The following is a 144,179-nucleotide window of genomic DNA, read 5'->3' on the forward strand; positions in this document are numbered from 1 at the left end:
CTTCCGCTTGGACTACTGCAACCTCCTACTTACTGGTCTCCCCCACTCTCACCTCGCTCCCCTTCGATCTGTACTTAACGCTGCCGCTAGGCTTATCTTCCTTTCTCGCCGCTCCTCTTCTGTCTCCCCCCTCTACCAATCCCTTCACTGGCTCCCCCTACCCTACAGAATCCTGTTCAAGCTCCTTACTCTCACATACAAGGTCCTCGCCAACTCCACTGCACCCTACATCTCCTCCCTCCTCTCTATTCATGCTCCATCTCGCCCTCTCCGATCGGCCAATGACCGTCGTCTCTTTCCCCCCTTATCACCTCCTCCCACGCGCGTATCCAAGACTTCGCCCGCGCTGCCCCCTCCACTGGAACAAGCTCCCTCCCTCCATCAAAACTTCCCCTAATCTGTCCAGTTTCAAACGGTGTTTAAAAACCCACCTTTTTCTTAAAGCTTTCCAGTCTCCCACTTAACTTCCTACCTTTACTTCGGACTCTTCCCCTTCACTCCCCTTCCCCTATCCTTATCCTCCGCTCCTCCATCTCTCCCTCTCTCCCCTATGTCTCTCTGTCAGTCTACCCCACCCCTTAGATTGTACGCTCCTTTGAGCAGGGCTTTCTCTCCTCCTGTCTTCACTACTTTTAACTCTGCTCGCCAGCTACCCAGCCTTCCTCCTCGAGGACCTTCTTCCCCCGTCCCCTCTCGCTCCCTCCTCTTCCTCCTCTCATCCGTGCCCTCCCTCCTAGGTGCCGTTGTTGGCTGACCTTCCACTATCCCCTCCCCTGCCCCTCTAGCTGTGCCTTGAGCTTACTGAGTTACTGTGATTATTGTTTACTGTTCTGTGCTGTCTCTCCTCGTATTGTAATCTCGCCTGTCCCTGTACGGCGCCGCGGACACCTAGTGGCGCCCTATAAATAAAAATTAATAATAATAATAATAATAATAAAATATATAGGGGCTAGACAATCAGGTGCAGCAATCAATTTAGGCTCCATTCAATGATTGTCAAATGAGATATATTTATTGAGTAAAATGCTCTTTGAAAACAAAAGTTCTTAGAGGAAAGGGTTCTCAATTCGGACATGTATGGTAATAAATACATATAACCAGATAAGAGTAATCAGTTTATGTTAACCCATTCTTGAAGGGTTCTAGCTAGCCCTCAGTTACTGGTCTGTTGGATACATTGAGGTGTAACATGACCACATGCATAATACCTAACTATAAGTAAATAAATGAAGTAAGAAATGTAAATAGAAATAAAATAAAAAAATAGAAATATATATGAATAGAATAAATATAAATACAGATATAAAAATAAGAATAAAAATAAAGATAAGAATAAAAATAAAAATTATTGGAATTTTTTCTGAAATTCCACCTTGTTAACACCTCTTGCTTAAGTTGGTGGCAGGCAGGGGCGGGCTGACCCGGGGGGCAGGGGTCAGGCCGCTATTTGGGCCGGGGGGGTAGGCCGGCCGGCCGCCCCCGGATATAAAATACAATACTTTCCCCGCGGCCGCATCTGATTACATCAGATGTGGCCGCGTCAGCGCACAGGCGGCCGCATCACATGACAGGGGATGCGGCCGCGTCATCAATGACACGGCCGCATCCCTTTTCACGCGATGCGGCCGCCTGTGTTCCCCCCGGCTTCTCTCTCCCAGCCCGCGCCTGGTGGCAGGGCAAGTTAAATTGTTCTTGGAGCTGCTGCAATCTCCTACATGCTGTGGCAGAATGCCGGAAATGTTCAGAAATTTTTACGGGCCACTGAAAGCATCTCCTGCACCTCACGGATATTTCTTAGGAAGCACCACCAAGTTTATTGTGTGAGCAAAACAGGGAATGTGATGGAATTCACCCAGCTGTAATGCTCGCACAATATTCTTGGCGGTATCAGAAATTACATATCTTGGGGGGAGTCCAAGTGGTATAAGCAATGTATCAATGACATCCCTTAGTTTTCATAACAAATTATCAGCTGTATGGCTGTTAGTGAAGCCGGTGATACAAAGAGTAGTCTGCCTGTGACCAATGTTACGTAGTGGTGTACATGCTGCTGCTGTTCCTGCCGAAGGCGAATGATCTACCCAGTGGGCTGTCACAGTCATATAGTCTTTGGTTTGCCCACTTCCACTTGTCCACATATCTGTGGTTAAGTGTACAGTGGGCAGAATGGCATTTTTGAGCGCAATTACTACATTTTTACAAACTTTTTGGTATAGTTGCGGAATAGCTTTACGGGATAAATTGTGTCGCAATGGAATTTTGTAACGGGGACACAAAACCTCAATTAACTGTGAAATACCAGCTGCGTTTATTGTGGATATTGGACGCAGATCTAACACTAGCATAGTAGCCATGGCGTCTGTGATCCACTTGGCGACTGAGTGACTGCTGTCATATTTGCTTCCTCTAGCAAAAGATCGTTTCGCAGTTAATTGTTGTAAAGTAGTAGTGCTCTTCTTCTTGAGCTTCTTATGGGAGGAAGATTCACCCCCAGCAGCAGCAACAGCAGCAGCAGCAGTGGGACTAACGCTTAAACATTCTTCAGAGGGATCAATTAGAGTGCAGGAGTCATTGAGCCTTACCAAGTGGGATGCAGGGCTAACTCTGATCGCTACTGAGGATATTGATGAGGATGGTGTTGTGGGTGTAGATTGCAGCCATCGGGATGTAGGTGACAGAAGGGTCCTAGCTGATAATGGAGTGCTTGTAATTTTTTTGCCATAACTTTCAGCTTTTCCCAAAACCTTGCCATGAACTCTTGTCAAATGGCGTAACATGGATGATGTTCCAAGATGGTTAAGGTCCCTCCCTCGACTGACTGTGGCTTGACATACACTACAAATGGCTATACAACTGTTGTCAGGATTTGGGTAGAAATAATTACACACATAAGAAGTGGCTTTTTTTGTTTTATGCCCAGGCATGACAGTGGGCTTCTTCTTTTGACGTGCCAGAACTGCTGCCACTGGTGCAGGACTTACAAAAACAACCTCATCCTCATCAACATCCTCATTAGTGCCCTCGTGGCCTACACAAATCTCCCCCTCATCCTCTTCTAATTCCAAAGTGGCATCCTCAATTGGTGTATCACTGGCTACGCTCGGGCTGTTCAGGCACACATCAGCAGAAATGCTGAAAAGGCCCTTCTTTATGGGTACACTATCAGAATGGTCACGATTACACATACCACTGGTGGATGGACTCTCCACAGGGATTGGTGTCATTTCTGATTCTGAGCATACATTTTCCTCTAATGCCTTACTGTTTTCTTGCAGCTCGGCTTTCACACGTAACAGTAGTTGTGCATCACTTTTGGAATCCAAATTACTTGGTCTTGTTTGGTCACGAGTGATCGTACAAGAAGAAGGCTCAGTAACATTTTTAGATCTCGCACTAATAGAGAAAGGCGAAGGCCTCATTCTTTCTTTGCCACTGCGTGTGTAGAATGGCATGTTGGCAATTTTTTTTTCTTGGCAGTTAACTTGTCATCAGTTGCACCTCTTTTTCTCTTCCACACGGTAAAAGGTTTCTTTTGGTCTGTTTTTTCCCTGACTTAAAAAGACTATGGGCTAGATTTACTAAGCTGTGGGTTTGAAAAAGTGGGGATGTTGCCTATAGCAACCAAACAGATTCTAGCTGTCATTTTGTAGAAGGTACTAAATAAATGAAAGCTAGAATCTCATTGGTTGCTATAGGCAACATCCCCACTTTTTCAAAACCCGCAGCTTAGTAAATCTAGCCCTATGTATTTTTACATAGGCTTTACCAGATGACGTACAGGGAAGACTACCATCAGGACTGGTGCCAGCAGCTGGTTGCTGATCCTGCTCATATGTGGACTGCGGTGAATCCATTTTAATGAGACCAGAAACACTTGTAGTGCAAATTCAGAAATATATAGTGCTGGTATATAATAATTTCAACACCAGAAAATTTATTTTTTTAGAACAGGGGAATATGTGACACCCCAAACACTTGTAGTGTAAATTCAGAAATATATAGTGCTGGTATATAATAATTTCAACACCAGAAAATAGATTTGTTAGAAAAGGGGAATATGTGACACCCCAAACACTTGTAGTGTAAATTCAGAAATATATAGTGCTGGTATATACTAATTTCAACACCAGAAAAGAGATTTTTTTAGAACAGGGGAATATGTGACACCCCAAACACTTGTAGTGCAAATTCAGAAATATATACTGCTGGTATATAATAATTTCAACACCAGAAAATAGATTTTTGGGCAATGGGGAAAATGTCACACCCCAAGCAGTTGTAGTGCAAAATCAGAAATATATAGTGCTGGTATATAACTATATCAGCACCAGAAAATAGCTTTTTATTACAGGGGAATATGTGACACCCAACACTCGTAGTGCAAATTCAGAAATAAATTGTGCTGGTATATTACAATTTCTGCAGACAGAAAATAGTTTCATTAGGAGGGAATATGACACCCCAAACTGTTTGTAATGTTTGCAAAAAATGCCTCCTCTATACTCCTCTCTTCCTGCTCTAATAACTGCTCTCTTCCTGCTGTAATAACTGCTGTAATAACTGTTCTCTCCCTGCTCTAATCCTGCAACCTAACCCTTCTCTCTTCCTCTGTCAAATGGCAATGGATTGTTGTGGAGGCAGATATTTATGCATTTGAAACATCGCGAGAACCGAGCTCCGATGATGTCACAATGACGTTTTGCCTCGTTTTCAATTCCGAATAGGCGGGTACTCGGATACCTGAAGTTCGGGCGGGTTCGGTTCTGCCCGCCCATCTCTAATTCTAGATACTTTCAGAAATCTGTTTCAATTTTATCTGGAAACGCTTCATTAATGTCAAAATTCTGAGCACATTTTCAGGATTTTACCACACAGAGGAGGTTCATTTTGAAAGTCAAAATGGATTTGCCCCTGTTTGTGCAGATGCGCCTATAATTCTAGGATTGTAGAAGCACAAGGACTGCATTTATGAAGGAGCAGATGTTTGTGCAGACGAAGTGGAAGATGTGGGTGAAGTTGAGCTGAAGTACAGAAGAGGCCCATCAGGAAAGACCAACCTCGCACTGACCAGCCTGCGGCTGTTTTCACTCTAGTAAGAGGTCCAGGCTGATGGTCTCCCTGTCATAGTGGCTGTGGATTTGGGAATGGAGGGTCACTGTCCTTTTTATCATTTTATTGTGTTTACATAGTGCCATGTACATGGTGGACTGTTTTTATTTCAGAAAGCGAGTACGCCTGCAAATGCGCTTCTCTGCCAAACGGTTCCTATTAGAAGTATAGGCCTTTAGCTGAGAAGTGTATTTCTAAGTGCACTCCAAGTAATGTAAAGACAGACCTGATTTCCCTCTCTCCCATGATTTTCTCGAGCTATAAATAAGGCTAAACCGAGCAATATTTTAGGAGAAAATCTGTAAACCTTATTGAATTGCAGTGGATGGTACTAAAGAGGAAAGAGGGTGAACTTTCATGAGACGCACCGTGCAGCTCCCCCAAAAAATTCTGCCTCCACAAACGTTGAGGCACACTTTTAGTTTGTGGAAATTGCCCCTGAGTATTGAGAGGAAGTGTGTACTTTGTTCCAGTCTGCCCACCCAGAAGTCACAATCACATTGAATTGTCACATGTTTTGGTTATAGCTTGTAACACTTATTTATCTGACTGTTGATGTTATTATATATGTATTTTTCTTTGTTTAAATGTGTTGTTTTAAATTATTATTGACATTAAGGGTTATGTGCAGTCCTTTTGAAGGTTAATGGGCTGTGTATGTAGCCCTTGAAACATAACAGACTGCACGTCACTGTTGTAGAGGAAGGCAAAATACCCATTATAATGTATAGTTCTGGACTTTCCAGAAAAAGTCCAATCCAGACTTTGTATGACAATTTGTCTTTATTCATTTTGAAATTTGTAATGCCCTCTGTGTCAAGCGCTTCTTCAGAGTTGTTAGAAAAAAAGGACATTGGTATACAGCTTTTAACAGAAAAAAATATCCTGCCTGAGAATAACTTTGTTGTAATCTTCTCATACTCTCTTCCTTCAAGTGAGGTCTTTCATAGCATAGGCAAACCGAGGGGGGTTTCCTAGTGCCTGGAAACCCCATCCAAGCCTGGGGCACTGTATAATTGAGGTGGCTGGACCCTGCTCCCGCTTTACACAACTCTGCTTGAAAAGGTAGAGCTGCGTGCACCTAACAGTAGTGCATGCAGTATTGCCCATGTATATTATGGGGATAGGAAGAGTAGGAGAGCAGCCAAGCACTGTCTAAAATTATATCCACGCCCCATGCATGCTGGTCACGCCCACTGGTGTGGAAACCCCCCTCTACAAATCCTGTGTTAGCCCCTGAATAGATCATTTCTCTAGAGGTTAGGAGGTAAAAGCTGATAATGCTTGAAGAACCAAATGCCTGAAGAGCCACATGTATCTTCTGTCAAGGTATATCAGTGCCCACGGGTACTGTTAAACTTCAGTACTGCTATGTTTTGTTTGGCTCATTTTTTTTATTAACTTGTGTAGACTGATTTATGTTGTTTGTATGGTACTGTAAGACCTAATGCTAGGTGTGGCACTACCAGAGCCTTATCTCGGGGGTATGCAGGTCTTATGTGTGAGTGACACACCTTGTGTATGGATGGACCACTACTCTTATTATAAAAATCAACCCTTTTGGGCGCTCTAAGCCCAGGAAGAAACAAAAGCAGCCAACAGGAAGGAGGCAACTCTTTATAGAGAATAATATTTGTATATATAAACAGCAGGTAGTGCTATTGTTGTTATATTTAGAAAAGAAGATTAACCGCACCAAGTTATTGCTTTCTCAAGAAAGCACATAAGCAAAACGCGCGTCGGCGTTCGCTTTATAATACTCACGATCTGCCATTACTATATTTAATTGATTAATTGACAATCCTGGTACTATTTTCCTAATCTAGTCAATACAGCCACTGAGAGTTAATGATTAGACAGTCAGTGTTATACTAATGCTCTGCTACCCTGTGTATTATACTAATGCTTCGCTACCCTTTGATTAGCAACCAAGCTACATGATTGCCTAAAACCCTGTAGTCAATCTACATATAGGTTTACAAAAAATACCTTATAACTACAGACAGCCTTATAATGGGTAATCTATAATATATACCTGTCATTATGCCATTCGATTAGGCAATTTTGTGGTGTGGACATTTATTATAAGATAGCGGACTGTCAATTGAGATATATATAACAAGGATCATTATCTAGACAGGTAGCATTATACTAATGCTCCGCTATCTTCTGATTAGCAACTAAGCTATATATCTGCCCAAGACCTTTCAGCTAGTCTATATATAGGCATATAATTAACTTTTTATAGATACAGCTAGCTGTATAGTGGGTAGTTTATAATATATGGCTGTCATCACGCTGTCTGATTAGGCAAACTAATATGGGACAATGGACCACTATTTGAGATATATATAACAAGGGTCTCAATCTCATTAATGAACATTATTGGACAAGTCAAACAATAAACTTGATCATTGATTTAGGCAGACACCAAAACGCCTATAACACAAATAAAGGTGTATATTTTATAGGAGACTTGTGAGCTTATAAAGCCATTGCAGTTGATACTGCATTTTAATCATAACTCATATAGTTAATCACTTTTTGTTCACTTTTTCTGGGGGGGTTTTCGCAACTATATATGCAACCATCAAAACCAACTTTTAAAATATACCAATAAAATATATGTTTTTAATATAAAATATATCCTTGGAGTGCCTCAATAAACACTTCTTTGCTTCTTTCTAAGTGCTAATGTTGTATCAACACTCAGAGTAAATGATAATGAAAATGATGATATGTCATAAAATTAAAATTAATTATATTTACTGTATTACATTTAAACTATAAAATCAGCATTTAAACTATAAAATATAAAAAAAATAATTTAGATGTATATTTCTACTAACATCAAAAAACACAATAAAAAATATAATACATCAAATATGACACCATGAAAAACAGGGATAAAACAACACATAATCACATATTATAACATCAAATACATCAAACAAGAATTCTTTTTGGTGAAAATGACTGGATAACTAAAATTAGGTCACTTTATTAAAATGGGAAAATCCTCTAATAGATTTTCATAATGCTTGAATATTCACATATACACTGTTCACAGACTGGGACACAAAGCATCCAATTAGGAACTATTCAGCCGCATTTCACAAAATAATGTATAGCAGCTAGATGTACTTCAAATAAAACACATGAGCTGTAAGTAATACACTGTTCACTTTGATTAGGATGTCACTGCTCCATTCTGATACAGGTTCTTGCTAGTGAAGACGTTCAGTGCTCTATAAAAAGTATTTTTTAGTATATAGGCTATATATACTGCTGTACCTAATTCATTCAGATAGTTGCTTCAGAATGTCAACCCGAACAGACTATTTACGGTAGTTTATGTATTAGGATACATTCTGACCGGTGCATTATTTCAACACTCTGAAGGTGTCCTTAATGTATCACTACAATGAAAAAATAATAGAAGCGGCAATGTCTGGACCTCGCAGGTTAACTGTTTAAAAACTAAGCCTGCGGGGTCCAGACATTGCCGCTGTAAACTAACATTAATGTAGGGCGCACTGACGTGAAACTGAAGGACTGGACAGCTGGATCTTCGGAATGACTGCCTGTCAGCATGCGCTGCCATCAGAAAGCTGGATCTTCGGTTTTCAGGTTTGTTTATATTGTATTTGTTTTTTCTCAAATCTGAATTTTTGTGTACCTGTCAAGCGTGCAGGGTTCTCTTCACCATTAAGACAAACCCAACCCTTCTGTCTCTCATCAAGTCAAGATTGAACACCTAGGCACGTACTTTTTTCTTTGTTGTTCTATAGCAGTGTTGACTAACCTGTGACACTCCAGGTGTTGTGAAACTACAAGTCCCAGCATACCCTTCCAGCAATAAGCTGCGATAAATTGGCAAAGCATGCTGGGACTTGTAGTTTCACAACACCTGGAGTGTCACAGGTTAGCCAACACTGTTCTATAGCCTTTGTTCCCATGCTGATATTGGGCTCCTCTCCCAATTTAATCTAACTCATTTAGTGTGGAGTGATTAATTCAACACTATGGGAATAAATGCTTAGATAAATACCTCCCAGCCATGAAGTCACTCTAGTAAGCTCTGGGGTAAGATCTCAAAGCCAATTTACCTCCCTGATGGATACCATTGGTCTGGTAAATTTTTGGAAAAAAGTCAAACCAGCAACAAATGCATATTCCTGTTACTCTGCAACTAGTGGATTCCTTTCACACATAAATAGTCCTTACCTCCCGTGCTTTACCCTCGGAGGATCTAACTTGATTAACTGCAGACCATTTGTCATTATCAATATAATGCCACTGCCTTCCTCATAAAAGATCAGCAACAGCGCAATTTTGTGTTATTTTTTTGTATTAAACTTAAAAGATGGAGGTTTAATCAGTTTTAGGCTTGCTTTTTTACTGAGATAAACGTATAGGTGGGTTCAGGTTCAAGGTTTTTTTTGTTTTACTGCAGATACAGGGATAATTTTAGAAATTAATTTGAGGCTTATGCCAGAGTATACCCTGCATGTCAAACTTAAGAGGCAGCCACTGTTGCAGCTATGGGAACAGAGAGAGGTTTTATAGATAACCCAACCTCTTCAAATAAAATCCTCATGGAGCAATCTGAACATAAATTATTATTATTTATGGCGAACATGAGCTGGGGAATTGGTGTGGGAATCTATTGGCCTTTCTGTCTAGGGACTCCTGCACCCCTCCTGTTATTTCTCCCTCTTTAGAGCCAATGGAGGACTCCTTCTAATATAACTTCTATCCAGTTCCCCTAATTACTGGGAGACCAGATTGCACAACTAGACTGTTCTCTAAACACTGTGATGGAATGGAAGCAAAGGCATCTTCTAATTGGAAACAACAATACACTGTTGGCAAACGTATTCGCTATCCATTTTGAATAAGGTTAGTCTGTCTATTTTATGCCATAATTAGTCTGACTTCTGGCCAGTTAAATCCACTTTAATTCATGTTAGACGTTTATATACCAATTTGGTAGCCTCACATGAGCCATTGGAAGTAGGGCTCTGGTGTTCCTGGCAACTACAATGCCCTTTGATTTTGTGGAGTGCCCCTTTCTTTGTTTGGCTCTGCAGAGTTTTGGTTTCAGCCAAAGCTTAGTGGTTTGGTTCAACTGCAGAAATACACTTTATGTGCCGTTTTTTAAGTTTCTCCCATTGTTCATCCAACTCTGCATGAGCCCTTAAGTGTATGGAGCCTAGAATAGTGGAGGTATTAATTAATTTTTTTTCACAGGTACTGTATGTTACAATTTATGACTGGTTAAACATGGATAAGGGGATGAACTACTGGGAAGTGCACTGGAGGGATTTTTTTTTTAGTGAGTGATGGGAGTTTTAATAAATTTACCCCAACATTGAAATAGGGCTGGCATTAGCCGTGCATATCTGGTCTCAAGCCAAACCTTCCTGAAAAGGTACAGCAGCATAGAGAACACCAGGTCTAAAATCGGATGAGTACTCTGAATCCATTGTTGTAAAATAGCTTTACGTCTTCTGCTGCCACCAATACTAATATTTTATCTCCTCCCTGAATATTTGGTCCATCTGATAAATCGCCACTGAGAAATGCCCCATAAAGATAAAGACAGTGTGTTATTACCATATCTACTTGCTTCTTCCCCAAAATTCCAAAGTAACTTGCCAGGGAAATAGGTCTATAGCAGTGATACCACATTTTGGGAATGTGCTGACTGAGGAGTGGCCAAACACCATATTTTTTGGTGAGAAGTATGCCTAATATAAAATGTTGTATGTCATATATTGATAACTACTTGCTGGCCGGATTTTCAGTGCAAGTTGGAAAATGTTTAGGATATCTATAATTATTTCAGGGAGAATGTACTTCCCCTTCCTTAATGCCGGCACTCTCTTCCTCAAAACTGATTTCTGGTTTAATTATTTGATATATGGCTGAGGTAGAGTGAGGAATATTCTGTATGAGTAAGCTCAAGAACAGTTTTTTGTAGATAGTGTTGCTTGCATAAAAGCAAACCCGATTTGGGATAAAAATAAATAAATCACATGTTCCTACAGCTTCGGTGTATGCAAGAGCTTTTCAAGACACGTCTGAGTCTCAGCTGTGCCCCCAGGGTAGATTTATAACACAACTATTTGCACTATCCCTAGTGTGATTGGGTTCCTCATCTGCTAGTCGGGGTCTCTGCAGGTCTTGTGAATTGGTCTGTCTACCAAAGTGACAGTGAACCAGGACTGCTGCTTTTTGAGCAGCGCCAGGGAAGAAGCCATCTCAGCATTAACACAAGCCCAGATCAGGTGCCCAGGGGAAGCCACTGATAGGAGTACAACAATTTACCCCTCTATGTCTAACATGTTATCATTCCATTCACTGCAGTAGGACACCTTTCTTAAAAACACTATGTGCTGGTCAATTATTGTCAACATTTAGTTAAAGTCATTACTGCTCAAGGGGATAACACCAGTTACTGAAAGAATATCTTCACATACTTTTAAGGAAAAAATGTAATGTTGAAACATTTTAATAAATAAATTAAAATGTATATTATTTTATGTTATTTAATTTATTGGATACTGTATCTTTATGACTAAGATTAAGATTTAAACACATTAAAGTCACAATTAAGCAGAAATTAAATTTCGAAAGCATTCACAAACTTTCTAGCATCTCTGTAATTTGATCTTTATCTCAAACTGCTTTTTTGCAGAATGGATTAAATTCTGTGTTTATTGGCAGCCTGGCTAGAAAAATTCTAGCATATAAACAATCTTTCCTTGATAATTAGGATCTATTGTACTCATGTAATGGTTCAGCACTTTGACTGTATATGAAGTTCATAATTCTTGTTACAAATTTTGCAAGCTTCATCTATTTGTTAGTCAGGCCAAATTCATTGGGGCCAGAGGACTTACCTTTGGTGTCTATGGCCTGTTGAGAGTTACGGCCTAGTAGAGAGCAAATATGTAAACTAGGGAGCCTTTGACTGTCTCCAGAATGCCCACTATTTGTTGCATCTGCTGTGATTCTCTAAGTCATCGGCTTTATGGGTCAATGAGCCGATTAACTTTGGTTATTATTATTATTAATTTTTATTTATAGGGCGCCACAAAGTGTCCGTGGCGCCGTACAGGGACAAAACGAATTACAATACAAGGTGAGACAGCACAGTACAGTAAACACAGTAACTCAGTAAGCTCAATGCACAGCTAGAGAGGGCAGGGAAAGGGGGAGAGAGGATCGGCAAACAACGGAGCCCAAGAAGGAGGGCGCGGAAGACAGGGAGACCCCCAGAGGGGACGGGGGGAGGAGGGTCCTCGAGGAGGAGGGCAAAGTAGCTGGAGAGCAGAGTTAGAAGTGGAGGAAACAGGAGGAGAGATGGCCCTGCTCAGATGAGCGTACAATCTAAGGGAAGGGGTGGACAGACAGAGACGCAGGGGAGAGAGGGAGAATAGGGGGACAGGGGCGGGGAAGGGGAAAGGAGGAGAGGCAGCAGAAAAGGTAGGGAGTTAAGTGGGAGACTGAAAGGCTTTAAGAAAAAGGTGGGTTTTTAAAGCCCATTAAAAACTGGACAGATTAGAGGAAGTTCTGATGGAGGGAGCTTGTTCCAGTGGAGGGGGGCAGCGCGGGCGAAGTCTTGGATACACGCGTGGGAGGAGGTAATAAGGGGGGGGAAGAGAGGCGACGATCAGAAGCAGAACAGAGAGGGCGGTATATGGTTGTACCTATATAGTCTGTCTGGCAGAGTGGAGAGCATCTTCTATGTTTGAGATTCTTTGTTCAGCTTCATTTAATTGTTATGCTTGCTGGTTTACCCGGGTGTCATATCAATAGATTCCTTGACATCTACATATTTTTTGGCAAGCTGTGGTCCAAGAATGCAGCAATATCTGAAGGTTTCAGCATTAGAAGCTTTGATGGTTAAATCTCAGCCAATTCTCTTCTGTAGTTATACAATGGTTTATTGAACCATGCTGCTGCTCTTCAGAGTGTGTGGGAGGATAGTGATGCACGGTGAAGATGGAATGCGGGGCCATGCTCCCATTCACTGATGAGCCGCAACAACCAACGTCATGTGTCAGATTGGGTGGTAGTCAGCTTAACGATATTGCCTACCCCGACAGTAATTACAATGACGTTGCAATTCCGAAGACTCATACCCCAACATGAAAGATACATCGACTTACCATTACACAGATGCAGTCATTTTACGAACCAACGTTTTGCCGACTGTTGAAAATTACGTCACTTCAAAGCGCAAATCCTCTTAAAGCGTCAATGCAGGGATCCAGCAGACATTCATCTCATCATCATCACCATTTATTTATATAGCACCACTAATTCCGCGGCGCTGTACAGAGAACTCACTCACATCAGTCCCTACCCCATTGGGGCTTACAGTCTAAACTCCCTAACACACACACACACGGGTCAATTTGTTAGCAGCCTAATAACCTACCAGTGTTTTTGGAGTGTGGGAGGAAACCCACGCAAACACTGGGAGAACATACCACACAGATAAGGCCATGGTCGGGAATTGAGCTCATGACCCCAGTGCTGAGTCAGAAGTGCTAACCACTGAGTCACCGTGCTGTCCATCTCATGTAAGTATTATTTTCAGGGTTAGAGTTAGGAATCAGGGTTAGGGTTAACCTTAGCGTTAGAAGCAGGGTCCATGTATTGCCGCTTTAAAACTGAACATCTGCCAGTCGCGTTTTGAAATTACGTCATTTTCAACAGTAACAAACACATCGGGCCGTCAAATGACTGCATCTATGTAATGGTAAGTCAATGCATCTTTCATTTCAGGGTACGAGGCTTCAGATTTGCAACATCGTTGTAATTACTGTCGGTGTAGTAAGTATCCTTATATCGTACTACACCCATCGGCGGATCACATCGCCAGTAATATATCCCTACTATGCACTCCTGCTTTACAAGGTAAGATATTAAACATGAGAAGATAATATTTGTGTGTGGGTGAAAGAGGATATTTAACGCTCCCTGTCTGTCAGACTTATTAAACCTTTTCAGACATTAAGTCCCCAATATTTACTATGAACAACGCTTATTCTGGCCTTAGCACCAGCTCACCAAGAGGTATATGTAGACGTACTTGTAGCTTTGCCAAGTAATGTATTTTCTGCCTTAATGTCCCAGTACAAGTTTTTGAATAAAGCACAGGATAGTGATCATGACTGCACAAATGCGTATACACACGGACACTGCTTATTTCAGATATTGTAGGTTCTTGGATGGGAATTAAGTTATTCAGAATTTACTAAGACACGGCACATATATGAAAATGGTCTTTGAAGTAAAGTAAAACATCTTTGGATAGCAAGAGGATAGTAGGGGAGGAAGATTTATTAAAAAAAAAAAAAAAAAAAAAAAAAAAAGAAGTGCCCAATTAAAAGTTTAAATAAAAGGAATTTTAGACACATTAAAATTGTTGCTTCATTAGTTTTACAAGATAACGTCAAAATCACACAATAGACCCCAGTGATCACTAGGGAATCTACCACAGTCCAGCTTTTCAGTACCAATTAAATCTAGAGACTGAGGAACCACTTGGCTCCCATCTACAGCTGCACGGTACAATATACGGTCAAAGCGCAACCTGCTGGCAAATGGGAGTCGCAGATTGTTGTTTACTTTTGTGTCCCATGTATACCGGCAATGTTCAGGTTTTCCCAAAAACTCCCATATGTCCAAAATGTTACTTGGCAGGCCTCCAATCTTTTGAACCTGTAGACATAACACATTACAGTTTCAGTCTTGATAATTCATTTCATATTATACGAAAGGGTTTAAGTGGGAGATTTTTAAGCTAGAGAGGGTTTGAAATAGAAAGCCGATAACTGAACAGAGACATTAAATTAAACCATTACAGAGAAAATAGATTTTTAGCAAAAAAAAAAAATAAAAAAAAAAAAATCACATTATTGTTTTGAAACATATCTAACAGGGCTTTACTTCATTTTTTTTTCTGCAACTGCCGAGTACGCTTATAGCTTGGGGTAATTCGACACAGAAAAAAAAGGAAAACCTTTAAATGTATACGTGTTTCTGCTGAGGAAAATGAAAATATAATGTAATCATTATAGTGGACAAGTCTCAGAAACAAGAGTAGCATTTTGGCCGAATTAATCAGAGAAATAAAAAGCCCATAGAAACTCCAACAATGAATAGCAAGAGATGTCTAGAACCAGATTCTCTCATGTCCATGCATCCAAGTATAACTTTGAACTATTACTTAGTTGTAGTGTACAACACGGTATAGTCTAGGATAGTGTGATACATGCCTGAACACAAAATTCTGCATACATGTGCATGACCTTTCAGCGGGCAAATCAAACACACTATTGGACAATTTGAAACAGGAAATGTTTACAGACCTCCGTGTCCCTCAGGTTTGTATCGCCACCAAATATTACAGTGGTTGATGGAGGAATTTCTTGCATCTTATTCAGTACAATTTGCAGCTGTTGCACACGTTCTTTAGAATGATCTTTGGTGCTCTCTAAATGAGAAGTCATGAGGCAGATATTGTTCCCACAGATATTTACCTATTCGGAAGAAACACAAGATACATGGTAAGCTATGAAAGGGAAGCAGTAGACAAATGATACATTAAGGTTACCAAACATTATGGAAATTAAAAAGTTAAGTCAGTAGTGGCCTCCTGCCTTGTGTTCCTGTAAGGAGAGTTGTAGGACACAAGTTTACCCCCTCCCACCTCTCTTTAAAAAAAAAAACAAAAAAACATTTTCTTCAACTTACATTCGCTACCAGCAAATTCCTCATCATGGACGTATTTGGAAACGGAACAATTTCTTGGCTCACTAGTTTTACTCTAGATTTTTTAAGCATTATGGCAATAAAATAACCATCTTCATTTCCTGGAAAGAACAAATAACCAATATTATGCAAAGAAAGGTGATCCGGTTTCTAAAGAGTACATTTACAGATCATAGAATCAAGTAGTTTTAGATCAAACATCAGTGTTGCCTAAATGTCCACTGTACAAATGAAACAGTACTACTTGTCTTTGAAAAAATATGATACTGTAGCTCTAGTGTAAATTATGTAAATAGAGGACTTCTTAGCTTGCAGCCTTGTGCTTTTTAAGTCTTCAAATGCACAAAAAATACAAATCCAGATTGAAATGGTGTTGCTAAACAGTCTTTGTAAAATATCTAATCCCCATTTTAAATAACCTTTGAGGAGTGTAATATACTGTGAAGATAGGAGTGTTGCACAGGTCTGTTTCTAACATTCACTGATGCTATTTTAGGTATAAGATTAATTTATCTCAAAAGTACGCAATATACATGTGTTACTAGGTTTCCGTCATAAGACATTTCATAAGAGACTGCTCCATATGCACAGGGACTCCTCATTTGTGCCATAAGTGCCGTTCTTGTGCAAAATGGAATCTACCGTGACTATGCAAACATACATCAATACATATGTCCCTCAATGCTTGAATATTGCTATGGGTCCAATAACTGCTTTTAAGTCAGGTTACCCTAGAGCGGAGCAGAAAGGGACAGATCTCACATTTTATCAATAGTATCAAACCACACATTCTGTTAATCTCAAAAGGAGTCACTGCACTGGGTATGAGCATACAGTAAGTGAAACAGTCTTTCCTAGGACCCAGCTATTAGTATTCATGTTACATCTGGGCTGACAAAAATAAGGGAACACCAAGCCACGCTCCTCAGATGGATTCATAAGTTTATTATATCCACTTCTAGCTCTGCCAAAAAGTAGCATTTAATACGTAATAAATATTTGCTTTGAAAAGTCACTGGTGAGTATTGAAAAATATATAGAATTTTTAGGACAACACATTTTCACAAGGATTAAACTTTTCCCATTAATGGTGGCTTAAACCAGAGGTGCTCAAACCCATTCATCAGAGCACCCAACTAGTCATGTTTGTGTGTGTGTAGAAACAGGTGGGATAATTAATGACTCAGCCAAATAGATTAACTCAGCTGTGCCTGGTTAAAGAAATCCTGAAAACATGAACTGTTGATAATACTTGAGGATTGAGCTTAAATAGTCCCATTACAGGGACTTCATTTCACAGAAGAATTTATTAACCAGATATTTAAAAGGTCTAGACATACAAGACTGTGCTAAAGATCCGGCTGAGCCCTACCATCTTTGTCCAAGGGATACCACTTGGCAGTTATTAAATCAGTAAATTCAGTAGTGCTATAGTTGGGGGCTCAACGGTAGACTCTGTACTCTCTGCTACCTTCTCTGCTGCAGGTCCGATTCAAAATGGCTGTGATGTCTTCCCGACTAGTTCTGTGAGCATATTGAGTGAAAAAACTGTGCCTTTCAGGGGGAGCATGTGGTCGACAGGTGTCAGAATGAACACACCTATGAATTAGGCACTTAGCAGTGTTAGATCAGGAAGATCTTATATGTCTCAGTGAAGCTGGACGGGTGGTACTGCTCACATGCCCCTTCCTGGAAAGGGACATACTGCACTAAGGTGTGGAGCATTTTTTCCTCGACTTAAAAAAGTGTGAGTATAACAGTTTTTCAGAAATTCATGATAAGTACATGAAATATGAACATGACATGAAACTACAACATCTTTTAACAATGGCAGAAAAAAAAAAAAAGGAAGGCATATAAAAAGTGAAAAGTAAATCACAACTGTTTTGTATTAGTGATCCTGCAAGAAATTGAGAGTGACAACAGTCATGAATTTTCTGACCTCTGTACCACATTTATATGGAAGTCACCCACATTATGTTATCTTCCTTTCCCCCAGAGGAGCAAACCTTTTGGTGTGCACATTAGCTCGGATGTAGGAGCAAAGCATGTGTTATATAGTCAATGTATTGTAAATTACAATATTAAAATTGGGAATCTGAAATGTGATAATTGCTGCGGTTTAATTCTGAACTAAACCCACTAAAAATATGTTCGTGTGCAGTAGAGGAGAATGGTACTATGTAGTCTTTCCTTGAATGTCACAACAGCTATTTACACAGAAAGTCGCCCACTACAGGTTGGTACTACTCACTTTTTATATGTAAAGAACGCTTATTTGTTTAGCATTTATTTTTGTTTTGTTGTAATTTAAAGTCTTTAACCAATACTCTTCACAATGGACCCAAAATTTCAGTGTTTTAATCCCCGAGCCACTTAGTTATCACTTTTCCCTTCTGGCAAAGTTCTCCATTACACTGGAAAAGGCATTGTTAGTCACCGAACTGTTATTGGATGGTTGGGAGAAGTTGCTCTTGGAGGATGTTTTGGTACCATTCTTTATTGATGGCTGTGTTCTTAGGCAAAATTGTGAGCAAGCCCACTCCCTTGGCTGAGAAGCAACCCCACACATGAATGGTCTCAGGATGCTTTAGTGTTGCCATGACACAGGACTGATGGTAGCGCTCACCTTTCCTTCTCTGGACAAGCGTTTTTCCAGATGCCCCAAACAATCTGAAAGGGGATTCATTAGAGAAAATGACTTTACCCCAGTCCTCAGCAGTCCAATCCCTGTACCTTTTGCAGAAAATCAGTCTGTCCCTGATGATTTTTTCCTGGAGATAAGTGGCTTATTTGCTGGCCTTCTTGACACCAGGCCATCCTCCAAATGTCTTCACCCCACTGTGCGTGCAGATGCACTCACACCTGCTGCTGCCAATCCTGATCAAGCTCTGCATTGGTGGTGCCACGATCCCACAGCCAAATCAACTTTAGGATATGATCCTGGCGCTTGCTGGACGTTCTTGGGCGCCCTGGAGCCTTCTTCACAACTATTGAACCTCTCTCCTCGAAGTTCTTAATGATTTAATAAATGGTTGATTAAGGTGCAATCTTACTAGCAGCAATATCCTTGCCTGTTATGCCCTTTTGTGCAAAGCAATGATGACTGCACGTGTTTCCTTGCAGCTAATCATGGTTAACAGAGGAAGAAGAACGATTTCAAGCACCACCCTCCTTTTAAAACTACCAGTCTGTTATTCTAACTCAATCAACATGACAGAGTGATCTCCAGCCTTGTCCTTGTCAACACTCTCAACAGGGTTAATGAGAGAATCACTGACTTAATGTCAATTGGTCCTTTAGTGGCAGGGCTGAAATGCAGTGGAAATGATGTTTTTGGGGATAAAGTTCATTATCATGGCAAAGAGGGACTTTAATTGCAATTCATCTGATCGCTCTCCATGACACTCTGGAGTATATGCAAATTTCCATCATAAAAACTGAGGCAGCAAACTTTGTGAAAAATAATATTTGTCATTCTCAAAACTTTTGGCCATGACTGTACATTGCAAAACGGGATTTATACTTACGATAAATTTTTTTCTCCGAGTCCATCTGGGGGACACTGCTTAACCATGAGGTTGAGTAGGGAGGGGAGGAGTCTGGCACCTAAAGAGTTAACTTTTTTCCTGCTGACAGCATATCCCCCCCACCAATTCCCCACATACCTTAGTTTGATTACCAAAGCCCTAGGACGAGAGGCCAATCAACCAAGATACACCACTCAACAGAGGGGGGAGTGGAGAGAAAAGAAAAACAACGAACAAGAAGGGGGGACCGCAGTGTCCCCCAGATGGACTCAGAGAAAAAGATTTATCGTAAGTATAAATCCTGTTTTCTCTTCCATCCATCTGGGGTACACTGCTTAACCATGGGGACTTACTAAAGCAATCCCTCTGAAGGATGGGACCGATCTGATCTCCTTGCACGTAGAACACTACGGCCAAAGGAGGTGTCCCCAGACGCAAACACATTAAATTGGTAGAATTTCGTAAAGGTATGGACCGAGGACCATGTGGCTGCCCTGCACAGCTGGTCCGCCGTGGCTCCATTCCATGCCGCCCCAACCGAACGGGTAGAATGGGCAACAATACGCTTCGGCACAGGGAGATTAATACGGACATAAGCTTCCCTGATGGTTAGGTTAAGCCATCTAGCAATAGTTTGCTTAGATGTTGGCCATCCCCGTTTGGAAAAGTCAAATAATACAAATAAAGAATCTGTCTTACGTATCTTTGCAGATCTCTTAACATATATACGTAATGCCCTCACTACGTCCAAACATTTATTTGTCTTTGTTCCAGGAGTCTGAGGCTCCTCTCTAAACACTGGAACAACGATTTCCTGATTAATATGGAAACCCGAGACCACCTTAGGGAGAAAGGACGGAATAGTCCTTAAAACTGCTCTGTCCTCATGAAAAACCAGATAAGGTTCTTTGCAGGATAAAGCTCCCAGCTCCGAGACCCTTCTGGCCGAGGCGATAGCAAGTAGGAAGACTGTTTTCCAGGTTAAGAACCGCCACTCTGCTGAGAGTAGAGGTTCAAAGGGAGGCTCCTGCAACATGCTAAGGACCAAATTAAGATCCCAAGGTTCCGCAGGATGTACGTAGGGCGGCTGGATGTGAAGGACTCCTTGTAGAAAAGTCTCAACATCCGGAAGCTCCGCCAGCAGTCTGTGGAAATACACTGACAAAGCTGATACCTGAACCTTTAAGGTTCCTAATTTAAGCCCCGCCTCTAAACCACACTGTAAGAAGGCGAGAAATCTAGCCAGACCAAAGGTTTTAAAATTGTAAGACTTCTTCTTACACCACATATATATATATATATATGCCAGATGCGGTGGTATATCCTGGCCGAAAGTGGCTTCCTGGCATTCAGGAGAGTGCCTATTACACCCCCCCGAGAACCCTCTCGCTCTCCACAGACTGGATTCAAAAGCTCTGCCATTAAATTCAGCCGGTTGAGACTCTGATGCAAGAACGGTCTCAGGGTCAGCAGATCTCTTCGTAGCCCTACTGGAGTTACCAAAAAGACTGGTCGATCCTCCGGACTGACCCTCCACGGGACCCTGTGGGGCAGATTTTACCTGAAGCCCCAAGGCCTTGTTAGGACGTCCACTACTAGTGGATCCCCTGTTCTTGCGCAGAACTCTGGAACTTTCCTGTCTTTTGTTCGGTTGTTGTCCAGCAACCACCAGCTGAGGATTTACTTTCTCCTCTGCTACCTCGAACAAAGGAAGGCTCCTTCCTGCTTCCTCTGAATACGTATGGGGTGGAACCATGCACAGGGTAGGGTCACGAAAGATGTCACCATCTTTCTTAGCAGCTTCAAGGACCTGGGCCCTGACAGCTTCCTGTCTGACAGGACCCTGCCTATCCACTCCCTCTAGGATCTTAACTTGTCCTGTGGAGAAAACAGTCTGCTGCGTACTAAGTCCCTTAATAGTCCCAAGAAACTCATTCTTAGACAAGGGCTCCTCTCTGACTCTATTATACTCCAGAAGTTCAGTTCTAGACTGAACGCCCCGTCTGGCTTTAGCACCACGAATGGGTTTGTTTTTTTTACTAAAACCCCTTCCTTCTCTGGTACTTCCAAGCCTGTGCAGCTTTGTTTAACCGAAGCAAATCGACAGCCCTGAGCTCTTTCTGACTTGACAGAGGCCAGCGAAGTAACAAAAACTTGAGATGAGCTGGCCCCATGAATCCTATCATGATATCCTGGACCTACTCGTCCGCCGAGGACTTTGTCTACTGCTGGACGAACTCAAGCAGCCGTCCTCCCACCCCACCCTCTGTAACCAGAGGCGGGTGGTAGTCATGCTGCTGGTCTATCCGGCAGCTTGGCGGAAGAAGCTCTTCGCGCTGCTGGGGCAAAGGATGACCTTCCTCTACGGGACTGTCTCCTGGTTTCCACGGCCCCTATACTGGTAGTCTGGCCTCTGCCAGACCCGCCCCCGTAAAAAGGCTGTCTGAAAGAGCTAAACCTAGGCTTAGCCCGAGGTTTTGGAGTATTTACCGACAAGGACGTCTTCTTACCCCCTGAAGCCTGTAAAATCCAGGAGTCCAATTCTGGACCAAATAGCATCCCATCCGTATACGGGATGGATTCTAACAACCTTTTCGACTCTGAATCCGCATTCCAAGTCCTTAACCATAACGCCCTTCTCGCTACTACAGCTGTAGCAGAAAGACGATGACATGGAAGCCGAATTGTGGGCCGCTTCATATACATAGCCTGCTGCCTCCCTTAGCTGCATGGCCAGGGGTAGATCTGAATCCTGTAGAGCAGACTCTAACTGCACTGCCCAGGCTTCCATAGCCCTAGCTACCCAAGTAGAGGACAACGCTGGTCTGAGGCTTGTACCGGCAGCCAAGAAGACCGACTTCAGCAGGGATTCTAATTTTCGATCGGTCGCGTCCTGTAAGGCCGCTGACCCAGGTACGGGTAGTGTAGTCTGGCGAACCAATTCGCCACAGGCGCATCCACCTTCGCCACCTGTTCCCAACGGGTCATATCCTCCTCTTGAAGAGGATACAACGCGCCAAACTTCTTTGGCATAGAGAAACTTTTATCTGGATATTTCCAAGAGGCCTCTACAATATCCCTCAACTCAGCTGAGGGAGGGAACCTGACCACCTGCTTAGAAGCTTTTTTAAAGAGAGAGCGGTCTAAGGACTTCGTCTCTTCTACTTCAACAAACTCCAAGGTCTGACGAACTGCTTTTACCAGATCGTCCATACCCTGGTGCCTAGAGTTTCCTTCTGACTCTATAATGGACACATCTGAATCGTCCAACAATTCCCCTTCCTCCTCTGAGGAACTGAGAGTCCGACACTGACCACAGCGCCTTAGCTGGTCTACGTCTCTTGATATTACCTCTATGTCTGGGATTCTCCAGTAGTTGGTTAAGTCGGTCCAGGCCCTTAGCCACTGCTGACCAACCCACCTCTCCTATATAGGATACCCCTAGGAGGGCCGGGGAGGGATTTAATCCGACCCCTGGGGAAAATGACTCCTCTGTCATTCCTACTGTTATACCCTGAGAAGCCATAGATGTAGACGGGATCTCTACTGGTTTAGATAACAGATTTACAAGGGTATTAACCCCTTGTGACAAGGTAGCCGCCCATTCAGGAGGATCTACCGTTAGACTGGAGCTGTCTTTAGGCTGTAACTTCACAGGAGCCACAGTGCAGCCAGCACAGAGCCCCCCCTGATCCAGCCGTTCACTTGTTAATTTAACATTACACTTTGAACAGACACTATGTTTGGTACGTGTTGTTTTACTTTTATCTGCCATCACAAGAAAAGAATCACGTTTCAGATACACAAACACCTCTCCAATAATTATAAGGAAATACAGATTAGGTTATTTAACATATCATAGTATTTCTGATTAAATAAGACAGGCTTGGAGAGCTTTATAGTTTTCTTTAAACAACAGTTTTCTCAACACATCATGTCTTATAATACACATGCATACACAGAAGAAAACAAAGTGATACTTAGCGGGGAAGATATGTGTCAACAGTGCACTTCTCTCCAAATGACTGCTGCATCTGTCCTCTTTTGAACCTTGGCGCCAAAAGGGATCTTCCACGCGCTCACTCAGCAGGGGGGGGGGGGAAGCGGTGTTCCTCAAACACATTCCCCTGCCACTGGTTCTCCTTCTGTGTTTCTCTCATTAACAGCGTTTTGCCCTTTCTGTATCTTAGGGGAAAACCTGTTAGAATGTGTTCCCCGTACAGCGCTATCACTAGCGCGCCATCCTTCAAGTATCCACTGCCATCCCATAGAAGGAGGGAACTTGGTATGCTCCAGCTGGCTTCTGGGGAACATCAGCAGTAATGGCGCTTTCTGCCTAATGGCAGCGCCCGTCCTGCTATCAGCGGGGAGAGTCTCTTGCCGACTGCTTCCCGCTGTGAGAAGTGTTTCACCTCCTCTGTCTGCGGGGCCGCCCCCAGCTGACAGGCGCTTCTCCCACGAGTCAACTCAGTTGTACACAGAGCCACTCGCTGCTATCAACAGAAAAAAACTTGGAAAAGTAAAGAAAAAACCTATTACCAGTGAACAGTGTTCACTGTTTCTTGGAGCTCTTCTGATGCGCAGCCCTTCTCCTAGGGCACCCAATTCAAACTGAGGTATGTGGGGAATTGGTGGGGGGGGGGGGGGGGATATGCTGTCAGCAGGAAAAAAGTTAACTCTTTAGGTGCCAGACTCCTCCCCTCCCTACTCAACCCCATGGTTAAGCAGTGTCCCCCAGATGGATGGAAGAGAAAAAAAGATATAGGTAAATAACAATGCAAAGAATGACAGCCAAGCAGAAAAACATATGGTCATGGAGGAAACAAACAAGAACAGTTGTTGAACTATTCAGGCTGTAAAACATTTTCAATAATAGGAGGGGGGTTACATGTGGGGCCAGGGAGCCCTAATCTAGTGAAATTTGTCATCCTTAGCATGCAAATGGTAGGTGATCTGTTCCATCCAGACAATAAACCACATATAAGACCGTAGGGCTTACATAGTAAGGGGCTCGGCCTGTTTCCATGTCTTGGCCACCAAGCACAATGCTGCTGCAAGGATGTGGGAAGCTAATTCTGCAGAGTGCCTATCATCATCACATGTGTTCTTTTTAGATGGCGGAACTGAGAGCCCTATGTTGTTGTCAGAGTTTGTGCCTATCATCGTCTACTTCCATCAGGCCATGTTCTGTGGATTTCCATTTGCAAGAGTGTGTGGGATAGTTACTAGCCAATCAACCTCTTCAACTGCTCTGTGAAAGTCTGCGTAATAAACATTCTAGATACAAACGTTCTTTACAACTAACTAGGCTTGATAAGGCACACAACCTCCTAACATTGCTTGGCATGCAATATATAATCCAATAAAGAACATTACATACCTGTAATGATTGTGTAGCTGACAGCTCTCTTTTTCAGATATTCATAATATGGGGGAATAACCTCTTGCAAAAATATTATATCCGGACTGTACCTGTGATATCACATGTAAAACAACCATCACTTGAAATGTGATACGTATTCATTTACAACAGCACATTTAGGACTTGTGCATACAAGAGTTTGGTGAGCAGATTACTCATAGTGAAAGGAATGGAATTTGACCATTGATCCACCACAAAAATTAATTTTACTAATAATGTTCTCTGGATGTCACAGATGCCAATGCACAGAAGGCACATTTTTTAAAATATTTTGTGAATGGATCTTAAGTTGGAAGTTGTTTTAATTGCAAATTATGGAGTTTTTACTGTAAATATGCCAAGCAGAGTTTTTTGGCCTTATATTTTTAGTCCATATTCTTCAGGAGTTGAATTTGTACCAGAATTTTAAAATATTTGCTATATGATTTCTTTGCTTCTCATCAATCTCTAGGACCTCCTGTGTACATGAGGGGTCATCTACTCTGATATAGTAGAAATAATTCTACTCTTCCTTAAACATAAAAACCGCTTTGATAGATTCTACAATATTTGGCTTGATGCCCTGAAATTGCATCTCCCACATTATACCATTTCTGTTGCCAGTGTAACACCAGTCCCCTGTGTCCTACATAATGGACATTGTTTGTAGCTCTCTGTTAAAAACAAAAAGCCTTCCTTGCACATTTAGGGCCGCGAGTCATTACGGCACATATCTGCAAGGAGTATTAAAACTCCATACAAATCGGCTCTGCTCACACCCGTAGTGAACAAGGAACGGATCTCAAGATCATTCACCTCTCTGCTCTACTACACAGGATGCTGCAAGATACGTACATACTTGTCAGCTCCTGCAGCAAAATTAAGCGCGACCCCCCCTCCTCCCAATGATAGTGACCCTATTTTACTCCAAGCAGCACAATGCATGCCAGCCGGGGCTGCTGGACTCTATAGCAGGGGAATTCCATCGTGGGGTCCCCTTGCCATAATAACAAACCAGACTGGTAAGCATGGGGCTGGATTCCCTAGTGGGTTGGGGTTTGCAAAAAAACTAAAAAAACTAACCCCCACTGGGTGGAGTAAAATCGGGGAAACCTCACTTTTTCTTACCACGATTTTGCTCCAACCAGCACTTGGTTAGCAGCACAAGGGTTAATATCATGTGGACAGGGGGGGGGGAAACCACACTTTTTTTGCATCTATCTTTTAAAACCGTCTAGTGCTGCTGGTCCGGCAGGTGTAATGCCGCCAGACCCGGCACAAGCACTTAAACTAGACTCCTTGCTGGTGCAGGAGATACTGGTGAAATCAGCGCAGGGAAGCAGACTTGAACGTTCCCTGCACGGGGACACCCTTACTGTAAATTACCTACATTCATCTGCCCTTTCCCCACCCCGTTTGCTCCAATAAAATGTAGGTTGTAGTAAGCCTATATTTTAATTGTTTAACAAAAAACAAAACAGCTAGTGCTGCGAATGCGCAGAACGATTTTGTGGAAGATATGCTCTTAAATACTAAGGGTCCCAACTCATTAAAGCATGCAAGATTGTGCTACTAAAGTGTTATTGTATTATGTACCTTAAAAGCATTTAACAGATTGCTTAACCCTTTAAGTAACATGCATACAAAAAAATAAATAGAAAATAGACCTTGCTAAATGCAGATGTGTGGTAAACAATTGAATTAGGTCATCTCTCTGTTTTTGTTCCATCATTTGTTTATTAACTTCCTTATATAGATCTTGATAAAATTATTATTCTATACAAATAAAGAGATATTAAAACATGACCATGTGTTATGCCCAGAGCTGCCAACTCTAATATACATACCAGTTATAATAATAGCATGCACAGACTGCTGCACTGTGGAAGGCAATGGAGGCTGCACAAAGGAACAAGAACATTGTTTGGCTAATGGATACATTTCCATTTGTAATTGGCTGTGATACAATAGGATTGTATTTTTGTTGAAACTCATTATTAGATATGCTGGAAAACATTTTCCACAGGGGTTTATGAAGAACCACTCCTATACTGAGCCTCTCCATAGACTGTTTAAGCATCACTGCCACCTGCAGGAAATAACGTACTGTGGGACATTAATACGATGAGCATTCTATAAGTATGGAAGCTCTAATTTCAAAAACCGGTTATCAAGAAAGTTACAAATCATTAATTAGGCAGGGCAATGCCAGGGACAGTGCAAGAAAAATACAAATTATTGTAATTTAGCATATTTTAAGCATTAAACTCCAGATTATGGAGAAAACTTGTCCTGACAGCACAAATATCCAATTATTATGGACATTTGGCTCTATATCTGTATTATTTTTTATTTGTTTAACAGAAGAAAAATATAGTTTTATTTATTTATCCTCTAAGTCAAAGATTTCAAGTCTAATTGCTTTGATTAGTTTTTCTTTTATATCAAGTATTGAAAACATGCTGATAAAATTTCAAACATTTGAAATATTTTGATAAAATACCTCAGTATTTAACAATGACAGAACACTTACAATGCCAAGTAAGAACAAACACCACGAGCCCTTTCTGAAACATTGGATTCATCAAGTCCATCAATATTCCACGTCAGGAAGGTAAAATGGCTCTCATCTTTTTCGTTCAATGTAATTAAACTGCTGGCAACAGCTGTTTGCCTAGTACCAGACTCATCATTAGTCAGGTCAATGCTAGATTAGGAAACAAGAACAGTATTACTATTTTTCTTTATTGCATCACTATACCTTACCACTTTACAACAGGTATACAAAGAAAAATATGACTGAAGAGATGACAGACTGACATATGATCTAGTCCAGTGGTTACCAAACTTTTTCAGCTAGCATCACCCTTAGGGGCATATTCAATTGTTGGCGTTATTGCCTAAAGTAACGCGACGCGCGCACTATTACCGTCATTACAGTAATAGTGAGCGTAAATACCGTTATTACGGTACTTTTCTCGCTGGATTTCAGCTCGCGGCTCAGTATTACCATAATAACGGTAGTACTTTTTTACGCTGCGAAAACCGCCAACAATTGAAAATGCCCCTTAGAGTCTCCATAATTTTTTCAAGGCACCCCTCCAAAATAATTACCGAGCACCACCGTTTTATAAGTAGTTGGGTCAAAATAACGTAATAAGTATTTAGGTCAGGACAGAAATACTTTAGTTGTATGCAAAAATAATACACATAAATCCGAGGGAAAAGAACATTTTTTTTTCAATTATATTTCTGTCAAAGAATTATTTACAGCTAATACTAAGAGGAGTAACATCAAATAAATTAAAACATGTACAAAAATCATCACTCTGCGCCCCCCCTTAGTTCTTTTGCCGCTCCATTGCTGTTTCCTATTACCATTTCCCCTCCCCTTTCTTTACTTACCATACTTGTCCTTCTTTCTTCTATTTCTTCTGTCTTTTTACCAATCCGGTGGCGCATGGGACCCAGCATCCTCCTCTCTCCCGCCGCTTCTCACTGTATATGTCGGACGTGATGACTTCGCGCCCGATATTCAGTGAAAAGCGAGGAGGATGCTGGGTCCCAGGTGCCGCCAGATTCGCAAGTTTTTTTTTTCTTTTGTTGTGGTTGTGTAATGCAATCTAATGTATGAAAATGTATTCAATCCTTTTTTTTGTGTTATACATGACTGTGTTAAACACTCCCCTTAACTCCCCTAAAAACTCGCAAACACAATGATTAACATGCTGGGGCAGCATTCCCTCTTTTTCAATTGAATTGCACGAGTTTTCACGCTTCGTTAACTAAAAAACGGTCGCTATAGCAGTTAAAAATCCGCATGTGATTTTTTTTTTATGTTGCGGGAAAAAACCCCGCTGTTAACTGAACCCCCCCCCCCATGCATTTATTAGACAAGAATGGATGGCCATCAGACAGTATGTGGCCCAGAAGTTGATTGACAACATGCCAGGGCGAATTGCAGAGGTCTTCAAAAAGAAGGGTCAACACTGCAAATATTGACTCTTTGCCTATGACACTTATGAAATGCTTGTAAATTTACTTCAGTATACCATAACATCTGACAAAACGGTCTAAAAGCACTGAAGCAGCAAACTTTGTGAAAACCAATATTTGTGTCTCAATACTTTTGGCCATGACTGTACTAAAGGATTTTAAATTAAAACATTTTAATAAACATTAAATATATAACATATACCTAAAAGAAAACACTATTACCAACAATAAAAACAATGAGAACCAGGACATTTGTTTGTATTGCTCCAAAAATTCACCCTTCAGTGCACATAGGGGGAAGTGTTAAGTTCAATAGTTGCGGGTGCTGCTCTAGAAAAGCTATGCAATAAAGTATGTAAGCGGGTGATGAAGGATTACGACAGGGAGAGGTCATGGGAACGACACAAGATTCAAGTTGGAAGACAAATCAGGACAGGGAAGCCAGAGCACTGTTAATTTATTTATTTGTCGAGACAAATATCTGATAATGGATTCTATACTGCACAGGATAAAGGCTATGTAAAGGCATAGTGGAACAGTAGCGAGATGCAAATTAGAGAACCATTGGCATTCTAAGAAGTCATCTAAAAATACCTGCATTGCTATTTCATGGACAGCATTGCTACACTGTTCTTCTATTTCAGGCATTTAATTTAACAACACTTGGGCTATGAATACCCTCTAATGCAGCCTCTGCACAACAGTGTATCATCATCATCATTTATTTATATAGCAGCAGCAAATTCCGTAGCGCTTTAAGTGTATTGAAAATATGCTACTTTCACGATATATAACCACAGGGGCGGGCCTAGACTTTGATTAGGGGGGCGATTTTGCATAATCACTCCGATTGGCTTGCTCGCATTTAGCCCTGCCTTCTGCTCGCGATTGGCCCCGTCCCTTCCTGTTTTGATCGGCAGCTGGAACCTATTTTAAAGGTAGGCTTTCTGCTGCTGGGGCAGGAGTGAATGCCCCGATCGTGCCCCCCCTCGATCCACCACTGTATAACCATCGTTTTATTGCCGCTCATCCTATGAAGCCATTTTTGCCCAATAACCATCAGCTTTTTTTGTGGCACAGGGTACTTAATAAATGTTAAAAACTGTCAATGAGACAGGCAAGACTACATCACAAAGATTTATTGCATTAACCTTACCAGGAATCTGAAGCCGTTGCAGGCATTGTTTGTTCCTTAGCTGGGTTTGTCACATTAATTGAAGGTTGTTCCTGTGATAAGCCCTCCAACCCAGATTCAAAGTAAGAGTTGATAGCCCTCTGTAACCAGGAAAAAAAGGCAGCAGTGTAAACAATTAACATTAACATAGAAAACAAAACAAAAAAGTGTACAGCACATAATTTAGTTTGTTTTTGCTTTTTATTTTCAGGACACAGAAACAGCACAACTATATTAATCATTACGTTTAGTCACAAATTACTTCAAACACCATGGGCATCACATTACCCCGATTACATGTCCATGGTGTTAAAACAATACAACATTAAGGGGTAGAATCAATTCCCTGCGTTGTTGCCCCTTAGTGTTGTATTGTTTCAACAATGATTAAATCTACGTTAAGATTACCGTAGTCATAGTAATAATGCGCGCCCCAGGGAACTGAATCTGCCCTAAAGGGTAAATTTATCAATAAGAGAAATACCCTAGATCTGGCAAAAATTGGGTTTTCACCCGATTTATGGATTTTTGCCCCGTTTATCTAAGCATCCTAGCCGGTGAAGACTATCATGCAAAGCATGGTGAATATGTTTTATGAACATTAGAGGTACGAGTACCGCAGCGGTCCTCAACTTGCCAATGCTTAGCCAGGGAACAAAACAAGAATAGATTTTTTAGGGAATCTGGAAGCCCAAATCCATGCGTCCAGTGCAGAAACACAAGCTGGATCCTGCATGCAGTTTGACAACAGCCTGACCTAGGGACTGTGAAGACTCTCTTACTGTTGATGACCAGTGTCACCGCTCAGCTGTAACATTTATTAAATTGCATGATATGAAGATTTTAGAAAATCGATCTTCTTAAACAGACCCCTAAATGCCAACCAATGGTGTTGATATTAAGAGGTTTAATCAGCTCCACAGGTGGATGCTGCCTGCTACATGGACAGACTTTGAGAATGCAGTGAATAGTAGAGAACCTATGGCTCTCTATCTGTAGTGAAACATAAATGTATACTGTCAAGCCCAACAAGTGCCTCAAACCACTTCTGGAAATTAAAGTGACTCCTCTTCCTGAGTCACTGCAGTGAGGTGTGACAACTGGTCTGATGAGTGCAGGGACATGTAGTTTCACAACTGCTGACCGCTTAAACTTGGATTACAGCACTGTTGGAACCAGGGGAGGGCTGGCAAATTTTAGCCTGAGGGGCTAGACTAGACTCTGCAGCCTACTAGGAACATTTTAAAGGTAAATAAAAATGCAGATGGCCCAGTGACGCAGCCAAAGGTAGCCCACTATGGGACCAGCCCCTGCTATATCTCCAGAAGGTGCATGCAGACATTATAAGATGTGAATACTGCTACAGCCTGCTCATAGCACTTGGCTCCCATCTCTCGCACAATGCCCAATCCGCCCACTGTGAAATAGACAGTGCATACTTCCAGCACCCAGTCGTTCTCCGCCAGGTAACCCTGTGCCACGGCACAATCACAGCCGGCGATACTAGCAAACTCCGCACATGTCTGTCTCCTCTCGCCTATCAGTGCCCCATCCCCATCTCCTGCCTGCTGCACTTTGACCCCCTCCTTCTCCTCCATTCTATGACCTGCTAACCGCACAGACAGGTACAGTCTAGCCACGCCCTCCCCTGCACACTACAGCAGCAGCACCGCCCGGCCGGAGAGAGGCGTCCAATACCCGGCCACTGCCGCACTCCGCTCTCTACTGACTGGCTGGAAAGGCGCGGAAACTGTCTATAGGAATCGCGGGATTTGTTTACAAAGCCCTATCCAATCAGCACTTAGACGCTGAGCCATAGCCAGTAGCATATATCATGCGTTGCAGAATGGATAGCGGAAGTAGAAGTCCGTACAGGAGACGTATGTTTACCTCTCACATGGACCACGAGCGGCGTTCTGAACAAATCCTGACACTTTGGCAGACTGGGGTAAATCTGGTGTGACGTTACCAACGCCCCCATATAACGTATAGAAGCATAGGGCGGGGCCTGGGATGGACTCACGTTCCTTCACTTGAAGCTGAAGGTGACCTATTTGATATGGGCAGTAAGCGCTATTAAGTATTATAACTTTGTGAGGAACGTTTATATCGTCTTTGTTTTTATTATTTATTTCTAGGTTAATATTCCATATAGCCATGAGCTCCCTGTCTTCTAACGCTTTGCGAATGGTGATTAAAGCGCTTGGAGAGAGTCCTGGATTTGATCGAGTTTTGAACAAGGTGTGTTGGACATAGCACTGGAAAGGGAGCAGCAGCTTCTACATATCCTTGTACTACTATCCTTATCAGCCAGTTTAAAACTATGTTTTTTTTTATAAAATCCAACCATAGGTTTCTTATCTCTGCTATGTGTGCAGAAGAAGTAGTGCTCCAAAGCGCATCGATTCTTAATTAACAGCCAGTGTTCAACTTAATTTTCAAAAATGTTTACTGTTTCAGTGGTTGCACACTATTCTCCCATTTAGATTGATTTGTCGCCTGTATCACATTAAAACAATTTATTCCATAGAGCAGTATCATTTAAATTTGTAAACAATTAGTTACCTAATCCCCATCTCATCTGCCAGTGACATTATATGCAAATAACTTGGTTAGACCTAGAACTCTGCACCATCAAGGCCCTTGTATCCAGTAGACCTCTGCACCATAGTGAACCCCACTGTGCTTATTGTTACCATTTCCTCATATTGCCTCTTAATACCCCCTCCCTTTAGATTGTAAGCTCTCACGGGTAGGTTCCACTATCTTATGTCTTGTGCCTCCATCCTCCTCACTTAACATGTTTTGGCTTATCCTGAATTGTTTTTGTATGCCATGCAAGTTCAACTGTTGTTTGCATCCATGCACTGTCTGTTTCTGAACCCATTCTGCTTATCTGAATGTATTTATGTAATATTGTATGTTCTAACCCCCTATGTACAGAGCAGCAGATGCCTTATAAATAAAAGATCATTAATAATCCACATGCATACTAATAATTAACTCCCCCTTTTTTTTTTTTAATAATTAACTCCCCTTTGATGTAATAGGTCACCAGGGAGATATGTTTAGCTTAAATGCACATAATGTGTAAATATGTAAAACATTTGGAAAGAATATAATTTTTTTTTTCATTGATTGTAGCCCATGGTTAGCCTGAGAGAATTAGAGAAGCCACAGAAATCTAACCAGAAAAATGTAATCGAGTAGAATTGATTATAGGGTTCTTAAATATGTATACTTTTATTCAAGGTCATCTGACATGCGTATAGTGTCCAGAATAGAGCTTAATTTATTTTACCACAAAAGACCCCAACGAGTCAGTGGACACCCTGCTGAACCTTCCCTGTTGCACTAAGACCGCTTACACTAACAGTGTAAGCTGTATCTAATAGTACCTGATACATAAGTCATGACTGGGTCTTTGAAGGTGACAACACATTGCAAATGGCTGGATCTGTAGCCACATGGGGAATTTCATTTGCCCAGATACTGGTCGGACCCTTGGATCGCAAGGATCACCATGTTCACACTCATGCAATATAGCTATTTGTCCTGGTCCTATAGGATCATGATTTGTTTCTGGAGATGCAATTGCTTTCAACACACAAAACTGGACCAATATCACTACAGCTGTATTTGAAAAGGCCATATGAGGATTACTGAAGCACAGAGGGGATAAGCGTCTTCTTTACACCTCTGGCTCCCTTCAATTAGACAGGGTACGCGCTAGTGTTTCCATCCGATTATCGGGCGAGTTACACGATAAACAACCGTCTGGCCCAATATTGCATTAGCGTGTACGCTCCAACGATGAACGATTATCATTCCAAAGCACATTGTATCATTTGATTATTTTTTTTTGTAAACAACTAAAAATCTCGTTCAACAATGCAACAATTTCGTTCCGATTCTACAGTGTGTATGCACTCGCGACCATTAGTCTCCGTAGATTTCTATGGAGTGTGCAGAGTCAAGATCTTTTCAGCCGATGATTATGACAGATGAAGAGCACAGATCTAAAGGTATATTTTGTAAAACATGTCTAGTATGTCCACATGAATCGGCATGCTGATCAGGACTTTTTTATTTTTATTTTCTCTCTTCCAGACGTTGGTAAAATCCTTCACTATATTGCATCAAGAGAACTTTTCTGTAGTGTGTTCCCAGCCTTAGGTATATCCTTGATAACTTTACAAACATAAATAGGGAGAACTTTAGGCATGGACAGGCCTGTAATGAGGCAATAACTTTAGGAATTGGCATTTATGCTTAAAGGGTAGCAATTCAAATTGTATCTGATTTTGCTGTCACTCTAAAAGTGTTTCTTTTATATGGATTTGGTGGAGAGTAAAGTGACAAAGCCAATTGTAAAGCACTACGGAATATAATGGTGGTCAGTGTCTTTTTGGATCTTTTGCCTTGATATAGGGCAGAATTCACAGGATCCAAAGGAATTAGTCTTTGTTGGAGTTTGTTATTCCAGAGCCAAATGAGTGCCTAAGGTAGAAATCCTGATAGGAGAGCAGAGTATAGTAAGATTACCTCCAAATTATATTCGACAGACTCTTTCGAGGTCTTTAGGCAGATTGTTGGAGTTTGCTAAAGTGATTCCTACTGAGACTTATTTCTTTGAATGAGCATATTCTTTGGCATCTTCTGAATTGTGCCCTATATCAAGGCTAAAGATCCAAGGAGACACTGAAAATCATTATATTCCTGGTCTGTTCGCTGAATGTTTTATGATAACATCATTGACTGACTAATTAAATAAATTACAGCTATACATGCATAAATATTACTAAAGAGCCTAATATCTAGTTTTCATGAGCATTTTTTATTGTGGTTTTATGAGCTATAAATAAATGTTATGTTTTTATATGATGGCTTCTGCAATAGTATTTTTTATTTAATTCATATAATATAATTGAGGTGCACTCAGCGCTGCCATTTTCCTCTTTTTAGCTTTGTACTTATGTAATTGGGCAATCAATATACCTCCTATTTTGTCAGCAGCTTTCTGTATGCTATAGATTTGTACATTATCAAGGCCATACTACTTGGCACCAGAGCTTTAGTAGTGATACTGTTACGAGCCACGGCGGTGCCCAGCCGCCGCGACTCACTCACCCGCGTCCCGGCCGTCGCCATGACGACCGGGACGTCATTTCCGGCCATAACCCGGCCGTTGCCGGGGCAACCAGTAGACGCTTCAGAGCTGCGTCCCGGCAATAGGAGGAGGCCGGGCGCAGCGTTCTACAGCCTGTGGGCTAATTAATATGGGCAGATTATAGGAGGCAATTACAGGCATTAGCCTGCAACTGTGCAGGCCAGGGGCAAGCCCTGATTGGCTCTGTTAGTGACTGCTTTATTAACCTGCAGGAGTGTGTTCAACCTGTGATTGGTTCAGCTGGGTATTTAAGGCAATGAGGTCTGCTGCCTCATTGCCGGCTATAGCTCTGTGTTCCAGTCTGCTAACCTGCTAGTTCCTGTTCTGTATCCTGATATCTCTATTTGACTCCCCGTGTATGACCCTTGGCTTTGATTTGGACCTTGCTCGTGTTTCCTGTGACCCTGATCTCTGGCCTGTTTACCCGTTCTGCTATTTGCCTGTGACCCCTGACCTCAGCTTGTTCATCGATACTGTTGTCTGCTGCCGGCCCTTGACCTCTGCGTGGACCTGGGTTCTCCCCAGCTGGTACGCACTTCACGACCCTCTGTCAGTCTGCGGCCCAGTCTGTCCCCACCATCAGGGGCTCCAGTGAACACCTGACTGGCAGAGTAGATTCCGGGTTGTGTTGTGCCGGCTGGAGGGGTTCCTAACAGATACATAATATAGGGTAGGATTGAAGAACACTAATAAGGTATAAAGTTCAGTGGAGAACCTGGACAGTGCTACTTAACAAATGTCCATAATCTAATCGCAAAAAAATAGGTAAATTATTTGTTACAACCATGCATACTGCTCTATTTCTTTGAAAGCTACAGCCAGAAGATCATAACCTGTAGTGGTCAGATCAGGGTTATTACTTACTTTTTGCAGTGGCTCAGAGGATTGACAATTCTGTGTTTTGTTTTTTTGTTTTTTTTTAAGTGGTAGACCAGATTTTGAAGGTGATAACAGAGCAACTTTTACATTTGCTTACCTTGTGTTAAATCACTGTGGACTGGTCATGTTCCAATATAATTTTACCCATCGTACTCTTCTGGCCAGTTTGTGCACATTTTCCCATTCCATAGCCCCTACTTTAGCTCTTTGTGTGCCATCTGCCTTTTTACTGTCAGTTTTCTCTCTTTCCAAAGTAACAGTTTCAAAAGGGGAGTTGGTAGGATATTGTCCTTGTGAAAAAAAGTCTTAACACATCCTAGAACTGAAAACAGATTGAACACGAGTCTTGCGTTCCTTCCATACCCTTGGAGGCACACACAGCAACAGAATACCTCCCAACATCTCGATTTAAAGATGGGGATGAACAGCTATGCCTTCAGTCCACTTCCTCCATCCCTACTCCCGCCATAAAAATATAGTAGTGATAACGTTCATGTGGATTTTAGATTATCATATGCACAAATGTATTCTCTTTTTACGCTGTTTTATTTAGACAACTGTAAATGGATATGTACCAGTTTTACAATTTGCTGACATACTGTCAAAGTGGAGCACATGCTGAGATAGAGGTTTATAAACTCTGTTGGTCCAAAGGTGTTAGGACCACTGTGTCAAAGAAAAATGATTAAAAGGGAATGTTATGTATTTTTCAGCTACAGCTTGTGTCTGCAAGTCCTGGAAAGATTGTTTGTGAACTGAAAGTTGATGAGGCTCACACAAACCACGGTGGTACGTTACACGGAGGCTTCACTGCTACCCTGGTTGATATGGTGTCCACAGCTGCTCTGATGCACACAGAAAGAGGTGCTCCTGGAGTTAGCGTGGACATGAATATTACGTAAGTATATTTTCTTGTCATACGTTTACTTGCATGGTAACAAGAATAGTCACAGTAGGTTACTTTTTTAGAAAAGGACTCTCCAATTAACATTGGTAGAGTTTAGTGCTGTGTTTACCATTGGAACAGATACAGGAAGAGTAATGGGAATTATAAATTTCCATTTGATCACATTGGAGTAAATGTATCATAGTCCGGTTTTTGCATCCCGCGCGAGATCGGCGAGATGACAGCTTAACTTTAAAACGGCACCGCTTTAAATTTAAGCTGTCGTCTCGCTGATTTCCGGCGACTTGTACAACCCGCACTATGATACATTTACCCCATTATCTTTGGGGTGAGTTTCTCATCTAAACGGACCATACCCAAGACTTGGACAGTTGGCTGTTCAAGGTCGGGTTGTAGTGTGGAATATGTAAGTGAAGCAGTAGAAGTGGTAACATGACATACCAGCCCATATTGACCGCAGTGTGATTATTTGACGTTCTGGAAGTATTGTAATCTCAGCCCTAGTTATTAGTAATAGTGTCCTCCTATTCAAAGAGGCATTAGAAAAATAGAAGTTTCTTACAGTTCTGTAGCAGGTTTATGCAGGTCAGTGGTTTTCTCTGCTCCCTCTTAGATCAGTACTCTGAAGTGTTTGTTTTTGTCCTTAGGAATCCAAATCTCCTAGTTTTCTCTTGGATTAGGCACTTTTGATGTGCCACTTGCTCTTTTATACTCTCGATTGAACATATGACAAATGAAAGCCAGACATAGTGAAGTACTGTGGTGGTTAATTCTCCCCACCTAGGGTAATAACTGTACTTACAAAAAAGAAATTGCACATAAGTTGTTGCAGTCCCGTCCTCATCAGCATGGAGTATTATGGAGAGAAACAGATGCATATACATAGTGGAGTGCTCTATAAAACGTTTAATGTGTTTTGGAATAAATTGCAGAATGCCAATTGTAGAGCTGCCAGTGGTACCTGGTCATGTTCTGTGCTCAGCAGGAGTTGAATGCAGCATGGACAGTCCTTGTAATATAGTGATCAGTAGATCACCAAAAGGAATGCACTGTTAGTATAGTTTTTGCACGTGTACTGGAGTTGGTCTGTCCAGTGTTTGAAGTCGGTACACTGAGTATGAACAGTATGTTTCTTCGAGTAATCTATTAATCACTATTATGATGTGAATGCAGTGCTTGTGAGTATGTACTCTAAAGAAGATGACTTACCCTTCCAGTGTGGGGCAGAAAATCTTGAATTTCAGCGTTCACACATTCTGTGTCAGATACTCTGGATGGCTGCTGCAGCTATCCAATCACCTTTCTGCTTTTCACTAGTCACAGCTTTCTGTGTTCCTATGTTGTTCATAAAACTAACACGATGCTGTCGATCTCTCCATCCACATACATTTTCTGTTAACATAAATGAGGATGTTTTGCTCTGGCCCGATGTTCTCTTCTTCACCTATCCCCTCCTTTTTTTTTTTTTTTTTTTCTTCTGTAACCCTCTCCCCAATTAGTTTACTTTTGACCATTTTATAAACTATAATTAACAAGTAATCTGTCATATTTCTGCTTTTAAAGGTACATGAATGCTGCTAAAATTGGTGAATCAATACTCATTACTGCGCAAGTTTTGAAGCAAGGAAGAACTTTGGCCTTTGCAACTGTAGATTTAGTTAATAAGGAGACAGGGAAACTTATTGCTCAAGGAAGACACACAAAACATATTGGAAATTAGATGGTTCAGAGTTGTAATTTTCTGTTCAACTGGAGGACATTTTCCACATTAAAGACAAACTGAAAATGTACTTTGAAACAATAAATATAATGCATTATTTTCGTGCGGACTTCTTTGCCTGAAATGTGTTGTTCAAAATTTATTGCTTATTTCAAATATGAAAACAAGTATTCTACCAGTTTTCATGATTATTTACCCACATGGAACACATTTATACATGTTATTAATTTACCTTGTTTTGGAGAACGAAAATAACTTACTACTGGACAGAACAGGGTATGACCAGGTCCCAAAGTTTTTGGGGAGTGGCCGATCCACAGTCCCATGACTGCGACTCTATTCTTCTGCATATTTTTACCACTGCCACAGCTGTTAGGGCATGTCTGAAAGTGCTAGAAAGTTCAACTGGTAAAGGATACCATCAAAAGTATATGTATATAGGAATAATTCAGCGCTGCCGACTGTAATCACATGGATATATCCCAAATTGGAACAATTTAAACCAATACACATATAGAGATAGAAAATAGAACATACTATCTTCTTATAAACATACACAAGTGAATAAAGTAATAAAAATACTTATATTTTAAGAGTAGATCCGTGGATTACACTGTTCTGATCTTTTCCTCCGTTATATATGATGATCGTGTGACATAAAAAGATATAAATATAAAAAAAACAAAAAAAAAACACAACACAGTAGAATATTGTAACAACAGGTGATCTGTAGTGGGATAAATAATCAACTTCCATTCAAGGTTTTCTTCTTATGTGAATCCACTCACCAGTTGCAAAATATATAAGTGCCTTGAATGTTTATACTTATTCAATAACATAGATTCCAGATCCAGTAGCCCTAATTTTCCAACGAGTTTTAACCTCTTAGTGTAGGTCTTTTTCAAGGATTGGGCTATCCTTGGTCTTTTTCAAAGATAGGGCTTAAATTGTTCCAATTTGGGATATATCCATGTGATTACAGTCGGCAGCGCTGAATTATTCCTATATACATATACTTTTGATCAATTCTATCTGGAATATTGTGTGATTCCAATAGGCGGTTTAGCAGCAGCTGATTTATGGCGCAATCTACCCCTTTTACACACCATTTTACTGGTAAAGGTTACCATGTTGGCTAGCTATACTGTGATGTCACTAGCAAACCCTCTGCCATAATCCATCAATCTGAAAGGAAAAAAAAGGAGTGTCGCTCACGTTGTGCTTCTGCATTGCCACATACAGCACATCGCTGTATTCCAGGGTGATACAAGCTGGAGAAACACATATTCCTAATATATTTAATATGTAATCACAGCACTTTCCATGCCATTATATGCTGTATTTATCTAACAATAGTAGTTTCTGACCTACCCATGTGACGTGAATACCTATCCACAGCGGTTTTGCTTCAATCAATATTAACTGGTGACCTAATTAACTCCTCCCACCACAAATGTAAACTAAGAATTAAGAACAAGTACATTAGTCTACATGTCCATAAATGGTGACATTACTTCAGAAAGTACATAAATGAATGCTTATTAATGAATTTAATAAACAGTCAAACTTCTATAGATTACCTGCGCTCCCTCCACCATGCAGCAGTCCACACCTTAGGTTTACATCCAAAAATAAAACCAATATCACCAGTGTCTGCAATAAAAAAAAAAAAAAAAGTAATTTGCTCTTGTAGAACAATAAGCAATAAAACTTATGAGTTAACACACATAACAATAAATTATATATATATATATATATATATATATATATATACACACACTCTCTTTAAAAAATGCTGTATATTTTCATCTTGTGATAGATGTATAAGTTCCTCATTTACATCTGAAAAAAATAAACAGAAAAACATAGTGCAAAACTGAGAATCTTTCCAATCCACTATATCATAAATCTCTGATATAGAACCTATCCCAGCTCTGATGCAATTTACTTATATTTGAGTCTCAGAATAGGATTCCTCTATTTCATGCTTAGTAAGCAAACTTATAAAAACAATATGATCTTCCTTCTTCCTATTGGAGATGAATCATTACAGGAATCACCCACTTATACAATAATATATAGAAGACCATTTTTATGATTCTTTTAAATTCATCAAATGTGGACAAAAGATTTCATTCAAAGAAAAGAATAACTTTTAAGATTTTCTTAAAAGGTAGATAAATATTTTTTATTACCAAAACAATAGTAAATTGATAAAGGCATAAACGAATTCCAACATCCAATGTAATACAGTGTCTCCAATCCCTGTATAGGTTTGCTCTTACCCCGTTTGACTAAACACAGACATGAGGGGGTAAATGTATCAATATGCGGGTTCTTCAACACCCGCGTGTTCAGCCTCTTCCGCGATTAAATTTCAAGCGGCGCTGCATTGTAAAGGGTTAACTTCCCTTTACAATGCAGCGCCGCTTGAAATTTAATCGCGGAAGAGGCTGAACACGCGGGTGTTGAAGAACCCGCATATTGATACATTTACCCCGAGGAGTGCAATCACTGTGAAATGGAAACAGCAGGGTGCCGGCAGCCCGACCTCACAGACCAGTCATGAGTCTATCGGAGTAATCTTCACTGGGTATCGGATCCCCCACTCTCGCCACCAATGCATTTCTATTATATAAATCTTTGTCAAGGTCTGGGAGAGGAAGCAGCAATTCCGTTTTTTTTGTTTTTTTTAAATCTTTATTTTCCACAACAACATGAAAAATGAAGGTACAAAAGAGAAAAAGGGATCAATTATACATTGCACTTGGGGATTACATACATACAGTAACAGAGTATCAACCGATCAAGTATACAACTATAAGAGTACAAGTGAAGAGAAAAAGATATTACTAAACAAAATTTGTAACTTGCACGTTTTTGAACCAAGGTACCCTATAGGATCCCTAAGGGATTCCTCAGAAATGATACAAGTTGTTGGTATTTTCCATTATATGAGAAGAGAAAAGAAGGGGGGAGGAAGGGTCTCAGAGGAAAAATAAAAAGAGAAAGGGGGAAGCTGGGTCCACGTAAGGGGGGTAAAAAGAGGGAAAAGAAAGAGAGGTGAAGAGGTAAGAATCAGCCAGAAGAGGGGCGAGACCTGCACTGCTTCCCTTCAGCATCGAGTAATAAGGAATTTATTGTGTGCCCAGAAGTGGGGTCTGGTGGTAGGCATACCAAGGGTCACAAAACCTTGTGGAATTTAGTTACTCGGAAGAAGGCTTGTTAGATACTCCATAGATGCTATATACCAAACCCGAGAGACGACTGCCTGGAGGTCGGGCGGGCGGGAGGCTTTACAATCTCTAACTATCTGCAAGCGGGTGGCAGCAAAAACATGTTGTACCGATATATCGCTATGTTTAGATAGGGTTTTGATTGAGGAGCAGAGTAACATGACCATAGGATCAGGGGTGAAGTCAAAATTGAGGATGTGGGTGAGAAGCACAGATACTTGGAGCCAGAGGTTGCTTATTACCAGGGTAAATTTTGTGTAGCTTGCTCGGAACCAAGTACCACCTTGTGTATATTTTATATGCGTTCTCCCTTATTAAAGTATTTATGGACACAGTAGAGATCTGCCGTCTGAGCCTGGACCTCCTGGTCAAGAGTGCATTGGATATCTATTTCCCAAGCTGACTCAAACGACTCCAAAGGCACTTCTTGGGGTGCTAAAATGGAGTGGTATATGAGGGTGACCATTTCGGGGAAACCCACTTGGTAAATACAAAACCCCTCGAAAGCCGTGGTCCACTTTTGTTTGGTTGTCCTGCTCTGTGCCTGGATAAATCTACGTAGTTGAACATAGCAAAAATACAAGGAGAAAGGGAGGCCCGTCTTCTCACTCAAACCCTGAAAAGTTTGTGGAGCAAATTCCCCCGAGATATGACTGAACCGAGTGATTCCTGCCGTTTGCCAGGGAGTGGCGAACGAGGAGTTATTTCCCAAAGGAATCGCCGGGTGATGCCATAACGGTGTGAGCGGGAAAGGAAATGTTGTGAGATTATTGGTACGGAGGAGTTTGTTCCATATGTCCAATGTGAGTTGCAAAGTGGGGTGAGAGTAAACTGAGGCTGGTCTTTGATTTCTAGGGAGCCATGGAAGATATAGCAAATTGTGTTGAGGGGTTAGTGCATTTTCAAGATCTACCCACCGCCTCAGTCCGGGGGCGATTTGCCAAGAAATAATATGACTAAGGTTTACCACCTGATAATAACTTTCAAACAATGGGAGACCAAATCCCCCTGACATAGTGGGATTAGCTAACCTGTTATGACAGTCTATGTTTTGTATGTGGCAGCAGTACCTATAATCCACCAGAGGTGCTGCTATTCTGCTCCTGAGCTTGCACCATGCCTGAAGGGGTTAACCTCCTTGCCTAATTAGAACTGCACCTGGCTCACAGCTTCTAATACCTGCCTCAACCTGTGCTCAGTGCAGTTCATCCGTGTATACCTGTCTGCTGCTTGTGTCTCTCTGTTCCAGTTTGGTTCTGCTGCTTGATCTCCCGTTGTGACCTTGGCCAGTTTACCGTTTATGCTTGTTTGCTTGTGACCCCGAACTCTGCCTGAATACTGGATACTGCTTGAACTCTCGTTGCCCAAGACCTTGGCCTGATTACCGGACTATGCTATCTTGCTTGTGACCCTGTACTCTGCATGCACTCTGGTTTTGCTTGTACTTGTGTTGCCAGACCTCTGCCTGGTCTTTGGACTTTACTCCTCTGTTTGCTTCCTGGACAGACTCTTGCATCCTGGCATTGAGTAACTCATCATTCTTATCCCTGCATTTAAACTGTATTTGCATTCACTGGAACCTGTTATTTCTGTGAACTTTCCTGCCACACCTGTTCATATTTATGTTGGGAGTTATACCTGTTTATACTGTTACATGAAAACGTGCTTATTCCTTAAACTGAATCTTTGCTCATATATTTAGCTGGAATAAAGGCATTTGTATTATACTTCCCTGGCCGCTTCCTGAGTTTACTAGGAATCATAACAAGATCTTTTTAGGCATGACTTCTTCCCTTGCCAAATAAATCTGCCACATATTGTTTGGAGAGAGGCCAAGAACGGCCCAGGGATTGTTATGAGGAGCGTCTGAAATAAGTATAAGACCCAAGGCAGTACATTCATCTTGATTACACTAACCCTCCCATACCATGAGATAAAGAGTGGGTTCCATTTGATAAGGTCTCGTTTAATTGAGTCAATGCTATATAGATAATGTTATATAGAATATTACATCTATCGTTCGTCTAGTATTGTCCTGGAACAAAACCCACCTGATCGGGAAAGATCAGGGCAGTCATATAATTGTTGAGGTCAGTTGCTGACATCTTTGCAAAAAGTTTTATGTTTGCATTAAGTAATGAAATGGAACGATAGTTAGAACAACAGGTTGTGTCTTTGTTCGGTTTGGGGATTACCACTATGGTGGATCGTGTGGTCTCATCGTGAAACTTACTCCCCTGTAATATATCATTGTATACTTAGGTCATTAGGTCCTTGGAGAAATACCTTATAATAAGATATCATGAAGCCGTCGGGGCCTGAGGCTTTCAAACTTTTATGGGTTTTAGAACTAGTCGATCTTCCTCTCCGGAGATTTCTTGATTGAGAGAGGAAACCTGAGGAGAAGACAATGTGGGTAGGGAACATCTCTCTAAATATTTATGAATTGAGGTTGAATCAGGCCCCGATGAAGGTTGGGTATTGTTTAGGTTATAAAGTTTCTCGTAATAGGCCCTAAACATTTCGTTTATGACCCTTGGGTTGTAGACAGGTTTCCTTTTTTGTCTTTTAGCGAGGGGATGGTCTGCGATGCTCACTTTGCTCTTAGTCTATTGACCAGCATCGTGTCCATTTTATTTCCCTTTTCATAAAAAGTCTGGTTAAGCCAGCGTAGATGGCATTCTCTTTGTTCTGCTTGGATTGCCTAGAGTCCCCCTTTACCTTTTGGATACATTGAAATATTTATTGGGAGCTGAATTGTTTATGTATTGCATCTAGGTCTCTAAGTTTAATCGTAAGTGTAAGATACGTTTCCGATCTTTCCTTTTTCCTATGAGAGACAAATTTAATAATGTCCCCCCGAATCAGCACCTTATGAGTTTCCCAAATTATGGCCGTGGGGATTTCCGGATTAGAGTTAAGTTCAAAATAGTTTTTAATCACTACTGTGATAGCGGTTTTAAAATGAGGCAGCTTGAGGAGAGTTTCGTTCATTTTCCAGGCGGACCGACCCCTGGGGTTATGGAAGAGTTTGATTGACACGGATAGAATAGAATGATTAGACCATGTATTAGGAACGATATCAGCTTGTGTCAGGTGTTGAAATATAAATGCACAGCCCATGAATGCGTGAATGAATAAAAAGTATAGTCCCTTGAGGTTGGGTAAAAGGCCCGCCAAATGTTGAAAAGACCAGCCTCGGTTACATGTTTTTATAATGTTTTTGTATGAGGGGAAGTGAAGATAGAGGATTTAGTAACGGATGTGTCCAGGGAGGGGTACAGTATAGTATTGAAGTCCCCCCCTAGGAGAAGCAAACCCTTTCGTATGTAATTTAATGTAGAGAAAAATTGGTTAAAAAAGCCGTCTGACCTGTATTAGGCGCATAAATGTTGGCTAAGGTGATGTCCAGATGTTTTACCGCTGAGTATGAGAACACGACCCTCCAGATCCTACTTAGTGTCTGACAAAATGAAGGGCACAGAGCTACGAAGCAGAATTGCGACACCGTTTTTCTTGGCGGGTTGAGAGGAGTAGCACACCAAGGAGTAACGCCTGGAAGTAAAAGAGGGATGGCCTTGAAGTGGGTCTCCTGTAAAAAAAAACAACATCATCTTTAAGCTTAAGGATGGTATGAAATAGCATAGACCCTTTTTGAGGCGTGTTAAGGCCTTTAACATTAAGTGATAGAAAGGTGATTGGCATGGTGTAAGTGTAGAAGGTTTCAATAAGGGCCCAGAGCAGCAAGTGGGGTATTGAGCCCCCTAGGTAAAAGAAAGAAAAGGGAGAGAGAAGAGGCCAAGAAAGGAAAGAAAAGTAAGAGTAGGAAAGAGACAGGGGTTATGGAATAGGAAAGGGACAAAGGAGAAGAGGGGGTAGGTGAGCAGACTTAAGCCTCAAGGGCAGAGGGGTTATCTACAAGGAAAGTGCCTATAAGCATAGAGAGTCATAGACTAAGTGGTACTCGCCTATAAAATGTAATGAGTTAAGGCACTAAATGTGGGAGTGCTTCTAACTTTAAACTAACAAAAAAAAATGAAATGGAACCGAATATCCTAATTATGGGTTCGGAACCGTAGCTCCCAATTAGTGGGGGTGTGTGGCTTAGGGAGCAGGAGAAATCCCCCGCCAGTCCATTGAAAGAATTAAGTGTACATATGAAAACAAACCAGACAAGCAATACGCGTGTATACATTATAGCGAAATGTAAGCAATTTCCTGAAACTAAAGAAAAAACAAACATTCAAAAGATAAAGCATGAAAAACCATGGAAATGTGAAGTTCAGGACCAGAGGTCGGAGGGAATAAGGATCATGGAGGACGTGACGTTTGGGAGCATCCAGGACCCTCTTGAGGGTACACCAGATTAATGCAGTGAAGCAAGTCTCTGCCCTCGTCCGGGGTCCCAATAGCTACCTATCAACCTTCAACCTCCACCGAAAGACTAAAGGAAAACCCCATCTGTATTTGTATCCATTATCTCTTAGGGTCCTGGTGACATCATTGAGATCTCTCCGCTTAGCAATCTTGGAGGGGGCAAGATCTTGGAATACTTGATATTTCATAAAGCACATGCGGCGTATTTCTGAACGCCGATGGAATAGTGATCTTTGGGATAACAGCCGGAGAATAACATCACTAGGAGGAGCAGAGTCTTTAGGACAAGGTCTCAGGAGTCTGTGTACCCGTTCTATTTGAATGGGTTGGTTGGACAAAACAGGATCCAAGGAGGAAAAAAGTTAATAACGTAGAGCTCTAACTCCTTTGGCTCTATTGTCTCGGGGATATTACGAAGTCGTAGATTATTCCGAAGTTCTCTATTTTCTAAGTCATCCAGTTTATCTTTGAGAAAAACATTTTCCTGGAGAAGATAGTCAAGGTCACGTGTTGCGTCATTTTCAGATTTGAGTGTGGAGTCCACTTTGGTTTCCAGAGCCATTGTTCTTTTAGAAAGGGTGACCAACTCTGTTTTCAAGTCTCCTATAGCTTTCTGGAGGTCTGAAGAAAGAGAGTTAGTGTGGTCCATAATCAAATTATGTAGTTCTGCAAAGTCGGCTTTGGTAGAGGGGAATGCGGCACTTGTAGGGTCAGCATCACCTTGTGCTCCCAGGGGGAGAGAGGTGGAGACGTTGGCATTGTTTTCTCATGTCGTGAGAAATATTGAGTGATCTCACTAGTGGCGCCTCTGGCCTCTGTTGGCTGATTTATGCTTAGTTGAGCATTAAACACGTGATGGGTAGATCTGGATGAGTAGTTCCGTAGAGGACAGGTGGGTGGGAATGAAAAGGGTTTCAAGTCAACAACATTTCTCGTAAGAGCTCAATCAAAAAAGAAAAGTCCAGCTAGGATGTTAGAGCAGGGCTTACGGCGCTCAGACCTGAAGGTTGCTATTTTTGGCTGGCAACCCCTGGATTGTTTAGACAGTGTAGCTACAGGTGGGTATCTCCAAACAGGGAATATCCTGTATTTTATATCCTGAGTGTCTCAGCAGGAGAACATTATGCCACCAGGTGGCAGCAAGCTGCAGGCAGTTAAAAAAAAAAAGAGGTCTGAAAAAACTTTAACCTTGTATGGTTTGTCCCAGCTTGTCAGTCTGGGTAATGGCAAGGTCTTGTTAATTTAGTAGTAAAAAGGATACTTGCCATGAATTTTCTTATAAAAGTAAAGTCCGTAGTCTTTGTGTCCTGCACATATCTGGGGTTTCTATTCATGCAACATCTGTGTTTCTCAAGTGAAGTACTGGTCTGGAAACGTACTTCTGGTCAGGGAAGACTAGTATGTGACGGGCTACATCCGTGGGGAGCAGTAGGAGGCAGCCTGTTGAGACTCAGCTGTCACCATGTAAAGTGTTTGGTAACTGTGACCAGGGCCCTCTTAACAACATTATGGGCCCCCGGGCAAAGCAGTGCACCGGGGCCCATATATATATATATATATATATATATATATATATATATATATCACTTTTTTTCAGCCTTCAGCGTTCCTTGAAACAAAAATAAAAAACCCCTTTACTTACCTTTTAATCGGCTTATTCTCCTCTTCACTTTTCTTCAGAGTCACTGCTGCTGCCTGCTGAATGCTGTTTTCGCGCGGGGGACTCCTCCGTGCTGCGATCCGCAATGGATGTCGGGCGTGCTGATGTCACACCCGACATGCACTGCGAGCACGCACGAAGGAGGAGACCAGGGAGAGAGCCAGATCGCCAGGTAAGTATTTTCTTTCTTTTTTGGCAGTATTTTTTTTTCCAGCGCTGCCTCGGACGGGCCCCCTGGGCTGCAGGGCCCCCAGGCAGCTGCCCATTGTGCCCAATGGGAGAGACGGCCCTGACTGTGTCATTTCTTGTGTGGGTTAGTGAGATGTCACTGAAATATCAGACTGGGGCTGAAATAATCACTTAAACGTCTACTGGGGAGGAAAGGTAGTGGGAAAGATTACCTCCAGAAGTAGGCCCCGTCGTGTGAGGTAAGATGGCGCCCGCTGTTTCAGCGTGACGGCGGGAGATAGTATATCTGTCTACAGATTTGGGGTACAGTCAATCAACCGCTGGGATGTAACCCCGATATAGTAGAGCACCTTAAATTACGCTCTATGGATCCCTGTATGAGAGCCGTGAGTTGGGCTGTGAAGTGCGTGCCACGGTAGTTGGACGTGGAGCCGCGGTCAGCCTCCCATACAACCACCGGCTGGGGTCTTAATAGCCAGATGTCATAAAATTATTTTTAAATATACAATAATACTAAATAAACTAATAATAAATTGGTTGTTTGTGTGCACTTGTTAGAAACCGTATGGGTCGTGAAACAGGCGTTTTGTGGACCTGTGTATTTTAGTCTTATGAACTGAATTTGCCTGCATGTGATAGACAGTACACTTTAGGTGCCAAGTTTCTATCATTCAAACAATTGGCACATTCAGTACTAGTACACACAAAAGTTGCAGAACAATCGTGTTTGGATTATAGAGGCCAAAAAAGACTTTTCAGTGTTTTCTACTCATTATTTTTACATATATATATATATATATATATATATATATATATATATATATATATATATAAGCATAGGAGAAACGCACTCTTTTCCAACATATGTACAGATAGCAAGCGGAAATTATTATTACTGAGTGTCTGATTATTACTTTATTTGTATAGTACCAAACAAAGAGGTAAGAAGGGCCCTGCTAGAAAGCTTTCATTCTATACCAAAATAGATACATGGGGTTAGGTGCCACAGATTACAAATTGGAGCAGACAGATTGTAATGAGAGTTTCTAGTGGGTTTACATGATCCAGTCACGCAGCATTTTTGGTTTTGGGGTCAGTAGGTTGTCTGAGCACCAAAAGCGAATATATGTAAGTTTTGAGTGAACTGTGTAGAAGAGGTAAGATTTCTGGAAACACTTTAATATTTAAAGGCATGTGGAGAGTTTTGTTTATGAGGGAAGTAATTCCACAAATGGGTGCAACCCAGGAAAGTTATTTAACCGGAAATCGAGGCAAGCAAAAGGTGTGGGGATCAGAAGATCATATTTTAATACAAGTGAAGTTATGTATGTTGGCTCACTTTTGTTAATGGATTACTATAAGTGTTTTTTTTTACTATAAGTGTTTTATAGTGAATTCAGAAGAATTGATGCAACCAATGTTCGGACTGACAGAGCAGAGCAGCAGTAGAAGAATATTTTGTCAGGAGAATTAGTCTACCCGTTGCATTTAAAATAAATTTTAGGGGTGAAAGTCTGATTAGGGAAGACCACTAAGAAGTGAATTGTAATAGTCTATGTAGAAAATTATGAGTGCATAAGATTAACGTTTTTGCCATGTCTTGTGAGACATTTCCATTGAGTTTAAGGTGGCGAGAAGATATTCAAACCGAAATAGCATAAAGATATTCAATAACATGTGCCAACACAGCTGGTATAAGTACATCAGTATACATATATTGTCCAGCACTATGAATACACTATCTACTGTACATTAGAACATAGTTTTTGTTTCATTAATCATTTTATTAAAATCCTATATCTGTGACAGCGGACTCCCCTTTATCTTATAATGCCATGATCAAAGCGATCAGAGAAACAATGGAACCTCTAATGCAATCACAAGCTGCGAAATCTACAGAAGCTATTAAAGAATTAGCAGATCAAATCGCAACAACAAATAAGCAGGTCAGCATCAATGAGCAGCATATTGGTGAACAAATGCAAGAAGTATCTTCCTTAACACAGCCAGTTGCTATATTGCGCAAGGATCATAAACAAATGCTCAGTCAAATCTATGATCTCTAAAATAGATCAAGACGTAACAATTTATGATTGGTAGGATTGCCAGAAACCATCAAAGGGTCAGCTTTGATTCAGTTCCTTAAAGATGACTTGACGGCAATACTTAAAATCACAGATGATGTGAGAGACCTGGAAATAGAAAGGGCACATTGCCTAGGACCAACTAGAGACAATCTGGATAGGAGACCCCATACAGTCATTTTCAAATGCCTGAACTATGTTCATAAAGTCCGCTTCTGGTCTGCAGCAAAACAGGCTGGAAAGATCCCATGGTAAGAGAAGCAGCTGATGTTGTTTCAAAATTACTCATCAGAGGTATCCAGAGCAAGGAAGGAAATGTCACCTATATGTACACGATTGGTGAAGGAGGTAAGAAAGTTTGCTCTCATGTACCCAGCAAAATTAGGCTTGTTTAATGGCAAGGACTTCAAGGATTTTAACACTGCTGAAGATGCACAAGCATATCTTGACGAGGAAGAATATGAATGACTTGATCTAAAGACATATAACCCCGGGTTTGTGTTAGCTGACCTGGAGAGATAAGTATGATAGTAATATGTATATGCTTCTGATATGTTCTGATATGTTTTGATAACATGTCTCACTTAAAAGTGGTGCAGGAAAGGTTCTATACAAGCCTCTAGTTATTCTAGAGACAGAGTTGTAATAATTGTGATTATTTGTTCTCATAAACCGTTAACTGAATATCTCATACTGGACAAGGAACGTGAATTGAGAACATTTAGAGAAGTATTACTCACTTTCTAGGTTCTTGTAAACTCACCAATGTTTTAAGACTATTCGATTGAGTTGCAATGTTATTTACTGTTATTTACTTACTTTAAGTAAATAATTTACTTTAATTTACTTTCTTATTTACATGTGAGTATCCTGAAGGAAATTACCGCATATATTTACTTTTTAATGGTTTAGTACCCACCATTCTGATTTGTGATCTAATACGATAATATGTAAGTTCTCAACATCATATTATAGAGGTTTGGAACACATGTGTTGTTTGGACTATTGTCACTCATTAGCAATACATATGGTATAATGACCCGCTAGATATCAGTAACTCAGCAGTTGTTACTTTTATGAGCAATGTTGTCATTGACATCTAACATTCCAAACGGCCAATAACAGAATTAGTTAATCTGCAACACACCATTATATACATCCTAATAGCACCTTTTTAGTTTAGACTATCTGGTATGAGCGCAGTTAATTGTTTCTACTATAATATCCGGAGAGGACAGATACCTTTGGGTGTCCTCTTCATAGAGATGTAACTTAAATTCAAAGCAGCTTATTAGTCTATATATACTGTATATTGAGAGAACAGCAGAGGCCCTAGTACAAAGCCTCGGTGCGCTGTGATAAATAGTATTAAAACCAGTATAGGATAGTGTCCAGAAGAAATAGGGAATGCATTGTTTGGATGAGAACTGAGTGATCAACTGTGGAAAATGCAGTAGAGTTATAGAATAATTAATTGTGAGTAGTAGCCTTTAGATTTAGCAGTGATAAAATCATTGATGACCTTATTCAGTGCAGTCTCTGTGGAGTGTGCATTAAGAAAGCATGACTTAACAGGCTGCAGTAGGTTGTGTTAGAAAAGAAAGCGTGCGATGTGAGTGTAGGCAAAACTTTCAAGCAGCGTGGAGGGGTATGGGAGTTCAGAGACAGATTATAATCTGAGAGTTTGGGACAGAATTATTTCTTTTTCCATTATAGGAATAACCACATGCCTCAATAATGCTGAGAAGATACCAGTGGAGAGAAAGAGATTACAGATGTTCGTTAATGCTAGGATGAGCACAGTTATCAGCTGATTTGTGAGAGGATATGGTCATTTTGTTAGGAGCAGTGGGCACAGGCACTCACCAGTGAAGTCACTGTCTCTCTCTGACGGCCATTGGGTTACCAGGGCACCACAAAACTGCAGCACCAGAGTAACATGGTTGATGAAGGATGTGCAAACGTGAGACAAAGAGTAGAGCTTGTGGGAACATACACTCTAGAGGGAGAGAACAATTCGGAGACCATAGAAGCTAGTAGGACAGGAGTGGGCATAGGACCTGAACTGGTAGAAAATGAAGAGGAGTAGTATCAGGTGAGGGAAGGATAGGTTATAGAGAAGAGGTGGATTTTGACAGAGTGCTTGAAAGATGGAAGGTTGGGAGTCTGGTCAGGCGGCATATAGCATTCCATATGTTGGGCGCATCACTGGAGAAATATTGGAGGCAGGATTGAGAGGTGGGTACCAGGAAAAGGCAAGGTCAGAAGCAGATTGCAGAGGGAGTGTATCTTGTTATGAGTTCAGAGATGTGTGGAGAGAAGGAGTTAGTGATGGCTTCAAAGGTTTGGGTGAAATCCTTAAATTCAATTTCGGAGGAACTAGGGAGTCAGGGATTTGCAGTGTGGTGCAGTGGTGCTGGATGTGTGGAGGGAAGCTAATGGCAAGGATGACACAAGTGCAGCAGGCTTTGGGAACAGGGCAATTATATTTAAGCCATGAAGGAGACTGGAGGAAGGGTTGTAACACTAGGTGGTGGTGGGAAGGGGGGAGATGATGAGCTCTGTTTGGACATATTGAGCCTTAGATAGTGTTGGGACATAAGGTGGAGATGGCAAAAAAGCAGTTAGACACATGGAATAAGAGAGACTGAGAAAGATCAGAAGAGGAGAGGTAGATTCAGTCCACAGGAGCTTATGAGGTATAAATAACAAAGGGCCAAGAAACGAGCCTTGAGGAACCCCAACAGACAGTGGATGTATTAGCAGTAGTCACTGAAAGACCATTCAGAAAAGTAGGAAGTGAATTGGCCTGCAGTAGCTCGGCTCCTTAGTGAGCTTCTGATTTGCTGCCAGCTCTATCTATTTTTGCCCATAATAGGTGCAGTGCACTGTGTTTGAGTGCTTACCTGTTCATTGAATCTTCATTCATGGATCTTGGACAAATCTGCTTTTCTTTTTGTTGTGTCCTCTGCCTGGACATTTGGATGTTGTTTATCATTGCATGTGTAGGTACGTGCAGTTTAGCTCAGTGTGTACAGTGTACTCAGTCTCATTTCCATTACTGCCCTACTGTCTCCTGTCACAATCTACCTTCAGCTACACTGCAGCATCTTCTCTGTAGATGCTACTTTGCCTTCTCCAGATCCTGCCTGCAAGAGGTTAACTTCTAATTTTTGATTGTAGATTCTAATCACCTGTGGCTGGCCTTTAAGAGATTGCCTTTCCCTGCAACTCCAGTCAGTTCACCAATTGCTGCTGCTAGTTTCTCTGTGCATTCTTGTGTCCTGATCCTGACCTGCTTCCTGGTATAGACTCCTGCTAGTCCCGCTGTATTTGCACCTACTATTGTGACCTGGAACCCGGCTTAATTTTGACCTTTCTCCTGCTCATTCATTGTGGATTTCCTGGATTCTAACCCATGGCTTGTCTGACCCTCCATTTTGCCACCACTGGATCATCCAGAGCCTTGTGCCTCCTGGCTAACCTAGACTCCTGACAGCCGTGGATCATCCAGTGCCTCCCCGCTAAACCTGAATCCTGTTACTCGTGGTTTATCCAGTGTCTCCTGCTTCCCCTGCATCTCCAGTCTCAGAGCCTGACCTGGTAAACCTGCTACTCTATGCTGTAGTTCTCCCTGTGTCTAGGAGCCTACATTTATCCTCATACATGCCATCCTTGCTGTCTTGAACCTGCTGCCCTTATGAATTGAGTTGCAAGTAACCATTCATTGCATCTGTTAGTTCCTGTGTAATCTATGCTATACTTGCTATTTCCTGCTATCTTGATTCTGCTGCTTCTAAGAACTGAGTTGCCGTTAACCATTGACTGCACCTATTGCCCCCTGTGTAACAGTGTTATCAATAAAGACATTCTGTTTTCATTACAATAACTCTCCATAGTGTTCATGCTAGGAATCCTGACAATATGAACTGGAGTTAAATGATGAGCCTGCTGTTGTACGCCTTCCACTTTGTTCTGGGGAGTCCCAGTGTGTTGATTTTATACACATATGTTTTAGGTACTTTTCTTAGTTCTGTTCTAGAGTGTAATGTGGTATGTTACTAGCAGAAGTGGAGATAGAGGACTCACTTTTGCCCTATTGATCTAATAGAAAACCACTCTGTATTATGCGGCTTAGGGCGGACGTCAATGTTTTGGACGAAAGTTAGCCGACTGTATGGGTTTACGAATTCGTAAACCCAGGACACCTCATTGTTGGACATAACCCTTTTGATAAAGTCAGACTGACAAAACGCATCAAGGGATCATTTGGAACTCTCATGCTCATCAGCCTAGGGCGTAGACTCCTTTTGTGACCAGAAAGCTTCACCTTGGGATCATCTGCATAAAACTGTTTTCAGATAAGCCGTTATATATTTGCTCAATGTACGGGCAATAATTTGCTGTTTTTATTGTATTTTTATTAAAATAATTCTAGTTTGAGCTGTACCTGGTTTGTGTAAAATATATTGCACAATGGCATTCCACTTTGCTTGAGTTCTAGTGGGCTATTGCATTGATCATTCATTTATGAATATTGCAGAGGAGTATTCCAGGTCATGTTTTCTTTTCCATCAGATAAGCTCCATATTTATTGTATTCTGGTACGCAATTCACTAGCTAGCTAATTTACCACTGGCTGTTAATTGATTTACACTGTTTCACACTTCTGTTTGTGTTCTTATAATATGGATTTGTCCTAATTTGACTGTATATATAGGATACCATGAGGTCTGTGTGGAATTTCTTTGAAATGAACATATGCATTACTTTGAAATTTATGCATAATGGACATTGGATACAACAGTGGGATTAGCAATAGTTTTAAGTCAAGAATATCTGACTAACTTGAAAATATTTTTCCTCATTATTATATTCTAAATTGATATTAGTGTCTGGTATCAGACAAAGTTATTAGCAGGATTCTGTTGGACTTTAGAAAATATGTACAAAAATAGTAATACCACCTCTATTGAAAGCCTGTAGAGGTTCGCCCACTCCACTACTAATGCTGATGGCGTAAATGATATTCCACCTGTTGGATCCCAGTCCTCTTCTGCTCTATCTTCACCGAATAGGACGGCTGATACTGAAGTTACCTGCTCTAGAGTATTACAGGCTCTTGGTACTTCTGAACAAGTTTGGTAGAAAAAATAGGAGTACAAAATGACCTTACTCTGCTTCGTCATGATATGCAGCAAACAAAAAAAAAGGGAAAGATGGAGGCACCTATTTCTACAATTGATGATGCTTCTGTTCCAGAAAAGGGTCATATTGCAAGTTCAGAATCTCAAGGCTAAATTTGTGAGCAAAATCTCTCAGATATTGAAGGGTGACTACACTACAATGATGTTCGCTTTGTTGGATTGCACAGCCCGAGACTTTTCTGGAAGAATGGTTAATACAATTATTTGGGAAAGAATCATTTACAGCCCAATTTGTGGTTGACCGTGTTAATCATATTCCTTTGCAGGCACCTTTACCAAGGGCATAAACCTTGTACTTTGATAGCAAAGATTTTGATTGAGATTTGGTTACGGATGGCTCGTTCAAAGAGCCCCTTGCACTATAATGGTCAACGTGTAACAGTATATCCAAAAAAAAAAGAAAAGAAAAAAGAGCTCAGGTCAAAAGACCTCTTCGAGATCTACAAAATTTCATGTGCTACATTATTTCCTGCCAGACTTCGTGTGGTAGCAGACAGTCAAAGTTTTTTTTCTTTGATTCTCCACATGCTACCTTATGGATTGATCATCTTCAAGCTGGTGGAGGTTGACAGATGCTGTTTTAGGATTGTATATTATATAAATATGGTGATGTGGGGATTAAAGAAAATTAGGTGGTAGATTTTTTTTTTTTTTAATACCACATTAACTTGAGTAAAGATTTTTTTATTTTTTTTAATTAAGTCTTTCACATTTCATTGCCTAGTTAACCTAATAAAATATTAACATAATGTACTATGGCAGATCACAAGATTTTCTGTCTTTACAGAGTAAAATCATAGTCCAAAAGTCTGGCCACCCTTGGCTTAGAAGATAACGTTTTCACTGGTCTTCTAGCTCTACCCTAACCCCTCCACCACAATCTCTGTTGGTGGCTTCTCAGCATGCTCCTTCAAGATACCTAAAAGTTCACCATATAACTGAGGTAGAGTTCCTGGTTTGTTTTTTTTCTTCTCTGTGGAAGTATGATAGTTTTCATCTGCTACTGGCTTCCCAAAAATTTATAACAATTGTACACCCATGTGGAACAACCTGTAATTTCATCCCGTTTGCTACCTGTCTGACGTCCAAGTTAAAATCTAAGTGTCCTCTCACCAACATGCTCATTAATCTATCTATACAAATCGGACATGATCATTCCAGAAGTCTCCTCCATTAATACAGTCAACTGTGGAATCACTTTTCCTGTTACTTTCAAAGCCCAAAGGCCATCTACATCATACAATAACTCCCTCACCCAACAGATATGAAATTAAAAACAGGTGATGGGAATGACTTTGTATTTCATCCAATGGTAAACAATTTGTCAACAGCCTCAAATGTTTCCATCTGCATACAAACCAAATAAAAGGCTTATAAAATATATTTTTGATGCATATTTTGTCTGCACCAGAATACATGCCTTTCTCACAACAATGCTGGTTACATTGCAGTCAAGCTGGCAATTTTGTGCCTTTGCCTTAAAATAGCCAACTTTTTTGATCAGGAATTTGATACTCACAGTTACTGCCATGCAGTGCCCCTGTTACCTCAATACTCCCCTATAACTTCCTATACCCACAGGAGGTGTTAACATCAAGTCCACCACGTACGTACTGCCACTACCTGTCAAATTGCAGCAATGTGGAGGGATTCTGACCTACATGCGCCTGCCTCGATCATGAATTGTATGTGGTATATAGACTCCATTGATATCAAACAAGCAATTCCCACAATAAATCTATCTCGTTTCAGTTTGCCTCCTCAGCAATAGCCAGTTATAGCATGTAACATAAGATTGTCCTGCTTTAGACAAGGTTCTTTCTTGCTGGACAGTCAGTCCTCATTTTTCAACCTTTTGCTTTACGGTCTTGACCTAACATGGGTTCTTCCAGGCCATCCCTCTTTCCCTCCTGCACCTTGTCATCTACAGCTCATACATTACATAATATATTGCAAAGTTATTACAGTGTTCTTATCTTTAGATGTACTGACACTTTGTACCAGATACTGCAATAACTTATTATGTTTTCTTTATCACCAAATAAAGAGATTTAAAAAAGACAAAGCCATCATACTGACTTTAATTGGTGCTGGCTGACCAGTTTTTGATCCCACTGCAGCTTTATTTTTATTCATTTTCCCCTGTACTGTAGACCATATATATTGTAGATCAATATATACTGTCTACAGTATACAAATTTTTCTGAAACAATGATTTAAGCAAACACTTTCATAGCAGAAATAAAAACTTCATTTATTTCAGCATTGCAGAAATTAGACTACAACTGTGAACATTCAGATTTAACCTCATTTAATTTTAAATTTTCAATGTAATCCAATTTCAAACAAAAGCTAGATACAAATTTAAACCAGGTAAGCACTAGTATTAGCCAACAGGATCAGGCATATACAAGTCTAATCAAAAAGGTATTGACACCTTTTAAGCAAAGCGTTCTCTCAAAATACAGTAGTCAACCTTATTTTAATTGCACAAAATAAAAATATCCTTTGATCCAACTTTGCACACTTCAACTTTCATTTACAGTTTGCAACTGCTTTATAACTTAGTTTCTAGAACCCAGCACGAGTTCATATAAGTATTACTTTATTTTAGAAAAAGTAATAACTGCATCAATCACCAGCAGGTTTCTGTCTCAATTCCTCTATCTAAAAGATATGGTTTCCACAGTGCCCAAGTACTCGACTTATAATATTTAATATAGCTACTGCAGTCTGCTAGGCTATATTAATGTCAATGCACCCACAGTGGGAAATGCAGATAGGTATGCAGCAACTGGGAGAAGAGATCAAAAATTTTAAGTGCCTGTACACTTTGTCTCATCCCTGCAAAATGAACTAAGATATGAAAGCAAATACTGAATAAACAGGATTTCTTTTCCTATATCTGTCCAAAGCCAGCCTTCATTTTACTGCAACAAATCCTTGCTTCATTGAAGCGATTCAGATAGTGCTTTCATAGTTTGGTAAAGCAGTGAAGCTTCTATACCTGTTACATTCATGTTTCACCCTCAAAACTGTAGTCTAACTCTCTAAACTTTGTTAGGGGACATGACCAGTGCAAATGGGAAGACCACCAAAACAAATAATACCTTGTGCTTTCTGATACATTTGATTCAGTGCGCCACAGTCCCATCATTTCACATTTTACGAGACTAAAGCAAAGATGTTGCAGAACATCCTCTCTTTCACAAGGTCCATGCAGAAAAAAAATAAAATAAAATAAAAAAAAAGTCCAGATACATAATAATGGATAAAGAAAAAAAAAAGAAAAAAAAAGAAAAAAATCCAGCATGAAGGTTCACAACATACAAGTGTTCTGAGCATGAGTCCATATTCTTCTGGAATCTGGAGAAGAAAAATAAATTGCCACTAATATCTGATCTTCCCAGTTTGACTGGTCACAACCTTATTCGGGCATGTAAGGGCGGAGGTGATCCTCAATGGTGCCAACTGCCCAATGGGTGAGCTGTTCCTGTGGCAGGTAGAGACAGATGCTGCATAACTTGAGGATTGTGGCTTTGCTTTTAGGAGTCTGCACACAGAAAAAATAAAGTTACTTTGTGTTAAAGTTAAAAATATGTTCACCAAAATTTAAACAAAAACTATGTAAGTGACAGGGTAATGACCAACAAGAATAAGCACTATTTGGGGAAACTTCCACAGTTTACATTATATGATATGCAGCAAAATAGATTATATACACAATTTACTAAATCACTCTGCATGCAATAATAGTATCTGTATAACAGGTGATTATAAAAACCTAAGAGAAGCAAGTTTCAGTAAAGCTCAGGCACTCAATCTGAGGGACTCAGCCTACCATTCTGCTCTACTGTTCTAAGGATTCTCTATGCTTGGGGAAAGAGTGGCACGTGGTACCTCACAGTGCTTGGTTCTAACCAGGGCTTGAGTTTGTAGGTTCTCCTTGTGTTTGCATGAGTTTCCTTCCACACTCCAAAAACATACTAGTAGGCTAAATGGCTGCTGACAAAAATTAACCCTAGTCTGTGTCAGGGAACTTTAATTGTAAGCTCCAATGGGTCAGGTGAAGGACAAATATTCTCTGTACAGTGCTTAGGAATTGGTGGCGCTGTATAAATAATGGATGATGAAGCTATCCATCCATATATTGCCATCAGGTATGAATAGGTAATAATCCACTTAAAGCAGAAAAAGAAAAACATAGCACACTGTTCTTTCACATGAAGACAAGTCATGCTTTTTTTTTTTATGGGAACAAAACAGCACACCGAACCCCCCAATATAAACTGGGTATCTACTGTAGCAGTGGACTACTGTGCCCTGGAGTAAGAATCTCTTATGGTTTTTTTCTGTTTCATTATGCATGCCCATTACCCTCTAATCGAAGATGGAATACTTAGACTGAAGTAAAGGCAACATCACAAAAGAGACATTTCATCAGAGGAATCGAGACCGTAAAATCTGGAAGTAACGTTTTGTTTTTTTACCCCACTTTTATAAATGTTTCTATTTCTTAGAAGAGGTTCAATTACCTGCAAGTGCTGTCTATCAATGAAGAGGAACACTGACTGGCTAGGATTGTTAAGAACAATTCCAGTCTTATCATTCCGGCTAAGTACATGCAGAAGATGTTTTTCATAATCACCATGATGAAATTCAAACTTGGCCTAGATGAAAGAAAAAGCTTAGCACTGTATTTTAAAACTATATAAGTTACACAATTGGTGGAGTTACATAATGAGCATAAACGGAAACTAAAGTTGCAATTTATTTCCACCTAATATTAGAGATTTTAACTAGTCAATGGCAGGAATTCATATACAAATGAAATGTGCAAGTTGTTCACAGATTATCTTAGTTGCAATTCAACTACTGGCATTAAAATATTCTAGCAGTTACTGCTTTACCTTACAGCTTGCAGTTTTATTAAAAGGATTTTTAAGACAAAATATTTGCAGGTAGATCAAGTATAATGCCACATTTGGTTCAAAATAACATGTGCTATTCTTAAAATCTCATTAACAGGTAACGCGAGTGTCACCTGTGGGAGTGACAACTAAGAAGTGCATCCTGGTGGTTATTCATGGTTGGCAGAGTTCAGGGGCTATCACTCCCAGTGCCTTTAGATCAGAGCTGGACACCAGACAGGAGTATGGATTGCGGGATTTAATTGACATTTCAATTAAAATAGTATATGTTAGTATATGTTTTCCCAATAGACGTCCCTCGATACTATCTTTCTTACAGGAGACCGCCTTTTCCACTCTCTCAGATGTTGACATAGCCTTGCTGGAACAGCCATTTACCCACGATGAACTGGCTGAAGCAATAAAATTTACACCTTCAGGTAAAAGCCCAGGCCCCGATGGTTTTTCAATATCTTACTACAAGACTTTCAAACATAAGCTACTACCCTTGATGGTGCCAGCCTTCAACGCTGTTTCAGAGAGCACCCCTTTCTCCACACAATCCCTAGAAGCCCACATCACAGTAATACCTAAAGATGGCATCTAGGTATACTTATTTCTAAAGATCTGACGCAACTGTTCGACCTTAACTTTAGTCCTCTCATGGCTAAACTTCGTAAGGATCTGGGAGTGGCATAACAAGGCCTTTTCCTGGATAGGTCGTATCAATATTATTAAAATGAACATTCTCCCACGTATCCTTTACCTCCTCCAGACTCTTCCAATTCACATACCCAATAAATGGTTTAATGACCTACAGAAATTGCTGAGAGACTTTGTTTGGAGGGGAAAGAGGCCTCGTTTCAAACTTGACATTTTATAGCGACGTAAACACATAGGGGGACTCCAACTTCCACACTTCCCCTCATACCATTATGCGGTGATGCTGGAAAGTATCCTTGAGTGGTCAAATGCCAATAGTGAGAAGCAGTGGATCGTTATTGAAGGATCATACCTTCCTTCCTCACCTCTATTTACTCCATGGTTAAGCAAACTACCCATCATCAGACACCCCATAATTGGTCCTACCATTTTAGTATGGTCCAGACTTCGGATCCTTCCACACCTCTCCTCTATTATTTCACCACTGACCCCCTTATTTGATAATCCTCTTTTCCCCCCAGGCATACAAACTGGCCCCTTTAAGACATGGGTGCGTGCTGGGATTACACGTGTCGGCCAGCTGATACATTCCATCGGTGTGTCCTCCTTTCTTGAGATCCAGTCCAAGTGGAAGCTTCCGGGATTGGAGATACCTCCAGATCAAGCACTTCCTGACCTCGGGATTACCTCGTAATGATATAACTAGAGCCCTCACAGCGTTTGAAACATGGTGTCTAGCAGATGGCTGTCTTACCCACCTGCTCTCCAAAATCTACAAACTACCAATAGAAAACCTTTTTAGCTCCTTATCCAAATTCACCACTGCTTGGCAGCAAGATCTGGGAGAGCAGGTCCGTGAAGCAGACTGGTTAGCCATTTTTGAGACCACACATGCTTGTTCTGCTAGTGTCTCTATAATAGAAACTAATTACAAGGTTCTAACAAGATGGTATAGGTGCCCAGCTCAACTAGCAAACTTTTGCCAGGGTGTTTCTGACTCCTGTTGGAGATGCCAGAATGCCCGGGGCACTACTATGCATATCTGGTGGGATTGTGAGATAGTCAGACCTTTCTGGTCATGGAGGTCTCTGCTGAAATATTAGGAGATGATGTTCCTGATAGTCCTGCCTTCTGGCTTCTCAACAAGATCAACATTCCAATTTCCAGGTTTAAAAAAAACATTTTACGTTATCTGATTTCGGCTGCGAAAGCAGTGATTCCAACCCATTGGAGATCTCCTAACCCCCCAACCATCCGGGGGTGGTTCCAGAGATTGGAGTTTTATAGAGTTATGGATGAGCTTTTACTTTCATCTGCTGATAAAGTTACTGAATATTACTCCATTTGGAGCCCATGGCTCGAATTCCAGGACTCCGATAAATTTAATCATTTAAACAAACTAGTTCTCTCACCTACTCTCCTTGCTAGGACTTGAATTGTTTATTTACATAATCTGTACTAGGAAACATTGCCCCCCCCCCCCCTTACCTATCCCAGTCTCTGTCTTTTCCTTTTTCTTCTATTATAACATTTATTTGAATGTGTTATTATGACATTTTGTATTAATGAGGTGGTTTTGTTACCCACTTATTTGTTCTGTTGAAACTGCCTTAAAAACTTCAATAAAGATAAATATTTTAAAGTGGACTTGTCAGAAGGAAATGTGTATTATATTAGGTATGGGGTCTCTGATAATAAAATCAGTTACCCAGAAAGAAAAGGGGGGGGGGGGGGGGGGGTAGGGGTTATTCTTGTTGCTACTTGACGACATATTACATTCAGTAATTTCAGTAAGTTTTTGCCCTACAGTTACTATGAGATTCATTACTAACAGAAGGGGAGTGCCAGGAGCAGACTAGTGTTTTAGTGTAATTTAGCATATTTAAGACATAGTTCTCTTAAGTTTACACGGAAAATACCATGTACAACGCATTTTAGATAATGGATCCTATACCTGTAAAGAACACCTCAGTGATCATCTGGGTACCAAACCAGCTCCAACACTGCATCTATCGCTACCAGTGTTTCAATCTCACAAGTTTCATGCCTATAGTGCTCCTCCTCAAACACGGAGCCATGGCAAGGGAAGGTGGCTGGCATAGGACAGAGGACCACAAAGGTAAGCTTAGCTCAGAAGCCAGAAAAAAATATGTTTGTAGGCCTTTTAAACATTTTTTTAAAAAGGGGGGGGTTCTAGATATGATACTTACCAAAACAGGCCTATAGGGCTCCTCTGATCCCTTCCATCTTGAAAACAGAAGACAGACAATCTTCTCTATATCATTCCGAGGCCAGAGAATAAAGTCCATCTCTTGAGTGCACCCAATTACATCCTACAAAATATAGATAACCTCATGAACCTTATTATGGTGATATCAATTACATTTCAGTAGATCTATTTGGTTTTACTTGTGGACAACATTAGATATTGGTCAGCAAAGAAACCATTGTTAAAACTGAACTAGTAATAGTGCCTGGTCATTAAAATGATGTGCCAATGATGATACAGAAACAAAATGTGAAAAAGCCACATAGCGATACACCCATTACAAATTAATCAGCTTCTCATAGGACTGGAGTTTACCACATTTCTGTGTGAAATAGTTACATACTAGTTATGTAAACACTGAAAATGTATGTACAATTGGTGCTTACAAAAAACACGCTAAAAATGAAAGTTACAAAGCATGTTTACCCTGCGCATAGACTGGTAGCGAGGTGCATGAAGCTGTACTACATCCTTCTGCAGAAGCTCAAGGGAACTGTCCAAAGAATAGCTGGAATCCCGCACACCTTTCAGAATATTTTCCTCATAATTATTAGTCATAACCGGTATAACATCAGCCACCTCAAAGAGAGCCGACTTCTTTTTCTGGAGAAAGGGAAAAAGGAGAAAGAAAATAAATTTTATGGGATGTTGAGGTTTGTCATTAACTGGTGTTAAAGTTTGGTACCAAGAAATGAGAAATCACCCTGGACATGTACAGTTCTAGAGATCCTCACTGCTGCTGGCAAATATGCCAGTTACTTCTTCCTGCAGAGATTGGATAGTTGTACATGGAGCAGAGTAGACAACCTATGGAAACCAACCAATACTTGCCCCAGCTGTCAAGGAAGAAGCGACAGCTACAGGTGCTGACAAGAGATTTTACCCCCAATCTCCAGACTTGTCTGATTCAGGAATTACCTGTCAATGCCTGTAGCAAATAATGGGACCCTTAAATTCTACAAAAACATGGTTTAGGGAAAAGAACAGTTATTGATAAAATTTAGAATGTAAGAAGAGTATTCATTTTAAAATAAATATTGGGTGACAAAACATGCATTTTAACCTTGGAGCTTTACTTTACTTTTATTGCCCCAAATATGATCACAAACTATTTTAAATTTGGCATCTCTGTAGCACTAAAGGGTTAACTGTTTTACAGGATAATAATAAGTAAAAAACAAACAGCTGTTCTTGCCTGACAAATAATATAACAAACAGAAGGAAAATAGATGACCTCAGTCAAAGCTACAATTGATAGGAAACTTAACTGTACACTTCTTTTCCACTCAAAGTAAAGGAAGGTTAACCAAACAGTCTCACTGTCAATTGGGTGACTTTATATAAACTGTCATGTAATGTGCCAGAGTACACACCTCAGTGTTCTCCCCAGAAAATTTTGTCAGCCATATGGGGACAGTTGTAATACTTTACAATAATAATGAAAAATCTCGGAGGTTATTGCCCACACTTGTCAGAGTGGTGGTCAGTGGACTAAGACACACTATTAACTTCAGTGCTCACATAGTGCCTCTTCTAAAAGGAGAAACAATGGTTTATTCTATTATAATAGGACTCTGTTGGGCTCCAAGAGCCAAGTAAAAACAGCTGGGTGGAGTACCTGGGAAAGAGGTGCTGAGGAGAACACTGCACCTTATTTAACAGCATACTCCATCAAAACTATCTACGACTTTTCACCAATTCATTAGGACCCCTAAATTGTGTATTTCAGTAAAAAAATGCCACTTCAAATTTTTACCTTATCTTTAAACACAAAGGCGATGTACATCTTGAAGTCAAACTGGTCAGCTAGAGATTCTCTCTTCTTCCTTAGCTGAGAGCGCAGTCTGTTCATAGCCTGCTTCTTACGAGAGTTTGGGTCCCCCATGTTTGCAATATAGCTGGCTAATGCCTATGAAACTTGTCACTAATTGCGGGTATTTTTTTTATTTCTATGAGCACGTAGGACACCAGTTCAACAGAAAGTCATGTTACCTCCTTTAAATTACTTAATTAGGCCAATGCAACCTAAATCACTACTTAGGCAACGTGTGACAGGGCCATAGTACTACCAGGGTCAAGAAATGTAAAGGCTGTACAACCATGACAAAGTGTTATTTTCTGATGAAACTAAAAGAGGCATCATAAACACATTTATAAATAGTTAACAAAAAACATGTTAAAATACTAGGGGCACGATGATGAAAAAATAAAGATGTTTCTTGCTTTCAGCCTGTACCATAAAATCAAAAGCCATCCTGCATAGGCATGTTATTTAAGCCTCCTTGCTCAAGAAAAGGAAACGGATAGTTTAGCCAGCCCCAAGACTGTATTATACATATTTAAGAGATGATGACGCTGTACTTCAGGAGACCCTTTTCTTCCAATTACCTCTACAGTGCGCAATACAGATTATTTACCCGTGTGACAGATTGGGGTGGGTTGTTCACAGCACAGGTTGAGCCGCCCCAAGATACCGGGCTTAGGGGCAGAGAGGAAGCCCATGTGTGAGTTCAGCTGACACCCCCTAGGGAGGGAGACCATGATGTCGGGGACAGGAGGGGAAGGTATAACTGAGAAGGGGAATCGTGTACCTATTCTCACTGATCCTGCCACCAATCTAGTGTGTGTTCACTCTCCCTAAATGAGGGGGGGTCAACGATAAGGAATTGAGGCCGTCATGTCGCGATCAGAGGCGACAATAGAACAAAAAACGGGGTTTGTGGTTGGGGAGGGTGAGCCCTGACGGGTAATCTCAGGTGTTAGGAGGCCTGGTGTCCTAGCCACGCCGGCTACCTGTCATGTTTACGCGGGTGTCTGCTGGAGTGCTGGTGTCAGGGAGCCCGGTCAGCTGTCTCTGCGGGGGGAGGCTGGCGGTGGTGAGAACTCCGGGTAGATCCATGTCAAGAAAACACCAGGGACCCCAACGGACCCCTCTGCATATGAGCTGCAGTGCTCAGCGGGCTGCGCACCCTACTCCACCCCGACCCACCCATAGTCTGGACCGGAGGTCGCGCTGTGAGAGGGGTAAGGAGGCGCCGAGAGAAAGGGAGGAGCAGGCGAGGGCCTCGGTTCCACGCAGTCCTCCAACACCTACGTGAGGGAAATAAAAGAACTAGCAGAAACCCCCCGGCCCGTCTCGGTATAACTTTGCGAGAAAGGCGGCGCAAACGCACAGCCGGGAAAGCGGGTTCAACGTCCGCTCAGCCCGGGACCAGCAAACAATCACCGAGCTCGCGCACACACATAAGGATAAGATGGCCGCCTCTGCGTCACCTCCTGGCTTCTCCCGCCAGGGATCCTCTGGGCCAAACCATTAAAGATAATATAGGCGGTAGGAATGTAACTTAGATACGGGTCTTTGTGCCCTTATAGCACACGGCTCTACTCCTTGTTATAGCAGTTTGTGAGGAATGCATCACAAAGTCTGGTATAGCATCACGCCACGATCGGGCACAGCGGCTCCTGTCCTGACCTACACCCCTCCGACAATGGAAGCGCTCAGGCCGGAGACTCCAAGTTTGGTATAAAACAAACGGTGACGTCGATTCACATGACTTCTCGTGCAAGCTTGTTAGCTTTGCTTTTCTTCACTAAACTTTATTGAGATGACAGCATCAGCCCAACGTCAACAAGGAAGACAGTGCACATTGGCTATAACATATATTACCAACTGCTCCTAGTTTTCAAGTCTAGTCCAAAATATTAAAGGTTCATACCTGAAATGTTTCATTTTTTTTAGTACGGATCTAATGCGTAATAAAATTCCTGTTTCATCTGCATGTCAAATGTATTTATTACCATCTACTCTTATTATCTAGACTTTAGGCGTTATAAATTATTGAAAAGCAGGATTTAAAAAGAGAAAAATACATCATTATCAAGTTCAGTAATCTTAACATGATGTGGATTGTACAGTGTCTCATAGAGACATGTATATGGCTCAGCAGTAAAGTGTCCCTGAAAATGTTGGCAACTGTATTGCCATTATGTCAAAATTGGAATCACTTACATTATCAAATGTATTTTCCTTATCCCAAGCAGATTTTGATGTAAATAATTTTTGTGTTCTATGTTCATTCTCATACACAAGTCCATAGTAATTCCTCCCAACTGTCCTGATTTCAGACAGGCTAAGCATGACCATGGAGGAGACATGGTGCACCCCAACATGATGTGTCCATGCCCTGTTTACAATGGTGGACTGGGAACGTAAAGTGGCCCTGGAAAAAATTCTGTGGGCAGAACCAAATCAACTGTAGGCAGAGACAACACTAAAGTAGGCAGGATTAGCACAGATATCGATAGCCAAATCGATGGTAGGCAAGGCATACTTACCAACTTTCTAAAGTTGGCTTGCGGAAGCTGTGGGCGTGATGGGTGGGCGGGGCTACAAAATTGCCGTCATTTTGGACCCGCCCCATGATGTAGTGATGCAAACACGGGATTTTATAGCAGGGGGCAGGGCCAAATGCCGCGATTCACCGGGAATCGCGGCGTTTTGGACCTAATTCTGCCCACTTCACTAGGAAGTGGGCAGATCCGGGAGATTGCCACACTCTCCCGGGAGTCCGTGAGACTCCCGCGAAATGCGGGAGTCTCCCGGACATTCCGGGAGAGTTGGCAAGCATGAGGCAAGGTTAATCCAACATGCAATGGTAGACATAGTCTTATCAACGCCAGGCATAAAAAATGCACAAATAAAGTATTTGGCTCTACCCAAAGTATTCATTACTTTGGGTAGAGCCAAATACTTTATTTATAAAGAATTGAAAACTGGTCTGTGACCACATTTTGTAAAATAAAGACATTTGATCCTCTGCACTCACTAAATACATGATTAATGCTATTATACATGCTTAAAGCTGTAAGGGAATGTTAGGTCCACATATTGCAATACCTGTTAAGCTGAATAACTACGCCAAAGTCTTCCCCTTCTGGCCAGTCCTACACTAAATATGAACACGAGTTCAATATGAACTTTAATATGATCATTTATATGCTTTTTGTCTGGGTTGAGGCTTTCCTACACAAAGATTTTAAAGACAAGTACTAACAAAGTAATAGCAGCTATTAGACATCTAGGGAATTACCTGACAGAAGTTGGATGGGAAGAGAGCTACAATAAGGGTTTGCTTAAAAAAAACATTTTAACAAACCAGGCTATAAAATATTGTGTACCCCAAGTATTTAATGATTGGAAAGAAATTAAAACTGGTGAAAGAGGAGTGTGACCACATTGTATAAATAATTTAATCCCCTACAATCACCAAATACATTATTAATGCTATTCTAGCTGCTTCAAGCTGCGGTTTATTAGAAAGGAAATATTAGTTCCATATATTGCAATATATGGTAAGTTGACCAACTCATGCCAGTCTTGCCCTTCCGGCCAGGCCTACAATAAATATAAATATGAATTTAATTATGGTCATTGCTTTGCATTGTAACTGGGTTGAGTCTTACTTGCACACAGGTTTTGAATGCAAGTACTCCCCAAGCCACAGCAGTTGTTAGACACCTAGGGAATCATAAGTTGACATTAGTTGGTTAGGGACCCAAGCTCTAAATAGAGCTTGCAGCTTCTGCTTGTCTTCCTTCTTTAGATGCCTGTGTTATTGTTGAAAGTCTGGCTAAACTGCAGCTCTCAGTCTCTTCTCCTTTTCCATCATTTGATGTCGGCTGCTGTGCCATTGAAGGCCCACTAACACCAGTAACTTTAAACAGGTCGGTCAACTTGGAGCACTTTTCTGCTTCTGAGGCCAACAATTGCTTTTTCTTCTCACAGAGTTTTTCTGCCCCGCTTTTGAATTTTCTTCTCTACATTGGAAAACTTCAATATAAATGTTATTTTGTTAGCTGTACAACCACCATTCTTTTCTCTTGGAAGGCTTGTGTAGCTTCTGACAATTATATATTAACCTTTAATTATATAGCACCACCATATTAGTGGTGCTGTACAGACAATATTTCATCATCATCATCACCATTTATTTATATAGCGCCACTGATTCCACAGTGCAGTACAGAGAACTCATTCACATCAGTCCCTGCCCCATTGGAGCTTACAGTTTAAATTCCCTAACATACACACACAGACAGAGAGAGAGAGACTAGGGTCAATTTTTGATAGTAGCCAATTAACCTACTAGTAGGTTTTTGGAGTGTGGGAGGAAATCGGAGCACCTGGAGGAAAGCCACGTGAACACGGGGAGAACATACAAACTCCACAAAGATAAGGCCATGGGCAGGAATTTAACTCATGACCACAGCGCTGTGAGGAAGAAGTGCTAACCAGCCCCATCTGGCTAATTTTTCAGCTATTGACTGTGCAATACAGAGATTTCTACAGCTGCATTAGACATCATCCTTTTGACAGCCACCCAATACAGAGATCATCATTGTGTCAGTCCCCTCATATCTAACATTTTGCGTAAACTATTAACTCGTTTTTTACTTTGTGCAGGTCCTGTACAATATGTTACGAATACTTACCCCTCCGCGTTCCCCCGCCACTCCGTCGGACCAGGAAGCCGCACTTCCGGGTTCGGCAGTCACATGATCGCTACCTAGGGCGGGGAATTCAAATTTGACACAGTATAAAAACATAGCTCTGACACTTGGTGAGTGTCAGAGCAACTTACCTGTTCCTGGCTCCTGATTCCTGTGTCCTCCTTGTTCCTGCTTCCTGTGTGTTTGACCTCCTGTGTACCGACCCAGCTTGCTGACCCTTCTGGATTCAGTTTCTCCTGTGTACCGACCCGGCTTGCTGACCCTTCTGGATTCCGCTTCTCCCGTGTACCGACCTGGCTTGCTGACCTTCCGGATTGCCTGTGCTCCTGACCCAGATTGTCTCATGCTCCTCTCTCTACACGTTTATCTTCCATTCCTGTGTACCGACCTGGCTAGCTGACTACGCATCTGTTCTGGTGAGCCGTGTACCGACCCGGTTTGATTGACTCCGAGATTGCCTCCTGATTCTGTCTGCATTGCCTGCCTGTGTACAAACCCGGCCTGTCCGACTATTCTCATCCTGCTCCTATTCCGTTGTACTACATCTTGGGGCAAACCTGAGGGCCGCGACCTGCGACTCCTGGCAGCAAAGCCCATCCCGCCTTGCGGCGGTTCTTGGTGAATACCAGGGAGATCGTTAGACTCCGCACCTCAGGTAAGCCAGCGTTAATCAAGATTAGTAGTGTATCCAGTAATCTGTTACACAATACTGTTTGGGTGACCTGTAACACACTCAGGTCACCCAAAGTTATTGTGCAACAGAATTAAGGCATAGCAAGTAACCTTTAAGATATTAACATTAAATCCAGTGCACATACCGAACTATTGGGGATCACAGCATTTCCCACCTTATACATTATAGTGAACTTGTTAAATATCTACTTTCTGCTGAATTCCATAATGTTTCTAAAAATCATAGGCTAACAATACTTTGAAATAATAGGGTTATTTACACTATAATAATGCTGCACCACCAGTAATGTTATTGGCACAAATAATACTATTGATATATTATTAGATATAAATTTATTGGTATAAAAGGCTCTCATAATCTTGAAATGAATAATGATCAAATCATTAAAAAGAAATTCACAAGTATTCTCAAGCATTAAAATTTTGACAGATTCTCTTACCCGTTCTTGCTGTTCTTTCTTGCTTTGTTGACTTCTAGCTGTGTTCTGGAAAGTTGGGGTCCTATTTGGAAAATGTGCAAATCTTGTATTATAATGCTAAATGTTATGTGTTTTGTTATTCCTCTATCAAATATTCTGATAAAACAATCATTTTCATCTTAGGAAAATGTATCTACGAGGACAAAATAGCATGACAGCAGAAGCCATATTGTATGACAGGGTGAAAAGTTGTGTTAGCTAATTGCCATTTGTCTCAAATTTTCATTGTTATGAGGTGTGGCATACATGTGGGCTGTTGGTAATCAGAACAATGTCTAAGTGACTGTTAATATAGCTATCTTGCAGCCCAAGTTAGTTATCTAGATCCAGAGGTAATCTAGAATATAATTAGGTTAGGACTTGAAGATTAAGATAATACTGCTGGAGAAAAAGACTGAAGGATACTGAAATTGAAACAAGAGGCTGCTGGAGGGTAGACACTGCCATTTATCCTGTACCTTGTGAACGTCTTACGGTGTTCTACTATCATAATAAAGCCTTACTTTAGATATATTCTGGTCTGCCCGAGTAAGTTGAATCCCACAGGGGTAACCGCCATCCCAGGTAAGGGTGGTTTCCTCATACATGCCTCCCCCCAACCATTTCATCACACCCATGCAGCCAATTCCTGCCCCTCCCAGCACTTTTATTACCCATCCCCCCAGCCAAATTAACACTAAACCATGTGGGCTACAATAATTGCTGCTGGAGACCCTTTGCAGATGAAAAAAAAAAATAAGAATCTATTAATCTGTAAGTAGCACGTTTGACTACTATTATAATAACCATTTTCGATGAGTTGTAAGGAGTCACAGTGCTAATAAAACTCCATAGACAGTGCTTTTACCATTAATTTCATTGCAATGGAGTGGCAACACGTTTCAAACTATTGGGTAAAGCTCTGAGATTTTTAAACATTGCTGGTAAATTCACCTTTTTGAAATTAAAGGAAATCAAATTTTTGATTAATTTAAAACTGTTGTAAGATCCACTTCGGCAGGGGGGGGGGGGGGGGGGCTGAAATTTTTTTGCCATGGGGACAAGACTCGACTCAACAGCCTTTCTAAATGGAAAAAAATGCAGGTGGCTCAGTGACTTCTAACTTCTCACAGTGACCTGACCTTCACATTAGATCACTCCGCAGCTCCTACCCCACTCAGCAACAGGCAGGCCTTGTGATTCGCTGCCTGTTGCTCTGTAGTGATAGGACAGTCCCCTGGCAACAGATAGCGGATCTCTAATGCTGGTGCTGTGCCCTGCTCATCGGCCCAACACAGTGCCATAACTAGACATTTTAGTGCCCTGGGTGGGACAGTGGGACAGAGCACCGGTGCCCCCCATCTTTGTTGCAGTAAAATTTATGAATGAGTGTGGCCAACCTAATGTGGGGGTGTGGCGCTGGTCGTATGTTCTCAAAGCCTCATAGAGCTCCACTATATTTTAGAATGTCGTCTTCAATGCAGGCAACGCCAACATTGACACAAAACGAAAATGTGTGTGCGTATGTGTGTGTTTGCATTCATATGCTTGTGGGGACATTGACCTGTTTATACACCAACACTGTGGGGACCTGAGTCGTAGTGGGGACAAAAATTGAGGTCCCACAAAGCTTTTTAAGGCTAATCAATACAGGGGACCTTGCTGATATGCTCAACATAAAAATCTGGTATGTCCCCGCGAGTCACATTTGTCAGAACAAAAGTGTGTGTTTGTCCAATGTGGAAGGGAGAAAGTGTGTGTGCATCCCACCGCTAGAGGCCAGTATTCCGTCCAAATGTATAGTGGGAGCAGAAAAAGGAAATAACTGCTTCCTGCCGGCGCTTTGTACACAAAGTGGGAAGAAACACAGTTGAATCCGTCTGCTGCTGAAGGTAAAGTGTGGACAGTGAAGCATGACAGAGCCCACTGGTAGCTCCAATTATAGCCCAGAGAGCACTGAAGATGAGTATGCCCCTGACACTTCGGAGGAGAACGGTTCAGACACCAGTGGTGATGCCCCATTAGTAATAGTAGAGCATTATTCCCTGGTGCAAAATTGTGAGGATGTAAAACTGTATTCATATATTTATTCAAATAGAAAGAGGATAAAACACATAATATGCATAAGTGGTCCGGACCAACAGTAATACAGTATAAATAAACTTGCCATGGTTTTGTATTCAAAAAGAAGACTTCAAATACAACTATTAGTTCAGCAAAGTCAATTGTTTCACAATAAGTGCTGGATAGAAGTCCCACATTAAAGTACAGGCATTACAGGTCCCAAATGGGAAAGGCTTAAGAAATCCAGCCCAAAGTCCACTAATAAGTCAATAATGGTAATGAAGAGATTACCTTAAGAAGGGTCATGCAAAGTACCCAGTCTCTTGCTGTGTAATCTTCAGAATGTGACCAAATGTTCTCCTCTGCATTGCTATAACTGGATAGGGAGACAGGTAGCCCTGTGAGGTAATAGTTACCGGAAAAAAACAACTCCAGTAACTCCTTAAGCAAACCGAGTTGCTTCAGTCGTCACTGATGTGGGTCTCCGACCCAGCTCTCTCGGTGTGTCAATTGTAGCCTTCCAAAATGGTTCCGTGGACAACAGCAGTCCGCCCTTAGGGGATAAGCCCGTTTACACCTCCTCCCAACGGGGGTGACTTGGATCAGGGGTGCTCCAGTGAAACTGAAATTCTGCATCCCGGATCGGTTTGCACATGCATGAAAGGTACTTGTCAGCTACCAGCTTGTTCAGACGTGTTCCATCAGGCGGGTAATTCAAAGCAATAAAAGGTACATGGTAATAAGAACAAGGAGTAGGTGATGCCCCATTGCCCACCAGCACAGCAGAGGGCAGGTACCCAGAGATGAGTTCTGTGTACGACCATTCTAGACCTTCTGCTAAACACAGAGGGTCGGAGAGACGACGCAGTGTCTGTCCAAATGCTATCCAGAAACAGTGATGGCTCCAGGGCGTATAGCAAAAAGCAGTACTGTCTGTACTGTGAGAAGCCCCTCTTAAAAATTGCCCAGCACATAGAGCATGTTCTCCGCAATGAGACTGAAGTAGCCTGATCCGCCCTGAATTTGAGAGAAACAAAGAAAAAGAAGAGAAAAAGTGTAAAGAGGGGCACTCAAGAGATGTAAGTCATATATCAATAAAATGTTTAACCTTTATTATTACAAAATTAAAAATAAAGAGTATCTCCAATAAGAAAAAGCTAGCAAAATAAAAAAAATAAAAAAAAGGGGGGGAAGTGATTAGTGAAAATATAAAATTGCGGATCAACCGCAAAAGACTATGCCTGCCTGATAAATAAAGTATTTTTACACATCAATTGGATTCATTGTTACAATCCAGGTACCAGTAATTGTATTTAGTTCACACCTAATTTTGAAAGTAAATGTTGTCTCACAACATAATATAGTGCTATTAACATAACTGGTAAATTTATTTTAAATTAGGTTCTGCCTGCCTAAATAATATTCAAATAATTGTCCAGGAGTTATGTTTTCCCATATGATTGAAACACAATAAAGACTGATGTGTTGTAATAATTATAGAAAAATCAGATGTTCATATAGCATTCAATTAATAATAGTCATATATTAAAATAACTATATGACAGAATCATTAGGAATGCACATAAGATCGTAATTCAACGGATACAAATAGTTTAGAAAAAAAAATCACTTTCCCATGTAATATAGCTGCTAAGTATGGTAGCTTAATTAACAAAGCAGTTTAGAGGCAATCTGATGTGAGGTGTTAAAGTCGAATAATTGGATGAAAGTATATTGATTAATATTGTTTTACCGTGCGATTGCATTCAGTACATTACGTGTCATGATGTAATAGCACGATAAAGAACGCATGCATACACTTACACTTACACATTCACTTATATATAGTTCATATTTATTAAGGTACCAATCCACATTTATTTATTAGTAAAATGTATTAGATTCTTTATTTATGCATAGATAATACTGTGGTAAAGGTATTTATGGTTCAGGTGTTTTAAAAGGTAAAGAGTTTGGTCTTATATTAAAGCTTATTTCACCAGCATTAACCTGGTGTGGACAGAGTAGCGATCGCATCTAGCGATCGCTAGATACAAGCAATATGAGATTAATACTCAAAAGTACTATTGTGTTGGTCAGTTTGAACTGGTCATTCAGAGTGATAACATGTGGACAATGCTTGGGGGAAATTGCCCCTCACCCTGTGAAAGGATCAAATGAACTGACCTATAACCTGCAGAGAACTGGAATATCATTAACTTTGGACCAATGAAGACCTCACTAAGTGTTATCTGTATACTATATACAAGCATGCTGGCCATTGTTCTCGTTCTCTTTGATCCTGGCAACATGAGAGCATGGCAGTATTCCCTGGAATACTTATACTTTCCTGCTTTATTGTAACATCTTTAATACATCTTTAATACGTAAAAAAGGCTTGCTGTAAATTCTGCTATCTTTGTGCGTTGGAACCACAACAATTGCATTGGACAATGTTTTATTGGTAAGCGATGAAATAACTTTAACAGAGGTCCGGGTAAGGCTGATGGTGCCAGAACCTATGAGAATTAAATAGTGCTCTGTGAGAGGATTTTTGGGTGTGAATCAAGCAGGACAGAGCAAACGCCAATGCGCGTTTCGCTTAAAGAGCTTAAGCAATTAAGTGATGTAAGCTAAACCGAAGGGACAACAAGCTCACACCTGGCAAGAAAAGAATCCAGTCACTGTGTGCCTTTGTTCATCCTGTTCCACCTGACATCAGTGATTGCTCTTGAGTGACATGTGTCAGGCACCATCTACACACTACTCCTGGGTTCCGGAGAACGGTCACCTGTCTGCCCTCTCGCTTGCGTCCTGTTGCTAGGCAACGAGACGCTTCTCCCGGCTATTGGCTTCCCTCCAGGGCACGCATGCGCACTTCAGCCGTGTTCCATTGCTAGACAGTGGGATGCTCTCTCCGTGGCTCCATCTGTGGTCAGATGTGCTCTGACCGCCGAAATCCCTCTCCTCCAATCAGGGTTCATTTCCTGATATATAAGGATCCCACTTCCACTGGCACATGGCCAGTGTATTGCTTCACCAGTCTCCAGCATTCCAGAGTCCTTCTCCCTGTTCCTGTTTATTGCTATTGTTCCTAACCTTCGGCTTGTTCCTTGACTACCCCTTTGCCTTTGTGATTTGGTCCCTATGTCCGCTAGTTCCTGACCTCAGCTTTTCTGACCATTCTTCTGGGTTCCCCTTTCTACTTCGCCTCGGCCATCCTGTGTACAGTCCATTGCACTGGTGACTTCCTGGGAGAACCGTGACCTGCGCACCTCATGCAGCCAAGCCCATACCTCCTTGCGGGGGTCCCTGGTGAATACCAGGGGTGCGTTAGACTCCGCGCCTCTCAGTCTAGTTGCGTCAATACCAGTCAGTGACTATCTCTGTACTTCAGACAGTATACTCTGGCCATGAGTACTCAGGATGAACCATCAGCCAGGGATCTTCTCCTACACTTGTCTCATAGATCAGCAGGTAGTAAACCAAGCTCAACTCTTGCAATGCCTTCAAAGTGTGGCTTCCCATCTGGAGACCCTGCAAAGTTATTTGCCAGCTCCTCCTGTCGGACCCAGCAGGACTGTAACCACCTCTGCTGCTATTGCCTCCACCAGTTCTACCAGCACCTGTCACAAGCTGTGGCAGCTCCGGGCACCGCCGCAGCTCGCTCTCTTCTCTGGCCCAGCATCCCGGCCGTCGTCATGATGACCGGGATGTCACTTCCGGTTTGTCCTGGCCGTTGCCAAGGCAACGGTCGGGAGGCTCTCTCACTGAAGCGCCGTATCCCGGCATTCCAGGGCAGCCGGCGCATGCGCAAATTAGGTAATTAGCTTTAGCCTCAGGGGGCTATATATTCTTGCTGTGCCAGAATCATTTCATTGGTCACTACCACTATATTAGGCAGGAAGGGGCAAGCCTCCCTGCCGGTTATAGTCCCTGCTTCCTAGCATACTCCTCCTGCTGTGTTGCTGCTCCTGTTATCTATATTACTGTGCTGACCCTTTACCTGGATACTGACGCTGTTGATTTGCCTGTTACCCTGACCCCTTGCCTGGATAATGACGCTGCTGAATTGCCTGTGACCATGACCCCTTTGCTCGGATACCGACGCTGATGATTTGCCTGTGACCCTGAAACCTTTGCCGGGATCCTCACTCCACCTCTTTGATAAACACTTGCACTACATTCTCAGGTTATCAGCTCCTACTACTAGAGAAAAAGACCTGGGGGCATCTGAGTACCTGTGAGCGCGTCTAGCCCTATTGGAAAGGCTGCTGCTATAGGCGAAGATCTCTGAAGCGGTTCTCGGAGTTGATACCTAGGGCGTGAGCCATAACAGCACCAGGAACTTATGCATACCCCCTCCAGAGAAATTTGACGGCAATCCCAAAAAATGCTGTGGATCCCTCAATCAATGTGCCATACAGTTCGAGTTGACACCGGAGAACTTTTCCTTGGACATAACCAAGGTGGCATACATTATCTCTATCCTTTTTCCTTTTGGGCATCTCCGTTATTAGAGCGAGACAACCCTCTGCTTCAAAACTCTACAACATTTATCGAAAATTTTCGCAGGGCTTTTGACGAACCTAGGCAAGTGTCATCTGCCGCTTCTGGACTCCTAAGCCTTTGTCAAAGAACACTCTCTGCTGGTCAATATGCGGTGCAATTTCGGACCCTGGCATCAGAGCTCTGCTGGAATGACGAAGCCCTATCTGCTACCTTCTGGCAAGGGTTAAATGACCGCATAAAAGATGAACTGGCATCTCAAGATCTTCCTTCCAAATTAGATGACCAAATCTCTTTATGTATTAAAGTGGACATACGTCATCGTGAACGCACACAGGAACATGATCTAGGTCGTCGCTCTTTTCCTCGGTTGGCTCCTCATTTTCTGCCTCCTGTGCCCCCTACAGAGGAGCCTATGCAAATCGGTTGGTCACACCTTTCTTCTGAAGAATGCGACAAGTGTGTGAAGAATCGTTTATGTCTTTATTGTGGGGAGCCTGGACATCTTCTTTCCACCTGTACCAAAAGGTCGGGAAACGCCTCTTCCTAGGTGATAGCAGGGAGGTCAGTCTAGGATCCCAGTTCTTTTCTCCCTCTCCTCAAAAAGAATCTGAGTTTTTTATGCCTGTTTCCATTTTTTCTCCTGATGGCCCGCAATCACTGTTTGCCTTCATCGACTCGGGGTCCAGTTTGGTTTCTAAGCTTCATCTCCAGACCACACGTTTGACACAGCCTTTGGCGCTGACTGCAGTAAATGAAAACCGAGTCTCCAATGGCTCTATCACCGTATTACAGTCCCTATTCGGCTGCTGATAGAAGCTCTCCACTCTGAATGGACACATTTCCTGGTACTTCCACAATCTGTCAACCTGCTTATTTTGGTTTTAAGACACACTCTCCACAATTCGATTGGCATCATGCACAAGTGGTTTCCTGGGGCCCATTATGCGGGCATGTTGTTTGACGCCAATGGTTCCTGGTAATTCGGTTATTTCCTGTCGAGTGAGCTCTCCTCAGGTAATTCTCCCCAAAGCCTCTTTTGACTTCCTGATGTCTTCAGCAAGGTTGCTGTAGAACGACTACCTCCTCATCGTCTTTGTGATTGCCCCATTGATCTGGTCCCAGGTAAAACCATAGCTAGGGGTACGGTCTTTCCATTATCTTTACCAGAAACTCAACATGTCGTAATACGTTTCTGACAATCTCAAAAGAGGGTTCATCCGAAGATCCTCTACCCCTGCGGGGCGCAGGTGTCTTTTTTGTAAAAAATGGTTCGCTTAGACCATGCATTGATTATCGTAAACTCAATGCCATAACAGTGAAAACTCGATATCCACTTCCGCTTATTTCCGAATTATTCGACCGCATTCGCGGGGCACAAATCTTCTCCAAGCTGGACCTTTGGGGTGCTTATAACCTAATCAGGATTCGATAAGCAGATGAATGGAAGACCGCCTTCAACACCAGGGATGGTCACTACGAGTATCTCTTAATGCCCTTTGGGCTCTGTAATGACCCTGTGGTCTTCCAAGAATTTGTTAACGAAATTTTTCGGGATCTTTTATATTCTTCTGTTGTTCTCTATTTAGATGATATTTTAATCTTCTTGCAAAACCTCCATCCTCATCGAGTACAGGTTAGAGAAGTGCTTCTTCGTCTATGAAGCAAACATCTCTATTGCAAGATTGATAAATGTCTATTCAAAGTGCCTCAAGTACCCTTTCTAGGATTCTTGGTTTCCGGAACTAGTCTTCAAATGGACCCTAGCAAGGTAAAAGCCATTCTCGATTGGCTCCAACCCACGGGGTTAAAGGCTACCCAACGATTTATCGGATTTACAAATTACTATCGGTAATTTATCATGAATATTTCCAATCTCATCTCTTCCATCACGTCCCTTACTCATAAAGGTGGTCAAGTTAAAACTTGGCCTACCGATGCAGTCCTTGCATTCAAATCTCTCAAAGAAGCCTTCTCTTCAGCTCCGATCCTAAGACAATCTGATCAATCCAAAGCCTTCTTTCTGGAGGTGGATGCCTCTCTGGTAGGAATAGGAGCTGTTCTCTCCCAGAAAAGCTCCTCTGGTTCTTTCCTGCCCTGCAGGTTCCTCTCTAAAAAAAAAAAAATTCTCTAATAAAGCCAATTACGGTACTGGAGACAAGGAATTTCTCGCTATTAAAGTTGCTTTGGAAGAATAGCGTTATTTGCTAGAAGGTGCCTGCTTTCCAGTGACAGTGTTCACAAATCATAAAAACCTTACTTATCTCCAATCCACCCAATGTTTAAACCCCAGGCACGAATCACCCTATGAGTTGAGTTATTAGAACCTGTTGTTGACGAGAGCTTCACCTATAGCAACCCCCTTTCCCATAGAACCAGATATGTTCAACTGTACTCGGTTGTCCCCAGGACTTATTCTTGAGTAGTGATAACTCAACTCCGCTAGGTAGGCACTACAGAGGACTTGACAGTGGGATGCTGAGCAGAGATACTCCTGGACCAGATAGAGCAGGAACACTGAGTAGTAACAGGATGCAGTACCAAACTCCACCAGTATTACAGATTGGCAGTGTGGAGTAGAGGATGGTGTAGTACCAGCTGTTGCCTGTGTGAGATGGAGCTAGAGAGCAGCACAGTGTCAGGGAAAATGCCGGAGCAAGATTGAGCAGTAAATCTGTACTGTGAAACACTGCAGACACAGGTGAGTCTGATGGAGTGAATAGCTGGCACCACGATCCTGCGGATGGGAGGAGATCTCTCAAATGAAAAGGCAGAGTCCGAATCCAAGTAGAAGTCAGGGTCACGAGTAAACAAGCAAGGTCGGTATCCAGGCAGAGATCACAACGGGTTTCAATCGGGAAACTGGCAGACTAATCACAGAACCAGGAGCACGGAGAAGCAAGCGTGTGAACGCTATAACCGGCAAAGTCAGAGTGAAGCTGACAGGTATTTAAACCAGTAGTAGCCAATCAGGGCAGGTGTCATATAGAGCTGTAGGTGAGAGGAGTTCAGTTGATCACACTCAGGTTGAAAACAACACTGCAGCAGCCAAAAAGAAAACAGCAATTACCTGCTGTTCCTAACAGTTGGTCACTATTCTTCAGCAGATTTCAGCTAAATTTGACCTTTCGACCAGGCTCCAAGAATTTCAGAGCTGATGCTCTCTCTCAGTCCTTCCATCCTACTGATGCAAATTCCGTTACAGTCAAACCTATCTTCAATCCCATTCAGAATATGGCACTGACTCAATCCACAATCAAGTCTCTTTCTGTGGGTAGTTCCTTCGTTGATGTCCACCTTCGCCCTAAAATCTTGAAATGGGCTCACAGTTCTAAATTTGCCGGCCATGCAGGTATCAAGAAGACTGGCTTTCCTCTCTCGGAATTAATGGTGGCCCTCCTTGCCCTCAGAACCGCAAGGTTTGTGCCCATCATAAGTCTTCCAGATGTTCTCCTCTTGGTCTCCTTCTTCTGTTCCCAGTACCTGAGACTCCCTCATCTAGTATCAGAATGGATTTTATCACAGATCTACCTGGTAGCCACGAATTTAACACCATTTGGGTTGTGGTAGATCATTTTTCCAAATATGCCCACTTTGTTCCCCTGAAAAGTTTACCTTCTGCTACTGTATTGGCACGCCTGTTCATTGAACACATCTTCCGCATCCATGGCTGCCCTCGTGAGATCATATCTGATCGAGGGGTGCAATTTATTTCTAGGTTTTGGAGATCTTTCTGTAATCATCTTGGGATCAAATTAAAATTTTCCTCTGGATACCATCCTCAAACTAATGGCCAAACCAAGCGGGTCAACCAGGATCTCGAGACTTACCTCCGTTGCTTCTGTTCCGATCAAAAGAACTGCTGAAGCGGCTTTCTTCCTTGGGCGGAATTCCCACATAATAATCATGTACACAAATCCTCTGGATGTACTCTATTTTTTACCATTTTTGGAAGACATCCAGTTGTACCTACCCTTTAGGAGCTACCTGATTCTTTGGTACCTGCAGTCCAGACCATGGCCCATAATTTCTCTCAGATTTGGTCCCATTTGCAAGCTAAACTACAGCAGACCTCTGATCGCTACAAAATGAGAAAAGAAAAGAGACCATCTAGCTTGTCTAGGGTTTAGACACTGAGCAGATTGTAAGTACAGAAGATTTTTATGATCTGTAAAAATAGTAACTGGATGTCTAGCCCCCTCCAATAGATAGCGCCACTCTTCCAGGGCCTTTTTAATAGCAAGTAACTCTTTGTCTCCAATAGCATATTTTTTCTCTGCCGGTAAGAACTTCCTGATGAAAAATGCACAAGGATGAAATAAATTGAAATGAGACTTCTGAGAAAGGACAGCCTCCACTCCCACATTAGAGGCATCAATTTCAAGAAAAAACGGCTGAGAGGTGTTGGGTTGCTGAAGAGTAGGCGCTGAGGAGAATGCCTTTTTAAGGAATTCAAAGGCCTTCAAGGCCTTCGGAGGCCAGGATTTAAGGTTGGTGCCCTTCCGTCTGAGAGACACAATGGGTGCCACGATGGTAGAATATCCCTTAATAAAGCATCTATAGTAATTCGAAAATCCCAGGAAACGCTGCACGGGTTTCAAGCCAAGAGGAAGAGGCCACTCAATTATTGCTTGCACCTTTTCTAGATCCATCTCCAATCCCGACCAGAGACTATATAGCTAAGAAATTACATCTGAGGTTGTTCAAAGAGACACTTTTCAAGTTTACAAAAAAGTTGATTCTTGCGGAGTCGTGACAGGACTTCTGCCACATGAGCACGATGTGACTGAATATTCTGGGAAAAAAAGATATCATCCAGGTAGACTACAACATATTCATAGAGGAGGTCCCTAAAAATCTCATTAACAAAACTCTGAAAAATCGCCGGAGCATTACACAAACCAAAGGGAATCACCAGATATTCCTAGTGGCCATCACGGGTGTTAAAGGCTGTTTTCCATTCATCGTCTGCTTTGATTCTGATGAGATTATAAGCTCCTCTAAGATCCAACTTAGAAAATATCTTGGCTCCCTTGATGGGGTCAAAAAGTTCAGTAATGAGTGGGATGGGATATCGGTTCTTAATCGATATAGCATTAAGACCTCGGTAATCAATACACGGTCGTAGCGAACCGTCCTTTTTTTTTTAACGAAAAAGAATCCAGCTCCAGCAGGAGAGGAAGAGGGTCTAATGAAACCACGTTGGAGATTTTCTTGTACATTGTCAGACATAGCTAGGGTCTCTGGCAACGATATGGGATACACACGTCCTCGAGGAGGGACTTGGCCAGGTTGGAGGTCGATAGGACAGTCACAGGCTCGATGAGGAGGAAGATGTTCCGATCTTGTTTTATCAAAGACATCCAAAAATTACGAATATTGGTTTGGGAGAAGATTACACTTGACTTCTGAAGAGATGCTAGTAGAGGCAAGGGGGCAAACTCGAGAAAGACAATCCCGAAAACAAGTTGGACTCCAGGATAAAACTTGGGAGGTAGTCCAATTCATTTGAGGTGAATGTTGTTGGAGTCATGGCAACCCCAAGATGACAGGACTGGTGGAGGACGGTAAGACATGGAAAGAGATCATCTCCTTGTGTAGTGCTCCCACCTGCAGAATGATAGGCTTAGTGCTGGCCTTGATTAGTCCGTTAGAGATACGTGAACCATCAATAGCAGTAATAGAAACAGAATGCTCCAATGGATGTGTAGACAAAGAACCTTGAGACACGAGGGAGAGTGAAATAAATCTCCCAGCAGCTCCTGAATCCAACAAGGCGTAGGAATGGATAGGACCTAATGGACCATACAACGTAATGGGAAAAGAACAAATCTTAGGTAAGCTGGACTGAGGAGAGGATTTAATGTTACCCAATCTGACCTCTCCAGAACAGATTAGGGCTTGGCGTTTCCCGACTTCTTGGGACAATTGCTAAGCATATGGCCCGAGTCGGCACAGTAAATACACAGCTTGTTCTTAAATCTTCGGTCACGCTCTTACGGAGTCAAGCGTGACCGTCCCAGTTGCATTGGTTCGTCCTCAGAAGTAGAAGAAAAGTAACGTGGTGTTGGCCTAGGCAAGGAACGTCGGGAGTTATCCCTTTCAGCAGCCCTTTCGCGGAAGTTCAGATCCACACGATTACATAGGGAAATCAGGGCATCCAAGGTAGTTGGTAGTTCCTGGGAGGCCAAAGCATCCTTGATTTTATCGGATAGTCCTTGCCAAAAGGTAGCCACAAAGGCATCATTATTCCAGCGCAACTCGGAGGATAATGTGCGAAAACTGATGACATATTGAGGCACGGACCGTGAACCCTGGTGGAGTCAGAGGATACTAGATGCAGCAGAGGTAACTCGACCAGGCTCATCAAAATTTTTTCGGAAGGCCGCAATAAAGGCAGCGCTGTCAGAGAGAAGGGGATCATCACGCTCCAAAGGGGAGAAGCCCAGGCCAGGGCTTGGCCAGAAACCAACGAAATTAGATAAGCCACCTTGGCTTTTTGGGTAGGAAAATGTTGTGGTTGTAGTTCGAATTGAATCCAACACTGGTTGAGGAAGCCTCTCCAGATCTTAGGGTCCCCGTCGAACTTGGAAGGAGAAGGGAACCCGAAGAGTAGAGGTGGAAGTAACTGATACTTCGAGAGCAGGAGGTTCAGGAGCCAGAATGGCAGGAGGGGCTGTGGAGGCAGCAACCTGAATAGAATCCATTCTAGAAGGCAGTGTTTGAAAACATTGAAGGAGTTGCCGTCCTGTTGTTCTACTCGATTGAGTAGATGCTGAAGCATATCTTTAGCAGAAGGTTCCCCAGTAGAATCCGTCATGGCCTGTTGATACTGTCACGGTTTTGGTAAATTGGATTCTTTGATCTTCCCAACTTTACACTACTCCTAGCAAGGCGTGGAGTCTAACGAACGGACGGTTTTCACCAGGGACCACTTAGCTGCGTCCGGCTGCAGGTCACGGCCCTTACCAGGAGTGTCAGATCATCATAGCCTCTGTGTCTACTCCACTATCCTCGTGGTAAACTCTCTGCCGGTTATTGCTACCATCGCTATCAGCCTCCTGTGTTAATCAGCACACTGCTCTACTGTCTCCTAATCTCTCAGTCATCCTGGTACTCCTCATCCGAAGCATCTTCGTTTATAGCTCTGGTTCTCTTTACAGTTTCGCTCATCAGCTTCTAGGAGAACCACGACCTGTGGTCAGGGAGCTGAGAAGACCAAGCGCCCTTGTGGGAGCCTCTGCGCCTTCTAGGAGGTAGTGCCAGTGTGAGCAGACTGTACGAGTACTCCTCTGACCCTACTGGTTGTGACAGGAAAACTATATGCAATGCTCTAACTACAGGCCGAATATCTCTTCTCAATGTTGATTTGAAGCTTTATGGTAAGATCCCCTCCCTCCATCCCTTATCCAACCCGACCAGCTGAGTTTTCCTGGAGCAACAGGCCCCAGATAACACCAGGAGAAATATTGATCTTACACACTTCATTCATTATGGCAAAATTCCTTCCTTGGTCATGGAGCTCGATGGCGAAAAATCATTTGATCGTATATCTTGGTGTCATGGTTTGGTAAATTGGATTCTTTGATCTGCCCAACTTGACACTACTCCTAGCAAGGCGTGGAGTCTAACGAACGGACGGTTTTCACCAGGAACCACTGCAAGTTGGTTTGGACTTAGCTGCGTCCGCCTGCAGGACGCGGCCCTTACCAGGAGTGTCAGGCAACACCTTTTTGGGGAGTAAGTTGAGTAAGAAAGACAAGATGCTGCAGAGGAGATAGAGCACAAGGCCTGTAGCGGCACAGTGGAGACAGATGGAACATAAGCTCTTTAGCCAGTGGCACAGTGGAGACAGATGAAGCGTAAGCTCTTTGCCAGCGGAACAGCGGAGACAGGTGGAGCGTGAGCTATTTAGCCAATGGTACAGTAGAGACAGGTGGAGCGTGAGCTCTTTAGCCAGCAGTACAGCGGAGACAGGTGGAATCTGAGCTCTTTAGCCAGCGGTACAGCGGAGACAGGTGGAGCGTGAGCTCTTAGCCAGCGGCGACAGGTGAAGCGTGAGCTGCTCGCCAGCGGTACAGCGGAAACAAGTGGAGTGTGAGCTCTTAGCCAGCAGCCCAGCGGAGACAGGTGAAGCGTGGGCTGTTAGCCAGCAGCACAGTGGAGAGAGGTAGAGCGCTGAAGACCAAAAGGGGACCACACAGGGAGCAAGACGGTAAGTGTCAACCAGGCAGGTAACTCGATCAACAGGCACTGAGGAGAAGGGGGAAGTGCCTTTTAAAGTTTGGAGCCAGAGTGATTAACCAATAGGGAGCATGCAGAGGACATATAAGATAGAGTCCGTGCATGCGCAGAGCCAGAGTCAGGATGCCAGCAGCCGAAGCATGAAATCAGTGAGGAACAGGTGATCGTGTCGGTCTTCGGTTATGGAAGTCAAACAACCGCCGTGTGACACTTGGTCATTCTTGGAGGGGGTGCACAAATCGATGGGTTTCTCTGGTAAGTTTTGAGAGGTATTTCGGTTTTATATCACTTCCCCTCAGCTATAGTCTCTGCTAATGTTCTTACCTCAGCATCCTTCTGGATCGCAAATGGCACGTGTCAGGGTTGCCCCTTCTCACTACTTATTTTTGCTCTTATAACCCTTGGCCACCAGGATACGGGATAACCAGGAGATTTCTGGTGTTACAGTGGGCTTCATGGAACACAAACTGGCGCTGTACGCCAATGATGTTCTGCTGACAATTGTTAACCCGATTGCTTCCATTCCTCCTGTTTTGGCCGAACCTGATGTCTATGGTATTTTTTTGGCTATAAAATCAATCCGGACAAAACAGAGGTCTTGGATTGTTATTTTTCCATTTCGGACAAATCAGTCTTAGAGTGGTCCTTTCCTTTCAATTGGTCGACTACAAAACATCAAATATCTGAGAATCTACATCACTAAATGCTATCATCAGCTTTTCTAAGCCAACTTTCTCCACATTCTCTCTAAAACTAATATTCTCCCCAGGCTCTTACACATTTTCTAGACTTTGCCCATCCGTACTCCCCCTTATGCGTTCAAATTTATCACATTTTATACCTCCCATTTCATTTGGTCAAGAAGGCGCCCTCAAGTACGCCTTAAGGCTCTTCAGAGGTCCTTGCGGGGCAGGGGTTTAGGGATCCTTGACTTTCGGCATTACTACCTCTCTACTCAGCTGGCTCAGTATGACTTGTGCTATGGTTTTAGATCCTTTAGAGTTTGGGTACATGTTGAGTCTAAAAGCCTGGGATTACAGTTGCCTGCTTATCTCCACTGGCTCCCATGGGCTCGGTGCCCAAAGTGAATCCTGCTGCATCCCATTGTCTCCCACTCCCTGACAATTTGGAATTCTGCCTCTCAAAGATATGGTTTCCTCAACCCTCCCTTGTAATACCACTTTTTAATTCTCTTTCTACGTTTCACTACTGGCATACCTTTGGGGTCAGTCATCTAAGCACCTTGATCTCTGATGCAATTTTTCCTCAATTTTCTGACATCCAATCCGAACTCAACATTACCACATAAGTGTTTCTATCAATAACTGCTACTTCACAAATTCCACAACTTAATCAAAAACTTATTCTTCTGTCCCCTCACCACTTTTGAATCTCTGTGCCTCCATCAGTCCTCCACAATAGGGTTAATCTCCACATTATACTCAGAACTTGCTCATTCTACCACATGGCTACTGGACCCACACAAATTGGCCAGGGAAAGGGACCTAGGCGATGCTTTGGCTAAGGACGACTGGTCTGAGATTCATGAGAATGCTGCCTCCAGTTCCATATGCGTTATAATCAAAGAAAATTTATATAAACTCCTGTTTCATTGGTATTATGTGTCAACTTGACTTAAAAAGATACTCTCTGACTGTTCTGGCTGGTGTTGGCGGGCTGTTCCTTAGAGGGAACGTTCCTTCAAATATGGTGGGGTTGCATGAAACTTGCTAGCTTTTGCCTGGATATGAAAAACCTGATCTTTACTATCCTCCAAATTAGTGTTCCCTTAGAACCTACATTTTTCCTCCTTCCCTTGGGAATCCCCTCGGCAACTCACCATTAAATCAAACTCATTAGGCATATCATATCGGCAGCCAACTGTCAATTTGCAGTAGACTGGAGACAACATTCCCCCCTGCACAGGGCTGTCAAGTGGAATTCAGGGCCTCGGTACAACAACTTTATGGGCACCCCCCCCGTATAGTTGAGCATGTAAGAAAATTTTGCGCCGCTGCTCAAGTTATGCTGGGTGTGTACAATTGGGGGCGTGGCTATGCATCATTACTGCATGGCTAGCAGGTGAAAAGTGCTACGTCACCCTCCTACAGAAAAAAATCCTGCATTGTCGTGTACACCATTGCCACAGAGCGTGGCATATGTCCCAGCACTCCTGACTTTTAGGACATAGTGTAGTATAGATAGAATCCAGTGAGTGCATAAAAAGTTCACAGTCTTGGCCTGCCCCTTACATTGGGTAGAACACTCACCAAAAATTGGTATTGTCCCACTAGAATCACAAAATTTCACAGGCTCTCCTGCTCTCTCCTACCTGTTCTTGTCACTTTCACCACCTGAAAGTGTGCTGCTTTCTTTAGTTGCGGCATTAAAATAATAGGGTTCCCATTCAATAAATAAACCTATTTTCCTCCCTCCAAACAACCCCAGCAATAAATTAATAGTATTTACATTTCAAAAATATACCTATTTCCCGCAACCATCACTGCCATTAAATAATTCATAGTCACGTTTAATATCACACACACACACTACCACATGCCCCCTGTGCCATCACATACACACGCACACACACACACTACCACAAGCCTCCTGTGCCATCACACGCACACACTACCACAAGCCCCCTGTGCCATCAAACACACTACCACAAGCCCCCTGTGCCATCACACACACGCATTACCACGAGCCCTATTGTGCCATCACACACATTACTGTGCCCCTTCATCATCACCACACCGTGCCCCCTTATGATCACACTGTACCCTCCATTCTGCTTTTCCCCCATCACCTGGCCCCCCTTCATCACTCTTTTCCATGTCCCCACCCCTCTCCTTCATCTTTGTGCCATGCTGCTCCCCCCACCTCTTCTTCATCACTGTGCCTTTCTCTCTCCCCCCTCTTCTTCATCACTGTGCCATGCTGCTCCCCCCACCTCTTCTTCATCACTGTGCCTTTCTCTCTCCCCCCTCTTCTTCATCACTGTGCCATGCTGCTCCCTTCCACCTCTTCTTCATCACTGTGCCATTCTCTCTCCCCCCTCCTTCATCACTGTGCCATTCTGCTCCCCCCCACCTCTTCTTCATCACTGTGCCATGCTGCTCCCCCCCAACTTTTCTTCAACTCTTTCCCCCTCCATCACTGTGCCTCTCTCTCTCTCCCCCTCCATCACTGTGCCTCTCCCTCTCCATCACTGTGCCTCTCCCTCTCCCCCTCCATCACTGTGCCTCTCTCCCTTTCCCCCTCCATCACTGTGCCTCTCTCGCTCTCTCCCCATCCATCACTGTGCCTCTCTTCCTCTCTCCCCATCCATCACTGTGCCGCTCTCTCTCTTTCCCCCCCTCATCTATCACTATGCCTCTCTCTCTCCCCCTATCCATCACTGTGCCTCTCTCTCTCTCCCCCTTGATCACTTTGCCTTTCTCTCTTTCCCCCTCCATCACTGTGCCTCTCTCTCTCTCCCCGTCCATCATTGTGCTTCTCTCTCCTCCTCCATCACTGTGCCTTTCTCTCTCTCTCCTCCACCCCTTTCTTCATCACTCGGTGCTGTTTTCCTCCCCTTGCCTCTCCTTTGCTTTACTTACCTTTAATTAGCTTCTTTCATATCTTCTCTCTTCTGTCTTCTGTCTTCTTTTTTCTGTCTTGATCCTCTCTGCGCTGCTCCTCACTGAATGTAGGGCGTGACGTCAAGCCTGACATTCAGTGCGAATGGAGCAGAGAAAGGAAGAGGGACGCCGGCGCCACGATCATGTGAGTATTTGTTTTCTTCTTTTTTTTTTTTTAAATACCCAGTTCCCACCACCAATGAAGTGGGCGGAGCCACACCAACACACACACCCCCGCTGCGCAAAGAGTATAAAAAAAATTATATATATAAAACATATTTTTAAAAAAGAAAAAGGCCGGCTGTGAGGGCCCGGCCCGGGCCCCCTGGCAGGTCCGGGTCCGGGTAATATGAACCCCCCCCCCCACCTCTCGGCAGCCTTGCCCCCACAATCCAAGCTATCATCAACTGAGTCTGGAACGGTCACCGAATGGCGTTTATGACCAGCATTCTCAACAATTCCTCTAAATCTTTTAAAAGATATGGGACCCTGGGGTCCCTTCTTCCAGTTTTGCACTCCCTTTTTATGTTGCTCCTTCCTGTCACTATTCCCTCCTATATGCCCCCTTTCTTCTTACATGGTATTAGCCTTACCGTCTCTCTCCCCGTCTCTTCTTACTCTTTTTCTTCCCCCTATTTCCCCAAAAAATGTGGTCTTTCGATACAGGTTTTTCAGTGGGAAACTGTGTGGAAAGCAGAAGTAGTAAAGGCTGTAAGTCAGAGAGAAAACAGGAGCTGAACAGTTGGATGGTGAGAATGAAGCAGAGAAATAAAGTGAGAAAGATATCATTATCAAGTTACAATGTCAAAGACTGAAATAAGAAGTGCAGTGACAGCAGATGAAGTTTGTTACTGGCAGGCATCAGATGTTGTTCCCTGTATGTTCAACTCTGTTGTTTAATTGTGCATTTCCTAACACTTAGGGCTTCATTCATCAAGGCACGGATTGTAACAGCAACGTACGTTTGTTTAAAAATGTACGCAAATCGGCTTTCCGTACTCCTGAATTCAACAAGGAACGGCTCTGTAGATACGTGCGCTGTTGAATATGGGTGTAGGTCTGCTCTACTACACTAAGACACTGCAGGATACATCCAATACCTATGTGGATTATAAGTTCACAAAAGAAAAAATATTTAATTAATGTCACCAGTTTATAATATAGCCATTAATGATAAAACAGTGGGGAAACACAGAGGCTTGGAAAAGAGACCTTAGGGATCTCACTGGACCAATCCAGTGGCCAGAAGTTTTTCATGACTACTCATGCATGCTCACAAAACACCGTCATTGTTGAAACCCAGTATAAGATTCTAAGACGATGGTACAGCTGTCCCGAACTGTTACATAAATTTTCAATAAGTATTTATCCCATTTGCTGGAGATGCAACTCTTCCGTAGGTTCGCAGCTTCACATATTGTGGTCACGCCCGAGGATCTCCCCCTATTGGAATTAAATAATTAGAGATGCTCAGCCTCGGTTCCCCGAGAACCGAGCCCACCCGAACTTAGCAGATCCGAGTACAAAGCCTACTTTCGCGCGCCCTCAGAATTGAAAACGAGGCAAACGTCATTGTTATGTTGGCAGATCTCGCAAGTTTTGGACTCTATAAGTACCGCTCTCCACGACGATCCAGCACCAATTCACAGAGGGACACAGAAGGGGTAGCACAGTTCTTCACAGTTTTTATAGCAGTTGGGCAGCGTCATAGGTAGAAAAGAAAGAGGAGGGGTAGCAGTGTTCTTCAAAGTCTCCAGTGACATTCAGGAGAGCTCCATTGCTCCTTTGCTAACTGTCATTGCTGAAATAGAAATACTAGGGTTGGCAGTCTTGGTGTAAATCTGCAGTCACATTGTATTGTGTTATATAGGTGACACACAAAGAGGAGAGCTCCATTGCTAATTGTCATTGCTGAAATACAAATAATAGGGCTGGCAGGCTTTGTGTACATCTGCAGTCACATTGTACTGTGTTATATAGGTGACACACAAAGAGGAGGGCTCCATTGCTCCATTGCTAATTGTCATTGCTGAAATAGAAATCCTAGAGCTGGCAGGCCTGGTCTTCTGAATTTGCAGTCAAATTGTACGGTGTTATATAGGTTACACACAAAGAAGAGAGCTCCATTGCTCCATTGCTAATTGTCATTGCTGAAATAGAAATACTAGAGCTGGCAGGCTTGGTCTTCTGAATTTGCAGTCAAATTGTACGGTGTTATATAGGTTACACACAAAGAGGAGAGCTCTATTGCTCCATTGCCAATTGTCATTGCCGAAATAGAAATACTAGGGCTGGTAGGCTTGGTCTTCTGAATTTGCAATCAATTTGTACGGTGTGATATAGGTTACACACAAAGAGGAGAGCTTCATTGCTCCATTGCTAATTGTCATTGCTGAAATAGAAATACTAGGGCTGGCAGGCTTGGTCTTCTGAATTTGCAGTCAAATTGTACGGTGTTGTCAAAATGGATTCACAGCAGTACACAGAAGAGCAGGAGCACAAAGAAGCTGCTGATTTTTTTATTTAGAAAATCTTTCAACAAAATACATGTCTCACCAATCTTACAATAACGAAACCCCTCCCATATCCTAATAAAAGAGTCTATGCTCATAATAAATAAAGTCCATAAAAATAGAAAAGTCCATATAGGCCTTCATGGCTAACGTAATCTGGTTATATGCACCATAATAAATCTCAACTTTAATGTTAAAACAAACTTTAACTGTACCAAAACAAAAAATAAGCATAGTGGAACTAAATAGGATGACTAGACATATGCAAGCACTTACTAAAAAAAAGGAACCAATAAAAATCTACTGGGAGGTGAAGAAATAGAAAGCCAACAGATGGAGAGGCCCCAGATTTCCACCACCCACTAAGGGGTTTCAAGCCACGCCAAAGCCTGGCCCAGCTTGCAGCATCCATCCGTTGCCTCTCCATATTCCTTATCTTCCAAACCTCATGAAGAATATCTCCCACCACTTCTTTGCAAGGGAGGACTTTTTTGTGGATTGTCACTAAACACTGTGCATTCCACGTGTAATACCTAACCACTAATGTAACTAAAAACAGAGTGATCAAATCAAAAGCCCTAAACCTCAGGGTAACTAAGCCCCGAAAGACTAGGCGTGCTCAAGACACACGAGACCCCATCATAAACCTCTATGTTAAAAGAACACCTCAACAAGAAATGATCCATTGTCTCCTCCACCCCTGGACACTCCTCCCGTGGGCAGCCACGATCATCGGCATTCCTTACCTTGAGGTTTCCTCAAACATAGAGTCTCCCGTGGAAGGAGAGCCAGGCAATGTCTCCTAGCCTAATCTCCCAATTTCACTTGGCATAATCACCAGGGCAAAATCGAATACCAAGAATTGGGGAAGGCTGTCCGGAAGGTCAAAATGCCGACCCTCCTCCCCCATCCAGAAAGCTTCACACTTATCCTGATTGATTCTGGTCCCTGAGGCCTCAGAATATGTACAGATATCAACCGTCACGTCTTTCGCTTCATTCACATCAAAAATCACGGTCGTGACATCATCTGCATAAGGCACCACTTTCAACGGCTTCCCCGGGCTCAGTTGCACCCCTCTCACTGTGTTGCCTTCCCCCCTCCTGATGAAGGGATCGATTGCAAACACGTACAAGAGGGGGCTCAGGGGACATCCCTGTCTGACTCCCGAAGTCACCGAGAAAGAAGGACCTACCCAATCATTCACAAGCGGGAAGCTTTCGGCTTGCCTGTAGATCACTCTAATCCAATTGACCACCCGCTCTGGGAGCCCACACCTGCCAAGTAGACACCAGAGGAACGCATAATTGACCCGATCAAAAGCCTTTGACTGGTCCATTGTCAGCAAATACTTTCCCCACTTCTAAGCATGTGTCACGATCCGCCTGGCAGCTCCTACCTTTTGGACTTTATTATTTGTATTTGTTCTTTTTATGTATTTGCAGCAGTACCTCTGATGTCCAGAGGTGCTGCTATTGTGCATTTCTTGTGCTTTAAGGGTTAACCTTTCTGCTCTCCAATTATTCCATGCACCTGGGTGTGGTCTTTTTTTCCCTTTATATACCTGTTACTCTCAGCACACAGGGCTGGTTATTGTTGTCATCCTGATGTCATATCCTGAGGTTCCACCTTGTGATTCTTTCTCCTGCCTTGCTCCTGTGATTGTATGCTGCATTGGGATCTATCTCAGCATACTATCTGCTGACCTGTTCCTTATTTGTACCTGGGACTTATCCGTGCATTTCCCTGTGCATGCTGTCTGGAATATTACCTCACCTCCTATTTACCTGCATCAGCTGTATATCTGGTAAACTCTGCAAGATATTATGTCATCAACTGTTCCCCAGCAATAAACATTGTTTGTTTTTCACCTATCCATGACTCCTCAGCTGTATTTCTACTCTGATCCGTGACAGCATGACACCGTTCAACGGCCTCCCAGACACCAAAGACAGCACTAAAGGTGCTACAACCCTTCAGGGTGCAATGCCGAGAAGGAGAAAGTACCAGGTCTGTAATCTGAATCAACCTGTTAAACAGCACTTTTGCCAGAATCTTGCAATCCACATTAAGAAGGGCAATGGGGCGCCAGTTCTCAATCTTGGATTGGTCCGATCCCTAGGAAAATACTATAAGGGTATATGTCCTCATGGAAGGAGGGAGTAAACCCTTGCCCAGGCACTCATTAAACACCTCCATAAGGCGAGGTGCCAAGATGTCGACAAAGGTCTTATAAAACTCGGATGTCAGGCCATCCGGTCCTGGGAACTTTTTCATAGACAGACTATCTATGGCAGCCTTGACCTCGTCTACCGTTATATCACCATCCAGGGTGTCAAGCGCAGCATGCAAGTTATTCACACCAGCCAATGATGCCCAGAATGCCCTCCTGAGACTTTTTAAAGACACCCCGCTCATCACACAGACCTCTCACCTCCTTAGCATTGATCGAGTTCCTACAGGTCTGGTAGGGGTCTGGCGAGTGGTATTGACCATAATCCCTCTCCAGAACTAAGGAAGCATACCGATCATATTGACACTCCTTTAACCGAGCCTTCACCCGGGAGATCTCCCCACCGTCTCCCTCTTCAGAGATCAGGAATACAAGTTTCCGCCTCAAAGCTGGGTAGGTATTCATTTTTACCAAGTTTCTGTGACTTACTAGTTGGCAGAAGAAGCTCTGAGTTTGCTTCTTGCAAACCTCCCACCACTCTGACCTACTCCAACCTGCCTCCAAAAGTGATTCCTGTGTTTCAAAGAAGTCCCTGAAGGACAGTCTAATCTCATCCTCCTTTAGGAGCTCAGGGCTCAGGCGCCACAGGCCCCTGCCTTTCTGGGGGGTTTCTGAGGCGTTCAAGCTGACACACAGACAAACGTGATCGGAGAACTCCACAGGCCTCAGCACAGGTGCCGAAGTCGCAGAGCCCTCCTTAAAAAAAATCTGTCTATCCTAGACCTACCTCTACCTCTATAAAAGGTGAAACCTGTGAGGTCTGGGGAATGGCGAACGTGCATATCCACCAGACCTGCCTGTCTAACCATGCTAACTAGAAAAAGGGAATCGTAGCCCAGCGTAGAATTGGATCCTTCCCTGTCTTTGGGCCTAATAATGGTGTTGAAATCACCTCCAAAAACTACCTGCCAGTGTCACTCACCGGACCGTGAGTGCCTCTTCACTGGTGCGTGGCTCTCCAGTATTCCTGCCAGCACCTATCCTAAACCGTGGCCGCCCGCCATCCTGATGGTCTGCGCATGCGCAGTTCCTAAGAATTCTTCTGACCTTTGCTTTTAGTTAATTGGTTGATCAGGCAACGCTCCCTATTTAAAGCACCTGTGTTCATTACCTCGTTGCCTGATCTTGGAGTCTCATTCCCTGTGAGTCTCTGAAGGTGTTCCTGTTTTCTACTATGTCTTCAGCTTCCTGCTGATTCCTGCTCAACTCATTGCCGGTTTCCAGACCGCTTCAAGTCTCCCGTGTTCTACTATGTCTTCAGTTCCCTGCTGATTCCTGCTCTAATCATCTGCGGCTTCCAGTCCGCTATTACCTCCAGTGTTCTACTCGTGTTCGCTATCTCCAGTGATTCCTGCATTGCTCATCGTTGTTCTACCCGTGTCAAGTTCTCTGCCTGTGTGCTGACCCGGACCCTGATTACCGCTACCACTCACCTGTGGTTTCTTTACTCGTGCTGGCGTGCAGCCGCTCAGCTGTTCCTGTATCCTCTCGTGGACAGTCTGCTCAACTGAACTGCGGTATTCTTACTTTCTATTGACTGTATTTGTTTACTGCATATCCGCTTGGACTGTTCTCCACTTACCCACGGATCCTCTATCTCCCTGAGACTGTGTTATTACTCCGCATATCTGCTGGGAAGTTTACCTCTTTGTTCAGTCGTGAGATCCATATGCTAATTGACCTTCTGCTATTAGCCTGGATTCCAGTAGTGAATTCGTCTCTGTCAAGCAGCGCCTGCCACACCAACATAGACTTGTGCATATAGTTTGGGATCAAGTACCTTGTGCTCTCAGTGTCTACATTCTATGTTTCCACTCATCAACACTTGTACACCTCCTCACCTATTAAGCAGTGGTACAACTTGCTATACGCAGACCACTGACTTCCCCGCTACCTACCTGCACCTGGACAAGTCTTCTCACCATAAGCAGTGGTACAACTTGCTATACGCAGACCACTGACTTCCCGCTACCTATCTGCACCTGGACAAGTCTTCTCACCATAAGCAGTGGTACAACTTGCTATACGCAGACCACTGACTTCCCCGCTACCTACCTGCCCCTGGACAAGTCCTCTCACCATAATCAGTGGTACAACTTGCTATACGCAGACCACTGACTTCCCCGCTACCTACCTGCACCTGGACAAGTCTCTTCACCATAAGCAGTGGTACAACTTGCTATACACAGACCACTGACTTCCCCGCTACCCACCTGCACCTGGACAAGTCTCTTCACCATAAGCAGTGGTACAACTTGCTGTACGCAGACCACTGACTTCCCTGTTACCTTCCTGCACTTCTTCACGTCCATCAAGATCCTCGTGTTCATATCTACCTAATCATTAACCAGATTGCTGCTAGTCATTGACTTTTCTATTTGCATCCTCTCACCATCTGCTGAGTCATATGTTCCGCTAGTCACCCTGCTACCAGAGGACCACTGTGTAACCCACACTACTCTGGTAAGATCATCATCTGGTGATATCCTGGGCAAAGACTCCTAGTGCCCGTGACAGTAAGATCAGGCCATGACAGACCCAGGATCGGAACCAACAGCTATAGAGATGCTGCAGTATCTGGTCACCCGTATCGAACAACAAGATGTTCGCCAACAACAGTTATTGCAATTTTGTCAGGCTTTAGCCTCCCAAGGAACCCCTGTGCAAAATGTAGCAGCAACCGTTGAGCTTCCAGTGTCTCCATCTCCTTCCCCAGTGCTATCCCAGGTGTCCATCGCTTCCACGCTACACCTGCCTACTCCTTCTAAATATGATGGAGATCCCAAATCCTGTAGGGGCTTTCTTAATCAATGCTCCGTTCATTTTGAACTTCAACCTCATAACTTCTCTACTCATCGTTCCAGAGTGGCCTATCTCATCTCTTTGTTTTCCGGACAGGCTCTCGCATGGGCTTCCCCTCTGTGGGAGAGAAATGACCCTTTGTTGCAAGATAGTGCCAAGTTTATTTCCATGTTTCGAAGTGTGTTTGACGAACCTGGTCGTGTTATCTCTGCAGCTTCCAGCATCCTCCGACTACGCCAAGGATCTCGCACCGTAGCTCAGTATGTCATTCAATTTCGGATACTTGCCTCTGAACTTCAGTGGAACACTGAAGCCTTGATTGCCACCTTCTGGCAGGGGCTTTCTGATAAGATTAAAGACGCACTGACCTCACAAGAACTACCCTCCTCCATGGATGAGTTGATTTCTCTTTGCCATCGTGTAGACATGAGATTTCGTGAGAGAGATTCCGAGAAAGTAACTTCCTATAAAGCACCTCTTCACTCAGTACCTCAAGTTCGTAATGCTCCATCTCCAGTAGTACCTATGGAGGTAGGTCGCTCCAAATTAACATCAGAGGAGAGGGAACGAAGAGTAAAAAATATACTCTGTATCTATTGTGCTGATTCTACTCACATGCTAAACTCATGTCCTAGGAAGTCGGGAAATGCCAGGCCCTAACCAGTTCTGGAGAGGTAAAGTTAGGGTCCCTGGAGTCCTCTCCATGTTCCACGAAAATGAAAGTTTGTGCTTTTGATGTTACCGTTTCCTTTGCTACCAAATCCTTTGACACTCAAGCACTTATAGATTCTGGAGCTGCAGGAAATTTTATCTCTAGTTCCCTAGTGAATCAATGGTCCCTGCCAGTGATTTCTTTAAAGGTACCCATTACCGTTACTGCTATCGATGGATCACGTATAATTAATGGTCTCATTACTCAGAGTACGTCTCCATTGACTCTTCAAATTGGAGCCTTACACTAGGAAAAAAAATTAATTTCTAATTCTTCCTGTTACTACCAGTCCTATTGTACTAGGCCTTCCATGGCTTCAACTTCATTCCCCTCAGATTGACTGGAACACTCCTCAAGTCACGTCCTGGGGGTCTGAATGTCATCATCGTAGCCTTTCTCAAGTTGTTCCACTCAAGATACAGCAATCCTCCATTTCATCGTGTCCACCGGGTCTTCCTCCACAGTATGCTTCCTTTGCCGATGTATTCGATAAGCTTCAGTCTGAACGCCTCCCTCCACATCGTTCTTGGGACTGTCCGATTGATCTACAACCAGGCAAGACTCCTCCTAGGGGCCGTGTGTATCCACTTTCTTTACCTGAGACTCAAGCTACATCTGAGTACATTAAGGAGAACCTCCAGCGAGGATTTATTCGACCTTCTTCCTCTCCCGCTGGAGCGGGATTCTTCTTTGTGAAAAAGAAGGATGGGTCATTACGTCCCTGTATAGATTTTCGTGGACTCAATGCCATTACCATCAAAAATCGGTATCCCATTCCGTTAATTACTGAGCTCTTCGATCGTATCAAGGGAGCCCGGATCTTTACCAAGCTGGATCTTTGAGGTGCCTATAATTTAATTCGGATCAGGTCCGGAGACGAATGGAAGACAGCTTTCAACACCAGAGATGGGCATTATGAGTACTTAGTTATGCCCTTCGGGTTGTGTAACTCTCCCGCTGTCTTCCAGGGTTTCATGAATGAGATCTTCCGGGACCTGTTATATGTTTGTGTCGTCGTCTATCTGGACGACATATTAATTTGTTCTCAGGATCTGCCCTCTCATCATCAACACGTGGCAGAGGTCATTTCCAGACTCCAAAGAAATTCTTTATTTTGCAAATTAGAAAAATGTTCATTCGAGTTGCCCCAGATTCCATTTCTGGGATATATTGTCTCCGGAGTTGGCCTTCAGATGGATCCAGAAAAGGTGAATGCTGTATTACATTGGCCCCAGCCAACTACTCTTCGTGCAATCCAACGTTTTTTAGGTTTTGCTAATTATTACAGATGTTTCATTCAAGATTTTTCGTCTATTGCATCTCCTATAGTGGCCCTAACTCGCAAGGGGGCCAACACTAAACAATGGTCCTCCGAGGCCCTTCAAGCTTTCCAGTGTCTCAAAGAGTCCTTCTCCTCCGCTCCTGTTCTTCGACAGCCTGATGTGACACTTCCCTTCTTCCTAGAGGTAGACGCCTCTAATGTTGGCTTAGGAGCCATTTTATCCCAAAGATCGGAGCAACAAAAATTCCATCCTTGTGCCTTTTATTCCCGGGGTCTTCTACCCGCGGAGAAGAATTATACCATCGGGGACAAGGAGTTGCTGGCCATAAAAGCAGCATTAGAGGAGTGGAGATATTTGCTGGAGGGAGCTCGTCATCCTGTAACAATTTTTACAGACCATAAAAATTTGTCATATCTACAGTCAGCTCAATGTTTGAATCCTCGTCAAGCAAGATGGTCTCTTTTCTTTTCTCGGTTTGAACTTATTATAACCTTCAATCCAACTGCAAAAAATAAAAAAGCAGATGCCCTATCCCGAGCATTCGTGATGTCCTCAGACGTTGAAGATGGTTCTAACCATTCTATATCAGATCCCAAATGTGTTTCTCTGGCCGCTTCATCCACCAAGGTGTTACCATTTGGGAGAACTCTCGTGCCTCCATCTCTTAGGAAGAGAATTTTGTCTTGGTTTCATTCTTCACGTTTTTCTGGACATTCTGGTGAACGCAAGACTTTCGAAATCCTTTCTCGAAGCTACTGGTGGCCCTCTATGAGGAGAGATGTCAAAGACTTCGTGGCTGCCTGTGAGTTATGTTCCCAGTTTAAAACTCCCCGCAGAACACCAGCGGGTTTACTTCAACCACTACCCATTCCTTCCAAGCCTTGGACCCATATTAGTATGGACTTTGTTACAGATCTTCCTCCTAGTAAAAAGTGTAATACCATTTGGGTAGTGGTGGATAGATTTTCGAAAATGGCACATTTCGTTCCTTTGACCGGTTTACCTTCTTCATCTACTCTGGCTGATCATTTCATCAAAGAGATTTTCCGAATTCATGGATGTCCTTCTGAGATTGTTTCAGATAGAGGAGTGCAATTCGTCTCCAGATTCTGGCGAGCCCTTTGTAAGACCTTGGGTATTCGATTATCACTCTCATCTTCCTACCATCCTCAATCAAACGGACAGACTGAGAGAGTCAATCAAGATCTCGAGACTTTCATAAGGATGTTCTCCTCAGCCAACCAAGACAACTGGGTAGATTTGCCCCCATGGGCTGAATTTGCCCATAACAACATGTATCATGAGTCATCTTCAAGAAGTCCATTCTTTGTGGTTTACGGTCACCATCCGTCTTTCCCGAAATTTCCTGCCCTCCCTCCCTCCCAAGTTCCTGCGGTAGAGACTGTTTGTCAGACCTTCAAAAATATTTGGTCTCAGGTTAAAACCTGTTTAAAGAAGACATCTGCCAGATATAAGTCCTTTGCAGATAAAAAGAGACGGGCTATTCCACCACTTAAAATTGGAGATCGTGTATGGCTATCAACCAAAAATATTCGTTTGAAGGTTCCATCTATGAAGTTCGCTCCTCGTTTTATTGGTCCATATAGGATCACTCAAGTGATAAATCCAGTTTGTTTCAAACTTCTACTACCTAAGAACCTTCGTATTTCCAACACCTTCCATGTGTCATTACTCAAGCCTCTTATCATCAACCGTTTCTCTGTTCCTCCTTCAGCACCTCGGCCAGTTCAAGTTCATCAAGAGGAGGAGTTTGAGATCACTCATATATTAAATGCAAAAATTTCACGAGGAGTTCTTCGTTTCCTCGTTCATTGGAAGGGCTTTGGTCCCGAAGAACGTTCGTGGATTCGGGCAGAAGATCTCAACGCCCCAGCTCTTCTAAGAAAATTTTATTCTAAGTATCCGGGCAAACCCGGCTCCATGTGTTCTGTGCCCACCTTTAAAAGGGGGGGTACTGTCACTCACCGGACCGTGAGTGCCTCTTCACTGGTGCGTGGCTCTCCAGTATTCCTGCCAGCACCTATCCTAAACCGTGGCCGCCCGCCATCCTGATGGTCTGCGCATGCGCAGTTCCTAAGAACTCTTCTGACCTTTGCTTTTAGTTAATTGGTTGATCAGGCAACGCTCCCTATTTAAAGCACCTGTGTTCATTACCTCGTTGCCTGATCTTGGAGTCTCATTCCCTGTGAGTCTCTGAAGGTGTTCCTGTGTTCTACTATGTCTTCAGCTTCCTGCTGATTCCTGCTCAACTCATTGCCGGTTTCCAGACCGCTTCAAGTCTCCCGTGTTCTACTATGTCTTCAGTTCCCTGCTGATTCCTGCTTTAATCATCTGCGGCTTCCAGTCCGCTATTACCTCCTCAAGTTCTCTGCCTGTGTGCTGACCCGGACCCTGATTACCGCTACCACTCACCTGTGGTTTCTTTACTCGTGCTGGCGTGCAGCCGCTCAGCTGTTCCTGTATCCTCTCGTGGACAGTCTGCTCAACTGAACCGCGGTATTCTTACTTTCTATTGACTGTATTTGTTTACTGCATATCCGCTTGGACTGTTCTCCACTTACCCACGGAATCCTCTATCTCCCTGAGACTGTGTTATTACTCCGCATATCTGCTGGGAAGTTTACCTCTTTGTTCAGTCGTGAGATCCATATGCTAATTGACCTTCTGCTATTAGCCTGGATTCCAGTAGTGAATTCGTCTCTGTCAAGCAGCGCCTGCCACACCAACATAGACTTGTGCATATAGTTTGGGATCAAGTTCCTTGTGCTCTCAGTGTCTACATTCTATGTTTCCACTCATCAACACTTGTACACCTCCTCACCTATTAAGCAGTGGTACAACTTGCTATACGCAGACCACTGACTTCCCCACTACCTACCTGCACCTGGACAAGTCTTCTCACCATAAGCAGTGGTACAACTTGCTATACGCAGACCACTGACTTCCCCGCTACCTACCTGCACCTGGACAAGTCTTCTCACCATAAGCAGTGGTACAACTTGCTATACGCAGACCACTGACTTCCCCACTACCTACCTGCCCCTGGACAAGTCCTCTCACCATAAGCAGTGGTACAACTTGCTATACGCAGACCACTGACTTCCCCGCTACCTACCTGCACCTGGACAAGTCTCTTCACCATAAGCATTGGTACAACTTGCTATACGCAGACCACTGACTTCCCCGCTACCCACCTGCACCTGGACAAGTCTCTTCACCATAAGCAGTGGTACAACTTCCCTGTTACCTTCCTGCACTTCTTCACGTCCATCAAGATCCTCGTGTTTATATCTACCTAATCATTAACCAGATTGCTGCTAGTCATTGACTTTTCTATTTGCATCCTCTCACCATCTGCTGAGTCATATGTTCCGCTAGTCACCCTGCTACCAGAGGACCACTGTGTAACCCACACTACTCTGGTAAGATCATCATCTGGTGATATCCTGTGCAAAGACTCCTAGTGCCTGTGACAGCCAGGCTGTAAAAAGGTAAGGCTTTATCTCTCTGAAAAGGCACTTCCTGTCCCACCTAGATTGCCGACTGGCATAGATATTAATTAACCTGAGGTCGCACCCCTTCAGAGTGACATCCAGAATCATACATCTACCTACTTCAAGTTCTATAACCCGCTGAATGGTTACCATGCCGGTAAAAAGTACCGCCACCCCACCGTATGGCTCGGCCGCAAGAGACCAATAGGAGGGACCCCGCCTCCACTCACGCTTGGCTTTGTGCAGGTCCGACAGTTGACCTACCCTAGTCTCTTGCAAAAATAAAAAATCGACCTCAAACGTGTCAAAAATACTATAGGACATGTAGCGAGCTCGTTCGGACATTATAGATGCCACATTAATGGTGGCAAATCTAATAGGTTGGGGAGCCATCATTCTTGGTTATAGAAGTAGGCCCATTTAGTTCCACTTTACTTATTTTAGCTGTGTCCCACAGAGGAGACCAGCTCTTTCCTCGACTCCTTTGAAGGAGGCTTTGAAACCTAAGTCCTCCCGCCAACACTCTTTTGAAGATGTCAACCATACCTGGCCCCCCATCACACTGTCCTTATCAGGGGGGATGGATTTAGTAATGACTACCTCTTTAGCAGAGGCCTTAAGGAGCTTAGGAACAGCAATTGTACCCAAGGAAATGCCTGAATGAGTATTAACCTCTGGAGTCTCTACATGGGTGGGTACTTCCCCTGGCATTATAGTGTTAAGGGTCAAGGGAACTGGAGCAACTCCAAGAACAGGATCCATCCTAGATGTCGAAGGGACCACTTAGTAATCTGGCTGCCTCTTCCCCCTACCCTTCCCTCCTTCTACCACTAACCCAACCCCTACACCAACAGGGAGTTTATCCACCTGTAACTGAGGGGGGGTTCCTAGGTAACTTCTTCACCTTCTTCCTCTGACGCTTAGGCCTAAGTTTCAAATCACCTTCTATGTCCCTAGCCACCTCTCCCTCTTCCTCCTCTTCACTGGAAATAACCAGAAACCGATTTACAACCACAATGTCCCCTGATTTGCTGGACACCTGCTTTCTCCTTTTATTTTTGCCCACTAGGGTCCATTCCTCATTCTCCATCTCCATTTCGACTCTGAGACGTGATCAGGAGCGGCATGTGCCTTATTCTGAGATCTGTCTCGCACAGCCTTCTCCCTCACACACTCCAGAGTACCCTCCATGCTTTGTTGCAAGACTATTCCCTCTTCAACCATAGGGCCCACTACTGAGGGGGTCATAGTGGGAACCACAATTGAAGAAACTTTATTATGATCCACCAGTGGGCATCTACTATATGGGTGGCCATCCTCACCACAAAAGTTGCACCTAATTGCAGTACAATCCCTTGCAGTGTGCCCTAGCCCCTGACACAGAGAACACTTCAATTCCGTACAATTATTGCTAATGTGACGAAAAGACCCACATCGGTGGCATAAACGAGGCTGCCCGGGGTAGAAACACTGGATCATATCCCGACCTATGTAGGCTGCAGATGGAAGATGCAGAGTACGCCCCTCACTCTGCCGCAGCCGTACAGTCGTGGACCAGGCCCCACCCCAGACATTGTGTTCTGCATCCGGCACCTTACTTAAGGGTGAAAGTAGGTCTGCGTAACGTTTAACCCAAAAGGACAGATCTGCCATTGACAAAGACTCGTTACGGACTAATATTGTAATCCTAACTTGCTCTTGTCTAGTAACTGCGTAAGCTCTATATCTTAGCCAAGCGCTCTGCCCTTTAACAGAACCCCATATATTCCAGAATGCTTGAAGACCCTCATAGGTGGAAAAGCTAATGTCATATTCAGGGGAGCCTACAGGGTGTATGCAAACAAACAGATCACTAGCTACAAAGCCCAGTGTAAAAAATTGATTAAGAAAATCAGGCCTAGAGGGAGGGGGGGTCTCTTTACTTATCCATTTTAATTGAACAACATTTCGCCGTTTTGGTGGCACTCCTCCTAACACAGGCTGTGGAGTCGTCACCTGCTTCCCTGTTAATACCCCAGCATATGACACAAGGGCTGACCTACCCACAGCACCTGAAGTCCCAGGTTGAGGCTCTAAAGAAGGGGAGGGGGGGTCTCTTTACTTGTCCATTTTAATTGAACAACATTTTGCCGTTTTGGTGGCACTCCTCCTAACACAGGCTGTGGAGTCATCACCTGCTTCCCTGTTAATACCCCAGCATATGACAAAAGGGCTGGCCTACCCACAGTACCTGAAGTCCCAGGATGAGGCTCTAAAGAAGTAACTGGAGGATCAGGGATCTCCCCAACCCCATCCCTAGGCATAGCAGCAGCCACAGACATAGCATTAGCCAAAACAGATTCAGCCAAACTAATTGCAATATCTTTTACACACTGAGCCCCACTGGGTAATTTTCCAATACTAGCAGGCCCAAATACTGATTGCACAGACACAGTACCAGCACTAGGTGAACTAGCAAATGCAAGTTTCTCACCCCTTATCTCAGTGTCCAAAGCACTTGGTGCCTCAGTCTCTGAACTCAGTTTATTTACACCTGTGGTAATGCTGGCCCCTGCAGACATTAGTTCTCCAAGAGACTCACTCATTGCACGATCAATCTGAGCCTCCTCCTGCTGCACAACACAGTTATTAGTTAGCTGACACAGATGCAACAGAGTCCATTACAGACTGCGCCATACTTCCGGTCGCAGCATTTGAACCAAAGCCGCCATCTTGGGGTTTGAATTTTACCACTAATGCAGCTGGTTTTGGGCAGTTACTTGAGGTCTTGTGTCCCCGTTACCAAATTCCATCACGCCACTATTTCATTAGAAAAGCTATTCCTCACCTTTACCAGAAGGTTCGTAAAAATGTAATTATTGGGCTACAAAATGCCATTCTACTCACTGTACACTTAACCACAGATATGTGGACAAGCGGAAGTGGGCAAACTAAAGATTATATGACTGTGACAGCCCACTGGGTTGGTGATTCGCCTTCAGCAGCAGGAACAGCAGCAGCATGTTCCCAAGTATGTCACATTTGTCAGAGGCAGGGTACTCTGTGTATCACCAGCTTCACTAAGAGCCATACAGCTCACAATCTGTTACAAAAACTAAGGGATGTCATTGCAACAGGGCTTATCCCACTTGGACTCTCCTCAGGATATGTCATTTCTGATAACGCCACCAATATTGTGAGAACTTGACAGCTGGGTGAATTCCATCATATTCCCTGTTTTGCTCACACAGTAAACTTGGTGGTGCAGAGCTTTTAAAAAAATGACAGGGACGTGCAGGAGATGCTGTCTGTGGCCCGGCATTCGGCAACAGCATGTAGGAGATTTCAGCAGCTACAAGAGCAATTTAATTTGCCCTGCCACCAGCTGAAGCAAGAGGTGATGACAAGGTGGAATTGCACCCTGTATATGCTTCTGCGGATGGAGGAACAGCGAAAAGCCATCCACGCTTACTCCACAAGCCATGACATTGGGAAAGAAGGAGGGATGTATTTTACTCAAGCGCAGTGGAGAATACATTTCATGTTGTGCAAGGTGCTGAAAACATTCAAAGTCACATGTGAAGTGAGTTCAGACACTGCTAGCTTGAGTCAAGTGATTCCCTTAATTAGACTTTTGGAAAAGCAGCTTGAGAAAGTGAAAGTGGAGATTAAAGAAAGCAATTACGCTAAGTATGTCAGACTTGTAGATCAAGTACTTTATTCGCTTCACCAGGATCCAAGAGTTATCAAAATCTTGAAATCAAATCACTACAATTTGGTGATTGTGCTTGATTCTCGGTTTAAGAGCTATGTCTTCTCTTTGTTTCCAACTGACCCAGATCTGAGGAGATGTAAGGAGCTCCTGGTGAGCAAGATGACAGCTCAAGTGTTACGTGACAGGACGGCGTCTCCTCCAGTTTCTCACTCAACTGCTGCTAGGAAAAAACTTAGCTTTCCCAAGAGACCCAGGGATGATGCAGATGACTCAGCACAACATTTTGACATCTCGTCTGGTCTAAAATAATTGACCAAAAAACATGACACCTCTGCCGTAACTCCACCTGATCCTACTATCAACATCCAAAGAATGGTGGAGGATTATTTTCACGACAGCATAGAAATAGACACATCAAACAATCCCTTTACATACTGGGAGGAAACAAAGGGAATTTGAAGACCCATGTACCAACTCGCTTTGCACTGCATAAGCTGCCCACCCTCCAGTGTGTACTCGAAAAGAGTTTTCAGCAAAGCTGGGAACCTTGTCAGCGATCGGCGTAGGAGGCTACTTCCTCAAAATGTGGAAAAGAAGATATTCATAAAATTGAACTTCCAGTTATCCAAGAAACGGGTGGAGCAATCAAATGAACCATAATTGGTTTCATGATCCAAGGACAATTCCATCTTGCACCACTTTTCTTTTCTGCCACTGCTGTGTGCCAATGTTTCCTAGATGTGGTAGGAACTGCCGTGTGTTTAAGTCATTGTTCTGTCGCTTAGCATCCAGCCAGGTCGCTGAAGTCTTTGTTTGAAAGTGTATAAAATAATATTGTGACCTGTGAGATGGGCAAAATTGACTGCAAATTAATTGAAATTAGTGTTATTGAGCTTAATAATAATGTAGGGGGAAAAAAGTAAAAATATGTGATTTTAGGGGGGGGGAAATAGGGATTTAAGGAAAAAATCGGGATCCAAAACTAAAACCAAAACACGCAAGGGCGGTATTTCCAAAACCAAAACAAGAAGTTAATCCAGATCCAAAACCAGAACACAGGGGTCAGTGAACATCTCTAATTGAAAGGACTGTGAGAAAAATAAAATAATTAAAATATTGGCTAGCGTGAACCCTCCAGCCCCCAGAGACTACCTGCCCCTCACTGAAAAGCGGTGGGTCACTTCCTGATACCCCTGTGCTATGGGTCCTGGGTTAATGAGAAAAATTGGGAAACCTCTCTACCTCAGTGTTTACAGTGTACTGTAATGTCAAGTAGTCCCTATGACCCCTGTCCATTATACAAATAATAGTATAAAAAGTAAGTAAAAAAGTTATTGTGAAATAAAAACTTCAAAGGGAAACAATTGTAATTTAATCTGATTTTTATTTCAAAGGGAAATCCAAGACAGATCTTCTTCTTTTAATCCAAAAGGAGGAACCAAGACAGATCTTCTTTGTTTTATCCAAAACCCCAGAATAAGAGTCAATGGACCAGAACTCCCTTTAGCTGCTCAGCCAATCACAAGCTGTGTTCCCACCCTAAGCGCTATGTGCTAAGGAGACAGTAAGGTCAGTACCACGGAATCCCTGCTTTTATCATACATCATTAGCAATTAATTGAATCTCTACTGATGTGGGGGGGCGGGGCAAATACAAGAGATGTGCAGCTTGAATCATGTCTATGGCCCATTAATTTCAATGAAATTTCCACGTCTACCACACAACACCATTGAAATAAATGGGCTGTAGGAATGAAGGAGCTACAGAAATCATTGGGAAAAATACAGCACGACTACGGTTACACCACTTGTGTTAACCCTTATTGAGTACACAACAGAGATTACTTGACCTTTTAAAGTGTGATGACATGCAAGTATGAATGTAAATAGGTATGGACAAATAGAATAGAATTTGTTTTATTTTTACATTCAAAATGTTACTCAGGTGCAACCTTTGGACTCCAGTGGGAAACCAGCCTCAATAAGTGGCTTTTTTAATTATTTATGCAACACATTCTGAATAATACATTGGAGTAATTGTAATTATTAACCAATTTTTAATTTTTTAACACAACTTTTACACACATTTATACTTGCTACCTTAAAATACACCACACTTACATGTTTTGTCATATTTTTTGTTGGCATGTCCTGGATTTTCAATACACATTACTGTCTGCTACTTTTGTGCATGGCGGCCATCAGAAATCGTGGGGCCCAATACAAATTAAGCAGGCAGGGCCCCCTGATGACCCCCCCCCCTAATGAACCAGGGCCATCTTTCCAACTGCGCACGATGGGCAGGAGCCCGGAGGCCCAGGGGTAAAGGGGGCCCATGGCAATGAAATAAAAATCACTGAACTTAATCAGTTAAGTTCAGGTAAGTTAAGGGGGCCCCTAATATATATATATATATATATATATATATATATATATATATAAAAGTTAGTGCAGATAACAGATACCACATAAAAGGGGGCGCGTAACCCTATTCAGTGTACAGTCACTAGGCGGGATAATAACACCCAAAGTCCAATGTACAGGAGGCAGCCAGTTCCAATACAGGTGGTGAGTCTGGAAAATCTATAAAGGAATAAAGGAAACACGGCGCCACATAGTGTATTACCACAATAAAATAATGTAATAAGAGAGAGTAAAGTGGATGAGTCAGATGTATACTCAAAGATAATAACTTCTCTCCGATAGGGCTAATGAAACCGAAAGGGTGATTAGATAAATACAAAAGTGACAGCACACTGTGTTCAATGCCACCAATGTAATCACCAATAAACATATAACTGCGTACCAGATGATAGAACCAGAAGATGTATGAATCAGTTCAATGGAAAACTCCAAATCTGAGCAGCTGTTACCAGTAACGTCACTCATCCAAGTGTATAATTCTGTTAGGACTGTAACTTCAGCATCATAGGAGCAATATAAAAAAACTCATATAGTGTAATATTGTAAAACTCAGATTTTACTAATAAAATAGTAAGTATCACACTTACATAAAAACACAAGGTAACAAACATATATTGGTATCTTTAGGTACTCATCTGGGATGTATTCAGAGATGTATGCATAGATATCAATCAGCTCATATATAGATCTCTGCAGCGCTCCCACCACACTAGTACCACGATATCCAAACAGATGATGGAAAGGTCCTTAGACACTCCTCAACGCGTTTCTTCTGGTTAGATGTTCAGACTTCATCAGGAGGAAAAAATAGTATACTATTTTGATTGTATGCTGATTGATATCTATGCATACATCTCTGAATACATCCCAGATGAGTACCTAAAGATACCAATATATGTTTGTTACCTTGTGTTTTTATGTAAGTGTGATACTTACTATTTTATTAGTAAAATCTGAGTTTTACAATATTACACTATATGAGTTTTTTTATATTGCTCCTATGATGCTGAAGTTACAGTCCTAACAGAATTATACACTTGGATGAGTGACGTTACTGGTAACAGCTGCTCAGATTTGGAGTTTTCCATTGAACTGATTCATACATCTTCTGGTTCTATCATCTGGTACGCAGTTATATGTTTATTGGTGATTACATTGGTGGCATTGAACACAGTGTGCTGTCACTTTTGTATTTATCTAATCACCCTTTCGGTTTCATTAGCCCTATCGGAGAGAAGTTATTATCTTTGAGTATACATCTGACTCATCCACTTTACTCTCTCTTATTACATTATTTTATTGTGGTAATACACTATGTGGCGCCGTGTTTCCTTTATTCCTTTATATATATATATATATATATATATATATATACATACATATATATACACACACACTCACCAAATATTGGCATTGTCCCTAGAATCACAACATTTCACAGACGCTCCTGCTCTCTCCTACCTGTTCTTCTCACTTTCCCCACCTGTGGCTGCAGGTTTCTTTAGTTGCGGCTTGTCTGTATCCTGGAATGTTGGGGGCCCTAGTTGGAAAAAAAAATGGGTACATTTAGAAAATTACAGCCAGCCCCGGCGTTAAATCAATACCACCCAAGATTAATAATTAGGCCTTCCTCCAACCCCAACATTAAAATAACAGTATTCACATTTAATAAATAAACCTATTTCCTCCCTACAAACAGCCGCAGCAATAAATTAATAGTATTTACATTTCAGAAATATACCTATCACTGACATTAAATAATTCATAGTCACATTTAATAAAGTGACCTCATTCTCCCCCACATTCAGTAGCCCTCAAATCACCCCATCTTAAAGTAATAGTCTGCACTATAAAATTGCCCAACAATTACCCCACAAACTTGCACCCATTAATTAGCCACCACCTACCTCACACTACATTGCCACAAGCCCCCTGTACCATCACACACACATTACTGTGCCCCTTCATCACCATGTTGTGCCCCCTTATGATCACACTGCGCCCTCCATGCTGCTTTTCCCCCTTCACCTGGCCCCCCATTATCACACTGTGCCATCCTGCCCCACCTCTTCATCACTCGGTGACTTTCTGCTGCCCCCCCCCCTTTTCCCTCATACTGTTCCTCTCTCCACCCCCCCTTTTTCCTCATATTGTGCCTCTCTCTCCCCCCTTTTTCCTCATACTGTGCCTCTCTCTCCCCCTTTTTCCTCATACTGTGCCTCTCACCCTACCTTTTTCCTCATACTGTCTGTGCCTCTCCCCCCATTTTTCTTCAAACTGTCTGTGCCTCTCCCCCCTACTTTTTCCTCATACTGTCTGTGCCTCTCCTTCTACTTTTTCCTCATGGTGTGATTTTCTCCCTTTATTTACTTACCTTTGTATTAGCTTTTTTCCTCTCTTCTCTTCTGTCTTCTTTCTTGTTGCTCTCTGCACAGTTCCTCACTGAGTGTCAGGCGTGACTTGATGACATCACGCCTGACATTCAGTGTAAATAGTGCAGAGAGGAAGAAGGAGGGACGCCGGCGCTGCCATCACGTGAGTATCTGTGGGTTTTTCTTTTTTTCCCTCTACCCTGCTCCCCCATCAACGAACTACCGAGGCCCCGAACACCAGCAAAAGAGCAAAAGAAAAGTTTAAAAAAAGTAAAAGAAAAGTTTAAAAAATAAAAAATAAATGTGGGCAGTGAGGGCCCCCGGGACCGGTACAAGAGTACCCACTGTGCATTGTCTTGCAATGGGTATTGCCCATTATTGATATGGACCTTTGACTCTTCCCACTGCTGATGCTGGTCTCAACTGTTTTTGGTGTTTCATTTAAGAGGGTATGACACTTGGTACTTTATGTCTTGAAAAAGGTTCTAGATTGGGACCAAATCATTGACCACTGTTTACCTCAGTTGCTGCAGTTTACTATGCAAGTGCAGACAAATACATATATAAAAAATGGTTGGTGTGTGCCAAGCACCCACATTTTAAGTGAAACTTCTTTGCCTTTTGTCATTCAAAATGTATTTTTATTTAAATACATTAGACTGACTGTGGTAGTCTTAAGGAGTGCAGTCTACAATAGCATTCTCTCTTGTGGCCATCTATGAAGGTTGTTTGTACTTAGCATAACATTGTGTTGCATATGTCCTAAGGAGCATTACAGAGCACATAGTGAAAGTGCATGACGTCACCAGTATCCATTTCCATCTCCACAAAGCCTTTCACTACGTGCAGATAAAGAAGTTTATCCTTAAATAGAAAAGCACATAGGGAGGGAGTAATGAAATACAGTTGGAGTGAAGGTTACATATTTTTCTAGCTGTATTCAAGTGAGACAATGCAGCTCTGCTCAAAAATGGAACAGAGCAGATTTCCAACATCACATAGGTAGCAGCAGATATTGGCACACACTGTAGGGAAAAAAGAGCAGAACAAAAGCCACTGCATGGTAATTATTAATCTTATTGCCATACATATGCACCATTCCACTCTTTTTTTTATGTCACAAGGTCCACAGCTGTTACACACTTCCTGTGAGCTGCCTCTCCCTCCTCCGTCTCTGGACACTACAGCAAAAACAGATCTAGACTCTGGGTGGCATTTAATAACAGAGTGGGCCGCAGTTGCTCAATTGGCCCACTGATACCAGACTGGCACAATATTCCCAATGTAAGGCCCGGAGTTGTCACACGTGCCTTGTTGAATCAGGCCCACTAAGCATGTTGTGCTGTAAAGTAGTTCAAAGTCAAAATCAATTCACTAAAGGATAATAAAGATTCCACTGGTGGACCCTTGTAGTCTTTGTTATGATAAACTGAAAATCGAATGGTATTGATGGGAATATGCAGGTATACACATTTATTGTAACTGGTGTGAAGTCACATGGAAGAAATATATATCTGTATTGGTCCCTATAACATGTATTCCACTCATTAAATGCCATATGGCTGATTTTCTTCCTTTGCACATTCACCTTCTACTCCTTAAATTAAAGATAACTACTTAATACCTGAAATAAGACATGAACACAGGTTTCAGTTTTGGTGCACTAGGGTCACAGTTTTAATTGTATAAATGATGGTGGCAACGAAAGCAAATCCAGTTCAGCTAACCAGCTAATACCATACAAACATAGGGTCGGCCAACCGGTTCAGAATCCCAGGCGCTAACTTAATAGCTTCAGAGTGACTACACCCCTTTTGAAATTACGCCTAAGGCCTTCTCAGAAAGGAACCTAAAAGATACATAGATCAAAGGGGGAAGAATCTTGCGACCAAACAAACTCTTGTGCCATTTATTAACCGCAGACTGCACTGCTTTCCCTCAAAAAGCTGTCTACCTTTCACAAACGCACAGCCTGCCACCATCTGACTCTAGAAACTCACACCTTTGTCTGTGAGGTTCATCCCATCAGGTCTATAAAGATGCGGGTGGCAGAATTTGATCAAAGGATGTTGGATTACCACTCCCCCCGAGCCTCTCATATAATTAGAGACAGACAGGTTGACCTGTCGTCAACCTTTGTTCATGACAAGTCCACTGCAGGCAGTTCTCCAAGTTAATCTAGGGATGATATTGGTCCGGCAGATTTTAATTGCTGGCCAGCTAACGACTATAGATTGACAAATAGACTTATCCTTAAGCAAGTCGTTACCCCAAAAATTAATCACGAGGAAATCTTAATCTTGATCTCTCGCAATCATATTAAGTACCAAATCTTTGAAACCGGGCCAGAACATCCCCCTCCTACCAATCCACTTGATGTCCACAGGCATGGTAAAAATGAACAAGTCCTGTGGTGAGGAATGTCTGGCAGCCCAGAAGATGAAAAAAATGACAACCACCCAAACTTGAAGGGGCTTCTGGAAATGATCTGTAATTCAGAATATGTCCTGAGGGTCAATTATATACATAAAGGCAAATTCACAACAACATGAATAAAAGTTGAGATGCACCCGGGTAAGCAAGGCGGGCCGTCTCCAACATTTAAACACTTTGGGTGAGGGAGACGCAACACATATGAAGATAAAAATAATAAAAACCATAGAAGGTACCTATGCTATGAGGCCTTTCATATGAGAAAAAATTAAGTCAATTGCTTTATGTCCTCACCTCCAAAAGTCCTGTGTTGCCAAAATTGAAAACATGGTTACTACAATTTAGCGGGTGTGATGTATTTCTTATAGGTAAAGGATTTCTAACTGCCCAATTGTTTGATACTCTCCACAGATGACCCTGCTACTTCCATGGACTTAGCCTCAACTATTCTATGGATGGGTGCTATAATCAGCTGTGTTCAGCCCTATAATTGTAACACATTTCTTAAAGATAAACCAACTTGGTAGGTGTAGAGTCTAGGTGGAGCAGCCGAACATGCCCGCCAATAGGTCTAACCAACAAGTAAGCCCTAGCTAGTGCTACTGGGCAGATGGTGGAATCAGGGTGTGCCTCCATCCTGACCCAATGCCCCCTGCCAAATTGATCTGTTTTGGATTTGTGCTTCTTGCAAATCAGGGATGCACCTCTTAAAATAACATTATTAGCCAATAAACCCGAAGCAGGGGAGAGTTTAAACGCAGATGCCAGCTTGCTAACTATAAGGGCCACAAAAAAGGGTAGCATACATGCTGTACTAAATAATAAGTCTTCATATTCGGTACTCGTCACACCCAGCACCCCATTGATCAGCTTATGCAACATAAGAGCATCTATGTGCTGTCTGGTGTCATCTCTAGTGCCACAATATATTTATGTGTCTCCTGCAATCAAACCACAATCATCTGGAGATTGCCTGCAGCTGTCGGTCGGCCTGACACTGCAGGGTGTAACTGGCAGTTTTGTTTTTTTAAAGTTTTTTTTAGGCAAATAATGTTTCTGAAATCTCAAATGACAGTAGAACTTGCCTTGAATTGCCTAAACACAACTGCATGAATAAGCAGCATAGGACGGTCAAAGGCCATTGTGTAGATCATCTGGCAGGAACAAGCAACAGCCAAACGATGTGATTGCTGGTAAGTGATTAATCACCCTTGATCAAGTTAAACTAATGGTGCCTTGTGTAGTTTAGCCCTTACTGTACAGTTAGACTTTATATATAAATATTGTCTAAACACTGTATATGAAACATTATCCATTGTAAAGATGCATGTATGTTAATGTATGTTTTAGAAATCTGTTGGTTTGTCCAATTGATAACTGTAGTACAATACCTAAAATGTAATTATACAGAAAGTCATTGTTCACCAGTGCAATCATTGATCATTATTAAGCAAAATTGAGCACTAAAAAGTGTAAGGCAAATACTGAAATTTATAGTAGAGCTATTTTGAATAATAATGGTGCAGAGTACAAGGGTTTTAATGGGCTTTGTTTTCTTTTGTTAAACACCTCAGGAAGAAGATCACACATTCATTGTGCAGTTTCAATAGCTCTGCTGGAAGGATTCAGAGAAATAAAATGTACAAATAAACAGACCTTTTACCACCAAACACCCAATCTAGTTAAACAATGTAAAGTACCTTACCTATTTACATAGACAGTCCAATTTACATGCAACAACCACAGGGAAATGCTTCTAATATTCCTCTTCCTATGCCTAAAGCTGTATTGCCACTGTGTGTAGATACAAAGGGTCGAATGATACTAGCAGTCCTCAGAGTACAGCACACTGTTCCTCAAATGTTTTATCAATATGCCATGTTCTAAAATAAAAAAAACCTAGCATGCGTAATAATTTTGTAATAAAAGAACAACTGGGCATTGTGTAGCACATTAAAATGATAATTTAGGTAAATAATTCTTAAAGATGTCGTGCTGTTTGTACACTTCTTCATGATTAGTCATGATATCTCTCCCAGTAGAAGGGAACTACACACTAGAATGTCCTATTGTTAGTTCACAGAAAAGTCATTATCTAAATCCTTTTTACAATATTCAGCTGGCGTAGTGTTTAGTACTCAAACGCTTCTCGGCGTAGTGTTTACTACGCAATTGCTTCTCGGCCTTATGTCTAAGATCAAGTGCAGTTGTGCACTTGGTCCTCTGGCCAGGGGGCCGGGTAGGCTGCTTTGAAAGCCTGGGACAATTGTGCCTCCGGAGTGGTGACCGGTGGGGCGGATGGTGGGAGGGGTCATAAATCACGGGTCAGGAGACCTTAATACAGATATCATGTGATTATGTTGCCACCCACGCACTTTTGACCACTTTCTTTTAGCACAGCCCTCATTCTTTGCCCTGGCCTTTTGGCTGTGCGAAAACATTTTTACAACCAGCCCACGTTTGTCACTTTCACTTTTATGTTTTCACGTTTCTGGATTTTTAGGGGTGCGGGTAGTGTCTTATAGGCTCCGTTCCCTGCAATATCTAGGGGAGGCTGTGTGGCCCTGAGGTTCCAGCCCCCCTAAAACCATTGTTTGTCCTCCCTTTCGGGAGTTGGACCTGTTGACGATCCCTCGGTGAAGCTCCTTCGGAGCCCATGGGCTAAAGGGGCCCCCCTAGCCTTGCAGCAAAGGGGGTCTGAAGACCCTTGCCCCCTAAGGGTCCTCTTGGATCCGGGGGTCGAGGACAAGGGCCCTTCCTCTCTATAGGAGGGCCACGTACCGCATCCCTTGTGCACTTTTTTATGGTTTTGCACCTTTTTTGGGCACTTTGGATCACGAAAGCAGGTTCCCAGGCTTTCAATAAAAAAAAAAAGTGTTTACTGCTCAAACATAATCTTTAGCTCTTATGTCCTAATACTTTAAATGGAAAATATATCTTACTTGTTTTTAGAGTTTGTTTTTTACTATTATTTGCTGAAACATAAGATAGTATTTGAAAAACCATGGTTCTAAACCTTAAATTGCTAGTTTAAATTACAAATTTGATTCATAGACAGAAAAAAATAAGGCCTCAAAGAGAACTACATTTTCTTTGTATTTGCATTTACGAATATGCCTTGGAACTGCAATGTTTGCCCTATAAAAAAAATACATATAATGTATTTTTGAGAGATCCACTTCATTTTATGGTCCATAAAGGGATTCAGGAGTATATTTAATAAACTGTGGGTTTGAAAATGTGGATATGTTGCCTATAGCAACCAATCAGATTCTAGTTATCATTTATTTAGTACATTCTACAAAATGACAGCTAGAATCGGATTGGTTGCACTAGGCAACATCTCCACTTTTTCACACCCGCAGTTTAGTAAATCTATCCTTCAGTCTCCTCATTAAGATCAGCTTGCTCAATAAGAATTTCCACTATGTATGTTACTATTTTGTGTAATTCCCAAATAATTTAGGTTATCTACAGCAGAAAATGTAGCACCTACATGGCACAAGCAGATGCGCCCTCTGAGTCTTTGGGTGGACTTACTTTGAGACAAAACATTACTGTGATTTAGAGTTGGACACAGTAGTGCAAAACTCCCCCCCCCCCCAACTTTTTTTCTGTAATATTTTGCTGTGTAATATAGTGTGGATGGTTACTAGCTACAGGCACTATGTAGACACTGTTCAGCAGTGGGGAAGCGGCACTTTGGATAGCCATGGTTGAATGTTGGTAGTTATTTTTGGGGATAAGTTGATTAATTAATCTTGTGCTTGTTTATTGAGCTTTTTTGCCAATGGGAGCACTGAATTTTGGTTTTTAAAGGTACTGAAAAAAATACATGAAGATACTACTTTCCAGAACAGTTGTGACTTAGGTCAAGTGATGTAATAGCAATACATTACATTCCTCACTACTTACCTTTATTCCAATTGATTCCTTTGGCAAGTGCAGACCACTTTCCAAATCTTGAATAGCCTGACAGCGCTCAAGGAGAACTTTCCTGACAGTTAAACAAGTAAGATTATGAAAAGGCTGCTTAATGTCGTGCTGTCAACACAATACATGAAGAAAATAAAGGAAAACCCAACAGGAGAGGCTATAGAATTCAAAACATAATTGTTCTTTATTTAAGTTGTAGGAGGAACACTGAATCAGACTCACCTGGAAACACAGGACATATGCCCTGTACCAATTTTTCTGTTGTGGATTTTTAGTGTTTAGAGCGGCGGTTCCCAAAGTGTACGCCACTGCTCCCTGGGGTGCCGCGGCGCTGACACAGGGGTGCCGCGATCACCCTGGGAATATAAAAAAAAGAAGAACTTACCGATCATCCAGCGCCAGATCCTCCTCCTCACTGTTCTCACTGTCTGCCGGGCGTGACATCATCACGTCCGACAGTATCAGAGAGGAAAGAAGACAGCAGAACATGAGAAATAAGGTAAGTAAAGGAAAGGAGAGTGAAGGGGGGGGCAGAGTGAGAGAGAGATGCTGAAGGAGGGGAGGGGGGGGGACACAGAGAGAGAAACGTTGAAGGAGGGGAGGGGGGCACAGAGAAAGAAACGCTGAAGGAGGGGAGGGAGACACCGAGAGAGAAATGCTGAAGGAGGGAAGGGAGACACAGAGAGAGACGCTGAAATAGGGGAGGGGGGCACAGAGAGAGACGCTGAAGGAGGGGAGGGGGACACAGAGAGAGAGAGACGCTGAAGGAGGGGAGGGGGGCACACAGAGAGAGACGCTGAAGGAGGGGAGGGGGACACAGAGAGAGACGCTGAAGGAGGGGAGGGGGACACACAGAGAGAGACGCTGAAGGAGGGGAGGGAGACTGGTAAAAGAGGAGGACACAGTGTGTGAGCTGGCAAAGAGGGGGACACAGTGTATGAGCTGGCAAAAAGGGGGACACAGTGTGTGAGATGGCAAAGAGGTGGACACAGTGTGTGAGCTGGCAAAGAGGGGGATACAGTGTGTGAGATGGCAAAGAGGGGGACACAGTGTGTGAGATGGCAAAGAGGGGGACACAGTGTGTGAGATGGCGAAGAGGGAATACAGAGTGATATGGTGAAGGGGCACAGTGATATAATGAAGGGGCACAATGTGATGGTGAAGGGGTCTTAATACATCTCACGTCATTTTGACCCAACTACTTAAAAAACGGGACTACCCGGTAATTATTTTGGCTTAGGGGTGCCTTGGAAAAATTTATGGTGACCCTAAGGGTGCCTCGAACTGAGAAAGTTTGGGAACCACTGGTTTAGAGGATAATTATTACTGCTTTTTTTATGTTTAGAGGATAATTGTTAGTCGCCAATGCTGCATCATCACAGCCAATGGGAAACCTGTCAAATGATTTGGCAGTTCATCTACACTACCATTTTATATGTTAACGTATTTTACCTACATTTTAATGTATTGTGCCAAATTTTTTTGCTGTTGTTTATGGCTGTAAGGACAATGTTTTATTTTAATACTTATTGAAAACTCTTCATCATAAGAGTTTAGGTGTTTAAATACTGCTAAGGATCTAAAGGAGAGATTCTTATCCTATAACAGGACACAAGTTTGTGTTTGTGTTTGGGAGGCATGTTAACAAACCATGGTTTATATTTTAATTTGAATGGCTTTAATGTTTAACCATGAATTATTGTTAATTATTATTACACAATGATATACTACTATTAAATAATAGTAGGAAGAATATTAGGTTATATTAGGTTATTTTGGTGAAAGAACACAATAGATTTGCAAGAAGCCAACAATGGCAATGTAACTAGAGAAAATGGCAACAGATCCATAGGTTAAAAGCTAAACATTTACCGATTTTCCAGCTTAGTTGTCCTTAGGTAAATTAAATAACAATTATGTTGCTAAATATATGACCCAATATTTTAGCTCAGGTTACTGCATATTGGAAAGTAAACTAAAACATGCAAGCAATAAGAATGATTAAGAACATATTAATTCTACACTCTCTATAACAGTGATGGGCAACCAACAGCCCAAGGGCCACATGCAGTCTGCTGAGCCTTCACCTGCAGCCCTCAGTTCCTTGCTGCTGTATGATTTGTTTGTCCTTTTCTCTGCTTTGTGCTCTATCAGCATCAGTTCCTATACTCTGCTTTATGCCGCATCAAGCCATCCCTCTGCCCAGCTCATATTAAATAAGTGAGTGGGGCGGCTGACGGTTGAATTAGGGAAAGTGGAAGTTGTTACAAACATCTTGGGGCATATATGGGTGTTTAGAATGAGTGGTCTGAGTGCAGAAGTTTGAGTGGCATGTGGTGTCTTTCTTTAATTAAATGTACTGTTTTAACTTACTACTGAGACTAAGGGTTGTGTATGGCCCCTCTGGAGGTCACTGCTCTAAAATGATTCAATTTCCAAATGCCTAATCCCTTAAAGTGTACAAACAGCATGACATCTTTAAGAACTGTTAACCTTTTGCTCTAATCTTCAGAGACAGTTGTACAATATCTTGCTCCCTGCAGGTTTCTATAAACAGCTATTCCTGCATTGAGAATAAAAACATTTACTCTGCAAAGAATGGACACATTGCATTAACAATTGTTGTTCAAGGGAATTTTAAGTGCTAAGCTATGCCTGCAGGTGCAGAAAGCTTCTGAAGCTTTGATGCCCTCTCAGATATAAGTTTCCTGGAGCATCTTTAGACTTTGTGCTGTTAAATGGACACACTGTTGTATCTTTCCCTGATGTCATGAAATGAAAACTACCAGTCAAATCTCTCTCTCTCTCTCTCTCTCTCTCTCTCTCCTGCTCTCTCTCTCTCTCCTGCTCTCTCTCTCTCTCTCTCTCTCTCTATATATATAAAATACATAAATATATGTACTACGTGTGTGTCAAAAAAATGCATTAAAAATAATCATTATAATAAATTGGTTATCCAGTGTGTTCACCACAAAGGTGAAATGCTTCAAGCATCTACAAGAAAACACTTCTTTTGTAATAATTGTGTATGACTATGAGCCCTAAATGTGCCCAGTGATTGGTGGTGGTTTGAATTAATAACAGTGGAGGGAGGGTTGGCAGACAATGGCATAAGTGAAGGGATAGCTATTCCAAGGGTTTGCTGGTGATATACTAAGTTCAAAGGAGACAGGATTAATGATATTATCAATGGGGATTGGAAATATGTTCAACAAAGTGATCTGAGAATGGGACCAGTGCAAGATAGAAGGCAGGCAATGGAATAAATGCAAGAACCACTAAATTATCAATTGAACTGGAATATGGCTCTGGGGGCCTGGGGCACTTAAAACAGAGGGGTTATCATTTTAAACACATTTTAAACAAATACTCAGACATCGGCAATACTGTGTGCACTACTGTTAGGTGCATGTAGCTCTGCCTTCACAAGTAGTACTGTGTGAAGCGTGACATACCTCCCAACTGTCCTTGTAGTTGGACCAAACCCTTCTCTTTTTATGCGGTTTTGGGTGTTAACTATAGTGAAAGCTCTGCCCATTTATGCTAATGTCTTTGGTATATCGTTACATGCCCCGCAAATGATGCTTCAGTGTGTACGAAATTAAAATTATTGCTCACAGCAACATGGCTGTAAAAAGTCACTAACGGGACGGCCGCTCTTCCCTTTATCATCTAAAACAAGGCTAGTGTGTATGCAGTCCATGGACCGAGCGATCGGACCATCGATCAGATGGTAAAATCGATCAGCATAAAAAGTTGGTGGAAAATTCTGTAGTGTGTACCCAGCTTAAGAGACACAGTCACCCAAATTCGGGACTGCTCCAACAGATTCAGGGCAGTTGACAGACTGTCCTAGTCTCTCCCACCTGTTCTTGTCACTTTCATGTCGCTGCTGGTGTCTTTAGCCCAGTTGCTGCTTGTCTGAATTCTGGAATGTTGGAGGCACTATTTGGAAACAATAATGGGTATATGAAATTTAGAAAACGCCAACCAGCCACAGAATTAATTCAATAGCGCCCACATTTAATAATTAGGCCTCCTTCCAGCCCCAAGATTAAAATAATAGTACTCATATATGATAAATAGATCTATTTATCATACTGATGTGAATGAGTTCTCTGTACATCGCTGCGGAATCAGTGGCGCTATATAAATGGTGATGATGATGATGATAATATTTCCCTCCAATCAGTCCTGACTTTAAATAAGAGTATACACATTTAATAAACAGATCTATTTCCCTCCAACCAACCACAGCAAAAAATTAATAGTATTTACGTTTAATATTATCATTTCCCACAACCATCCCCGGCATTAAATAATTCATATTCAGATTTAATGAATAGGCTTCCTCCCCAAAATCAGCCCCACATTCAATTAATAGCACCAAACCACCCCAGCATTAAATTATAGGTCTCATTACCCCATCTTAATTTAATAGGCCCCAATATTAAATTAAATAGCCCCACAATCACCCCACAAATAAAATAGCACCCATTAAATAATTAGCCCCACCTGAATTCCACCATTAAATTAATAGTCCACCTCCCACCCAAGTACTACTAAGGCACCCCTCCTTTCCCTCATATCACACACTATAGCAGCCCCCCACTTTTCTCCGCACACACACTATAGGAGCCCCCTCCTTTCTCCTCACACACATTATAACAGTCCTCTCCTTTCTCCTCAAACACACTATAGCAGTTCCCCTCCTTTCCCTCACAAATGACAGCAGGCAGCCCCCCTATTTTCCCTCACAAATGACAGCAGGCAGCCCCCCACCTCTTCTCCCTCATTGACGGCAGGCAGCCCCCCCATCCCTCAATGACAGCAGCAGACAGCCCTCCTTCCCTCTTCTCCCTCAATGACAGTAGGCAGCCCCACCTCCCTCAATGACAGCAGGCAGCCCCCTACCTCCCTCTTCTCCCTCAATGACAACAGGCAGCCCCCCTCCCTCTTTTCCCTCCATGACAGCAGGCAGCCCCACCTCCCTCAATGACAGCAGGCAGGCAGCCCCCCCCTTTCCCTCACACTTACCCTGTAACACTGGAGACTCCTCTCCTCTGTGTCATACCACGTGCGCACAAATGGGAATGAACCTGTCACATGGTGCACGTCCCATGTGACATCTGGCAGCCACACTGAAGAGAGGGATCCACGGTCACCTCACTGCTCCCTGCCGACACTAGGTACTTAATCGGGCTAAGCATAATTATTTTATTTTTTTGAACTCCCTACAAAAAAACATTTGGCGGCCTCCTGTGGCCACCGGCCTACTGGTAGGTTCAATGGCCAATCCGACCCTGGTTACAGTATTAAGGTCCACATTCATAGGTTGATGGGCCATGACCTCTCAAGAACTCGACATGTCATCGGTTGATTCCTCTAGTCATTGTTCCTTGAAGTGGCCAGGTGTCCTTCCTCAGGCTCCCACCTTTAGACCTGTATAAGTCAGTTCTTTTATGACATCTTTGGACTTGCTATTTGGTGTATGAAAAGTGATTTTAATTATAACTAGCGTTCGCAATGTGTGAATGCTACATAAATAATACCGGAAACATTCTCATGCGAGCAGAATGATACCAAATTAACCTCTTCACCACTTTATATTTTATATTTGTAACCCCCGGGTCCCGGTGTGTAGTGTGAGGTGCACAGGTTACACAGTGCCTTGAAAAAGCCACTGAGCGAAACGCGCGTCGGCGTTTTTGTCTCACCATCCTCTATGCTATGTACCTTAAGGATCGCCTCCCAGTTTACTTTAGGTAGGGAAACTTCACAAAACCCCGCGATTCCTGTACTTAGCATTATCATTCTCCTATGCCTTTATCAAAACCTATCAGAATTTAGCGCTACGAGTAATGTATGAGAGGGACCCTTGCAGTGAGTCTATATCAGACTCTTAAGGTTATAATAGTACCTCTTATAAGCTCCATAGGAGAACTCTGTTTTTGATGCTATTGTAAGCCTATCTTAGCCTAATGCCGGTTGAGACTTTTGTTAGATTAATCCTACTAACCCGCTATGTTCATTAGTGCTAAGATAACAGAATGATTAGCTAATCCGTCTATTCTACATACAATACTAAGTGTTACATAGCTGCAATCTAGTGCCATTTAAGCCTGTTATTTTGCATATATAAGAGGATCTAGGTGAAACTTTGCAAAATCGTTTTGCATTTTAATCACCATTCACAACTTTTATCCACCCTTTTAATTATTTCGCTCAATTCTTGTCCATTTTAATCAATCTAATAAAAGTTAAATCTTAATGAGCATCCACGGAGTGCCTCAATTTACACTGTCTTTTCTTTCTCTACAATATCCAATACATATCAGTGTCTGGGTGCACCCCCCGGTTTGAGTTTTCTTTTCGGGTTAATCAGTGATTATTATACTATATGCTCGTATTATTTTACCTAGTGTGGTTCTTCTATCTCAGTTCTTTGCAGGTTACACAGTGCACCTCCATCTCTAGCTCTGTCTAGCTCATGGACATGGATGTAAATTACCAGTGCGTCCCCGCACATGCAGGTTATTTTATTACAAAGTCTCTGTGAAGATGTTGGGACACAGGTAAATGTACCTTTGTTGTGCAGTGCAATCAGATGTTTTAATAATTTGGGCACCAGATCATCTCTATATTGCAAAATATATTCTTTATTTACACGCCTTCTTTACTCCAGCAGTCTTAAACTGTTGCAGCGATAAAGTAAATATATACAGTTCCTATATACATTCCTCCACAGTGTATAATGGTCACATGGATCTTCCCAACTGCCTCTGGCCACCATTACTCTTCTTACATCTCCAACTGTCACTTCCCTTACTTACAACCTGCTGTTTTCTTCATTATACCCTGGTCACTTTCCTTGTCTCTAGATTTGTGTGTGTGTCTCTCTCTCTGATCTATCCAGCCTCTCACTCTCTTCCTGTCTCCTCTCTCTAGCATGGGTGTGATGATTATGTAGTATAGCTAATGACTGATTGTACCAATGTCGCAGATATTGTGATAATTTTGGTGACGCCTATGGGATATCACCATAGACCCGCGGTTCCCAAAGTGTGCGCCGCGGCACTGTCACAAGGGTGCCGTGGCCAGGAAGAGAAAAAAAACAACTTACCAATTCGGCAGTGCCTGTGACCCAGCATCCTCCTCCCTCCTCGCGTCTCACTGAATGTCGGGCGTGACGTCATCACGCCCGACATTCAGTGACAAGTTGCAGGAGAGAACATGCTGGGTCCCGGGCACCACCGAATTGGTAAGAAAACAGAAGAAAATATAGAAGAAATAGAAGAAAGAAGGTGAAATATGGTAAGTAAAGAAACAGAGGGGATTCGAAGTTTCGTAGTTTTGTTTGCATTATATTGTCTTTTGAACTGTTGGTCTGGAGAACGAAGGTTCCTTCCCTCTCCCTCTTTCCTCTTCACCTCCCTCCCCCCCTATCCTCCCAGGAGATAAGTTTCTAACTGTTTAATTAAAATATTTGTTTACTGTAATACATGGCTCATCTTGTCCCCTGACGGGCTATGACCTCCCTCTCCCCCTCCTCCCCTTCCTCCACATAACCCTGGTCCTTACCCCCCCTCTCTAAAATGCTATAAGTGGTTAATGTATATGCTATACTCCCTTTGCACACTGTTCAATTGCTAGAATTGAATTTTTATGTAATAAGCCTTTTTATTTGGGTCTGCTTGGGTTTGGGCGGCTTTCTATGCTGAGACCTAGGACCACCCCCCACGCACCCTCAGACATTGTTAACTTTGTTGTGTTTTGATAATGTCTTTGAATCCTCCCTGGATTCCTTTCACTCAGGGTTCTCGACCAATTGGGCTGTTTCTCTCTTCCTTTTCCCTTTCTTTCTTCAATGACTATGATCCACCTTTTTGCTTTCTCTTAAATTGTTTGCTCTTGGGACGTACTAAGTGGCTATGTTTCCCTTACAAGTGTCTAGTGCTATCATCAGAGGTCGGCTCCCCGCTGCTGCCATGGCTTTGAAGGTTTTGAATGTGAATGGCCTCAATTCCCTTCGTAAACGCACAATTATTTTGGGTGACTGTAGGAGAGAAAAAGCAGATATTGTGTTTCTACAGGAAACTCACTTTACTGAAGTTCACTCGCAACTTCAGGGTAAGCAGTTTTCCCAGACCTTTTTTGCCTCGGCGGATTGTAAGAAACGGGGCAATGCTTTTTTGATTCATGGTAAAGTACCCTTTCTTCATTCCAAGACTTTTGCAGACCCGGAAGGCCGCTTCCTGTTGGTGAACGGCACTCTCAGCTTCACCCCTGTTACTCTGGTTTCGGTCTATGCTCTAAATCAGAGACAAAAGCCTTTCTTTACAAAAAAATTTAAACACATTGAGCAATTGGCGCAGGGCCATATCATCATCGGCGATGACTTCAATGTAACCCTTGATCCGTCTCTTGACAGGTCTCCTCCCTCCTCCTCCTGGCCGGGTGATTCTTCCTCCCCGGAATCCATCTGCCTGTCCTCGCTGCTTTCTTAGTATCGACAATATGACTCCTGGAGGCTCTGCAATGAGGATGCCAGAGATTATACAAATTTTTCTGCCCCTCATCAACTATACACACACATAGACATGTTACATATCTCACATACACTCACTCACCATGTGATACAGGCAAACATAACCCCTCTCACATGGACTGATCATTCAGGAGTATCTCTCCTTATAGACCTCCTTAAGCCGCCCCCCACAGCGTAGTAGATGGCGCCTAGATGACTTGCTTTTACTCAACAGCTCCACATGCCTAGATATCGAAAACTCCATAACTAATTACTTTCTAGATAACTCATCTCCTAACGTATCCCCAGGAATTATATGGGAGGCCCATAAAGCTACTATACGGGAACAACTGATTAGTCAGTCAGCGGCTGTTAGGAAAAAAAGCAGCAGCGGAAATATCCTCCTTGGAACTCAGATTAGCTTCTCTCCTTACGCAACACCGAACTCATCACGACCCGGCCCTGCTTCCCAGGATTGCTTCATTGAAGGGTCAATTAAATACACTTCTTTCACACAGGGCGGCCATCACTATGCAGAAATTTTAGCAGCGTTACTATGACAAAGCGAATAACGCCGACTCTGTATTAGCTAGAAAAACTCAGGAAAAAAATAAGCCCTGCTTCATATTGATAAAATAAGTCAGCATTCATCATGCGATATCACATATGATCCAGCAGCGATTATTAACAAATTCAGAGTTTTATTCCTCCCTCAAAAAGCTTGTAGCACCTTCCCCTCATGGTGACCCCCTGCCTCCTACCCTTACTGCACACCTCTTTCTATGGTTACCCCAGCGCAACAATCTTCTCTGAATACAGACATCACTTTTTCAGAGGCTCTGTCGGCGGTTAAGTCACTGAAATCCTCCTCGGCTCCTGGCCCCGACGGTCTCACCCCCCAGTACTACAAAAAGTTTGCTAAAGTTCTCGGTCCTCATCTAACTAAATTCTTCAATGAAGTGCTTGAGGGGGCTTCATTTGACTCCGCCACCCTCAGAGCCAACATAATCGTCATTCTGAAACCGGGGAAAGATCCTTCTCTTTGTGCCAGTTATAGGCCTATTTCGTTACTTAATGTTGACCTTGAAATATTTGCAAAGAGTTTGGCCTCTATGTTGAACCCGCTCCTTCCTACTCTTATCCATCCAGACCAAGTGGGTTTTATCCTGGGGCGTGAAGCCTCTGATAGCACTAGAAGGATTATCGATTTAATCACTGACAAATTTTTAACTGGTATTTTAGCTCTCTACCGTTCCCCTTCAGCCAGTGTTTCTGCTAACGGCTTGACCTCGACACCTTTCCCGATTATGAATGGCACTCATCAAGGTTGCCCCCCTCTCCACTCATATTTGCCCTCATTATTGAGCCACTGGCCGCTAGGATCAGAGATAACCGCGAGATATCGAGTATACAGGTGGGCCCTTTTACTCACAAGATTGCGCTTTACGCGGATAATGTCTTGCTGTCCATTACCCATCCCAGTACTTTGGTGCCTCCTCTTTTGGCTGAGCTGGACCTCTATGGTTTTTCTTCGGGCTATAAGATCAACCCAGACAAGACTGAGATTTTAATGTTTCCGACGCAGATAAGATACTACTCGATCGTGCCTTCTCTTTCCACTGGGGTCTTCAAAAAATTAAGTATTTGGGTGTCTTTATCACTAAACATTACCGACTCTTTTTTCAGGCTAATTTCCCCCGCCTCCTCAACCTGATAAAGTTAGACCTTATATGTACATTTCTTGGATTGGCCGCATCAACGCCGTTAAAATGAATATCCTTCCCAGACTGCTTTATTATTTCCAGACCCTCCCTATTCGTTTACCACCCTATGTCTTTAAATTTCAGGTCTCTAGATTTGTTTGGTCGGGCAGATGGCCCCAGGTTCGGCTCAAGATTCTGCAGAGATCCCCGCAGGGAGGGGGTCTGGGGATTCCTGACTTCCGCATATATTATCTCTCCACCCAACTCGCTCAGTGTGTCCTATGGTGTGGTCCGACAGAATCCACAGTTTGGTCTCAAATTGAGGCTGAAGATCTGGGGCTGCTTTCGCTATCCTCTCTCTTGTGGCTCCCAAGGTAGCCCCAAACGCTTTCTCCTCCAACCAGTTATATCACATTCATTATCCATTTGGGACTCATCATCTTAAAAATTTGGCCTATCGCCTCATCCCTCCCCAGTAATACCGTTGTTTAACTCCCCGGGCTTCCCCCCCCCCAGGACTTCACCCTAGTTCATTTCAGTTGTGGCATTCGCGGGGAGTCAGATTTCTCAATCATCTCACCTGTTCTGGGACATTTCCTCAATTCTCTGATATTCAATCACATTTTCACATCTCCTCAAAGCACTTTTACCAGTTTCTGCTACTATGTCATTTCCATAGTACTGTCAAAGACCGCCTCTCTTCCCGCCCTTTCTCTACCTTTGAATCCCTCTGCCTACGACAATCTTTAACAAAAGGTCTCATTTACAGCCTTTATTACGAACTTGCTTCTTCCACCTCGAATGTTAGAGAACCTCATGAATTAGCCTGGGAGCGGGACCTTGGTGAAGAGCTATAAGATGAGGAATGGTCTTGAGATATATGAGAATGCTGCCTCCAGTTCTATCTGTGTTAGAATAAAAGAGAACATTTATAAGGTGTTATACCGAGACTGAGATCAAGAACCTGATTCTCTCAATTCTTCAGGTGGACATTCCCCTGGAGCCTAAATTTTTTCTTCTTCCCATGGGTGCTCCCTCGGCATCCCGCCATCAGAATAAACTAATTAGGCACATTCTCTCGGCAGCTACCTGCCAGTTGGCGGCAGATTGGCGACAGCTAGCCCCACTTCCTTGTACTCCATAATCAATAGAATTTGGCAGACCGAACAGATGGAATACATGACCAGTGTTATCCGCAATTCTTCGAGAGCCTTCACCAAGGTCTGGGCCCCGTGGCTTTCCTACTTTCAGGGGAGCCCTCCCTTTGCATAACCTAGTATCACTATCTCCTTTTTCAGAGCTTTTCCCTCCTCTCTCAATGGATCTAGTCACTCCTCACCTTTCCTTCTGTTGTTTCTTTGGTCTCTCTTCCTTTTCTCTCTCTTCTTCTCCTTTTCCTGTCTAAAATCTTAGGTCACTCATTTTCTGTATTTAAATATGTAACAGGCTGGTCTCCGATGTGGAGACTGTCCCTCAACTCAGTTTTATTCAACTTACTAGCATGCTAGCATCTTACATTACCATATACAGACATCCACATCGGAGACCAGTCTGTAGCATGTATGCGCTCATCCGCAGCGGCACTACCGCTTCCCCTGTTTAGCCTCAACTTTATGAGAAAGAGAGAGACTACGTTGGGGATTAGGAGGACTACATTTGGATCATCACCACCTATATTCTGCTGGGTACCTGTCCATTATTGGAGGCATTTTGATATCCATACATTTAATCTCAACATGGAGATATCCCGCAGCGTGCACACGCTATTTGAGCGGGATCATTTTTTCTTTCAACAAGAAGGAGAGGATTTCCTTTTAGGAACTAGAAGAACTTTCTTCCTCATTCTTGTTTTAATAATTGGCATTCTGCTGGGTGCTTTTTATCATTGAAATCAACGTTATATCTAACCTCATCAGCACAGACTCTGGGACCGCTACTAAGTGCCTGTCTGCATTATAGACAGCCAGACATCCCTGCTTCATGTGAGTAACGGCTACCAATTTCATTTTTGCTTGCATTTTTCATCATCACCAACATTTTTATTTTACAACTCTGGACATTATATTTCCTTACATTTTCTTTTTGCGGTTCATATCAATTGTCATTTCATATTTTAGTAGCTTGCAAGTGCACTCTAACCATATTTGCAATCACACTGAGTTTGTAGTGTTTTTTTACCATTATCATTGTTTTCGGCAGTGTCAATTAATGCATGTTAATTGTTTAACACATCTAAGCTGTCTCGTTCCGGCCGGAGCGTATTGTGGACCTATCCATATTAAATTGATATATCTTTCCTTTACAAGCGCCCAGAACCTGACTATTTTTATACGTACTTAAATATGTAACTGACTTTTTGGATTCTATGTTCTGCGCGGGTCGCAGTCCATGTGTGTTATACCTGTTCTCTTCAATTCATATAGTCAACTGTTACTTTTTGTTAACATGACCTTGCAAAAATAAAACTTAAAAAAAGAAAAAAAAAGAAATGGAGGGGAATGGTGATAAGAAACAGCAATAGAGGGGCAAAGGAATGAAGAAGGGGCATAGTGAGGATGCAGATGAGACAGAGCGAGGATGCAGAGGAGACAGAGCGAGGATGCAGAGGGGGCAGAGTGAGTGGATGCAGAGGGGGCAGAGCGAGTGGATGAAGAGGGGGCAGAGTGTGTGGATGAAGAGGGGGCAGAGTGTGTGGATGCAGGGGCACAGAGTGGATGCAAGGGCACAGAGTGAGTGGATGCAGGGGCACAGAGTGTGTGGATGAAGGGTCCTGTTTTATTACTAGTAAAAAAAAAAAGTAATAAGTATTTCTGTCCTGACCTAAATACTTAAATTTTTTTTTGACTAGTTATAAAACGGGACTGCTCGGTAATTATTTTGGAGGGGTACCTTGAAAAAATTATGGAGACTCTAAGGGTGCCGCAAACTGCAAAAGTTTGGGAACCACTGCCATAGACACTTCTGTGAGGTCACAACAGAATTGTCAACTAATGCCTTTCGTAAGAAACTAATTACACAGGCTCTGCGATAGCTAGCAATAGGCCACTTGCAGGCTCTCTGCAGTTTATCTTGTTAATGAATTACAAAGGTTGTGTAGCTGGTCAAACCAGATATGATAGAATAGAATGTCTCTAAAATGCCTCAATTAACAGTGAAAAATGTATATGTATCTATTAAAGAGATTATTTGGTAACCATACATCTCTATGTTGATGCTGAGGTGCCACATGATTTTGATTGATATTGGCATCTAATGCCATACTACTAAATTTCCCATAGCATAACTTTAGGTGAGATCAGAGCACTTGAAATGTCTGACAACAGAAAAACAAAAAATGTATGTGTGCAGTTGATTTCATTTTTAATTTGTCCCATAATATTGTGTGACAAGATTATGTATATTCACTATGAGAACAAAAATTAAGGGCGCTCTATAGGTGCAAAAATACACGTGTCACATAGTCCAAACCAATCTGCACAGTAAGATTTGATCAGCCAAATTTACTTGTTCCAAAAGTGCCTATTTTCTATTGCAGCAGCTGCTAACAGGGACACACAACCGAATTCTGAGCAATGCAAGTTAGTTTGTAACCACGCAACCAGACACAATTTACATCTCCCAGACTAAAATAAGACAATTTTGTGACCTAATAAATTTGCAAGAATACACATTGGAACATTTCTATAATTCATTTTACATGCATTAACGTAAACTTTTCATAGCCTACCACCTACAAAACTAGGAGGGCTGTTGGAGCCACCTTATGATCCATTTTATCTAAACATACCAAATTGTTACTAATCTCTTGTATAGATATGCATGTAATGAGTTTATCGAGAGAAACGGATCTCTGCATTTGCAGCTAGCTCATTGTGAGCAAGCCTTGAATACTGAATTAGTGATGGGTAATTTATGAATGATTAGTTCAAATGAACTAATCTTCAAAGTGAACTAAATCATTTAGTTCACTGCTCTGACAAAGATTAGTTCACCGGGAACTAAAACAAGTGGGAGGAGTTAGAGAAAAAGCCGAGCAGCTCCAGCAGCCTCACTCACTGTCTCATTCACACTGGCTCTTTTGTTTCTATTCAGCTCTCTCATTTAATACTCATGAGTCAGTACCTCTAAACTACCAAAGGTGGCGCTGCTGTGCTCAGACATTGTGTGAGACTCTGGTGCTGATCAATGACTATGAGTCATGAGTCATTCTCCTGGCTGGAGTTCATTAGTTCATCTAGTTCATTTCACCTAGTGACTCATACGAGTCTTCAAATCATTCCACTCTTTCGAATCTTTCCACTCTCCGAATCTTTTGAATCATTCAGATCATTTAGCTCATGAGTCACAGGATACATTCCCTTCCCTGTCAGCTCAAGACACACTGCACTGCTGAGTGCTGCATGTTATATACTGTAGTTCTATTTACTGCACCATATATACAGGGGAGATGTATTAAACCTTCAAGATAGATAAAGTGGAAGCGTTGCCCATAGCAACTAATCAGTTTCTGTCATTTTATAGACTCTGCTAGATAAATGACAGAAGCTGATTAGTCATAATTGCCAACATTATGTTGTTTACGTCTGGGAGTTCCTGGAGCGGGGTATTGGCGTAGGGGGCAGGGCTTCGTGAATTGCACCATTTTGGCCCCGCCCCCAGTGACTTGATGCCTATTTGGGGTCTTTTTACAGCTGTAAAAATTCCCCCCTAAGGTTTGATACATCTCCCCTATATCCTGATTGCACTGATCTCAATTTTAAAAGCAAAAAAGTGACACTTTATAATACTCTGAATTTGGGTCTTTTTTCATTTGCATATTATGGAAATAAAAAAAAATAATGAAAATGTAATTAACTTTGCAGAGCTCAACATGTCACTACTAGTTTTTGTATAAGTGATTGCCCTTTTTAAAATATTAAAAATGATCTGACATATTAAACTTATCTGATCATTTTAACAGGACTATAACTCATCTAATGAGATGTAGTATAGTATAGTATTACAGTATGTGTAATAGACTAGATCTATGTCTCCAATCACTTCTCTCAGTAGTGTTCCAGAGCCAGTGATCTAACTGAACTGAGCTAAATGAACTAAATGAACTACTGAGTCAAATGAGTGACATGAACTACTGAGTCAAATGAGTGAAATTAACTAATCTTTTGAACTAATCTTTTGTGTGAACTAGATCAGAATGAACTAATCTTCAAAATGACCTAGATTTCCCATCACTATACTGAATAGAGATTGCTATGTGTTACTGCTCTTATACTTGCACTTTTTATTATCTATAAAATACTTTACTAACACAGGTTATCAGGCGGGAACAGTGGTACACGTGACACCTGCGATCTTAGCAAATAAGGGGCGGGGCGCGGGGAGGCGGATCACATGACGCTGGGCGCTAACTATAAGAGAGGCGGGGCGCGGGAAGACGGATCACATGACGCTGGGCGCTAACTATAAGAGAGGCGGGGCGCGGGAAGAAGGAGAACGCAGTTGATGAAGGACAGCTTTGGTTACTGTGCTGGAGCAGAGGTGGGTTCTGCTGACAGAGTCGGGAGCTTCTTTACGGTGGGAGAGTTTCTGCTGTTGTTGCTCGAGCTGAGGCTGTTCTGTGTATGAGCGTTGGGCGGTTCTCAGGACATCTGCTTTCGCTGCCCACAAGCAACTCGTTTGTTAGCGGACAGATGCGAGCTTTAGTGCCCGTGTTGCGACCCTGCATCCCGCCATTTTGTGCGCGCTCAGACCCCTTACGATCACCTGTACGCGGCTGAATATTTACCTGTGGCTAGTTCGGGTTTTGGCGGCACTGGGCCTTGCGTATGCTATTGGCCGGCTCTGTTTAGGGAGGCGCCAGCTCTGACCTCTATTTGCCAGTGGAGGAGCGGGCTGTAGTCCCGTTATGTGTAATGTCTGAGCCTCGGACCGAGCTGTGCACCGTGGCTGCAGCCCCCCTGTACTCCAGTCTGTCCCTGGGGTTGGAGGTGAGCTCTTCGGGTACGGTGCTGGGCTCTCCCTATGTGAGCAGCCGTACTCTGTAGTGTGCAGGCTGCAGCAATGTGGGGTAATTACTGGAGCAATCTCCTGTATGTACGGGCATGTGGTGACTTGTAGATGTATAACAGGAATGTGAGTAGGCTGCTGCAGCTCTCTTCCCACTTAAATGCTCCGTCCGGATTCCTAGTGTGATGTTGCCAGGCTACTTGGCGCTTATTGACATATTGTAGGGTTACTCATCACACCAAACAACGGATGGCTTGTTAAACCTAGAACATCTCGTTGACTTGCCTAAATTATTTTTATCAGTAGACCATCTACAAGTGACTCAGTTAAATTCTAATACTTAATGTCTGCAGGTTATCATGAATCCCAACTTGAAGCAGAGAGCTGATGTAGGCAAGCCTGCATTGTCAATCAAGGTAACTTATTTTTAATTTCCAAGATGTAGAATTTGTGTGTGGGGGTAAAGGAGTGTGGGGTAAAGGAAACAAGATCTAACTAGAGATGCTTTCTCCATCTGCGGTCTGATCGTTCAGATGGGAGGTCTTGTGTCTGACAATTGTTTCAATGGACCCTTTGCATAAGTGTCTTTTAGATACATCTACCGTCTGGTCAGGCTCTTCTGGACTTTGGTCACATAAAACCACTGGATTGTTTGGATTATCTATTATACAATTTGTTTTGTAATCTTGAGTTAGAGGGCCAGCAAGCAGTATTTTGATATATGTAATGCATGCTTTAAACATTTAGAGTTGTGTGTGTGTGCTCTAAAGAGTGGTGACCTATTTAATAGTATACATTTATTAAGAGCTTCTCATCTATCCCTTATGTACAATAGTAGCCTGGTGCTTTTATGTTGAGGACTATACTGTTTACTATAACAGTAATTTGGGTATGGTCACATAAAAATCGTATGTAAAGTAAGCTTTGGCTGTAGGTTCAACCTACAGGAGTTAGATTGCAAAGGGTTAAACAAATGAAATACAGAAGTCAGAATGGACTATAGTTTTAGCTAAGATTTTCCCATGAGATAGCCATGCGTTGTACTGTTGTCATAGGAGCCACTGGTGTCAAGTGTTGCAATTTGAGAATGTGATAATCCATAACTTTAAAGGGTTTGTAATAATGGTTAAGGTGTTTAACAATGCTGGTTCCCACAGTCTCAAACATTTGTTTTGTTGATTGACAGTGAGATAATAATCAGCAGAAAAACCTTGCCGTGGGAAAGTTTAGCTCATGTCATGTTGCATGTGGTGTGAATCAGTAACTTTCTCACGGTACTGTAGTGATACACCTCCAACCTGTGTGGCTATCTTTGTTTGCTATAGCATAGTGGCAGTGTAGCCAGTTAAAATCAAACTGGCTATTGAATGTAATCTTTGTTTGCACTGCCATAAGGCCATTGATTGAATTAGGCACAGTGAGTTATCTAGGCTTAAGAGTAAACTATTATCAATCACATGTTGCACTATACATTAACTACATTGCATCAGTGACTTTATTTTTATTTTTTAGAACTACTTCAAAGACAAAACAGAAACGGCTCAAAGAGGAACTCTTAAAGTAATTCAGCCTTCTGCCACTGGTCAACTTGTTGGACGTTCTAAAGAGGTATGTGTACATGCTCTCAATTAAGTTTTATGCAGATCAAATATAAAGTGGTAATTCTGTATATCCAATATGCATAAATCATACCTTAAAACTTATCTGGCAAAAATGCTCTAACTTTGTACAGATGAGTCTTGGGAGAGCTATTATACAAGTTTAAGTTAGTCATTGAGTTCAGTTTGACCTTCTTCACATAACCTCAAACAAAAAAAAATTGTTCAGCAACTAGAAGTACATGCTTAGAACAGCTTTTCTCATGTCTTTGGTATACAAGCTACACATTGTAAAAAAAAAAATTCCTCCCCCTCTATAGACCATCAAAAACTCAACAAAAAGAAAACTCTGGAGTGATCAGATAATATCAAAGAAGGCTAAAGTAGAAGTTGCTGTTGACCCAGAACACCAAGAAAACAAAGGATGTTCAAATGAAGCATATGGGCTCATGGTGAAAGGTAAAATGTTTTAATACATGTCATATCGGCTTTAATGTTTACCTGGGATGTCTTGGAACTTTTTGACCCTATTTTTTTTTTTTTTATATATTACTATTAGAAAACCCAACTTGCCAATATTGGAAAGAGCTTGCAGAAGAAAGGAGGAAAGCACTCTATGAAGTATTACAGGAGAATGAAAAGGTAATCTTTGTTCTGGACCATAACAATGGGGGTGGTTTGTGGCACAATGGATGCTTATAGGTTATTAAATATAGGACTTATTTTGTTTCATTGCTTTGTGTACCTGTACAGCTGTTAAAATTGAGGGACAAAGGCAATGTGTTGTATGTAGCTTTGGTTATAAAAAAAATATTTTAGTTTTATAGACTATATACTCTTAGACAGTGTAGTGTGATGTTTATGGCAAAGTACATTCTATGCACCTGTCTTTAGTGGCTCTGCTCTTGTATACTAGTCAGATATGAGTAGTTGTATGGCATTATTTCCCTGTAGGACGTGACCATGTTCACACCTTTAGCACTCTAAAGCTGCTGTGAACAATGAAAACCATTTCTTTGCAGGCCCATGTCTTGCTGAAGTAATAGTACATTTTTAGGGGTAGCTTGTAACCAAACTGGTTTTGACATTTCACTTATTAAATCGTCTTTTGCTGACAGTTGCATAAAGAAATAGAGCACAGAGATGGGGAGATTACACGACTGAAGCAGGAAAATGATGAGCTCACGGAATTGGCAGGACATGTGCAGTACATGGCTAACTTAATTGAGGTGAGTTTGTTTTTTTGTTTTTATATAAAGCCTGCAGTTTATAGTATATTGCTTCCAATGTAGCTTCTTAAAGTCCTAAAATGGGTAGGAACAGTGCATAACCAGCATAATTCATATGGTTTTGTATGTTTAATTAGTGCAGTAGGCTTAAGTTAAATGGAGCCAATGGCTGCATTTTGCCTGTAAGGAGTCTGAAACTTTAATGTGAATAGCTCTTTTTGCTATGTATAACTGTTTGTTCTCTGCTCTCCTAAAATCTGTCCTATTCTGTGCAAGGTCAGGCTCTAAACCATTTGTAGTGACAAAGTATATTTCCTTCATACAGAGGCTTACAGGAAGTGCACCTCAAAGTCTTGAAGACCTAAAGGACTTGGACTTGGAAGAAGCAAGGTGTGAAGATGAAGCAGACTTGGAAGAGCAATCTAGTTCAAGTATAGATGATGCTTGAACTTTAAAGCACATTGACTTTTGTGGCCACTAAGTGGTTCAGATCTGCCCTAGTACATTGGCTGTAACTGCCACTACTTTTAACCTGTTTAATGGTACATGTGACTCTGGTTTCCTGAGTCATATCCTCAGGAAGCAAAATGGTCCATTGCTAGTTTGGAATGTACAAGCACAGGTGCCCTTCCAGCTGGCCACTTGTCTTAACTGCAAATACTGTGTATTTTCTCATGTTTGTAAATAGTTTTTAATCCACTAGCCTTGATAAAAGGTGACTGTACATAGTTTGAATAAAGTTCAGTTTGAAAGTGCAATCAATATAGGTTGTCTGATCCTATTTTAGGACATGTTAATGAAAATGCTTGTTGGATGTGAATGAGCAGCTCATTGACATGGCCGGCTCATAAGTTAAACCTCATGAGTGGGGAGTACTATCAATTGGCAAGAGGTCATGTTGGCTCATATAATATGATCTAAGTTTAACATTAATCTGAGCTGACATGTCAAAATGTGTTCAAGGACATACTAGCTTAGGTTAATTTGTTTTTGGCCTGGGGCTAACAAGTGCCTGTGTATTCTAACTAGTATACATTTCTTCCAAAAGGAGCCGGGCCCAATTACAGGGACTTTCTTGTTACATAATACTAGTTTGTTTGATGTAGTCTTACACTAAGATTGGAAGCCATTGGGTTGAGTATCTTGACATCATTAGGACTTGAGCAGTCACCAGAACAATCATTGTGATTAACAACCAGTCTTATCAATAACACGTACACATTTCAGTACTTCAACTCATAGCACATGCCTAGTGACATGTAATGTGTTTGTCTATTCTTGGCTAATAAAGCCAAATTTAACCCTATGTCAAACTCACAATGCAGCTGGAGGTCAACCCTTAAACTTTATACACTAATTGCAAAAGCTGGCACACAAGATATGGCTTGCCAGGAGCAGAACACATGTACATGGAGATTGAGTCAAAAATACAACTATACTGTTGCCTGGGATAGGAACAATATCTCTTACTAGATCTCACTGACTAGGGACTGTTTGTCAATGACAGTCTGGTAGAATATCTGAGCTGCATTTTATTTCAAGATTGCCTCTACTACAGAGGAGTTTGGTCTTGGGAGAAAGTAATTACTACAAGGCCCTGCAGGCTTATCAGGAGGGAGGTGAGGCTGATGTATTGCTACAGAGGTGAGGGAGGCCAATGGGAAAAGGGGGTTCTTACTGTGACTACACCTTCATAAGATGGCCACAGGTGGAACACCAACAGCTTAGTGCACACTACTATCCAATTTTTTTTATTTTTCTTGGCTTTCCAAAACCATCCTTGGATAGAAACATTTTGGGCTGTGTTGGTGAAAGTGGTAGGAAAATGACCGAGATTGAACTGTGCATGTCAGTCTAAATTCATTAGAACTGAGTAAGCAGCTGGATTACTTCCCTGAGTGATAAATGGCTGAATCTTATCCACTTTGGCCACCCACTGAAAATTGATCATGACTCAACTCTGGGACTGCTGCAGAGTTAAAACATTTGTGCCCAGCACCCTTATTACCAATATCAAATGTATACATCAGCTTAAACAAATGTATTGACAGATGGACCAGAGCTCCTTTTGTGTGGTGAGGCTACAATATTCACTTGAATAAATGCTTCACAAAAGACCTGTTTTGGAAATGTTTATGATGAGCAAAGGCAGACATGCAGCAAGACAATGCCTTAGTAATAGAGAAATCAAACGTTAGCGTTGTCCAGTGCCACTATATTTGTAACAATTACAAATGTAGCATACAGGCTCTTGTGATACTGAAACAGTTGCTGGGAATATTGCAAATGATTATAGCCTGGAGCAGATCAAACTTGTCCAAGTAAATAGATCTCTAAAAATGTAATTTATGATTTGATGACAAGATCTAAGCTGGAATGTGTTTGCTTTTCAGCACCTAAGCTCGTTCCTGAGGAGAGATTTCCCAAATCTGAGCCCTCTGTCCATAAGGGCAGAGGAAGGAGGGAAGGGATTGTACTGTGAAGAGCATACTGAAATATGGGCTGTTTCAAAGCCGCTTTGTTATGTGACTGGTTTTTATGGTAGTCACATGACTTGTAAAAATCGTTAATAGCTTGAAGAAAAAAGAGACCACTACATCAACTTGCAATAAATCAAGGATTTATGTTTTTGTTAAACTTATTTTTTTTTTAATAAGAGTGCCACTTTAATACAATTCTATTTGCTGTGGAAGCTACTAGTCTAGCTATGCTTTGTGTGCCCAGGAGGAGACAGGTGAGATCTCCAAGAGTGTCTGGTATGTTTCTAATCTTGTGTTGCTGGTTTTTTTTATTATTTGGGTAGAGTTCTTGCTATTTCCAGTAAGACTTAACTGCGTGGATTCCTGGTGCCTGTCACCCACCTCTCAGGGAAGGCCACAATTGATAGCCATTACAGCTTGTAATGGAGGACACTTCTCTGCTTTTCCGGAGGGTGCAGTGTCAATGGGACAGTAGTAGTGCAAACCAGTTTGCTACATAGACTGTGACTCCTGTCTATATTCACAGACAGCTGTGCTGAGAGAGAGCCGTGCACGGATTCCCACTGGCATGTAGACTGTGCGCCTGGTCAGAACCCCAAGTAAGTCACAACCTTAAGGGGCTTATAGCCACATGAAATTGCAAGCTGCACTCCACCCACCTAAGTACTCTGGAATTCTGTTGTCCTAATAACGATACTAGTGCAGCACTATCTCCAAATCTGCATTGGAGCACGTTCACTACAGACTTATTGTCCATGCTGCCCCACATCGAACAGGCACCAGCTAGCCCTTTGCAAGGGTAACAAATAGTTACCTTTACTTTTTGAACAGTTGTGTTTTCACTTACATCATCTTAAAAATAATCAGAATTTTAAGGCTCCGCCCTACGGAAAAGAATACATACGTAAAACACTGACATAGAAGGTAGACAAAATATACAGCTATGAAAACAAAGGGAATGAAAGACCCTGCTCATTAGAGAGTTTGCATTCTAAGTGGCAGATGGCACAGCTGAAACAAAAGGAGCATGTGTGGCTCAGAGTGGAGATTGAGACAGTTGTGAGGGTACATTAGTGTGAATAGTTTTATCAGGGATAAGGTAAGCTCTTAAAAAAAAAAAAAAAGTGTGAAGATTGGGAAAGTGATTGGGTGCGGTAGGGAATTCCTAAGTGGGAAGCAGCACGGGAGACGTCTTGTAGGTGGGAGTGAGAAGTGGTTACCAGAGAGTAGGCGCAGGTCAGAGGTAGCTCTAGGAGTGCAGGAGGGAGAGTATTTTGATATGAAACTTGAGATTTATGAAAGTGTGGTGTGGATGGCTTTGTAAGTAAGGGCGAGTAATTTTAATTGGATTCTGGAGGAAACGGAACCAGTGCAGGGATGTGTAAAGTGGTGCAACACATATAGAGCGGTGAGAAAGATCAGTCTTGCAGCAGTATTTAGGATGGATTAAAGCAGGCCTGTCCAACCTGCGGCCCTCCAGGTGTTGTGGAACTACAAGCCCCAGCATGCTTTGCTGGTAGACAACCAGTTGATAGCTGGAAGGGCATGCTGGGACTTGTAGTTTCACAACATCTGGAGGGCCGCAGGTTGGACAAGCCTGGATTAAAGTATGGATACATGGGTGTCAGGGATGCCAGAGCTGTTGTAATCAGCATATCGTTGTTGACTACCCTGACATCTTCAGCCCAAACGCCTCCTTCCCGACGAGTATCGATGATGACTGTTCTGCCCATCGACTTGAACCAATCCCGATGAAGGAAGAAGCCGTCGCCACTTTATGACGTCACTGGCGTAGGCAACGGTATTATTGCTGCTGTGAAGGGGGTAATGTAAGTATGTGCCCATGTACAATGTACATAGCCTTCTACATTGCAGTAGTGGGAGAAGACAAGGTCAAGGGAGTGTCCATCACAGTGGGTGGGGGATGAGGTCCACTGGGAGAGACCAAAAGGAAGAAGTAAGTGAAAAAAGTTTAGTGACAATAAACAGTGGAATTATCAATGTGAATGTTGAAATCAACTAGTATGAGAATAGGCAGGTCCAAGGATAGGAAATAAGTGAGCCAGGCTGCAAAGTTGACAAGGAATAGGGAAACTGGAGGGGAGGGGGCATTAAATGACAGCAATACAAAGGGGGAGTGGATAAAATAGATGGATAGTGTAGACTTCAAAGGAAGAGAATGAGAGGGACAATTCGGGTCCAGTAGTATGGCTGAGGGAGAGAGCTGCAGCGGATGTAGTGTCAGAGGAGGTGAGCCAAGTTTCTATAATGGCAAGAAGGTTGAGGGATTTAAAAACTGTTCAGTTGTCATCTCTGTTTGGCTGCTGGACCCTCTGCACCAACTACCACAATTGAGCTCAGTCAGTAGCTGAACAGATGTTGAAACAGCAATGACAGTTAAGCTCTGTGGGTCCCACAGCTGGACAGAGATGGTAGTTCTGTAGATCCTAAAACAGCCTAGCTTTCAGTATAAAGTCCATCCTCGACGCTACTGTTACGTTTGCAAATAGTATTCAGAAATATCCAATGCTTTATATTTGTGACAATAAGGAAAAAAATTGTGACCTTGGGCAAAGAGCTGAGCCAGTGTACAGCTTACTCTAACTGCTGTCCACATGGCACCGCTAAACTTTTTTAATATACGTTGCATTTGTAAGTTTATGCTATGATATTAATTGATTACAGACATGACCCCACCAACCTTTCACCCATTTAATAATTAGCTTAGTATAAATAACAATAAAGAAACCTAATAATGAACAATGTTGTATGTTTAATGCATCACAACTTTCAGGAAATTAGGTAAAGAGTGGGAGAAGTGAAGCACTGCATCTCCGCTCTCTTGGACACGACTACTCCTATGATCGGAGAGATTTGCAATCCCGCCTCCAAATTTACAACATGTAAACAAAACAATTTTGATTTGAAAAGGAAGACAGAGATAGTGTCAAAAATGTGGGGTTACTTTCCTGGAAGAATGGCTAATACCAATATTCTGCAAATATGTGTTTACACATCAATTTGTTGTAGAAAGAGCACACAGATTGCTTACACAGTATCACCCAAAATGATGCCCCTTTATTGCTAAAGTCCTTCTCTCCAAGTACAGAGACACAATCCTCAAATGTGCCATACAGCAGGGCACGCTGCAATATAAAAATCAATGTGTTGCATTGTTTTCTGGCTTCTCAATAGAGATTGAAAAGAATCCTGCACAATTCCTACAGGTAAAACAATAACTACCTAGACCTCAAACTGCTGTATTTGATGTTCTACTCAGGTTGTGGGTGGTGGCTGATGGTAGAGCACAATTTTTCACTACCCCACTAGAAGCTACGTGCTGGTTTGACCATTTAACTCTGCCAAGAGCTCCAATGGACAGGGATTGAAGTGAGTGACAAATATTCTCTGTACAGTGCTGCATAATTGGTGGAGCTATATAAACTATAATAATAATCTAAATACAGTAAAGCTTTGGCCCTATGAAGTGGATATATCTCTGGGAGTTAATGCACCAATTTGGCATTGATCCAAATTTAATTAACTGGGTCAAATTGTGTCCTTGCTACAAGAGTGTGTGTGAACTTCTATATAAAACAATCAAGCAGGGCCGATGCTTCCATTAGGTGAATCTAGGCATTTGCCTTTGACACCATGGTTTAGGAGGCACCTAAAATATTGAATGAGTGACATAATGTCACTCATTCACTGTTTTTAATGTCCTATAGCATTCTGAGTGCTGGCCACTGACATGGAGGGGCAACAGCCAGCAGCTTTTTACTTGGTTTGATATGTGGTGCTGTCACTTCCACACCATCAGTCTGACAGAAGATGCTGCCAGTCCAACCTTCTTCCCTCCCGCTTTCTTAACACCCTGTTCCAGGTGGTTGAGGGATTTAAACATTTTTCAGGTCTTGAAATAAACTAAACTAAGCAAAATCCAATATATTCCTGATCCATCGGGGTTAAAATAAACTTACTCAGTATTGAAAGTTAGAATAGCAGGAACATGAATGCCCTGGAAGGTCCCAGTTTCAGAAACTGGCTGTGGTTAATAAGACCATAATACAGGAGCGGTTTGTATACACCAGGTGCTGTGCAATTACAATAAGTATGAGTGATATTGCATTCCGTGATTTGGCCCATTATGACCATGAGAGTAGGGGGATTTTTCTTGACATTCCTGGATGTCCAGCCCTTCATTGGAACTTTTCTGTACTTTATTAATTTCTATTTACCTCTCTTCTTTCCATTGATTCCTAACTTGCAAAACTACAGAAGTAACCACACTGCAATATTGTAAACAGATAAACTGGATTTGTATGTACTTGCATCCCCATTGTTGTGTGTTAAAGAAAAGGAAAACTCTGGACATTGCTAGGGCTAGTGGGTTGCATGTAAGGGGTGTGACTATTATTTGAGACAGTGCTAGGCTGCTCTCCAACTCTTCTCATGCCCTTCAAATGCACAGGCAATGGTAGTGAACTGTCCGGATTCTGGTAGGACAGTCACAATTTTGTCAAATAAAACCACCCCAACATTAATAAAATAATGCCATCACCCCACCTTAAATAGTCACTAACATAACACCTCTATTAATTTAATTTAAATAGTCCCCATCAAATAAATTGTCCCCACCAATAGATTAATATGTCTCACCCACCCTCACCATTAAAGGAATACCCAGCCTCCACCCCCATTACAGTAAGAGCCCCCTCTCCCCACACTTCCTTCTTTTTCCGGCTCTGTAGATTACAGAGGCAGACTCTTATGTCAGCGCAGAAGAGAGGGGGATGGGACGTAACAGTAGAGTAGAACGGATCTGTAGATCATAGGTACCAAAATCCTGAGGGAAGGACCAGCCTGACAATCAGACCGGGCCAGTGGTGGCGGTGGTAATCGGTATCCCGATGCTGGGGATACAGACACCCAATAGACCTACAAAACAAGACCGAAGAGTGTAATGAACGAACTTATTAAAATATACACTTACGTTCTCCCCGACGCAGCACATTCCCAGAGGCGCTGCTCTGCGACTGCTGTAAAATGCGAAGAGGCTGGATGCCGGAGCTGCATTGTGACGTTAATTGTCACAATGCAGCGCCGGGAGAAGTGTCGGTATCCCCAGCATCGGAATACCGTACCAAACCCCAGTGGAGGGGGGTTTCCAGGCAACCTAAGTGTCCTGCACATATTATAAACATGTTTAAGATTTTAATATATGATGCAATATACTGAAAATTAAAAAGTAGTAATTTAATACAATTTCTTTGTATATATATTTATTATTAAGAATTTTTTTAAAAAGAAAACTTAGAAGTTTGTTGGGCTAGGTATATTTAAC

General features: G+C 42.3%; 4 protein-coding genes across 8 annotated transcripts; 2 read left to right on the forward strand and 2 right to left on the reverse strand.

Annotated features, from left to right (window-relative positions):
- Positions 1-14,505: 14,505 nt before the first annotated feature.
- Positions 14,506-32,017, reverse strand: TDP2 (tyrosyl-DNA phosphodiesterase 2). 2 transcript variants are annotated; one of them, XM_075213155.1, is made up of 7 exons: positions 31,878-32,017; positions 29,987-30,105; positions 27,368-27,541; positions 24,814-24,905; positions 15,886-16,004; positions 15,501-15,671; positions 14,506-14,850 (listed from the first exon to the last, which is right to left on the reverse strand). In XM_075213155.1, exons 1-7 carry the CDS (start codon positions 31,983-31,985, stop codon positions 14,569-14,571), a joined length of 1,065 nt encoding a protein of 354 aa, XP_075069256.1. In that variant the 5' UTR covers positions 31,986-32,017; the 3' UTR covers positions 14,506-14,568. The 2 variants fall into 2 exon arrangements, with proteins under 2 accessions (XP_075069256.1, XP_075069255.1); XM_075213154.1 differs by lacking the exon at positions 31,878-32,017 and adding an exon at positions 31,444-31,804.
- Positions 31,158-38,777, forward strand: ACOT13 (acyl-CoA thioesterase 13). 4 transcript variants are annotated; one of them, XM_075213158.1, is made up of 4 exons: positions 31,158-31,252; positions 32,143-32,245; positions 36,767-36,951; positions 38,524-38,777. In XM_075213158.1, exons 2-4 carry the CDS (start codon positions 32,162-32,164, stop codon positions 38,678-38,680), a joined length of 426 nt encoding a protein of 141 aa, XP_075069259.1. In that variant the 5' UTR covers positions 31,158-31,252; positions 32,143-32,161; the 3' UTR covers positions 38,681-38,777. The 4 variants fall into 4 exon arrangements, with proteins under 4 accessions (XP_075069259.1, XP_075069257.1, XP_075069258.1 ...); XM_075213156.1 differs by lacking the exon at positions 31,158-31,252 and adding an exon at positions 31,795-32,049; XM_075213157.1 differs by lacking the exon at positions 31,158-31,252 and having other exon boundaries at positions 32,056-32,245.
- Positions 38,778-57,727: 18,950 nt separating this feature from the next.
- On the reverse strand, positions 57,728-66,757 carry C5H6orf62 (chromosome 5 C6orf62 homolog). Its single transcript, XM_075213161.1, has 5 exons — positions 65,032-66,757; positions 63,702-63,878; positions 63,217-63,339; positions 59,969-60,103; positions 57,728-58,986 (listed from the first exon to the last, which is right to left on the reverse strand). The coding sequence occupies exons 1-5, from the start codon at positions 65,158-65,160 to the stop codon at positions 58,861-58,863; spliced, it is 690 nt and encodes a 229-aa protein (XP_075069262.1). The 5' UTR covers positions 65,161-66,757; the 3' UTR covers positions 57,728-58,860.
- Positions 66,758-133,401: 66,644 nt separating this feature from the next.
- Positions 133,402-137,117, forward strand: GMNN (geminin DNA replication inhibitor). Its single transcript, XM_075213165.1, has 7 exons — positions 133,402-133,509; positions 133,882-133,944; positions 135,041-135,136; positions 135,447-135,585; positions 135,686-135,768; positions 136,245-136,355; positions 136,681-137,117. The coding sequence occupies exons 1-7, from the start codon at positions 133,435-133,437 to the stop codon at positions 136,801-136,803; spliced, it is 690 nt and encodes a 229-aa protein (XP_075069266.1). The 5' UTR covers positions 133,402-133,434; the 3' UTR covers positions 136,804-137,117.
- The last annotated feature ends 7,062 nt before the right edge of the window (positions 137,118-144,179 follow it).

The sequence above is a fragment of the Mixophyes fleayi genome, chromosome 5 (genome assembly GCF_038048845.1).
Source record: "Mixophyes fleayi isolate aMixFle1 chromosome 5, aMixFle1.hap1, whole genome shotgun sequence".
NCBI lineage: Eukaryota > Metazoa > Chordata > Amphibia > Anura > Limnodynastidae > Mixophyes > Mixophyes fleayi.

Coding starts and splice junctions, on each gene's coding strand:
- GMNN (XM_075213165.1), top strand. CDS start 133,435: ATGTCTGAGCCTCGGACCGAGCTGTGCACCGTGGCTGCAGCCCCCCTG. Junction 133,945..135,040: donor AGCCTGCATTGTCAATCAAG/GTAACTTATTTT, acceptor TTTATTTTTTAG/AACTACTTCAAAGACAAAAC. Junction 135,586..135,685: donor ATATGGGCTCATGGTGAAAG/GTAAAATGTTTT, acceptor TATTACTATTAG/AAAACCCAACTTGCCAATAT.
- ACOT13 (XM_075213158.1), top strand. CDS start 32,162: ATGAGCTCCCTGTCTTCTAACGCTTTGCGAATGGTGATTAAAGCGCTT. Junction 32,246..36,766: donor TTGATCGAGTTTTGAACAAG/GTGTGTTGGACA, acceptor TGTATTTTTCAG/CTACAGCTTGTGTCTGCAAG. Junction 36,952..38,523: donor AGCGTGGACATGAATATTAC/GTAAGTATATTT, acceptor CTGCTTTTAAAG/GTACATGAATGCTGCTAAAA.
- TDP2 (XM_075213154.1), bottom strand. CDS start 31,602: ATGGAGGAGAAGGAGGGGGTCAAAGTGCAGCAGGCAGGAGATGGGGAT. Junction 15,672..15,885: donor GGAATTTGCTGGTAGCGAAT/GTAAGTTGAAGA, acceptor TCTTCCGAATAG/GTAAATATCTGTGGGAACAA. Junction 14,851..15,500: donor CAAACCTGAGGGACACGGAG/GTCTGTAAACAT, acceptor TTATGTCTACAG/GTTCAAAAGATTGGAGGCCT.
- C5H6orf62 (XM_075213161.1), bottom strand. CDS start 65,160: ATGGGGGACCCAAACTCTCGTAAGAAGCAGGCTATGAACAGACTGCGC. Junction 60,104..63,216: donor AGCCCTATAGGCCTGTTTTG/GTAAGTATCATA, acceptor TCTTTCATCTAG/GCCAAGTTTGAATTTCATCA. Junction 58,987..59,968: donor TTGATAGACAGCACTTGCAG/GTAATTGAACCT, acceptor TTCTGTGTGCAG/ACTCCTAAAAGCAAAGCCAC.